The sequence below is a fragment of the Odocoileus virginianus genome, chromosome 23, assembly GCF_023699985.2.
Source record: "Odocoileus virginianus isolate 20LAN1187 ecotype Illinois chromosome 23, Ovbor_1.2, whole genome shotgun sequence".
Classification (NCBI taxonomy): Eukaryota; Metazoa; Chordata; class Mammalia; order Artiodactyla; family Cervidae; genus Odocoileus; species Odocoileus virginianus.
Window position 1 is genome coordinate 12,183,861 of NC_069696.1, and position 141,074 is coordinate 12,324,934.

The window sequence follows — 141,074 nt, forward strand, 5'->3', positions numbered from 1 at the left end:
GAGTTCAGGGTGAATAGCAGAAATGAGGTATTCAAGCTCAGGGAAAAACTGGCAGGACAGGTCTTCAGATAGTTAAATATTCTCAGGAACTGATTTTATGAGCCCGGTTCTTATATCTCTTCATAGCTAGAAAAGCACTAAAATCCTTCATGGTGATGACTGTTTCTAGTGCCTCGCAGAAGCTTCATGACACTAGCAGAAACTTTCTGCAAAAAATGCATGCTCAATTGAATGTAACCCCCTTCACTAAAATCACATGTACACTGTCTTTCCTCCTCCCTCTTTGGAGCAGCATCTTAGAGCTATCTGAGGTGCTGTCTCCTGCGCTGCCATCCTCATTTCTCCCCAGAAAAAACTTAACTCTCGTGTAATGCGTTATTTTGAAGGTGACATACCCAAGGTCTTTAATCCTTAACTATCAACTTGAATGTTAAATGCGGCCACATGTACGGTGGGAAGTTCACAGATACCGACACCCTGAGGTCCTGGTACAGTAGCTGGCTCGCCATGCACCAAAGGCAGCGCCCTCCGAGGTTTTGCTGGACACGAATTGTTTCTACCACCTTGGTGGTGGTTTAGTCGCTCAGTCATGTCCGGTTCTTACGACCTCATGTACTGTTGCCTGCCTTAATCCCTTCATTTCAGATTAAAAGAGTCCATGCCCTGAACCAGGAGCTGCAAAGTGAGCACTCATCCAGTTGTCATTCAGTTGCTCAGTCACGCCTGACTCTTTGCCACCCCATGGACTGCAGCACACCAGTCTTCCCTGTCCTTCACTGTCTCCCAGAGTTGGCTCAAATTCACGTTCATCAAGTCAGTGATGCCATCCAACTATCTCATCCACTGTCGTCCCCTTCTCCTCCTGCCTTCAATCTTTCCCAGCATCAGGGTCTTTTCAAATGAGTCAGCTCTTTGTATCAGGTGGCCAAAGTATTGGAGTTTCAGCTTCAGCATCAGTCCTTCCAATGAATATTCAGGACTGATGTCCTTTAGGATTGACAGGTTTGATCCCCTTGCAGTCCAAGGGACTCTCAACAGTCTTCTCCAACACCACAGTTCGAAAGCATCAATTATTTGTTGCCCAGCTTTCTTTCTGGTCCAGCTCTCACATCCATACGTAAGTACTGGAAAAACTATTCCTTCGACTAGACAGACTATTGTTGGCACAGTGATGTCTCATCCCACCATCTGCCCTATTTTATCCTTTGTGCAAATGTGCAGCCAGCAAATGGCCTGGACACACCTCATTTCAAAGACTGCCAACCACTCTGCTAAAGAATCGAATCCTCCTCTTAGCCCTTACACGTACAAACCCCAAGGTGCTGGAGTTGTGATGTAACTTGCTCCCTTCAAAAGTGATTAGAGCAAACTTACTCACCAGGGGAAGGCAATAAAGGAGGAGAAAAGATAATCTAAATATCTTGGGCCTGTCCCTTGAGATGTAATTAGTGTCTCTTGGCAATCTTTCATTTTTAGCTCCGTCAGAATTTCTGGCAGCAGGTTAAGCTGCTGAGAATGAAGTAACAGCTACTAATTAGCACACAGATTCATCAGGTAATGCTAAGAAATACAAAGCAATTGGTCTGGGGAATGGAAAGTATAAATCACTCTGGACATTGATTCCCACCATAACCGTATCAGTCCGGCTGTCGAGCTTAATGGACCTCAGCCTGCTGACCAGTGGCCTGGTTGCTGCACTGAGAGTCTGGCACGCTGTTGCCACTGGTGACAGGGCGGCAAGGTCACATCCTCTTGGAACTTCCCTGGTGGTCCAGTAGTTAAGATCCACACCCATGCAGGGGGCACGGGTTCGAACCATGGTCAAGAAACTAAGATCCAGCATGCTGAATGGTGTGACCAAAAATTTTAAAAAATTGTCCTCTTCTGGGTGAAGCTTCCCCAAACAAGCTCAGCCCAAAGTCACTTTCTTGTTCTCTGCATTGTGACCTGCCATTGATGAGTTCATCATGTTGTCCTGGGACCCAGCTTGTGCTGTTACCGTCTATCGTTGTTCAACTGAGACTGTTATTTAACTCCTACTGTCACTTTTAAATATTCCTAGTGAGAATATAAACTTGAGGAGAGAGGCCACAGTCATTCGCTACATGTCCACAACTGAGCCTTGATTACCAATACTACTTGATTACTACTACTACTTGAGAAATAGTGACAGGGCTTCCCTGGTGGCTCGGTGATGAAGAATCCACCGGCCAATGCGGGAGACACGGGTTCAATCTCTGATCCAGGAAGATCCCACATGCCGCAGGGCAACTAAGCCCATGTACCACAACTCCTGAGCCTGGGCTCTAGAGCCGGGAAGCTGCAGCTTCTAAAGCCCCATGCACCCTAGAACCTGTGCTCCGTAACAAGAGAAGCCACTACAACGAGAAGCCTGCGCACCGCAACTAGAGAAACGTTCTCGCAGCAACAAAGGCCCACCCAGCACAGCCAAACAGAAATAAAACTCAACGTTTAATAGTGGCTGCACCAATTCATCAAAACAGGAAAGAAATCATGACAACCCGGAGGAATATATTACCCTTCTGCAGAAAAGACACTCGTCGAGTGGGAATTTGTGCATCATGAGCTTCAGGTCATTCAGAACTGAGGCTCTGGGTCAGCAACCCCTGTCCCAAGGCTGGGACAACTGGAATGATGGAGAGGGCTCCGAAGCGGCTCCCTGCCTCTCCTCTCTCTGTCCGTCTGTCTCTCTTTCTCTCCCCGTGTAGCCTCAGGCCTTCTCCCTCTCAATGTAACCTCTTCAGGTGATCTCTCCAGGTAACTGGACCTTTACCACGGCAGCTCAGGGCTCCACAAAGTGCAAAAACACCTTTAAGGAAGGCTTAGCCCCAGAATTGGCGCAGCATCCCCTGTGCGCGCTGTATTGGTTGAAGTGAGTCACGTGGCCAGAGTGGGCGGGGCCCAGACAGAGGATGAATTCCAGGGGCGGGTCCATCAGAGCCACTGTGGAGACCTGCGCCAACACTAGCCTCAGTGTCAGGACCCGAATTCCAACCACACCTCTTTTTGCTACTTCTGAAAGTGAAACCCTTAGTCAGTCTGTCGTGTCCGACTCTCTGCGACCCCATGGACTATAGACTATATAGTCCGCCAGGCTCCTCTGTCCATGGGATTCTCCAGGCAAGAATGCTGGAGTGGGTTTCCATTTCCTCCTCCAGGGGATCTTTCCAACCCAGAGACTGAACCCAAGTCTTCTGCATTGCATGCAAATTCTTTACCGTCTGAGCCTCCAGAGAAGTCCACTTAAACATCTTAATCAAAAGTAAACATCCCCCTATAGTTAAGTACGTTTCACCTTCAAAACAAATGGCCGTGAGCCTGTGGTCAGCACAATAGATGCCCAGCCGAGAATCTTGAACCTGAATTACTGTGGTTCCACTGCTGGGTCACTTTGGCCAGCATCATCATTCTTGGAACCTCAGTGTCCCCTTCTGCAGCTGTGAGAAGAGAGAGATGTGACATAGTTTGCACACCTCACCCCCTCACAGTGTTGTTATAAGAATTTCAATAAAATAACACAGATGAAGAATCTTTGGAAAAGCTTAAAGGACTGCACAGGTAGATATTATTTTAAAAGAAAGTATATGGATATTTACTGTGAAGAGCAGACTCATTAGAAAAGACCCTGATGCTGGGAAGGCTGAAGGAAAGAGAAGGGGACAACAGAGGATGAGATGGTTGGATGGCGTCACTGACTCAATGGACATGAGTTTGAGTAAGCTCTGGGAGATGGTGAAGAACAGGGAACCCTGATGTGCTGCAGTTCATGGGGTTGCAAAGAGTTGGACAAGACTGAGCGACTGGAAAACAACAAATTTGAATATTTAAGCTCTGCGTCTTTTTTTTTTTTTTTTTTAAGTCTGTTTTCTGAAGGCCTTCTAGGAGAATCCTGAGTTATACACCATCATGTTACAGTAAATATGAAAAGCTACCAGCTCCCATCAGCTGATTTAATGAGGTTCTTCTGTGCTGATGGCTGTTTATTTTTCTCAGCTCTCTTTGCTGCTGTGAACTCACCATGAGTAAATATTGAATAAGTATTCAACCTCACTCTTAGGTTTGGTCTCCATGACTTAATGGGAAGCATGGACAGACTCTGTCTCACAAGGGAAATTTTTTGGATCAACCACAACCACCTGCAGTTACTGAGATAATTACTCAAGGAAGATGCTGTTTACAAGGCAATCAGAACTGTACTTCAGGCTACACTCTGAGGCAAAACAAAGCAAAACAAAAGCTTACTTGCTCAGGGTACAGTCATTATAGGGCTTAACAGGGGAAAATTTCAGGTTATAAGAAATAGACTTTGGATGTATATTAATAACAACAATCACCTGAGATGCTTGTGTATAAATAAATACAATAAAACCATGAATTCTTCTCATCAACCATTAAGTTGTCATTCCATGACCACAGACTTTCTGTCCTCTGGGTGGTTGACGTGACTTAGTTTTGGCATAACAGACCTGAGGGTCTGTTTCTAAGACTATCTATCTCCTGGGATTCAAGGCCCCCCCCAAACACTGACTAATTGGAAGACAGGTGTGGAAAGAGAAGTATGCAGTGGACTGAAGTGTAGTGGCATTCTGAGAGTCCTCGAGACTCATCAGTAGTTCTGGGAGCACGTTTCCCCAGGCGGTGGAATGAGGTGGCCCTCGGATGGAATGACAGTCTGGGTGGTGGACGAGTGTGCGCCCAGGCTGGCCTCTGTCACCATTCATGGGGCGGTGCAGCAGTGTCCGGGCTTAGTTTTCCTTCTCACTCCCCTTAGGCTGCTCTTCACGGCTCTTCACAGTCCGGCCTTCTGCTGGTGGTTGTCGTTGCTTAGTCGCTAAGTCATGTCCAGCTCTGCAACCCTATGGACTGTGACCCACCAGGCTCCTCTGTCCGTGGAATTTCCCAGGCAAGAATAATGTGGGCGGGTTGCCATTTCCTTCTCCAGTATTTGGGGCAAAAGTGAAATATTCCCCTCTGTAATCTAGAGATAAGAGGAATGAGGCTGCTTTCAGAGATTGAAGAAGGAAATGGCAACCCACTCCAGTACTCTTGCCTGGAAAATTCCATGGATGGAGGAGCCTGGTAGGCTATAATCCATGGGATCGCAAAGAGTCGGAGAAAACTGAGCAACTTCACTGGTTCACTGGTTCAGAGATGTACTTGAACTCTTGGATGATGACAATGCGAATGACTTGCAGGAGTAATCAGAGAATTTCTAGAAATGTGAGACCCAAGAGTTTGTAATACACCCCAGACTCAGATGAAGAGGTCTGGGCAGTGGTGTGCTGGTCAGTGTTTAACAACAGGCTCTCTGGGAAGAAGTCCTGACATGTAGGATTTAGAGCTTCCGTGGTGGAAATGCTCCACCACAGCCAGTTCGAGCTATTGACTCAACACAACTGGCTGCAGACTTGGGAAGAGACAAGCATAGTCAATTCTTCCAAGATAGTAGGAGCTGGCTCCAGCACACCCCAGGACTGGAACGTGAGTGTAAGCCAGTGAGTTCAGAAACCAAATTAATCATATTTTACCCTGACTGAAGGCATTCTGTGCAAACTAAAAGAATGGTGATCATAGGAAAGAGAGGAAAGGGGAGACCAAAGAGTCGAATCAACAGTGCCTACATGGGGCTTCCCTAGCGGTCAGTGGCTAGGTCTCCAAGCTCCCAGTGCAGAGGGCCTGGCTTCAGTCTCTGGTCAGGAAACATGCTGCAGTGATGATCGAAAACCCCATGTGCCACAACTAAGATCCAGTGGAGCCAAATACTGAAATGAAAATAAATATTAAAAATAAACTGTTTCTCCCTCTTGTTGCATGCTACATCTGTAATAATAGCCTTTGTGCCTGCTCTTACAGTTAAAAAAAAGAACAAAAACAAGCAAACAAACAAAAACAGTGCCTCTCTGGCACTGTCCAGGGACAGGGTGCCTGCTCCAGGGTTCAAGCTGCCCGTCACAAAGCAACCAGCCCTCGGGTTAGGCTGACTGCCTCCGACCGGAAACATGCAACTCCACCCCCCTGAGAATCTGATTTTACACTCAGCAAGAACCTTCTGATGAGGAGCAGGTTTGTCTGTCGAAGGAGGGGAAGGCATGGTCTGCTGAGCAAGCACTATATTAAACAGTTTTATTTCTCATTTATTGTGAATTAAGTGATAAACTGGGGCTTCTCTCATAGCTCAATCGGTAAAGAATCTGCCTGCAATGCAGGAGACCTGGGTTTGATTCCTGAGTTGGGAAGATCCCCTGGAGAAGGAAATGGCAACCTACTCCAGTATACTTGCTGGAGAATCCCATGGACAGAGGAGCCCAGCAAGCTACGGTTCAAGGACTCTCAAGAGTTGGACACGACTTACCGACCAAACCACCACCAGGTGATCAACTGGGCTTGTAAAGCGTGTCTCCACTCTCAGTGGAGTGTCTCCACTCACCAGTGTCCTCACTGCTTTGTGGCAGTGGGCTTCATTGTGTCCCCAGCACCTTGAGACTGCCAGCAACCCTGGGCAGCGCTTCTGCTCTGCTTCTGGCTCCACGTCTTGGAGCATCAATGCCCCGAAGGCAGAAGTGGCCACATCCTGGTTGCCTTGGTTACTCACCAATGCCTTCAAACAGGTGTCTTTGGTAATTTATCTGGCTCTTAAATGATAGCTCATGGTAGGAAAGTTGGTCTGTCTTAACGATTCTTCGTAGCCAGGAGTGGAACCCCCTGAAAATACCCCTTTCCATATTTGATGATATTTACTCATATTTCAAGATCTTGTTCAAATGATTCATCCTCTTATTTCTGCCCAGGAAGAACGGCTACCTTGGGAGCTGCTGACAATAGCTGCTTTCACCCATTGTCCAGGGACGTGAAAGGAAGCTGCCCTGGTGTGCGAAGACTTTTTCCAGCTGCGGGCTGTTTCCCTTCGACTCCATGGGAGCCGGTGGAGGGGATGAGGAGCCTAGCAACGAGACCTGCCTTCAAAGTCCAGGTCCAAAAACGGGGTGGCCTCTGCTCTCCTGACATTTAGCGGCTTGAAATTAGACTGCGATCCATATCAATGTTACCACATACCACGGGATACTGTGCTTCCTGACAGACGTGGGCGCGTTAATTAAGACTGCAGGCACTGCCTGGTGAAAAGGCAGCTCCAGGGTGCTTTCACCACGCAGACACGCGGGGTGGGGAGGGAGGGAGAAATGACAACTCGGGACCAGAGGCACACAAAGGAGCTGCTTGATGAATGAACCTCGCTCGGACTAGTGGAAGTAACAAACAGCCGAAGCACCGTCTGACTCCCGGCTCCACTGATGAACTTGTTATTGTGAAGACAGCTTTGCTTGCAAGGAGGTCTAAGAGGTCTCAGACTTCATGAAATAACACAAAGATCATCATTCTGTTCAACAGTTTTTTAAACTCAAAGCATAGCCTCCATTTTTAGAAATTCTTAACACAGCTGACGACCGGGCACCTTTTCCTTGGAATCTTTGGCGATAACCAGGGCAATGTACAGCTTTAAGGGATTCCAAAGATGAAAGATGATCATTCACTCTGTGACGACTCCCCTCAGTCTGATCTCAGTCTTTCTTATCTTATACTTCCTCATTTTGAAGCTCTCCAACGGTCCTTTGTAGGTTGGCGAGAGAGAGTTGCAAAGCCTTGGAAAGCGTTTACTTCATCTCCAGACCTTATTTCCTAAATAATTCTGGGGTCTGTTGTCCACGGGACCCTTTGGGCTCCTCCATAGTCTCCGAGGCACAAGGAAGGAAGGCTTGGGGAGAAACATGCCCTTGCTCACTTTAGATGAGTATCCCTGCTCTGGGTGACAGGAGCAAACTAAATACTGGCAGTGCTTTCCAGAAAGGTGATGCAGAGAAGTGTCCAAAGCTGCGGGGTCGCCTTCCGCTCTGGGAGCATTCCCTTGCTGCTTAAAGTAACCAGGGGAGGTAATTATTGCCAGAAATCAGAGGAGTGATGAGCAGCTGTTCTCCTAGGGTGATGGAGCATGCCAACCACTCTGTCATCCTTCTGCTAGACCAGACTTTTGCAAAAGCATCTTCCTGCCGGGCCAGTGAGCCTGAGGTGGTTATCAGCCCATTCGGGCTGAAAGGCAGCAGGCAAAGGCAGCTTCTCAGAGGCCAGGAAATACGGCTTTACCTGTCGCTTCTCTGGGTGATAGACATTTGCTGACTGTTAAATATATAAATCGTGGCTTCCTGGGTGGCTCAGACAGTAAAGAATCTGCCTGCAATGCGGGAGACCTGGGCTGGGAAGATCTCCTGGAGAAGGGAACACCTACCCACTCCAGTATTGTGGCCTGGAGAATTCCATGGACTATACCGTCCATGGGGTCACAAAGAGTTGGACAGGACTGAGCAACTTTCACACACGCAATTCCATGGACTATACCGTCCATGGGGTCACAAAGAGTTGGACATGACTGAGCGACTTTCACACACGCAAATATATGATTGTGAAAGAGTCATTGCTTTGCCCACTGAGATAATACCAGAGGCTTCCCCTAGTTACCTTGTGCTGGTTAAATCTACATATAGCTGCACAATGCCAAAAGTATCCCACTTTAAGCAAAATTTCTTATGCTATTCAACCAAAGCATGCCTTTTAATATACAAAGAGTCAATCAGGGATGACTTTAAATAGCCAGCTCAGCTCCAAACCCATCCTGTTGTTGTTCAGGTGCTAAGTCGTGTCCGACTCTTTGTATCCCCATGGACCGCAGCACACCAGGCTTCCCTGTCCTTCACTGTCTCCCAGAGTTTGCTGAAACTTACGTCCATTGAATTAGTGATGCCATCCAACCATCTCATCCTCTGTCGTCCCCTTCTCCTCCCGCCTTCAATCTTTCCCAGCATCAGGGTCTTTCCCAGTGAGTCAGCTCTTCCCATCAGGTGGCCAAAGGATTGGAGCTTCGGCTTCAGCATCAGTCCTTCCAATGAATATCCAGGACTGATTTCCTTTAGGATGGACTGGTTTGATCTCCTTGCAGTCCCGGGGACTCTCCAGAGTCTTCTCCGACACCACAGTTTGAAAGCATCAGTTCTTCAGCGCTCAGCCATCTAAAGCTGATCTAAAGGTAGTAGTAACTAGCCAGTTCGTCATACAGATCTGTGGAAACACATGAGAGTTCATGATTAAGAGCAATTACTCAGGGACTTCCCTGGTGGCCAGTGGCTAAGAAAGACTCCACGCTCTCAATGCAGGAGACCCAGGTTTGATTCCTGATCAGAGAACTAGATCCTGCATACTGCGAATTCCCAGCACAGATAAGTAAATAAGTAAAAATAATATTTTTTTAAAAAAGAGCAGCTACTTACTATTCAAAGCATTCCTAAGGAAGTGCCCACTCTTGGAGTGTTTATATTCTAAGTTGGCAAAGGAGGAGGAGACAGAACTTCATTCCTTTTTTCCCCCTCTGCTTCCTCAATGTGAAATTGTATGAAAGCCAACAGCTGTTAGTCGGAGTGAGAGGTGTGGTCGTAATGTGTCTGCTCAGTCGCTAAATCGTGTCTGACTCTTTGTGACCCTAGGGCCTGTAGCCCACCAAGCTCCTCTTTCCATGGAATTTTCCAGACAGGAATACTGGAGTGGGTTGCCAAGTTACCCTCCAGGGCATTTTCCTGACCCAGGGATCAAACCTGTGTCCATTGCGTCTCCTGCAGTGGCAGGCAGATTCTTAACCACTGGGGCCACCATGGTCATAAAAGAAGGCTCAAGCATGAGGAAAGAGAAGCATGTGTCCCCTTGCAGCTAAGAGGATGGAGGAGCTCTGCAACCGGCTTCTAGTTCAGCAAAAAGTCATACTGACGCTCTCCCACGAAAAACTCTAACGTTCTAGATTAAATGTAAACCGTATCCTCGTAAATGCATGACCGAGCTTGTGAAAAAGAAAAGGAAATTCTCAATGCCAAAAGCAAAGCAGGAGCAGGGATGCTGGAAGGAGAACCAGCCCAGAGGCATCCTCTGTCAACCACGGGGAACAAGAGCTTCAGCTATAGAAGACGAGTCTCAGGGGCACGCAGGTGGGCGTTTGCATCGGAAACCACTGCAAGGGTGAGGTAGGACGAGCCTGCCCTGAAAGGGGTCAGTGAGGAAATGAGTCTGTCTCCATTTCAACTCTGGGTGCAGGGGGAAACGGCAGCCCTGGAAACTCATAGCTGCAAACTAGTCTTCACGCACGTACATAACTTCAGTTAACACACCTTCCCAGGTGGCACTAAGGGTAAAGAACCCGCCTGCCAATGCAGGAGATGTAAGAGATGTGGGTTCGATCCCTGGGTTGGGAAGATCCCCTGGAGGAGGACACGACAACCCACTCCAGGATTCTTGCCTGGAGAATCCCAAGGACAGAGGAGCCTGGAGGGCTACGACTAAAGCGACTTAGCACACACTCGGCTCCAGAAAAACCTGAAACTGAGAATTTGATCCAAAGTGGTCCCAGGAGCCTGACAGAATCAAACTAAAATCTTCACCCTCAAGCATGTCCTCAAATAATTCCCTGTTTCCGGGATTGTAACTTTTGGTCAGCACACACACACACACACACACACACACACACACACACAAAGATGTAAGTCTCCATGAGTGAGTGAGCAGATATAATATAAAGCAGACTGGCAAAGGCTCCAGATTTTGAAAATCATCAGATACACAACAGAAAGTAAATCTATCCAACATATTTAAAGAGAAAATGGAACATCTGAATACAAAATGAGAAACTCTACAGAAAAACACCAGGCAAATTTTAAAAAGAAACAATTAAAACTTATAGAAATAAAAAGCATAAAACTTGAAATTAAAAACATCAACATGTTAAACAGCTGGCTAGACATAGGTAGAGAAATAACTAGTGAACTGGCTGATAGACCTAAAGAAATTACACAGGATACAATATACACAGAAATAAAGATGAAAATAGAAGTTGAGAAGCAAGGAAGAGGTTCCAGAGATGATAGAATAGGGAAGAGATGGTAGCTAATTTACCTAATTTAATTAAAGAAACTAATTCTCACATTCAGGATTCTCAGTGAATTCTAATCTGGACTTTTTTAGGAGTCTATACTTCAGAATATCAGTGTTGAACTATAGTCTTCTGTATTAAAAGACCAAAAGGTCTTAAAAGCACCAAATGCTTTTGAAAATCAAAGTTAGCAAACCTGAGCTAAGGGACAGTATACTTCAGAATATACTTCCACAATACCCAAGCAGGAAATAGCTTCTGTTATTTAAATATTATATTTAAGATAAGGTAAATGTTTTTGAACTGTGGTGTTGGAGAAGACTCTTGAGAGTCCCTTGGACTGGAAGGAGATCCAACCAGTCCATCCTAAAGGAGATCAGTCCTGGGTGTTCACTGGAAGGACTGATGCTGAAGCTGAAACTCCAATACTTTGGCTACCTCATGCGAACAGTTGACTGATTGGAAAAGACCCTAATGCTGGGAAGGATTGGGGGCAGGAGGAGAAGGAGATGACAGAGAATGAGATGGCTGGATGGCATCACCTACTCAATGGATATGGGTTTGGGTAGACTCCAGGTGTTGGTGATGGACAGGGAGGCCTGGCATGCTGCGATTCATGGAGTCGCAAAGAGTCAGACACGACTGAGCAACTGAACTGAACTGAATAACAATACATATTAATATAAACAGATAATTCTCTTTTTTCATAAGGATAAAAACCCATCAACACAATCTATGTGTTACTCTCCACTCTTTCATACTTAAACATTCAGTACAATTCAGGTTGATGTTCTATTTGTTCAAAACTATCAAGAAATTATTTTTTAAAAAGTATGCTAAGGTGTTTGTAAAATGTTACAATATGGAGATATGTTTGACTCTAGGGTTTGGGCAGGGAAAATACAAGATAAGCTTGGAGCATCTTGTAGTGTCAGAAAGGAAGTGATAGGGGGGAAAATGGGACAAGTGAAACAAAAGAAAGGTGTGATGTTGGATTATTAGTCATTGCAAGAACTGACGCTGAAGCTCCGATACTCTGGCCACCTGATGTGAAGAGCTGACTCATTAGAAAAAGACCCTGATGCTGGGAAAGATTGAAGGCAGGAGGAGAAGGGGATGACAGAGGATGAGATGGTTGGATGGCATCACCGACTCGATGGACATGAGTTTGAGCAAGCTCCGGGAGTTGGTGATGGACAGGGAAGCGTGGTGTGCCGCAGTCCATGGGGTCGCAAAGAATTGGATACGACTGAGTGACTGAACAGGATTATAACAAAAGGATAAAATCCACGTGAGTGCACAATGATGTGAATAAATGATTGAACACATAAAAGGAGAAGAGACGAATCTTCCTTTCAGAAGAATTCCAAACAACATGTTAGATACTCTCCCCACAAAGAAGTGGCACTTCATTGCCTGTCCTGCCCCCTGAGGATGAACTTGACTCTGTCCCAAAGAAGAACATTGGAAGAGGAAAACAGTAAATTCAGAGTGGAAATGTGAAGCTACCACCTAAACCAAGTGATCATAGTTAACATCCCGGGATTAAGTCATGTTGAAATTATGTACCGGGACTTCCCTGGTAGTCCAGTGGTTAAGACTCCATGCTCCCAATGCAGGAGGCATAGGTTTAATCCCTGGTCTGGGAACTAAGATCTTGCACACCATATGGCATGACCAAAATATATATATATAATTAATACTCTACAAAATAAAGTAAAATCTATTTTAAAAGAGACAGACAAATACATATGATATCACTTATATATATGGAATATGAAATACAACAGAATGAACCTATCTATGAAAGAGGAATCAGGCTCACAGACATAGAGAGCAGACTTGGGATTGCCAAAGGAGGGGGGGTGAAGAACAGGGAGCTTGGATTAGCAGATGCAGAGTCCTACATATAGGATGGATAAACAGCAAGCTTCTGTAAGGCACAGGGAACTGCATTTAATAGCCGGTGAAAAGCCATAACATGAAAAGAATATATATATGTCTGAGTCATTTTGCCACACAGCAGAAACTAACACAATGTTGTAAATCAACTATACTTCAATACAATTTAAAAAATTAGAAATAAATCGAGGCGGAGAGTGGAGTTACAGAGATACCATTAACTGAGGGTTAATGACGGGGAGACTGCAGGGGGCAGTGGACAAGGACGTGGTGTCCAAGGAAGAAATGACTTTGAAGGTTCAGGCTTTGAAAGGTGACATCCAGAGATGCTGGCTAAGCCACTGGGTATACGGAGCTGGCATTCAGGGCAGAGGTTTGGGCTGCAGATTAGAGTCTCATATCATCTCTGTGAGCCTTTTTTTTTTTTAAATAAATTTTTATTTACTAATCTGAGCTGTGCTGGGTCCTTGTTGCAGTGTGCGTGGCTTCTCTTGTTGCCGAGCACAGGCTCTGGGGCACACGGGCTTCAGTAGGTACAGCGCGTGGGCTCCATACTCGTGTCTAGAGCACAGGCTCAGGCGTTGTGGCACACGGGCTTATTTGCTCTTTGACATGTGGGATCTTCCTGGACCAGGGATCAAACCCATGTCTCCAGCATTGGCAGGTGGATTTTTTTTACCACTGAGCCACCAGAGAAGCCCTATCTGCCACCCACCCACGTGAGCCTTTTCTAAGATTCCCACACAGATTCCTAAATTAAAATAAGTCCTCTGTGCCCCAGTTTGGGATGTAGAAAAGAGCTATAATTAAAAAAAAAAAAACAAGAAGGATTAATACATACAGAGACCAGCTTTGCAGAAGCAGCAGTGGGTTAACAGGCTGGATTATGATCGCTGAGTACGAACATGCCATCTGAAGAGATGCCAGAAGGAAAGTTAATGAATTGCCTTCGCGGAAAGGATGAGGATGACATTAAACCAGGATTGCCCTGGAAAACCAGAAATAGCCAGGTGCCGGAAATCTTGGTCAGTTGCTCTCCTGCAACGTGCAACGTGGTTTAGGGACAAGAGCCAGCATGTGATGTTGTCACGAGAAGCACAGTGTCTAGGGGGAGTTTTCTGGGTTTTCATTTCAGTCCCACAGTTTCTTTTAACTGAGGATGAGTCATTTAATTTCTCTGGGCTTCCCATCCTTCATCTGTTAGGACAGAGTCACACCACTGTTCACTCACTGAGCTGTCATGAGATCTCAGTGCTACGATCTCAGTTAACAAGCCTGGTCCCTGCTCCCCAAATGTCACCTCTGATCATGGTCACCTGTCTCCCCCACTTTTCACTGACTCCGTGAGAGCCTTAGATTTGCTCTCCCATCACCAGCTAGTAACCTTGTGTCTGGCACAAGCCAGCATTTCAAAGAGTATTTGTGGGGTTGAACTGAGCAGAGAAGGGGCACCTCCCATGGCATTAGGGAGGGGACTGTGACCACTCGGACCCTCCCATGCCTGCAACCATCCTCTGCCCCCTCCCTCCTGCTCTTCTGGTTAAGCCTCCCCTTGCGCCCTGGCTTCGGGCGCACCTTCTCAAGAACCGCATTCTAACATTGTCACTCTTTCTTTGTTTTCAGCCTCCTCTTAGATCCTTCCACTCTGTACTTGAACATGCTCAGAGCCCCTCTACTTTTAAAGATAACATTTTAAAAACCACCCCTCCGCCCCGTTACCCGGTTCAGTTCTCTCCTGATCTCTGACTGTCTGTTCTCAGCCCAGCCTCTGTCAAGCGGTCCACAATGTGTCTGCTCCTCATTTCTCAGACCATCCAAAGGGCTTCTGCTCAACCTTCCCTTCTCCAAAACGGCTGACTGCAGGGTCAACAATGACCAGTGATTTTGCTAGATCCAATGGGCATTGTATTAATACCATCTTCATTTTACTTAGCCTTTCAGCACAGTCAACACCCCTAACCATCCATCCCCTCTCTCTTGAAACACTGACATATTCCCCTAGTTTTCTTCCTGTATTTCTGGCTGAGTGTCCTCAGTCTCCAGGCTGGCTCTCCATCCTCTAGTGATTTTTAATACCATGGAACTCCTCAAGAACGTGCCTCCCCACTCTAAATTCCACCGCCAGGCAATTTCATCCACTCACAAGGCTTTGATAGTTTTTTGAACACTTATGATTCCCAGTTCCAACCTCTTCTGTGAACTTCAGACCCACATGGGCATATCACAGTTACCTCATACCAATATATTCAAAACCAAACTCACTGTCTCCATCCATCCTTCCCCTTCCTGCCCCAGACCCAGGCCCTCTCCAACATTCCCTCTCTCATAAGCAGGAAAACTGGGAGTCATCCTTGACTTTCCTGTCATGTGACCTCTAAAATTTGATCAAAGCTCACGTTTAGCCAATTCTTATAGGGCTGCCCAGATGGCGTTAGTGGTAAAGAATCCGCCTGCCAATGCAGGAGCTGCAGGAGAAGCGAGTTCAGTCCCTGGGTTGGGAAGATCCCCTGGAGGAGGACATGGCAATCCACTCCAGTATTCTCGCCTGGAGAATCCCCATGGACAAAGGAGCCTGGCGGGCTGTGGTCCATAGGGTCAGAGTCAGACACAACTAAAGCAACTTAACACGCACACATCCTCAAATCAGATTAAATATACATCAAATTCACCCTCTTCTCTCCATCTTCACTCCTAGGGGAATGGAGCTCTATCCACACGACTCCACAGGAGACGGCAGCTGGGAGTCCCACACCAGCGCTCCCCTGGACTCTGCCCTCTGGACCTCTTACCTCTGCTGATTCTGATCCGTGTCTTTTCATGGTAATTAATGTGACCATCAGTATAAAAGCTTTCTGAACTTGCAAATCCTTCTAGAGAATTTTGAACCTGAAAGTAGTCTTGGGTACCTCCTTCAGGTCAATAAATCATTAAATGCTAACAATCATTATCATCTTAGATATGAAAGAAATGAAAATGGGAGAAATGATTTGTGTCTTGTAAGACTAGATTCATCTCCCCAAATCCTGGGCTGTGCTGACAGCTGTCTTTGGGGTGGGGGGATGGAAAGAGTTGTTGATGAAGCTATTAGGATGTGACATTCACATGTTGAAGATGAGAACTTTGGAGTTAAATTCACCTTGAGGGGAGCATCCAGTTCAAGGTAGGTCCCTACTTGGCAGAGAAGATGATGGAAGGAAGCCCAGGGATATAAAAGAATGAGTTGACCCAGGTCACAGGGCTGGTTCAAATATATTCAACGCTCCTCAGACATTAGGTTCCAGGCGCTCAGGCAGTTGCTGAGGAAACGAACACCCGTGGTCCAAGTTATACGTGTAAGAGGCTTGGGTGGGGACAAGGAGAAGCGTGCATGCCCAGTTGCTCAGTTGTGTCTGACTCTTTGCGACCCCGTGGACTGTAGCCCGCCAGGCTCCTTGGTCCACGAGATTTCCCAGGCAAGAATACTGGAGTGGGTTGCTATTTCCTCCTCCAAGGGATCTTCTCAACCCAGGGATCCAACTCACATCTCCTGCCTGTCCTGCATTGGCAGACGGATTCTTTACCACTAAGCCACCCGGGAAGCCCTCAGGGCAAGGAGTGGAAGACGCCTAAGTCAGCTCCACAAGGAGCTGAATGAGCAAAAGCTGTCCCCACCCCGAGCTTTCCAGGCCTTTGCTGCTGTCAATCTCACACAGGTAGCAGCCACACTCAGGCCAGTCGCAAGCTGAAGAGGAGGGAGCCCCACTCTCCAGCAGATGAGGGGCAGGAAGAAAGAGACTTCAGGTGAGACACTCACAGCGGCTGGAAGCTTCCCCTGGGCCCCCGCGTCCCCCAGCCGCGTGCTAACTGTGCCCATGTTGGAGAAGCTCACATGGATATTCCTGTAGCAGAGAGAACAATACAGTTAGTGTATGCAAGGGCCTCATCACCCAAATGAATGGAACAGACTTCTAAAACCACTGAGGCTGCAAACCAGACAAAAACAAACTTCATTTAAAACCCAAGGTGAGACTTCCCTGGTGGTCCAGTGTCTAGGACTCCATGCTCCCAATTTAGGGGGTGCAGGTTCAATCCCTTGTCAGGGAATAGATCCCACATGTTGCAATTAAGAGCTCCCTGGCCCCAAAGAAGACAGAGGATCTCATGGGCTGCAACTAAGACCCCACACAGCCAAAGAAAAAAATTAGAGTGGTATAACTTCAGGAAATTTAAATGTGATTTCCATAAGATGTTTTTAAGATCTTTCTTCTTTGTAACAGAGATTTCCTTCTAAGTTTGCATTTGCTGTTTTTCTTAAGTTCTGGTATATTGTGGCTTCATTTTCATTCATCTCATAAGTATTTTCCAATTTCTTGTCTATTCATTATTTATGAGTGTGATGTTTAAATTTCATATTTTTAATCCCCCAAATTTCCATCTGTTATTGATTTCTTATTTCATTCCACTGTGGTTGGAGAACATACTTCATGTGATTTCAGTCCTTTCAACTTTGTGTGGCTTATTTTATGGCCTAACATATGTGCTGGGCACGTTCCACGTGCGACTGAGTAGAATGTGCCCTCTGTTTTGGTTGAGTGGAGTGTTCTACATATGTCTGTTAGTTTCAGTTGGTTTAAAGTGTTGTTTACGTCATCTATATCCTTGGTGATCATCTGCCTACTTATCCACTATTGAAAGTGGGATATCTAAGTCTTCAACCTTTATTGTTGAATTGTCTTTTTCTGCCTTCAATCCTGTTGTTTTTTGCGTCATGTACTTTGGTCTAGCTGCTTTTATAAAAGAGTTGGTTTCTGAGGATTTCCCTAGTGGTCCAGTGGTTAAGAGTCACCTTGCAATGTGGGATACATGGGTTCGATCCCTGGTCGATGAACTTAGATCCCACATTCCACCGAGCAACTAAGCTCATGTGCTGCAACTAGAGCGCCCGTGTGTCACAGCTAAGATGTGATGCAGCCAAATAAATAAATATTTCTTAAAAATTTTTAAAAGTTTTTTTGGAAGCCCTTAGTCCACCATTCTAGAAGTGAGAAATGTGTGAAGTAGAAATATGTGAGATTTCCCCTTGGGTATCAACATTATTCTAGAAGTGGCTTCTAGGGTGCAGTATAAAGGTTCATATTTTTAATGTACAATGAGTATATTCATTTCTCCAGCCAGAATTATCCTTGAACAAACTTCATCCACTCGTACTGTATGGGAGGGCTAAGAGAAAGTTGTAACTATCACATCGACCTCTGACACCCTCCAGTTTTTTCTTGTGAAAATCATATGCACCATGTCTCCAGTATACTTACATTATATTTCATCCAGGTATTTGCGTGTATGTGTGTGCTCAGTCACTCAGCCGTGTCCAACTCTTTGTGACATCGTGGACTACAACTCACCAGCTTCCCTGTCCATGGGATTTCCCAGGCAAGAATATTGGAGTGGGCTGCCATTTCCTCCTCCAGGGCATCTTCCCAACCCAGGGATGGAGCCCCCTGGGAAGCCATACCCAGGTATATATTTCATCTGAAAATCATAGTCATCAAACTATACAGCTGTCCAGATTTTATCTCCACGCAGAATCTGTGTAGACTGCAACCTAGTTTGTCTCACTATTAAGTTTTCACAATTCTCAGTACAAGTCTTTATGTGTCGTATTTAGTTTCTTTAACTGCTCATCTCTCCATGATCCCTCTCTCACAATGTTGCTTTCTTATTGTAAAAGAACTCAAAAGTGGGACTTCCCTGGTGGTCCAGTGGTGAAAACTCTACCTTACAATGCAGGGGGTGCCTGTTTGATCCCTGGTTGGGGAGCTAAGATGCCACACACCACACAGAGCGATTAAAAAAAATAAAAGTATTCTGATTTCTTCATTTTAAAAAAACCTCAAAAGTGACATGATAATCAGAATATCATCATTCTCTGTAATGTGGAACTTCACCTAGTAGTTTATCTACTTTTGTGCCAAATCCCTTTAGTCGTATCCGACTCTTTGTGACCCCACGGACTGCAGCCCGCCAGGCTCTTCTGTCCATGGGATTTCCCAGGCAAGAACACTGGAGTGGGCTGCCATTTCTTTCTCTAGGGATCTTTCCGACCCAGGGATTGACCCCATGTCTCTTACGTCTCCTGCACTGGCAGGTGAGTTCTTTACCATTATCATCACCTGGGAAACCATATCCACCTTTATGATCTGTCTTAAGAACTCGCTCTGAGACGCTCTTTTCCTATGAAATTATCCAATCATGAATATTAAAATTTTATTTTGCATTTGGAAGTCTATGCCAAATGTGAGGATTGCTGGCAAGAAAAGAACCTAAAGCACAAAGCAATGATAGAAATAATTAAGTGAAATCATAGATTGGATGGCTTATTGCTATTACAGATATTTGAAACGCAACATGTTCTTCTGGGAAAGGTTCCAAGGATTGTAGTATCTTTGCCTAATACAGTGCAGTGCAAGTATTCTGCACGTAATAACGTACACACACAACTTCAGATTATCTCATTCCACTTGTGTTCAATATCCTATATCCACATTTTATTAAAAATATTCTTTTTATTAAAATAGAACTGTCTATAGATCGTATCTAGACAAAGACTCATGTTCACTAACCATCTTTTGAGCTTTTTATTCTCAAATTACTTTAAGCCTGGATGGGCCACATGTTGTGGACTGAATTGTGCCCCCAAGCCCCAAATTCACATGTCCTGTTGAAGCCCTAAACCCCAAGGTGACTGTACTTGGAGATAGGCTTATACAGAAGTGAAAGTGAAGTCACTCATTCGTGTCTGACTCTTTGCGACCCCATGGACTGTAGACTACCAGGCTCATCTGTCCATGGGATTCTCCAGGCAAGAATACTGGAGTGGGTTGCCATTTCCTTCTCCAGGGGATCTTCCCCACCCAGGGATTGAACGCTGGGTCTCCCGCACTGCAGGCAGACAGTTTACCATCTGAGCCACCTATGAAGCCCTATACAGAAGTAATTAAGGTTAAATGAGACAAGGGTGGGGCCTTGATCTGATAGGATTAGTGTCCTTTGAGGCAAGGATTCCTAACCCCCAGACCATGGACCTGTTAGGAACCCGGCCACACAAGGAGCCCAGGTGAGGAAGCAGCAAGCTTCATCTGTGTTTCCAACCCCTCCTCACTGCTCACATTACTGTCTGAGCTCCGCCTCCTATAGGTCAGCGGCAGCATCAGATTCTCATAGGAGCAAGAATCCTTCTGTGAACTGAGCGCGCAAGGAATCTAGATTGAGTGCTCCTTTCGAGAATGTAATGCCTAATGATCTCAGGTGGAGCTGAGGAGGTGATGCTAGCACTGGGGAGCAGCGGCCAGTGTCTCTCCATCATCCCCAGATGGGACCATCTATCTGCAGGAAAACAAGCTCAGGGCTCCCACTGATTCTGCATTATGGTGAGTTTGTAATTACTTCATTATATGTCACAAAGTAATAATAATAATAAAGTGCACAATAAATGTAATGCACTCGAATCATCCCCTTTGTCCATGGAAAAACTGTCTTCCAGAAAACTGGTCCCAAAAAATTGGGGACCACTGCTTTAAGACACACCAGAGAGCGATCTCTTTCTTCCTTTCTCTCGTTCTCTCCTCGCACACCACACACCAAGGAAATGCCGTGTGAGGACTTCGTGAGAAAGCAGCCATCTATAATGCCAGCCTGAAAGAGAACCGACCCCGCTAGAGTTTCATCTGGGACTCCAAACCTCTGGAATACGAGAAAACAGATGTCTGTCTTTGAAATCACTCAGCTTGCTTTCTTATGGCAGCCTGAGCAGACGGGAGGTTCCCAGGTGGCGCTGTTGGTCAAGAATCCAGCTGCCAATGCAGGAGGCACCAGAGACGTGGGCTGGACCCCTGGGTGGGGAAGATGCCCTGGAGAAGGAAGTAGCTACCCACTCCAGTACTCTTGCCTGGGAAATCCCAGGGACGGAGGAGCCAGGGGGGCTGCAGTCCACGGGGTCGCACAGAGTCGGACACGGCTGAGCCACTGAGCCACTATCTCCAGCGTGGCCGCATTCTGAGCAATGCGGGCCAGGACTTTAACATTTGAATTCAGGGAGCCGGGCGAGGAGTACCAGTCGCCTGTAATGAACAGCTCTCATATGTACAATACACTGTGAGTTTAAGACACTGCCCACGAGAAAGGTGATTCCTTTTATGTCATTTGTTCATCCCCCCTGCAATGGACTCCCAGGTTTTGAAAGATTTCACCTGCCAAGTTACATTTATCAACTTACAAATTCCTCATTTCTAAAAATCAAAGACAATATATCAACTCTGACCAGCAGGCAACATCTAGAATCACCATATTAAGTTGATAAAATCTCAAGAGGAAAATTTGACATCTTAACTGTGAAGACATTGGGGGGCAGATATGTGACGAGTGATAAACTTTTGAAACAGAACAGTTGTGAAGTTCATCCTCCTAGGTACACAGACACGCCGAGTGTGTCTCTCTCATAGCACTTACATAAATGTATTGACATTTCTGTGGTTATGTGACTATAGCTCCCTCCTTCTTCTGAATCCCCTGTAAATAGGGACCATGTCTCATTCATTTTCACATCTCTAGCTATGCCGCTGACTGTGTGAAACTGTGCTAAACACATTACCACACCTTTAAGACCTCTAGAGAACAGAAGACCACAGAGCTGGAAACCAATATTCCAGGATTTTATTTGTATGTGAGAAGATCACACATTCACATTCATATATGCGCAAACTCGCACTTTAAATGCCAGACCATGCAGAGGAAGATGACAAAAAAAGATGATGTTCTATGGTGGGCCTTTCCTGGCAGTCCAGTGGTTAAGACTCTGGGGTTCCACTGCAGGGGTCACAGGTTTGAACCCTGGTCAGGGAACTGAGATCCCGCATGCTGAGCAGCAAGGCCAAAAAAATTTTAAAAATTAAAAAAGATAGTTCTGTGGGATTCTGAAGACACGTCTAGCAAAAGCTAGAGCTCTCAGGGAAGACTTATTAGAGACTTACTAGGTGAGATGAGATTTGAAAGAATAAAGGAGAATTTGGATAAGAAGGGAAGGTAAGAAACGGGAAAACACGGACTGAAAGACATTTTGTGGCTTTCAGTATTTACATTTTTTAAAAATAGAACATTGTTCTCTGTATATTTTTATATCTTTAAATATTGATTCATTTGAAAATATAAGCACAAAAGAAAAACAAACAAAAACATAATGGGAATACATTCTGCCTCTTGGGCCCAGCTGAATAATGACCAGCCAAAGATACTAAGTCTTATCCTCCGGAATTTTTAAGTATTACTTCATCTAGAAACCTGATAGTTAAGTTGGTTAAGGATCCTCCTGCAATGCAGGAGACCTGGCTTTGATCCCTTGGGAAGATCTCCTGGAGAAGGGAAAAGCAACCTACTCCAGTATTCTGGCCTGAGGAATTCCATGGACTGTACAGTCCGCAAAGAGTTGGACACGACTGAGCGGCTTTCACTTTCTGTATCTAGAAAAGAGGTCTTTGCAAATGTGACTAAGTTAAGGATTTGGAGATGACGATAACCCAGACAGACTATCTGTGTGGGTCCTAAAAGCCATCACCAATGAGTGTCCTTACAGGAGTGGTGAGAAGGCGGGGAGCACAGACACACAGAGGCCACGAGAGGGCAGAGGCAGAGACAGGAGTGATGAGGCCACAGCTCAGGAATGCCGGGACCACCAGAAACCAGAAGAGGCAAGAAAGGAGCATTCTTTGGCATGGCCTTTCTGTGGGATTGGAATGAAAACTGACCTTTTCCAGTCCTGTGGCCACTGCTGAGTTTTCCAAATTTGCTGGCATATTGACTGCAGCACTTTCACAGCATCATCTTTTAGGATTTGAAATTACTCAGCTGGAATTCCATCACCTCCCCCAGTTTTGTTCATAGTGATGCTTCCTAAGGCCCACTTGACTTCACACTCCAGGATGTCTGGTTCTACATGAGTGATCACACCACCATGGTTATCCAGGCATTAAGATCTTTTTTGTATAGCTCTTCTGTGTATTCTCGCCACCTCTTCTTAATATCTTCTGCTTCTGTTAGGTCCATACCGTTTCCTTTATCGAGCCCATCCTTGCATGAAATATTCCGTTGGTATCTCTAATTTTCTTGAAGAGATCTCTGATCTTTCCCATTCTATTATTTTCCTCTATTTCTTTTCATTGCTCATTTAAGAAGGACTCCTCATCTCTCCTTGCTATTCTCTGGAACTCTGCATTCAGTTGAGTATATCTTTCTTTTTCTCCTTTGCCTTTCGCTTCTCTTCTTGTCACAGCTATTTGTAAGGCCTCCTCAGACAACCATTTTGCCTTCTTGTATTTCTTTTTCTTTGGGATGGTTTTGGTCACTGCCTCCTATACAATGTTACAAAACTTCATCCATAATTCTTCAGGTACTCTACCAGATCTAATCCCTTGAACCAATTCATCACTTCCACTGTATAATCGTAAGGGATTTGCTTTAGGTCATACCTGAATGGTCTAGTGGTTTTCCCTACTTTCTTCAATTTAATCCTGAATTTTGCAATGAGGAGTTTATAATCTGAGCCATGGTCAGCTCCCAGTTTCATTTTTGCTGACTGTATAGAGCTTCTCATCTTTAGCTGCAAAGAATATAATCAATCTGAATAACTCTGTATCACAACATCTCAGATCCCTTTATTAAGAAATCATGTTTGATAATGTGCTGGTGAAGCTCCAAGAGTGTGGCGATAGCATGTTGTGTGTTAGTTGTTGAGTCGTGTCCAACTCTTTGCACACCCCACCAGGCTCCTCTGTCCATGGGATTCTCCAGGCAAGGATACTGGAGTGGGTAGGGTAGCCTTTCCCTTTTCCAGGGGATCTTCCCAACCCAGGGATCGAACTCGGGTCTCCCACACTGCAGGTGGATTCTTTACCAGCTGAGCCACCAGGAGCACCCCTGCCCCCCAGAACAGCTCATTCCTGTAGGAACCAGGATGACTGCCCTCCAGAACAGCTCATTCCTGTAGGAACCAGGATGACTACCCCCCAGAACAGCTCATTCCTGTAGGAACCAGAATGACTATGTCCTCCAGGGCCCTCACCTCTTCACCTGGATGGGGGTGAATTCACAGGGCAAAAGTTTCTTCTCCAAAGCCAGCTTATCTGGCTTTTGTCACTAACAACACTTCTTTCAATGAATTGTTTTCTTAAATTTATTTTTTATGTCAACTAGCTTTCTCTAATCAATGAGACTTTATCCAGTGACTGTATTAGTTTCCTGAGACTGATATAACAAATTATCACAAGAAGGGAGACTTACAAAATTTATTCTTTTGCAGTTATGGAGGCCAGAAATCCAGACTGCAGCAAGGTCATGCTCCCTCCAAAGCCTCTAGGGGAGGATCCTTCCTGCTTCTCCAGCACCTGTTCACTCTGGGTGTTCCTCAGCCTGTAACTGCATCACTCCATTCCCTTCCTCCATCCTCTCTTCCTCCCTCTGATAAAGACACCTGTCATGGCATTTACGGCCCACCCTGAAAGTCCAGGAGTATATCTCAAAGTCTTTAATTACATCTGTAAAGACCCTTTTTCCAAATAAGATCACATTCACAGGTTTCAGGCATTCAAACATGGACTTACCTTTTGGGGGCCCTGCTCAACCTACTATAACCCTGAAAGAGATACATTAGAGTCAATCTGTCACCAAAATCATCCTGGGCAAGTTAATAAAAGTTTAGACCTGTAAAGTTGAAGGTCAGATCTTGGACCATAAATTAACCTAACAAAACACTTCTGCCTTACCATGAACCATCCCATCACCTCTTTCATTCAAAACATCAGTAGAAAGCATTATTATTATTTCCATTTTACAGATATATAAACTGAAGTTCAAAAAAATTGTGTAAACCTCCAAGGTCATACAGTTAGCAGGTGATAGACTCTGATCTTTCTGATTATGAAACTACAGTTTCTCAACTCCCAGTGCCTTCCTCATTTCCTTTAGAACTATTGCAAGATCCTTTCTTAGGAGCCATACAGAATATAAAAAATAAACATGATACACACTTTCTCCAAACAAGTGAAAAGCTTTCACATCCTCTGAATTGTTGTCTCTTTTCTAGCCTCAACATTCCTGACCCCTTCAGCCCTCACTTAGAGGACGTGGTTTGTTTGCTTGCCTTCACAGTCACACCCCCTAAACCTGCTGCATTTTGTCTGTAGGCTTCCTTAAAGACTGATTCCCAGGGCCGATGAATTATAACCAGACTGTATTGTGTACAGACGTGCCAGGACCTGGTCCAAGCACCTCAACGCTATTACTTCAGTTAAATCCTCAACAAGCTCATGAGGTAGGTGAGTAGCTTTGTCGCCCGCTTTGTAATTTCCTAAAGTTCACTCTTTTTATTTTTATTTGTGCTGGGTTCTTGTTGCTGGGCTGGCTTTTCTCTGGCTGCGGCTGGCGGGGCTCCTCTCCATCGCAGTGTGCGAGCCTCTCACGGCCGTGGCCTCTCTGGCTGGCGGGGCTCCTCTCCATCGCAGTGTGCGAGCCTCTCACGGCCGTGGCCTCTCTGGTTGCAGAGCACGGGCTCCAGGCTCGCAGGCTTCAGTGGTGGGTGTGAGCACTCCACACCGAGTCTGGACAGTTAGATAAGGGCCTGAGCTCAGGGTGTCCGCCCCAAGTTCCTGCTTTGCTTTTCCTGGGGGCACTTTTAAAATAAGTGTCGAGCCTGCAAAGTCACAAGCAACCTTATAGGTCCTGGGAAAGATTGAAGGCTGCAGGAGAAGGGGACGACAGAGGGTGAGATGGTTGGATGGCATCACCGACTCAATGGACATGAGTTTGAGTAAGCACCGGGAGTTGGTGATGGACAGGAAAGCCTGGCGTGCTGCAGTCCATGGGGTCACAAAGAGTCGGACACGGCTGAGCAACTAAACTGAACTGATAAATCCTGTTGTCTACATGCTGTTCACTGTGACCTGGGATGGCGGGGGTGGAGGCGAGGGGGGCTGCTCTTTCCCCACTCACTCATCATGCTCCCCAACCCTATTTCCGGGACCTAGAAGTAATAAATCTAGTGACTTGGCTTCCTTTGTGTGAGTGTATTGAAACCGTGCCTTCAGTCAAAACAACCCCAGGTTTTCACCTTCCCAGAGTGGGAGCTGGGATGCTGAGGGAGCTCACTGCTGACCCCCACGTGGGTGGCATTCGGTTGGTCCTCATCTGCATGTTCTTAGTCTAACACGCCAGCTATGGCCCCCCATCCCGACACAACAGAGAAGTCACGTATCCGACTCAAGGTCACAGAGCCTGTCTCTAGAGCCCCCTGTGCTGCCCCCACCTTGGACCTACTCCAACCATGGCCTCAATTTCTCAGAGTAGGACCACCTCCCCTTGTTTTAAATGTCATATGCAACTAATGCAACCTAAGACCATATGATAGTCATGTCGTGTTTGGGCACTTGGACATTGCTAAATGCGTACCCATGTCTACTCTCCTCTTCTTTGCTGAAAGGGTTCGTTAAAGTCACAAACCTGGAGAAAAAGTATTCGGCAAGGGAGGTAGGGGAGGCAGGGAAGGGGTGGACTGGCAGGAAGAGGGCTAAGAGTAAGAGAGGGCCAGACTCAACAGGAAGCAGGCGAGGGATCGATGCGTGAAGGAGCAAGTGGGTCAACACGGAGCAGCAAGGACAGAGCAACGCGCACGAGGAGTGTGGGCCAGTTAAGGGCACATCTTGTGCGGGCACATGTGGGCGCATCTCACAAATAGTGTTCCTGTTAGATTAGTCCCACGCATCCTTAAGGGCAGTCCAGTCACTGTACTCTGTCATCTGGAATGGTGCCCGCTCACAGCAGCCCTTGAAAACTGTTAACCACTTATAGGTACAAGCAACCGAGGAGACAAGGGTCGTGTTCCTTAGACTTGGAGGGGAACAGAACAAGTCAGATCTCTTCAAAGACATCTGCTCTTGTCTTGTTTCCACTCTTTCTTCTCTGAGACCAGAAACCTGAATCGCTTTTTTACGCCTCTGTGTGCTCTGCTTGGGCTTCCCCGGCGGCTCAGTGGTAAAGAATCCACTTGCAGTGTAGGAGCCATGACTTGATCCCTGGGTTGGCAAGATCCCCTGGAGGAGGAAATGGCAAGTCACTCCAGTCTTCTTGCCTGGGAAATCCCATGGACAGAGGAGCCTGGTGGGCTACAGTCCATGGGGTCACAAAAGAGCTGGACAGGACTTAAGAACTGAACAAGTGCCCTGCTCACCATCCCACTTCCTCTCCACTTAACAAGATCCACTCTTGCTTGGAGGGCATTTAGCCCGAGTGCTGTGGATATTTTCTTCATCACTTCTGCTTGTGGTGTTTCTTGCTCCTCGGAACATTATAATTTGCATCTGTCATAATGGCCCCATGAGGTCTCTTGATGGGTTTACTATTTAATTTTCATCAGCTAATTTTGCTCCCAGAAAAAAAGCTAACAACATGCTACTTTATATAATGCATAGTAGCATAACAGTTTTTTTCTTAACCTACTACATATTGTTTCTGCTTTTTGAGACTGTAAAACCTCAAGAAAAAAATAACAGCTCTAGAAAATTTAACCATTAGGTTTTCTTCTGCACTGAAGCCTGAAATATGAAAATACAAGTCAGTGGGCTACAACCTCCAGGACAAAGTCAGTCAGGCATTGCTCAGTCTGGAGAAAATCCAGTTGAATTCAGTTTAACATTAATTTTTTGTTTTGAATCAACTGTGCTGAAACTGAGAAAGACCTAGTCTAGAACCTATGAAAAGGAACAGGGATTTCTGACCCTTAAGCAATGTTTCAAAGAGCCCACTAGAAATCATAAATCTAACTCACTATAAAATTGCTCCAGCCATAAAAGCACAGTTCTTTGTTTTTAGCTGAAAAAACAAGAACCCAGTGAGATTATATTAGTTGTGCTGAGGAGGCAGAAACCTCTGCACGTCGGTTACATTTTTGATTAGTAAAGGCAAACTGAATTAATATTTCACAAATACAATCTACAATAGTAAACAAAATCTTTTAAGACAAGAATCCTATCAGAAAAAAATAAAGTTCTTTCATGGTGTTTGAGAAGGAAAACCTCCAAAAGACTTAAAAACAGAGGCTATTGTCTTAATACCATTTACTGAGCCCTTACTGTGTGCTTTATATCAAACATTCTCTTTTAAAGTTTACAGCTCCATGAAGGTACTACTACCTTCAGGTTATAGATGAAGATGCATCCCTTGGACTGCAAGTTCAAACAAGTCAACCCTAAAGGAAATCAGTCCTGAATATTCATTGGAAGGACTGATGCTAAAGCTGAAACCAATACTTTGGACACCTGATGCGAAGAACTGACTCATTAGAAAAGAGCTTGATGCTAGGAAAGATTGAAGGCAGGAGGAGAGGGGGACAACAAAGGATGAGATGGTTGGATGGCATCACTGACTCGATGGACATGATTTTGAACAAGCTCCAGGAGTTGGTGATGGACAGGGAAGCCTGGCGTGTTGTAGTCCATGGGGTCACAGAGTCAGACATGACTGAGCGACTGAACGGAACAGATGAGGAAACTGAGCTCAGAGTTCAACAGCTTGTTCAACTGGTAAACACCACATCCAACAATCAAACTCAGGACAATTAACTCCAAACTTGCTCTTAATCACCATATTTACTGTTTGATTCATCTTCGTTCCCTCGCTGGGTTGGATAACCATTGCCCGCCCAACAGCTACAGGAAGTGGACTTTCTACTAGGTTCAAATTTGGGAAAGAAGAATCTTGGGAAAAAACAAGACTCTCGGTGCCTACGTACACGCATCACCCACCAGACTTCTGGCTCTCAGATCAGGTCTGGGGAAAAGTGAATCTTCCAAGAACTCTGTGAATTCTGGTGGCACAACTATTTAAGGATTCCACGCTCTGTGGTCTGGTGGTCATAACGTCAAATTCTTCATTCTGCTGCGTTTACTACGTATTGACCACCAAGATCATTTTTTGTTTTCAACACCAAACTCATGAAGAACTGAAGGGCAGGATGAGAAAAGTGGTACATGACATTCTTTTCAGCATCCCATGCTATCTACTTTGGCCACCTGAAGAGAAGAACTGACTCACTGGAAAAGACCCTGATGCTGGGAAAGATTGAAGGTGGGAGGAGAAGGGGACAACAGAGGATGAGATGGTTGGATGGCATCACCGACTCAATGGACATGAGTTTGAGTAGGCTCTGGGAGTTGGTGATGGACAGGGAGACCTGGTGTGCTGCAGTCCATGGGGTTGCAAAGAGCAACTGAACTGGCTGACTGATGCTATCTGCTCATCTGTCGTTTTTTTTTTTTCTATTCTTGAGGTAAAAAGATAGTCCAGGACAGGGCACAGATACTAGTCAACGAATGATCCAAAACAAGGAGGAAGGTGCAAATGCATTTCTGGATTCAAAGAGGTCACTTCAGGCACAAAGCAGGGGCCCATTTCTATTGGTTGGGATCTTCAGCAATACCTCTGCCTGCCAGCAGCCCCTCTGCCAGGCTGATGATCGACAGATGCTTCCTTTTACAATTCCTTACTCTTAGGAGCACAGTGTGTTTGGTCCTGTTTGCTTCCTATTGTTGAATGTTTTCTGGTGAGTCCAGAGAATGATTCTAATCTCAAGGTTTTCAACCTAAGAGGCCAGAACACAGCCTGAAATCAACAGATATTATCTTGCAATTTTCTAGGCTTGAATTATCTGAGACATTTACAACTTGATCACGGTGGCAAAGCTGACTCAATGCTGCTTTCCGTCACAGAACTTAAGCAGCAGAAAAGAATGCATGACTACACTGCCATGAACTCATTTTGAATTAGGTAAAGGTAAACTAATGTATCTGGTTACTTATTTGCTTAACATAAAGATGAAACTGATCTAACCTGGCAACCATAAAAATTCTCAGAGGTTAAGCAAATGCAAAGAGATTTTTGAGAGGTAGATTCCAGAAAAAACTAGCTAATGCTTTTGGAAGACTGTTTTATAAAATGAGGGACAAATTGATATATCCAGATTCAGTAAAGGTAGGTGTTGCATACAGACTGTCTCCAGTCTCCTCTGGAATTACAGCCCGTTTAAAGCGGTCATTCTACTAAGCACTAAAATCCACCGTGGTAATGTGCAAGTCAGCTAAAGCACTGTTGCGCTATTATATGCATAAATCTTTGTTATTTGCATTATAAAGGCATCAATTACCTCATACTACAATGTGTAATTAAGAAGTAAATGTACCAGTTTGCTTAGCCTTACAAGATAAATACTGGGATTACAGCAAGAATAAAAGTTGTGATTTTAACTAGCCACATTTCAATGCTGACTGCAAGAAAGCAGAGTACTACCTAAGCTGGATCCTCTATATGGTAAGGATGAAAATATTACATACAGCAAGTTGACTAGTAATTATACTTTCATGTGAAGAAAATTACCATTCAATTTCTAAGGCACTAGAAAGTTTGGAATGAATGAGCTTCACACAGACAGAATCAAACAGGAAAATTCACAAGCTACTAGTCAGAAAGGACCCAGAAATCTCTGGTATAATGTTTCTCTCAATGAAGAAAAAGAAGGGTTCAGTCACTTGGTAACTAGTTGTGTGCATATTACGTGCTAAGGATGGTTAGGCAGGAGGGGAGGCTGGAGATGGGAAGGCTGAATAGGAAAACATGTGGCTAGAGGTTTAAGTGATAGGGATTTAGAAGAGCCACTATGATGAGCCTGGAGAATCCCATGGACGGAGGAGCCTGGTGGGCTGCAGCCCATGGGGTCAGTAAGAATCGGATACGACTCAGCAACTTCACTTTTCCTTTTCCTTTCATGCACTGGAGAAGGAAATGGCAACCCCCTCCAGTGTCCTTGCCTGGAGAATCCCAGAGACAGGGGAGCCTGGTGGGCTGCCGTCTATGGGGTCGCACAGTCAGACATGAGTGAAGTGACCTAGCAGCAGCAGCAGCAGCTATGACGAGCAGGAAAGCTTACCTGAGACAGCTGGAAGAGATGAAGAGCCGCTTGTAGTATCTGCGGCATTTCTGGCAGTAGGCGTTCAGTGACTGCTGAAAGGACAGGTGAAAAGGCATGCTAGGCTGGAAAGGAGACCTGGGCTCTGGCCCTAGCTCTGCCACTAACCAACCAGATGGCTTTGCCTAGTCATGCAGCATCCTAAAGGGTCTGTATTATAAGTTCTCTTTTTGTTCATAAAAACACTTAAAGAACATGCCTCTGGAGATCGAAACAGAACTGTGTTTGAGTGTCTCCTGTGGAGGCATGGGTCAGCAGTGGCCTGCCTCAGGGGCAGGGGCGCTGGGTGCAGCAGACCTGGGCATGGCATGAGCCCTCTTAGAGGAGGTCTCCATTAACCCCACCATAGAGCTGCCAGAACTCACACAGGACTGGGGAAATAGACGCTTTGAAGGCACAAACAGAACCTTGTGTACCAGGACCCAGGAGAAAGGAGCAGTGACCCCGCAAGAGACTGACCCAGACAGGCCCGTGAGGGGCCAGGAGTCTCCGGGGGAGGCGTGGGTCGGTGGTGGCCTGCTGCAAGGTTGGGGGTACTGAGTGTGGCAGTGCCTGCCTGGGACCTTTAGACAGAGGTTGCCATTATCTTCATTACTTCCACCATAGTTTAACGCAGGTAAACAACAGGGAGGGTACACAGCTCCACCCATCAACAGAAAATAAGATTAAAGATTTACTGAGCATGGCCCCCCCCACCATCAGAACAAGACCTTTCCCCCCTCAGTCAGTCTCTCCCATCAGGAAGCTTCCATAAGCCTCTTATCCTTCTCCATCAGAGGGCAGACTGAAAACCACAATCGCAGAAAACTAACCAATCTGATCACATGGAGCACAGCCTTGTCTAACTCAGTAAAACTATGAGCCATGCTGTGTAGGGCCACCCAAGACGGATGGGTCATGGTGGAGAGTTCTGACAAAATGTGGTCTGCTGGAGAAGGGAAGGGCAAACAATTTCAGTATTCTTGCCTTGAGAACCCCATGAACAGTATGAAAAGGCAAAAAGATAGGACACTCAAAGAACTCCCCAGGTCGGTAGGTGCCCAATATGCTACTGGAGATCAGGGGAAAAATAACTCCAGAAAGAATGAAGAGATGAAGCCAAAGCAAAAACAACATCCAGTCGTGGGTGTGACTGGTGATGGGAGTAAAGTCCGATGCTGTAAAGAGCAACATTGCATAGGAACCTGGAATGTTAGGTCCATGAATCAAGGCAAATTAGAAGTGGTCAAGAGTGAACATCGACATTTTAGGAATCAGCTAACTAAAATGGACTGGAATGGGTGAATTTACTCAGATGACCATTATATCTACTACTGAGGGCAAGAATCCCTTAGAAGAAATGGAGTAGCCATCAAAGTCAACAAGAGTCCAAACTGCAGGACTTGGTGCAATTTCAAAAATGACAGAATGATCTCTGTTCGTTTCCAAGGCAAACCATTCAGTATCACGAAAATCCAAGTCTATGCCCCGACCAGTAATGCTGAATAAGCTGAACGGTTCTATGAAGACCTATAAGACTTTCTAGAATTAACCCCAAAATTGTGTCCTTTTCATTATAGGGGACTGGAATGCAAAAGTAGGAAGTCAAGAAAAACCTGGAGTAACAGCAAATTTGGCCTTGGAATACAAAATGAAGCAGGGCAAAGGCTAGTAGTTTTGCCAAGAGAACACACTGGTCATAGCAAACACCCTTTTCCAACAACACAAGAGAAGACTCTACACATGGACGTCACCAGATGGTCAATACTGAAATCAGATTGATTATATTCTTTGCAGCTAAAGATGGAGACGCTCTATACAGTCAGCAAATGCCAAGCCCGGAAGCTGACTGTGGCTCAGATCATGAAATCCTTATTGCCAAATTCAGACTTAAATTGAAGAAAATAGGGAAAACCACTAGACCAATCAGGTATGACCTAAATCAAATCCCTTACCATTATAAAGTGGAAGTGACAAATAGATTTAAGGGACTAGATCTGATAGACAGAGTGCCTGAAAAACTATGGACGGAGGTTCGTGACACTGTACAGGAGGCAGGGATTAAAACCATCCCCAAGAAAACGAAATGCAAAAAGGCAAAACTGTTGTCTGAAGAGGCCTTACAAATAGCTGTGAAAAGAAGAGAAGCTAAAGGCAAAGGAGAAAAGGAAAGATATACCCATTTGAATGCAGAGTTCCAGAGAATAGCAAGGAGAGATAAGAACGCCTTCCTCAGTGATCAATGCAAAGAAATAGAGGAAAAAAACAGAATGGGAAAGACTAGAGGTCTCTTCAAGAAAATTAGAGATAGCATGGGAACATTTCATGCAAAGATGGGCACAATAAAAGACAGAAAAGGTATGGACCTAACAGAAGCAGAAGATATTAAGAAGAGGTGGCAAGAATACACAGGAGGACTATACAAAAAGAGATCTTCACGAGCCAGATAACCACGATGGTGTGATCACTAACCTAGAGATAGACATCCTGGAATGCGAAGTCAGGTGAGCCTTAGGAAGCATCACTAGGAACAAAGCTAATGGAGGTCATGAAATTCCAGTTGAGCTATTTCAAATCCTAAAAGATGCTGTGGAAGTGCTGCACTCAACATGCCAGCAAATTTGGAAAACTCAGCAGTGGCCACAGGACTGGACAAGGTCAGTTTTCATTCCAATCCCATAGAAAGGCAATGCCAAAGAATGTTCAAACTACCACACAATTGCACTCATCTCACACGCTAGCAAAGTAACGCTCAAAATTCTCCAAGCCAGCCTTCAACAGTATGTGAATCATGAAATTTCAGGTGTTCAAGCTGGATATAGAAAAGGCAGAGGAACCAGAGATCAAATTGTCAACATCCATTGGATCACTAAAAAAGCAAGAGCTCCATAAAAACATCTCCCTCTACTTTACTGACTATGCCAAAGCCTTTGACTGTGTGGATCACAACAAACTTTGGAAAAGTCTTCAAGAGATGGGAATACCAGACCACCTGACTCTTGAGAAATCTGTATGCAGGTCAAGAAGCAACAGTCAGAACTGGATATGGAACAATGACTGGTTCCAAATAGGGAAAGGAGTATGTCAAGGCTGTATATTGTCACCCTGCTTATTTAACTTATATGCAGAGTACATCATGAGAAATGCTGGACTGGATGAAGAACAAGTTGGAATCAAGATTGCCGGGAGAAATATCAATAACCTCAGATATGCAGATGACACCACACTAATGGCAGAAAGTGAAGAAGAACTTAAGAGCCTCTTGATGAAAGTGAAAGAGGAGACTGAAAAAAATTGGCTTAAAACTCAACATTCAGAAAACTAAGATCATGACATGTGGTCCTATCACTTCATGGCAAATAGATGGGTAAACAGTGAGACGCTGGTTTTGGGTTCCAAAATCACTGCAGGTGGTGACTGCAGCCATGAAATTAAAAGACACTTGCTCCTTGGAAGAAAAGTTATGACCAACCTAGACAGCATATTAAAAAGCAGAGACATTACTTTGACAACAAAGGTCTGTGTAGTCAAAGCTATGGTTTTTCCAGCAGTCATGTATGGATGTGAGAGTTGGACTATAAAGAAAGCTGAGCACCAAGGAATTAATGTTTTTGAACTGTGGTGTTGAAGACTCCTGAGAGTCCCTCAGACAGCAAGGAGATCCACCCAGTCCATACTAAGGAAATCAGTCCTGAATATTCATTGGAAGGACTGATGCCGAAGCTGAAACTCCAATACTTTGGCCACCTGATGTTAAGAACTGACTCCCTGGAAAAGACCCTGATGCTGGGAAAGACTGAAGGCGGGAGGAGAAGGGGATGACAAAGGATGAGATGGTTGGATGGCATCACCGACTCGATGGACATGAGTCTAAGCAAACTCTGGTAACTGGTGATGGACAGGGAGGCCTGTTGTGCTGCAGTCCATAGGTCGTACACGACTGAGCAACTAAACTGAACTGAACGTGTAATCCTTGTATCTAGATAAGCAGTCTTTACACACCAGTCCACGAATAGGCTTTTAGGGATGGTTCATAAACATCCTGAAATTATATGCAAATTGGCTCTCTACATGATGTTCTTGCAAGCTCAATGTCCAACTCTTTGCAACCTTATGGACTGCACCCTGCCAGGCTCCTCTGTTCATGGGATTTTTCCACACAAGTATACTGGAGTGGGTTGCCACTTCCTTCTCCAGGGGATCTTTCCGACCCAAGGATAGAACCCACATCTCCTGCATTGCAGGTGGATTCTTTACCTCTGAGCCACTAGGAAAGACACGGATAAAGATGTGGTGTAGACACACACACCATGGAATATTACTCAGCCATAAAAAGGAACGAAATAATGCCACGTGCAGCAACATGGATGGACCTAGAAATTATCATACTGAAGTAAGCCAGCTAAAAACAAATATGATATTGCTTATATATGGAATCTACAAAAATGATACAAACAGAAACAGAAATAGACTCACAGACACAGGAAACAAACTTAAGGGTTAGGAAGGGGAAATGTGGAGGGGGGGGCATAAATTAGGAGTTTGTGATTAACATATACACAGTACTACTATATACAAGAGATAACCAACCAAGAACTTACTATATACATACATTTAAAAAGCATTCCTGATAGATTACATAAAAGGACAATTTTTTTAAAAAGCATTTATTGATCTGATTGCTCCCAGAGGTGGAAATACTCTACAACTCAGAAATCATATTAGTGTTTAGTACCAGAAACTGTAAGAAAACACTTCAATTCAAACCCAACATTTCTACAGCTTTGCTTTCTTTATGGCTCTATTCTTCAAGACTTCCTCACTGGCCATCAAGAATGTTCCCACTCTTCTGATTCTGCATGAATGTATGCAAACTTTCTTTGCACTTTCAAGTGTGGACTAAAAAATACAGCCACACCCTGAAAGCAGAGTTGTTTGGTGGGAATGTTTTGGACTCCCAGCCCAGAAGACAGCATCTCAGTAGCTCTGAGAAAACTGCTCCAAAGAGGCAGAAGGGAAACTCAGGCTATACACAAGTTTGCAACAAAGGGATCAGGCAGTCTGAACATCAAAGACCAGGTATCACTGAATTCACTTCTTTCATATGCACCTCAGCTATCTGGAACCAATCCTGTTTCCTCATTCACTTTGTTTCTTACAGTTCCTGTTTATTAAAAACGCAGGAGATATTTTCTTCACACATTTCGTGTCCAACTCTCTGCTATTCCCCAGTCCATGGAATTCTCCAAGCCAGAATACTGGAGTGGGTAGCCTTTCCCTTCTCCAGGGAATCTTCCCAACCAAGGGATGGAACCCTGGTCTCCCGCATTACAGGCAGATTCTTTACCAGCTGAGTCACCAGGAAAGCTCAAAAATACTGGAGTGGGTAGCCTATCCCTTCTCCAGGGGATCTTCCCGACCCGCGAATCCAACTCGGGTCTCCCGCATTGCAGGCAGATTCTTTACCAGCAGAGCTACCAAGGAAGCCGGCATTTCACACAAGTGTAATCATAAACCCTGCCTGGAGGAATAAAAAAAAAAAAAGGTTAAGAACCGTTGCTCTAAGAACGTTCCTTTTCTGAAGCAATTTTTGCTAATTAGTAACGGATCTAATTCCCATAGCGACCTATTAACTGTAAGGCAAGGAGCGTTTAAATTGCTTTGTAGAGCTTTATTCATTCTCTCATAGCACTGTTTGGAGACGGTAATGGCAACCCACTCCAGTGTTCTTGCCTGAAGAACCCCAGGGACGCAGGAGCCTGGTGCGCTGCCGTCTATTGGGTCTGCTGGTAAAGAATCCGCCTGCAATGCAGGAGACCCTATTTTGATTCCTGGGTCGGGAAAATCTGCTGGAGAAGGGAGACTACCCACTCCAGTATTCTTGGGCTTCCCTTGTGGCTCAGCTGGTAAAGAATCCGCCTGCAATGCAGGAGACCTGGGTTCGATCCCTGGCTTGGGAAAGGCTACACACTCCAGTATTCTGGCCTGGAGAGTTCCACGGACTGTACCGTCCAAGGGGTCGCAAAAAGTTGGACACGACTGAGCGACTTTCACTCCATTACTGTAAGTGGTTATCTTGAGATGCTATGCTGCAGTACTCAAGCAAAAGCACACGAAAACACATCCTGACCCTGGACATTCGTATTCGTCCCACAGTTTAAAAAACGCCTTTGCAGACTTCATCTTCGTTGATACCGACTATATATGCAAAATGGCAAGTGACTTCGCCTCTATGGCACCCACCGCAGAAAGGAAATACAGCTGGCCACGGAACAGTGGCCGGTCCGCTTCTCTCGTCCACGCCCGCGACCTTCCCTCCCGGGCTCCGTGAGTCCCAGACCTTCCGAGCATCCGCGGCCGGCGCGTCGCAGGCAAGTGGCCGGCCCACGGGGCAGCTCTCTTCCACGGCTGAGGCACCGAGCTCCTGACGTGACGCTACCCGAGTTCACTCAAGCCTCCGGAGGTCACGACCGCTCCCTTCTCCGCCCTCCAGCACCAGATCCCGACACCACGAGCGCCCGCCATGCTCCCCTACAGACTCAGCTCTCCCACGGGCCTCCGGAACCCCGGCCGCGCCCACAACTAGCAGCCAACCGCGCGCGACGGCCTCCAACGCGGACCGCGTCCCACAAGGGGCAGAGGCGCATAAGCCCCGCCCCCGGTGCCGACTTCCGCCGGAGCCAGAGCATAGGACGTGCGCTTGCGCGCGCATGCGTGAAACGAGAGACGCGCCTTCGTCGACGGTTTTTTCAAAGCAGCTGGGTGCATGCGCAGCGAGAGGCCCGGCCGCCGCCGTGGGTGGTGCTGCCAACCGACGCTCCGGCGCGCTTGCGCAGTAGCTGGACGCGGGCGTTTCTTTCCTCCCTTTTTTTTTCCGAATTGGTCGTGAGGGCTCGATTCGAGTTACAAAATGGCGGCCTGAGGTGTGTGGGGCGCTGTTCTCTTAGCCGTCTCCCACTGACCAGACGGCTTACCTCCCCTCACTGCTCAACGCAGAGAAACGAGACCCTCCCCGAAGGACATGGTGTTTGAGACTCAGGGGTTGCCGATCACCGAATCCTTCGAGGCTCTCAGCACACCAGAAACGACCGCGCGCCGCTTCAGACCCGAGTGCCGCGGCCGCGACCTCGCACCTGCTCTCCGCTGCGCACCCCGGCTTCGCCGCGCTCACATCCCAGCGAGGGCCGCCGCAGCCACCGGAGAGGTGAGGGGCGGGCTGACTGGGCGGCACGGAAGGGGCGGGCGCCGGGTAAAGAAGGAAGCCGGGTCCCGGGTGCCGGACCCGGGCCTGAAACGGGGAGCCCGAGGAGGGTGGAGCGGGGTGCGGGGCGCCGGCTGGGGACGGGGCGCTTGAGGGAGCGGAGAAGGGTGGGGCGTGGTGTCAGCCGCGACGCAACCCGGCGGGGTGTTTGTGAGGCCGGGCTCGGGGCCGGCCTGTCGGGGCTGCGGTGTCCGAGTTGGGGAAGGCTGGGCCCGGGCGCGGGGCCCCCGCGGCCCCGGCGGAGGTGGGAGCCGGAGAGGGAAGGGTCCGCCCTGGCTAGGCGTCCTCGGTGTATCTCCTCGCGCTCCTTCCGGTACTCGTCTCTCTCCGCTCCCTGTACTGCAGCTACAGCCCGCTCATCACTTGTCTCTTTCGATCAAGAGCAATGTTCGAGGATTTCGTTTTCCTCTAGCGTTTCAGTCTCCGAGGGCCGGCCCCATGTTCCATTTTTCCTCGGGGGACCACGCTGCCAAGTATGTTCAGTCTGTTTCCGTCTTAGAGTAAATCGACGTGGACTGAAGTTACACTCCAAGGTCGGGGCAGCCCCCGGTTGCAGAGATCACAGAATTCCCTGTATCCGGCACAAATAAAGTTTCCCCCAATTCCCGAAAGTTTTCGATTTTCCTATCTCAAGGTATGCTTCATACCTAGTAATCATTTCATGATTTGGTGCTTCTAAACCACAAGCCCACCTTTTTTTTTACGTTCTTAGTTCTTAACACTTAAAGACTAGGTGCTAGGCTTTGTTCTAAGTACTTTACCGGCACTTTTTTCCTTTTTCAAAGAGATGTTACTGTCTGAAGTACCATGCTTTGAAATAAAATATGGATTTGGTAAAGTATTTTTTAGAGCCCGATTCATAATTCAAGTTAATTTTGTTTTTCCCCACTACAGCCTTTAAGTTAGGGAGGGAAAGTGTTTTAGAGCCTTTGTTTCTGACAGAACTTTTCTCTTTGATAAGATATATTGAGTCCTTCCTCTGTTCCAGGCACTGTTCTAAGCTAAGCTTTTTGTTTATCTCATTTAAATTTCACAGCACTTCCCTGTTGTGAAGTAAAGAAATTGAGGCACAAAAATGAAATGATTTGCCAAAGGTCTTCAACAACAACATGGCAAAACTGGATGCTAGCATTTTGTAGTATTTTTCTCAAACTTGCAGTGTCCCCGATCTCTGATTCTAGACCATCTATCATGTGGAGGGGGGCGGGTTTTGAGGTACCTGAGTGAGTGAAACAAAGATACCTGCCCTCTGGTTATTCATTGATTTGATAAAAATGGAGATTGGATAAATATGGAATAGGAAGTGAATTGGTATATTAATTTAGGTTATTTGACTATGCCAGTTGTCTTTAGTTGTGGCTGTGGGTTAGGTGTTACAGTTTTAACAGTTAATCAAGTTTTTGCACTTTCAGCTCCACTCCTTTTTGCCTGTTAATAACTAGTTAGGTTACTAAGTTAATAGCAAAAAAAGGACTGTTTCAGTCTCTCCTCTCTTCTGCCCTCTGGTGGAGGTGTTAGTTACTGAATGGGAAATGGCCCAAAAGAAGCAACACAGGGGTCTGGCCTCTGAGCAGTTCAAGTTGACTAAGAATTTATGCGGAAGGGCACCTTGTTTGTTTTCTGAATGACAAGATTAATAGCAAAACTTGACCAAGTGTTTGGGACGGAGGCATTAAGAAAGATTTGCAAGTAATGACAAAATTATGTTAATTCTCACTATGTTTTAGAATCTGGGACTTTAAAGCCATTTATTCTGTAATCAGAAAAAAAGCACTTGGTAAAAGAAAAATTCAGAGATTATTAGGAGCTTATTAAAAGCTGAAAATTGCTGTGTGATTATCCTACCAGGGGATAGGATTTTGGAGGACTTTGGAACACTGGCTTTGAATTTTATCTTACAGATCTTACTGTGCCCAGTGAGTGATGTATAAGTTTGTGTCTTAATGACCATGAGCTTCTAGAAACTTCTCTGGTGGGTTCTGGTCTTGAGGGCAAATAAGAGTGGGGAAGGACTAGGACGGAAGCTAGGCTGGTTTTCAGGAACCCTGGCTAGTGTTCCACGCTAATTGGTAGATCTCTGCGAAAGGTAAGGAGGTATGTGACCTATTTAATTGGTAAGTTAGGGAAGAGCCAAGCACAGCGCTCACTGTGGCGCTCTCCATTGATTGTTTCTGTTTTTAATAGCAACAGATACACATCTTAGGGTCAGAAAATAAATTGGGAATTTTAAGGGATGACTACATGGAGTCAGACACAACTTAGCAACTAAACAACAACAAGCCTTGAATAGAAGTTGAGCTGATGTTTTTCTTTTTTTGCGATTTTTTTGTTTGTTTTAAATTTATTTTTTAATTGGATGCCAATTGCTTTACAATGTTATGTTGGTTTCTGCTGCTGATGGCTTGTTTTTGAAGAATTAAGAATTCTAAGAATGTTATCATTCATGTTAATCATATTTTGAACTATCTTCTTCAATGTATGTTGGGATTATGTCACAATAAACCCATGGTAAGTTGAAAATACTGTAAGTCGAAAATGCATTTAGTACGTCAAACCTACTGAAGATCATAGCCCAGCTTACCTTAAAAGTGCTCAGACATTAGCCTACAGTTGGGCAGAATCAACTGACACAAAGACTGTTTTATAGTAGTGTTGAGTATCTAATATAATTTTTTGAATACTATACAGAAAATGAAAACCAGAATAGTTATATGGGTACAGAATGGTTGTAAGTGTATCCTTGATTGTGGTGGCTTGGCTGGCAGGCTGGGAGCTGTGGCTTGTTGCCACTACCCAGGATCACAGGAGAATATCATACCTCATATTGCTGGCCTGAGAAAAAGTCAAAATCTAAAGGAAGGTTTCTACTTAACGAGTGTTGCTTTCCCACCATCGTAAACTTGAAAACTTGCAAGATGAACCCTTGAAGTCAGAGACCATCTTGTGAACGTAATGCCTCGTTCACATTCTTAACTAAGGTCAAACTTTACTAAATATCCTTAAGAGAATTTTAAATATTAAAAATGTCTTGCCTATAGCCAGGCTATGTATTAATGTAATTTGCATGGAGTTAATTGAGCATTTGTTGATTATTAGGCAGTTCTGTAGATTTCTGATTTTTAAAAAAATCAGTGTTTCATTAGCATTTTTTTCCCAAATGGAATTGTTTTATTGTTTTTCACTGTGTCTTAGAAGACTTCGCTGCCTTCTTCTGTAATTTTTGTTGGATTTGTGACACTGGGAACCTAACAGTGTTATACCATTCTCATTAAAGAAGTGCCCACTGGTATCAGGGATGTTTTTATCTCATTTCATGCTAAAGTAAATTTTTAAAATTCGTTGTAAGAGTTAAATCATGTTTTGGAAAAGCAAACTTATTACTGGCTGCCTTGGTGGCTCATTGGTAAAGAACCCGCTTACCAGTGCCGGAGACATGGGTTTGACGTTTAGGTTGGGATCCTCTAGAGAAGGAAATGGCAACCCTCTCCTGTATTCTTGTCTGGGAAATCCCATGGACAGAGGAACCTGGCAGGCTATTGTCCAAAAGGTTGCAAAGAGTTGGACACTACTGAGCGACTTAACAACAACAAAAGCTTAGTACTTCTCATCTTTTTACCTTTAGGTTCAAAAAAATGGCCAAAAGAATCGCCGAGAAGGAATTGACAGATAGGAACTGGGATCAAGAAGACGAAGCAGAAGAGGTAAAAGGTGCTTTCCCTAAGAATGATTTCCTGCTACTTCCAAATTTAAATTTGTTTTGTGATTCCTCGTGAAAACTGTGGTAAAAATAAAAGGCCTTTTTCAGAGCATCCTGAACTGGAAATAATATGGTTTCTTATGATCTATGCTAAGTATAGAAATTGATGGGTGTGCTTTTCCATTAGCAACTGTTCCTTCAGTACTCTACGCCTTTGTAGAATCATCTTCCTCCTGAATTTCATATAGCATTTCATTGAGCACGCTCAGCCCATGGTTTTAGTCCAGATTGAAGGCTGAGTAAATGATCTAGTTATAAACTAAACTTGAAAAGTGTTTTACCACCACTGTCTTAGTTTGCCATACTCAACAGTTTTAGATTTTAGAAGATTGAGTTTGCCTCCCCTTACTGTACTGCTTCTAAGAGTCCTGTTTTATTTCATATTGAAGATCTGAGACACTCTCCACCCCCAGCTGGGTTAACAGGAATAGAATTTAGATGGCCTGGTTTCTTTCCTAAGAAAATAAAAATGGTCTTCTCTGAGGAAACCTTTTAATTTTTCTCTTAAAAAGAATAAAACACAGCTGCATTTCTGAAATGCCTCATCAGCAGTTTGATACTCCCAGGCCAGTTCACTGAGCAAGCCTGAACCAAGTTAGCCTTTCAAGTTAAAAGAAGTGTGCCAAGTTAAAAAATATATATTTTAAATAGTTTGCAAAAGCATTTCCAAGATAATTCTTCGACTGCTATTTTTTTTCTTTCTCAATCTATTTTCTAGTACTAATATTTTTCCTTTACAAATATGTGTACTAATATTTTTAAGGAAACCAAAGTCACAAGTATGGGCTTATAAAGAAGTGTTTTTAACAACTCTGACTGACTTGGTACTTTTTAAGCATGTCTTTGGTAACTCAGTTTTTTCCATGTTTTAGGCTACAGTCATGTTCCAAGCCTATCACATAATGATTTGTTCTGACATTAAAATATTTCAGAAATGAAAGAACTTGCATTTGGATATAGATTCTAATGAAACGTGTGTGGAAGGACATTACATTTGAGTCAGGCGTAGTCAGATGATCCCTTCTGTGGGTACAGAGATTCCACAGTTTAACATTATGTGAAATAAGTATAGAAGAGAACTTTTTATAGCAAGTATTCTATGCCATTTCTCCAAGGTAAAAGAAAGGGTGAAGTAAAGCCAAACATTTTCAGCAAATTTCCAACAGGTCACTTAGAGTCCCAGGTCCCTCAGAGGTCTTCTGGATCATGGGCAAATGGGCAGAGCTGTTCTTTACAATAATGTGTATTATGAACTTAATTTTTGAAAACTATAGTAGTAAGATGCTAGCTTTGGCATCTGGGTAATGTCTTTGAATATATTTGAAATATTTGAAGAATTGATCATGAACAGTTTTGTGCCAAGGTTTTAATGGTCTTAGTCTTCTTAGAAAGTTGATGTATACAGTCTTCTCTCTGAATTGTGGTTCAGAGTCTGGATTTGTAGTTTCTGAAACATTTCCGATTCACCTGACTAGCAGTGAAATTCATAAGACAGGTAAGAGACATAAACTTTAGTTTAATATATGCTCTCCATAATTCATGTTATCAGTATTAACAGTACTTAGAACCCAGACGTTATTGATCAGTTTGTCTTGGTCTAGCTTTTTAGAAATTCAGCATTTTACCTTTTTGCCCTTTTCTTATTGCTCTTTAATTTGTATACTCCTGCAGGTGGGAACATTTTCGGTGGCCAGTGAGGAGGTCTTGAAGAATAGAGCCATAAAGAAAGCAAAGCGTAGAAATGTTGGATTCGAAGTGAGTGTTTCCTTACAGCTTCTGGTTCTAAACACTAATTTGATTTCTGAGTTGTAGAGTATTTCCACCTCTGGGAGCAATCAGATCAATAAATGCTTTTTTTTAAAAAAATATCTTTTATGTAATCTATCAAGAATGCCTTTTAAAAATATATAATGGTTTATCATTGGAGAAGGAAATGGCAACCCACTCCAGAATTCTTGCCTGGAGAATTCCATGGACAGGGGAGCCTGATGGGCTACAGTCCATGGGGTCACAAAGAGTCAGCGAGACAGAGCACACAGCACATCATCATCTTTATCCGTTCATCTGTCAGTGGACATTTTGGTTGCTTCCATGTGTTGACTATTGTAAATAGTGCTGCAGTGAATTTTGGGGTGCATGTATCTTTAAATTATAATTTTGTCTGGATAAATGCCCAGGAATGGGATCACTAAATTGTATGGTAGTTCTGTGTTTTTTTTGTTTGTTTTCTTTTTTTTTTTTTTAAGGAACATTCATACTTTTCTCCTTTAGTGGCTGTACCCATTTACATTCCTGCCAGCAGTGTAGGAAGGCACGTTTTTCTCCATGTCTTCTCCAGCATTTAGTAATTGTAGACTTTTTGATGGTAGCCATTCTGACCTATGTGAAGTGATACCTCATCATAGTTTTGATTTGTGTTGTTGTAATAATTAGTGATGTTGAACATTTTTTTACATGCCTGTTGATCATCTGTATATCTTCTTTGGGGCGATGTCTGTTTAGACCTTTTGTCCATTTTTTGATTGAGTTCTTAATTGAGTTCTTAACTCATTTTTAATTGAGTTCTTAAAGCATTTTAAAATGCTTTTTAAAATGCCTAGTTCACTTGTGCATACCCTTGGTGAAGACCATGGGAGATATAAAAGATAATAAATATGACATCTGTACCTTAAAGGGAGCTTATCCAGTTGGGGAAATAAGAGGTAGATGTAGACAAATTCAAGTTGTGTTATAGTTGAAGTGGAAAAATGAATATAGTAATTGGAAAGCAAGGGAAGTGGGTGTTGGGGTAAGACAGGAAAATGTAAGATATTCTCAAAGTCTTACCTGTTTCCTAGGATTGAGGTGTGGGTGGGGTAATACGTTTGAGAATAATAGAAGCGTTTCCCATTTTGGTGTTCCTTCTAGTGTTTATTGTTGTTCAGTTGCTCAGTTGCATACGACTCTGCGATCCCATGGACTGCAGCATACCAGACTTCTCTGTCCTTCCCCATCTTCCAGAGCTTGCTCAAACTTATGTCCATTGAGTCGGTGATGCCATCCAACCATCTCGTCCTCTGTCATCCCCTTCTCCTCCTGCCTTCAATCTTTCCCAGCATCGGGGTCTTCGTATCAGGTGGCCAGAGTATTGGAGCTTCAACTTCAGCATCAGTCCTTCTAATGAATATTCAGAATTGATTTCCTTTACGATTGACTGGTTTGATCTCCTTGCAGTCCAAGAGACTGTCAAGAGTCTTCTCTAACTCCACAGTTCAGAAGCATCGATTCTTTGGCTTTCAGCCTTCTTTATAGTCCAACTCTCACATCCATACATGACTACTGGAAAAACCATAGCTGTGACTAGACATACCTTTGTTGGCAAAGTAATGTCTCTGTTTTTTAATATGCTGTCTAGGTTTGTCATAGCTGTTTCCTGGAAAAATGTTTCATTCTTGTGTTCAAAAAGATAAAATATGAGTTAAAATTCATGACCTGGAATCATGTCTCCATATTCAGCAGTCACTCCATGTGTAACAGCGCTTCACCCCTCAGATATGTCCCAGACCCGTGAGCACTGTCTTGGTGACCTGGGCATCTCTTGTCAGGCAGGAGAGGCTTGTTTGAACAGTCTGGGTGGCATCCTTGGAATAAATTTACTTGGCTGCATGTTCTGTGGTGGCTTTGTTCAATTTTTCTTTGAGTTCTTTTCTGGCCTAATGTCATTCTTAAGACTGGTGACTGGTTGGATGTAGGTCTTGAGCCAAGTAATAGTTGATAGCTCTTTCATGGAGAAAATATAGGGGGGACGGGACTTCATGAGGAAGTTATTGATTTTGTCTTAGGAAAAGTATTTCAGGGCCTGTGGTACAACCACATGGAGTTCTCTAGGAGACTGCTAGGTATACTGGTTGGCCACTCAGAACAGGAATTGGGAGATGGGTGCAGCTCTGTTAAGTTTCCCGTCCAGGAGGTCAAAGCCATGGGGGCTACTGGCAAGAGGCCTGAGAGCGCCTGGGAAGATAGGCTCGAGGAGGGGCAGGCCAGCTGTTGTGTACGAGTGACAGTGAAGAGGTAGAAACAGTGCAGACCACAGTGGAAAGAGCAGCTTTCGAATTTCATGAAGCGTGCCAGACATTCCCAAAGCATCAGAGTTCTGTACATTGAACACAGGTTGAAAGCTCCAGAAGTTCGTAGGAAATTGTAAGTAGTGGGTAAAATACTTTTAGTGAACCTAACTTGATGTTTCTATAACTTCCTTAGGGCACTTGGTCTTTGAATAGTATATGAAAAGTCTTTCATTTGGGGTTTAGTTGTGTTGAGAGTGTTTTATTTATAGTTCTGTAGCTGCTGGTGAGTCCATAAATTTATTTGAATTAGTCTTTTTAACCTTTTATATCATAAATAGGTTTTAAAAAATTATTTCATTCTGATTCCGTCTATCCTTCCTGTTATAGGAAGGCAGTTTCAGATTGCAAATCTCTCATCGTGAGTAAAATCCATGTTGTCTCTGCTTGTTCTGGCAGTTTCCTTTCATGCTGGTTGCATAAGGGTTGTGGGTACTATTTAGCCAAGAGAATACTGCCTTTTGCTTGCTTATTTGGAAACAAAAAGAGTTATCTAGTGTGTGCTCTGTCTTTATTTTCCAGTCTGATGGTGGAGGCGCCTTTAAAGGATTTAAAGGTTTGGTTGCATCTTCTGGAGGAGGAGGGTTTTCTGGATTTGGTAATGGTGCTGGAGGGAAGCCTCTGGAAGGACTGTCGAACGGAAACAGCATAACTAGTGCCCCTTCCTTCTCCAGCACGAGGGCAGCAACTGAGACCAAGGCCACCTTCGGTGAGTAGGTGCTTCTTCCCCGTCTTATCTGTGGAAGGATAATCTATAAAAACAAATTTTGCAATTTGGGGGGTGGGGCGCTTTTTTCTGGGTTCTGCGGCTGTAGGAGCAAGAACATGGTGATGATGAAAGGGACGAAAATTAGGGAGCTTTTGGCTAATTACAGAGTGAGTAGAGCACGGGCCAAAACAGCCTGGGTTCTGTTCTCAGTTCTGCCAGTTACCAGCTCTGTGTGACCTTGGTAAAGTTCCTTAACCTTTGAGCTTCCAAATCTTCCTTCAGCTGTGAAATGAATATGACCTCAGAATTGACCTAAGGATCAAAAGAGAAAAAGAAGCTCTTAGTGGACCCTAGGTGAAGGCCTCCCATCCCTCCACCTCATTCATTGTAATGTACCAAGAATTTCCTCTGTGCCACACACCTACATTCCCAGGCGTGGTTTATTTTGCCCAGGACATGTTGATTGCCTCATCCTACTTTGAGGAAATTACTCAAGAATCTTGGAATTAGCGACAGAGAATGGACTTGTGGGTTAAAATCTTTGATTCTTGGAAGTGATCCTGACTCATTGGATCATACTTAGCAAATTATTCTAAGAGTGTATACTGTTTCATTTAAATTAGGCAGTGTTTAGTGTGATTAAAATAAGCACTTCCTGTTAAGATTTTAACTGCATTAATATATGTTCCTACAGTCTTGGGGGTTAAGTTTTATACTAACTATTTTGACAGTTTAGGTGAAATGGGCATCCTTTTGAAGGAAAAGATTATTTTAAAATGACAGGTTTAATGCAAGCATGTGAAAAAATATGTGTGTGTGTGTGTATATATGTATATATATATTCATGTATACATGTAAAATGTTTTAGTTGATCTTTGTAATAACTAGTTTTTGAATACTATATGTACGCATCTTGAACTATAACAAAAATGGGATACGATAAAAGAAAATGTGAAGGCAGAGCAGTACGAAAATCTGAATGGCTTAACTTAATCAGCTTCTGAATAAATTCTTAAACGTGTAATTTCCTATAGGATCAACTGCTATGAACGGCCCTACCTCCTTGGTTGATAAAAAGATTTCAACCCCTAAAACTACCGGTGACAGTCAGCAGCCTCCCTCCTCTGGTGCTGCCCGCCATGGGAACGCCTATCACAAGCAGCTGGCGGCCTTAAACCGCTCTGTGCGGGATTGGATCGTGAAGCATGTGGACACAAACCCGCTCTGCGACCTCACGCCGATCTTCAAAGACTACGAGAAGTACTTGGCAAGCATCGAACAGCAACACGGGAGCAGCGGCAACAGTGATTCCGAAAGTGAAGCCAGCAAAATATCAGTTGACGCACAGCCTCCTTCTCTATTTGGTTCAACAAAATTACAACCAGAGTCACCATTTTTGTTTCATGTCAACAAAACTGAGGATACGTCTGGACAGAAGGTGGAAGCTGTGTCTGAAAAGAGCAAGGACCCATCACTAGGAGCCACAAGTGCCTCGTTTAATTTTGGCAAGAAAATTGATAGTTCTGTTTTGGGCTCCTTAAATTCGGGCCCCTTGACTGGATTTTCTTCTGGAAATTCCAGTTTATTTGGCAAAGATACTACCCAGAGTAAACCGATTTCTTCACCATTTTCCACTAAAACATCGGAGAGCCAAGCAGAAAGTGGCGGCAACGAATGCAAAGGTAAACACAGTTCAGTGCTTGAGGTCTGTCTTAGGTTCATGTGAGTTTTGTGTTTAGTGGGAAAAGTGTAGTCTTGTGAGTAAGATGGATCTGGATTCATGTCCAGACTCCATTAGTGCCTAGATGCGTGTGTGATCCTGGGTAGAGCTGGTTAATTTCTCTGATTGCTTATTCATAAAATGGAGTAAGACCTATTTTATAGGATTATTAGAAGGATTATGAATATAAAAATAATAGAAAAACATCTGGCACAGGAACTTTGAAAACCCATCAAACACATGCCTTTACATTAAGAAAAAAAAACTAAGATTTTTTGAAAATTTATTTCATTGAAAAAAAAACTCTTCATGGATGTTCACTGAATTGTTTTAAGAGATTTGCTTATAAATTCACATAGCAAAACATTACTATAAATAAAATAGGTAGACTTCATAGACATGAACTTGGACGAACTCCAGGAGATGGTGAGGGACAGGAAGGCCTGGCGTGCTTCAGTCTGTGAGGTGGCAAAGGGTTGGATGTGATTTGGTGACTGAAAGACAGTGGCAGCAACAGACTTCATAACCTTGTGGAACAAACTGACATGTCTGGGTTGTAGCCGACTTTCTACGAGTGTTCGTGGTCTGTCTTGTTAGTGCCCCAAACCAGGCTGTCATCCCAGCCCCTCCACTCTCTCCATTGTACTTCAGTCAGTTCAGTTGCATCCGACTCTTTGCAACCCACAGACTGCAGCACGCCAGGCAGGCTTCCCTGTCCATCACCAACTGCTGGAGTTTACTCAAACTCAGTTTCATTAAGCTGGTGATGCCATTCAGCCAATTCATCCTCTGTCCCCCTTCTCCTCCCACCTTCAGTCTTTCCCAGCATCAGGGTCTTTTCAGATGAATCAGTTCCCATCAGGTGGCCAAAGTATTGGAGCTTCAGCTTCAGCATCAGTCCTTCCAATGAATATTCAGGACTGATTTCCTTTAGCATGAACTGGTTGGATCGCCTTGCAGTCCAAAGGACTCTTAAGAGTCTTCTCCAACACCACAGTTCAAAAGCATCAATTCTTCGGCGCTCAGCTTTATTTATAGTCCAACTCTCACATCCATACATGACCACTGGAAAAACCGTAGCTTTAACTAGACAGACCTTTGCTGGCAAAGTAATGTCTCTGCTTTTTAATATGCTGTCTGAGTTGGTCATAACTTTTCTTCCAAGAAGTATGTGTCTTTTAAGTTTATGACTGCAGTCACCACCTGCAGTGATTTTGGAACCCAAGAAAATAAAGTCTGTCACTATTTTCACTGTTTCCTCATCTATTTGCCATGAAGTGATGGGACCGGATGCCATGATCTTAGTTTTCTGAATGTTGAGCTTTAAGCCAACTTTTTTGCTCTCCTTTTTCACGTTCATCAAGAGGCTCTTTAATTCTTCGCTTTCTGCCATAAGGGTGGTGTCACCTGCCTATCTGAGGTTATTGATATTTCTCCCAGCAATCTTGATTCCAGCTTGTGCATCATCCAGTGCAGCATTTCTCATGATGTACTCTGCATATGACTTAAATAAGCAGAGTGACAATATACAGCCTTGACATTCTCCTTTCCCGGTTTGGGACCAGTCTGTTGTTCCATGTCCAGTTCTGACTCTTGTTCTTGACCTGCATGCTGGTTTCTCAGGAGGTAGGTCAAGTGGTCTGGTATTCCCATCTTTTTAAGAATTTTCCACAGTCTGTTTTGATCCACACAGTCAAAGGCTTTGGTGTAGTCAGTAAAGCTGGAGTAGATGTTTTTCTGGAACTCTCTTGCTTTTTCGGTGATCCAACTGATCTTGGCAGTTTGACCTCTGGTTCCTCTGCCTTTTCTAAATCCAGCTTGAGCATCTCCAAATAGGGGTTGTGTCATCCCTCTTCACCCCATGGTGGTCAGGAACAAGTAGTGTCTGTATAGAGACTTACAAGCAGTTAAAAGTGCATTCCCCAGGTATTAGCATATTGATCTTTGAGAAAGAAAACTGCAGTTGCAGGTGGGCCGTAAATACTGTTTTTCTTCCTGGAGGGAAACTTCCTTCTGTTGCTTTGCCCTGCCTTCAGCTGTATCCTCAGTCAAGAGCCCTCCAGGGCAAAGCAGAGAATAAAGAGCTTCCCTTTGTCTTAAATAAGACAGAGAGAGAGTGTGTCACAGTCACAGGGACTCTGCTGTTTGTAGAAAGGCTGCTGAATTGAAATAGTCTCCATCTCAGCAGGGGACCCCTCCATAAAGCACTTATTCCTCACCCTGTGGTTATTACATATTATGCACGAAAAGACTTGGAGAACTTGTTAGAATAACAGAATGCCCAGGGCCTAACTCAGGCATACCATCTTAAAATTTAAATCTTGCAACCTGAATTGTTTAAGCAGCAGAATTCTTTTTCTTAGTTGCTCATTACTGAGTGTTATAAAGTTGCTTTCTCTTTAAGGGGGTCGTAATTTGTGTCCACCAGTGACTTTACTCTCCCTTACGATTGGGGCATTGGGGTCAAGGATAGTGCTTTGGGCTCAGACCGGGAGGGCACCCCCTGTACCAGCATGTCCAGAGGCGTGGCAATGCAGACACAGCTTCAGTTACTTACACTTGGCTTGGGACTCATTTCTCTGACAACATGCCCTATAAAATGCTTGTTTTCTCCGTCTTCGGCCATTGCATTCCTTGGTTCTTTGGCATGATGCAGAAATGGTTACAGGAATATTTGGGGGTGAAATTTTACGTGCTAGAAGCCTGTGTGAGATTTTCCTTTTCCTGGGTAACCTGAGTATAACCGGGCACCTGAGTGTTGACTTTTTCTGTGTAACCTTGCCTGCACTCTGCATACAAGCATGGGCACTTTTGTTCTAAGACTTTCTACAAAAATCCAGCAAGTACCTCCTCACCTTGACCCCCCGACACAGTTAGATTGTGCTTTCAGTTTCTGTATCAGCTTACATGTAATTTTTAGGTTCAGGTGAGGGACAGGGGGGCAAACTTCTTTTATCGCATTTTCATGCTCTTGTTCTGAATCTTCTTGGTGGTGTTTTTACAAAAGGTGGAGATGAAGAAGAGAGTGACGAGCCACCGAAAGTAGTAGTTACTGAAGTAAAAGAAGACGATGCTTTTTACTCCAAAAAGTAAGTAGTAGTCACGGCAACCCACTTGATGAATTTAGTTTCAGAGACGTGGAAACAGGCCTCTGGCTGGAGCCCATGGGCAACATCGTCCCTGCAGAGTTTACCGGGCACCCCTCCTGGGGTCAGGCTGTGCCTGCTCCCAGAATTGGGACAAGGAAGAATTCTGGGCCTGTTTTTTAAAAATAATATGATGTAAAAATTTCCTGCTGGGCAAAGCCTGCTCTTTCATATTAGTTTAGCTCTTTCTGCTTTTCAGGTGCTTTAGAAACTCTTTTCTTGTCCTCATCTCTTACCTCATTGTTCTCTCCCTTTTTCTCCTTCCTTTCTTCCCCTCCTTTCCCTACAAAGATAGTCATCTAAGTCAGTGATTCTAGATTTGGCTTTACTTTACTCTATCTTCCCCCAGGGATGCAAACTGGTTTGGCATGTGGGTGAATTTTGTTTAATGAGAGTTGTTGCTTTCAGAAAAAGGCTGAAGGGAAATTTTTAGTTCTCAGTGAAATGAAATTAGTGCTTTTTAACAAAGATTTTACTGAAAAACATTTGTGCCCTTAAAGCCTCCCTTGAATATGTTTTTCTAATACAAAAATTTCAGACTTAGTAAGTCAGCAGTTTTCATAGTATAAATCACCAAATCCAGTGGGATTTCAAATGTTTATTTTTGAGAACTTTTAAAAAGAGACCAATTCCTTTTGCCTGATTTAAAATGTAATTACACAGATGCTGTAAGGGAATGACCCTGACTTAGGGGATTTTTTGCTTGTTTTGAATGAGGTTTTTTTGGTTTTTTTGTTTGTTTGTTTGTTTTGTTTTTTCCCCACTCCTCAAGGCTTGTGGGATCTTAATTTGCTGACCAGGGGTTGAACTCTGGCCCCAGCAGTGAAAGTGCCAAGTCCTAACCACTGGACCACAGAGACTCTAACCTAAGATTTTTTTTCTAATCATAGTGAATCAAAGGAACACGCAGTAGTTTTGACTTGTTTATTAATAACCTACGAAGATGAAAGAGTCCTGAAGAAAATTCAAAAATAAGAAATAGGAAAAAGGTGAGAGTGAGGGGCAGAGTGTTTGTCCTGTATGTTCCTGTTCTTTAAGCACCAGGAGCAGCTCTTGAGCTCAGGACCAATAATACATCAGGGAGGTGTAAGGTGCTTGGCAGTGATTTTTGACTGACCCGAGAAAGGATAGTTTCAGAAACCATTGTAAAGAATTGTATCAGGCCTGCTGTGTAATAGTGAGAAGAAGGGAGGGGCTGTAGACTGTCTAATCAGATTCTCTTACCTGCCTTGTGTAAGGCAGACTGATTTGGGTCAACAGAAGACTCTTCTGAGCGCCCTCTGCTGTGTTTACTAACTGGCTTCCACACAGGCATGAGCAGGGCCTGTTGGAGGATCGAGTGGCTTTCATGACAGGTCACCGAGGGATCATACTGATGATTTTTCTCCTTAGGTGCAAACTGTTTTACAAGAAAGAAAATGAATTTAAAGAGAAGGGTGTGGGCACTCTGCATTTAAAACCTACAGCGAATCAGAAGACGCAGCTGTTAGTGCGGGCAGACACCAATTTAGGTGAGTACCTTTTTCTTCAGGTGGCACAAAATAATCATAATTACATAGTACATTAAAGCTCTCTACTTTGCTGATTTTAGTCTTCAAGATTTTCAAGTATGTTGATGTGTTTTTTGGAATAGAATAGAGATTGTTCAGGCCAAATTCATCCTGTACTGATTCAGTACTTACAGATTTAGTTGAATGCTGGGGAAATAGTGCATAAGAAAACCTCGTTGTATTAAAAAGCTACTGCGAGGAAGTAACGAAGTGTTTTCATTTTCCTTTGTGCTAGAAATGTGACTAAGAAACTGTAGGTATATTGGACAGTTTAGTTAACTCTCAAGGGGAGTTAACCTTGTAAAGGAGTCCTTTTTATGTAGCAAAGAATCATTAACTCGTTGTTGTCCACTCTCCAGCTTTACCATTAGCAGTCCTCTGAAAAGAGGGGGTAGTGCCTGGGTGGGGCTTCTGAGGGGAAGTGATCGTGGGTGCCAGGTGACACCAGACTGTGTCCCTGAAACAGATTCCTGTGAAGTGCCTTTCCTGTGGGCTCGGCTGACCTGTGGTGCAGTCACAGCGTTCTCACTCTTGCCCATGAGCGTGCTGGCCCCTGTGACAGAGCCATTTCTCAGCTGACCACTCTGGGGAGAAGGCTTCCTCAGTGGGGCCGAGTCCACGTTTTGCCAGAGGCCCCACGGTCCTCTCTCAGAGACCCCGTTCTGTCAGGGAACCAGGCCCTTTTTATGACATTCCTTTGGCTCCGTTAAGTATGTGTTGCATCAGTGTTTAATGTTTAGCCTATTAAAGGTGTAGTTTCATGGAAGATAGTTTATTTTGATGCATTTTTTTCCCTTTGTTTAAATGCAGGCAACATACTGCTCAACATCCTGATTGCACCCAGCATGCCTTGCACCCGCACAGGGAAGAACAACGTGCTCATCGTCTGTGTTCCAAACCCGCCCATTGATGAAAAGAACGCCGCCACCCCGGTTCCCATGTTGATTCGGGTGAAAACAAGCGAGGACGCGGATGAGCTGCACAAAATTCTGCTGGAGAAGAAGGATGCCTGAGCATGCTCGGCTGAGGAGCTGTCGCCAAGCTGCTGCTTCTCCCAGCGCCCTGAGCTTAGTCAGTTTTCTTCTCTTCTTACTTTGACCTTCTAGGACTTAGAGATAACTTAAAACTTTTGTGAGGAAGATTAATATTAAAAGGCCAATAAAACCTTTAATGTTAAGTGTTAAGAAACTGCATTCTCCCTTCTTAAGAACTGTCTAATGTGTAAAATACGTTTGAAAGAAAAATTTTGGAAGATTTTTAACGTTCATTTATTAAACTAACCACAAGTGATTTCTTAATGGACTAAAATCAGGGTATCGATTAGATTTCCCAAAGGCTTTTCTGATCCAGGGCTTGGGGTCTGCTGCCACCATCTGCACAGCTTCACGGCCGTTCGTCCTAGGGGAGCTTGCCTGAGGCGGCCTTCTGGCAGGCTTCGCTGGCTGGTGTCCGGGTGAGCCGTGCTGCCGCGCTGTGGCAGAGGTGTCCCTCTGTGCTTTGTTTTACCACGCTACTTTACAGCTGGGACGTTTGCCTTCAGCAGTGGGTCCTCAGCTGTTTCCGTGTGGACACTGGCCTTTAACCCCACAGGCTGCTCTACTAGGATTCCAGAGCTGCTGTTTCATTTTAAGAGGAAATGAATAGCTTGTTCTTTGGTTTCGTAGGTTCCTTCATGAGGTGCTCTTACTTCTGTATCCCCCTAGAGACAAAAGGGATGGGGGGTTGCCAGGAAAGAGGTTTAAAAGCACAAATTTGGTAGTTTGTAGACCACAGACAGTGGTCACAACGCTTATAGAAAAAAGGGTTAAACCGTACAACAAAAGGGAAAGAATATGCTCTTAGTTAATTGTACCGTGATGAATCCTATGGATCTAAACTCTAAACTTAAGTCATAGGAGCTTTTGTTACACATGAGCCATGTGAACTAAGCAGGAAACATGCAGTAAGGTACTGGAAGAGGAGGTTGTGTGTAAGCGCTGCCTTTAACCTTCAGACACCAGTGTGGTCTACGTTTGATACTGAAGTTCCCATTCACTCTTTAAGGGTGAGCTGTTCCGTGTGTCCGTGTGGAGTGGAGCCATGGCTGCACCAAGGCCGCCATGTCACTTCTCCATGCTTCTGGGTAACTAGCCCGAGCGCGCTCTGGACGCCTCTGGTCCCGCGAACCAGATGTCAGGTTCAGTGTTCCGAGTGTCCACGGTCGTTCCCCATGAGTCAGTTAATGCTGGTGCCAGGTAGGCTCAGGGTCTGTGCCTGAGGGCTCACACTTGTATGTTCTGTTCTCCAGAACAGTGTCTTCTGACTTTAAAAAAAGATAGTCAAAATTACTGTAGATAGTACAGTTGCTTTTATAAAAAAAATAAAAAACTACAATTTTTAGATGTAAAGGGAGCAGGGAAACCATTTTATGATACGTTACTCTTTAATACTTGAGGTAAAGTAGTTGGGCCAACACTGATCATGAAATTCTTGTACTATTGCATTCTCACCTTTCTGATTCCATGGGGAGACTTTGGCCCCATGTGTGACTTTGGGTAGATAACAGGCACTATTAGGGAATGTGATCGAAATCGGCTGTATCATGAGGCCTGGTGAGGAAGTGGCAATTGCTGTTTCTTTTACTTTTTAGAAATGAGAATGTTCATGAGTGTTCGTTGTAGATGAGTTTTAGTTAACAAGTGGTTGATTACTTAATACTGGCCCTGCCCTGTTCACACTAGGTTTATCCAGCTGTTACAAGGACGAGGAAATTAGGGGAGCAAACCTCATCATCATGTCCTAGCTTAGCCACGCATGCTCCTTGTCCTACCAGAAAGTCAGGCTCACAGACTTCTTTATCTATAGGAACTCTGGTGCATTATTTTGTTTGCCTTTGCATGTGATGTGGAATGTTCACCAAAACTGGCATGAAAGTCATGATTGGATTAACTCTTCCCCACCACTATCCTAAAAAGTTTGTCTTTTTAAATTACTGGGTGTGTGTGGCTTTCTTTTTTTCTAACATTCCCAGCAAATTCTTGCTAAGACTGTACTGTTAAAATGGAAATTACAAGGGGGACATGTGGTATGTATACCGTAAGTGAAAATGTGGTGTTGTCTTAAAATCACTCTTGTACTTTAGGAACTTGCCGGTCTCCACTTTAATTCTGTCTGAGTGTAAAAGAGCCTAATAAGTGTATGTTGATTTCACTGTAAAATCTTAAGTCCATGTATATTACTGGGGGAGGGGCGCCTGGGCCCCTGGAGGGCTTGCCTTTTTGTCCCCACTGTTTAACAGCTCAATTCTACCCCTTGGGTTTAGTTAAATTTATTTTTTAACAAGTTATTAGAAATTAGGCTTTAAAATGTTCCATGTGGATTAAGTTTTTATCTTTGGTTTGAGAATCTATAGAGAGTGTGTCATAAATGTGGCCTAAAGGGTGTATATATCTTTAAATCAGATTGTGTTGTATCTTGACAAATACAGAATATCCCAGTGGCCTTTTTTTTAACTGCTGTGTGTTCATCTCTTCCTTTTGAGCATTCCCATTAAGCAAAAAAAATAGAGTATTATGCTGTTTTCATTATTAGGTTACAGGCTGAAAATGTGTGTCCAGTTTTCAAACTTTAGATTGTGTTTTTCATGAAAGAACAGGTCTGTTTATGGACTGGTTTTCTTTTAAAAGGATTATTGTTTTACAGTTTGAATTCTAAATCATATTTTTGATATGCTGCATGCCAAAAAACATCTACCTGTTCTGGGGTAGAGGGAAAAAAACTAATATTCTACCTTACTGTTAAAAGTTTAGAGAAGGCTTTTTTGGTTTAGTTTTAAAGGTCAGCGAATTGCCTGATGAATTGTTTCTGAGCATTTGTCAGTTATTCTGTTTCAGAACAGTTCTGAACAGTCCAAATGAAAGTGCAGTGCATTTTTACAAACTAAGCGACTCACTCCCAAACCCCTGGTAGTCATCCTCATTCTGGAAGTGAGGTCTCTGAGTACAAACCGCTTTGTCCTGTAGCACCAGTAGAAGACAGGGCGGGACCTGTCACAACTTCTTCCCTTGTGCTCTGAGCACAAGGCCTGTGTGTGTGTGTGTGTGTGTGTGTGTGTGTGGCTGGTGTGGCAGACCCAGTTGTAGCTGAGACGGGAAACTTGTTAGCCTATCAAATGGATCAATTGTTTGCTTTCTATTTTACATAGGAAACCGTTTTCTAAAGCTAAAATACTTGAATTGTCAGACAATGTAATCTCAGTGTGTATTAGTTTTGAATGATCCCTTTGAGCAAGTGTATCAATCCATGAAATGTGAATAAACGGAAAGTAAACAGACTCAGTGTTTGACACGTTATGTTCCTCTGCTGCACCCGGTGTGAGGGCGCGGCCAGCCCGCCAGAGCTGGGGGGCGGGGGGGGAGCCATGTGGAAGTATGCCTGGAAGCCCCCTAGCAGCAGGAGGAGGGTTGGCTGGGAGGTGAGAGACCCAGACCCATCTGTCATTGCATCCCTAGGTGCCTTGGATCACTTGTGCTGGATGAGACCCATTCCAGGCCATTCAGGACTTTCTGTTGGATTCCTGTTTTTCCAGGTTAGACTGGGAATAATGGACCTTTCATTGGCTATCGTGAGAAGCATTGTGCTAGAAGCTTTTAACATATTCTCTTGTTTAGTGCTTGCAGCAAACCTTCCAGACATGGGCTCCTGGGTGGACTTTCCAAAGAAACGAGTTTGGGCAGGTAAGGTTTCTTCCAGCAAGTAAGTGGATTTGGGAATCTGTGTCCAGGAGGACATTGTGAAACTTAAGGGTCAAAATGATTAAGGAAAAAAATGTATTTTGAGTCTATGTAACCTTGTTTTTGGTGATTTAGGAAATCACTACTAAGGCATTAACACAGTAAACTATAATTCAGAGTAAGGTTCATATTTTTAAAACATTCCTGAGTTATTCACTTAGTTTATTTATAAGAGGTGTCTCTGGTAAAGAAAACTATTACAAAGACTAAGTTATCCATCAAAATGTTTTTCTTGAGCTGGCAACATCTTGTGGAAACTACTGAAGACACTGAGAGTGCAGGTACTCTCTAAAGAGGAAGAGTGCATTGCAGCCACGCTGGCCCTGTTTGAGGCGCCCAGCTAAATGGCTGGGCTGGAGCAGTGGTTCTGCAGGGTGGGCCCAGGAGCAGCGGCAGCCACACCCAGGGCCCTGACAGAATCACGCTCAGGGGCCCACCCTGCACCTGCCGAAGCAGAGGCAGGTGTCGTTCACATACTTAGAGAATTCTCCTTTTTAACGTGTACAGTCCAGCTGTTTTTCGTCTATGCACCGAGCTGTACACCCATCACAACTGTTAGCAATAATTACAGAATATTTTATCACCAGCCATCTGGATTTTCACAGCTGTTTCAGATTCACATCAAATTCGAGGACCAGTGGGCTACATCTGCATTCCTGTATGACTCTGTTTCAAGGTGACCTATAAAATGCCCTTTTGGCACAGTGAGCCTCACAGTTGCCTGGAACTACACCAGCTTTGTACATGTCTCAGTCCAGCTTCACTGCGTCTGCGAAGGTAGGTGGCGGTTCTTCACAGGTCAGAAAACCCCAAGGAGATGGAGCTTGTTGACGGAACAGCCACGTGGGGCTCCCTGCGCAGTGTGACTTGAAGGTATGTGTGTGCCCATTAAAGGACTAAGCTTCACTGGTTTCTGAAACTGTCTAAAATATTTTTAACAAAGTGATTTATTGAAAATATAATCAACGTATAAAATAGGTAACTAATGAGAGCCTACTGTTTAGCACAGGGAACGCTACAATGATGGGTGGTGACCTAAATGGGAAAGAAAATCTATGAAGAGTGGATATGTGCACATGTATCAACTGATTCTCTTTACAGCAGAAATACAACACCGTAAAGCAAGTATACTCCAATAAAAATTTTAAAAATACCGCTAGTTTACCTAAAAACCATGATGTTTCAAATGGAGCAGTCTAATTGTTTTATTGAAGTCAGGTTCCTTAAGCCACAAACAGGAAGGAAATGTCTTTTTAATAAGCCTGTTGGCTTACGTGGAGGCCAAGTCACGAGAGAACTGAATGAAGCAGAAAGCAAAGGAAAAGACATCTTTTGTCTGATCATCCCCAAAACACATACTTTCCTTCCTCATAGAAGTTTTCCAACCATCCTGTCATTTTAACAATCAAGTGCAGAGTACAGTGTGTTCACACATTCAACGTGTATATATACAGTGAACCGTGGTACTGTATGGATTATTACACATTTACCCCTCCTCCCGGTAGAAAATCCCTCAAGGTTTTCCCTTCCAGTCAGCATTCTTTTTCTAAGCTAGGGCATGACAGTGGTTCCTAAAGTGCATCTATGTTAGCGTGAGAGAACGGAGAGAGGTAGCCTTCGAGAGCAGGCAGTTAGTACGGATGCAGCTACCAGCTTCCAGGGTACAGACTTTGTCAAGAAAGTCAACAAGCAAAGGGGGTTGACTGGATGAAAAGGAAGTGAAGTCACCTCTTACCTACTAAACTGCCGCCTCCTCAAGCACCATCTGCACATCTTCCTAGGTACAGGCTGCCCTTGCTGACGCCTGGCTCATGTTTCTAATGCAGTGACCTTCTGCGAGATGTAGTGATGATCCCATTTCCTGATTGTATGTGTTCCTCCTGACCCCCCCCACCACACCCCACCTTTTGTTGTAACTTTTGTGGTGTCTTGGGCCTTCTGCCCATCACCTGATGACATCGGAGATCACCTAACCATGGAAACAGCCCACCGCCTGAGTGGTTTCCTTCCGCAGACCCTGCTGGCGGAGTTGGCCTGCGGGGGCTGTGAACGTTCTCAGTGTCGACCTGACAGCTACAGGCTAGGAGGCAACAGAGCCAAAAACCATCTTCCGGATGACCAGTAGCTTGTTGGGAACCTGCCAGCACTTGAACTTGGGACTCCTGACTTTTATTCCAGTCTTTTTCCCACTTCTCTGAGGGCCTTTTAAGAGGTTCTCTAGCAAAACCTTAGGGAATTTTATAGTATAGCTGAAAGACTATATACTGCTTTATAGGGGCCGAAAGCCGAACCTGCAGCATATCTATGATTTCATTCTGCAAATACAGCATCTGAGCACATTCCAGCTGCTGGCCTCCAGACCTCCCTGCTAACTCCCAGGCCCGCCAAAGCCAGGGCATGCCTTCTTGTCATTCAATAGAGTAACTTGTATGAAAGCTCCAAAGGCTAAGACATCTCTGGGGGAAAAAATTAAGATTCAATCAGCAAGTTAACACATTGCAGTAGTATCCATATTTAATCCAAAACACCCTTTAGAGAAAAAAATAACGGTACAGATTCAATAGAGAAGAAATAAATAATACCCAACATGCAAATCAACTTTCAGAAGAAATGCAAAGTCATAAAGCACAGCTAACAGCCAACCACAATTACTGCTTAGAAATTATTCCTATTGTATGTGGAAGATGGTTAATCCCGAAGCCACTGACAGTGCTTATGGAAATACCAGCGACAGATCCTAATACAGTCAAAATATGCCGTCATGGTGTTTCTGCTAAAATATATTTTGTAGAAATCATTTTAGTTGAGCCTCAAAGTCATGAAAAACCACAGATTTTCTTTGCAGGTTTACATATTGTCACACATAGAATTCGTTTGGAGACCATAAAAGATTACTATTTACACCTAAATCACCCAACCTTCAGGAAGTGGGGAAATGAGAGACTGGATACCCGCAGCGGAGCTGGAGCACCGCTGTGGGTTTTGATCTGCTGAGTTCAGGGCTGGAGCCGCAGTTGCAAAGATGCCCGCCTGCCTCGGGTAGGGTAGAAAACTGTAAACACAAACGCCTCCAAAAGGCCGGCTGCCTCCACTTCGGAGGCTCTACCCGCTGTGGACTCTGAACCCAGCCCCAGGCCACTCGGTGCTCAGGTGATTTGGCTTCTGCGTGGTGCCCCGGGGTCAGAGGAAGGAAGGGCCGCAGGGCTCCTTTCCACCCAGGGGCCACATCAGCGCCCAGTCAGTCCGTGAGCAAGGACAAGGGCAAGAAGCCTCGGTGCCCCCAGCACCCAGCTCCCAAGATGGGGCGGGACTCTGGCCGGAGAGGAGCCCTGCCCGAAGGACGGCTGATGCCCCCGGAAGCCACTTCACTCCAGCTCTGGGGCTAGCACAGCATCCCTGCTGGAGTCTGTCCCACTAGGGCAGATACTTTCAAAGAGAAACAGCTCTGCTTTCTGATACTCAGGAGAGAAAAGGCCTGAACAGGAATAATCCATGTACTGTCAAAAGACACTTGGCTTTTGAAACTAAATTCCAGCTACACTGGAAAACTGAACAGAATTATCAGAGTGGAACCTGTTACCAAGGTGTATTGAAAAGTTGACAGTTTTATCTGTAAATCTTAAAAATTTGGGCAGCAATTTAAAATGCCTGTATTATGATAATGTCAAATATGTTTTTCAAATGTCAGTCATCAATACTAACTACATAGGTACTTCCTCTGGAATGTCTTTTAACAGAAAAAGATAATGATGTTTTCACATCATTCTTCAAAAATGTTTACTGACCAGTTTATGTGATTAAAACAGCAAAAACAGATCCTGGTTTGATTCTAGCTAGAGTCTTTGGAGAAAAACAAATCACATCAGGAACATGCCTTTCTGTCATTCGCATCTTTGGTAGAAACCTAGTTGATTTCCGATGCTTTGCTCACAGTCCTTGAAAAGCCCAAATGTTAGCAAGGCTCTGACTCACCCATGCTATCTCCAAGACGACTGGCTATAGAATACTTTGCTTCTCTTGGACAACTTCTCTGTTACCTAATGTTTTAAATGATATTTGTTTTAAATAATATCCGTTTGAAGTAAGCCTCAGTTGTTTTCACAGACAACTGAAAATTCCTTCTGTCAGACATTGGAATGGAGACTAAACGCTGCCTGAACCCTCAGGTGCTGGGAGATGCAGAGACAGTGGCCTGGTCTGACTGCAGGACCAAGACATAATGTCCTTAGAAAGCCTAGAGGTTACAGGTTTCTTCAAGGGAACCCCGGACTTGAATTCCAGTTCCCATTTAAGAGATGTTCACACGCTCTGGCCGCCTCCATGTTACGTAAGTCAGGCATGTTCCTGGAAAATGAAAGATGGCCTTACAGGAAGTGAGGTGTGGTAACACCGAGACGCCCCGGGACGTTGGCGGGCCATTCCAGCTGTCACGTGCCTCTTTGTGACTCTGTTACTGATGTCCTTTGGGACTGAAAAAAGCAAAACTCAAGAGTAACGGCTTACTGCCTAGTGACCAAACACCTCTACGCTTGTTTAGATCAAGTGTCAGAAGTACCCCGGGGAGGGTTTAAGACTGAGAAAGCTCGGCTCCTGTGTCCGTCCTGGGGCGGCAGGGGGTCGTGGCTCAGTGTCCATGGGGGCCGGGCGCCTGGGCTGTGCTCGTCTTCCCGCTGTTCAGTCTCTGGCAGTTCACCTGACCTCTCTGTGGCTGCCTCCTCGTCTCTAAGATGGGGGTGATGATGGTATCTACATGTCTAGCACAGTGCCTGCATATGCCAGGGACTATCTCAACGCTGGATATAAAACAGCCAAACCATGCTGTGCGTCTGTTCATGTGCTTTACGAGTGAGGTGTGATCGCTAACCCCAGCACGCACACAACCTTCCTGCAGTTGGCCCTCAGTTACCCTACGAGGCATCTTAACAGGGGGTCCCACTCCTGGCCCCAGTGGGAGGCCCCTCCTCGGGGTCCTCGCCGTTGACAACAGAGAGGGCCCTGCACTTGCGCTGAACGACCTCATCCTTCCCTGGGAGATGCGTCAGGACTGCATTTTTCGCAAGGTCGGGGCCAAGAGCCTTCAGACCGCAGAAGACCAGGAAGGAGAGGAGCCCAGGGAACACGCAACCCGTCTCAGGACCCTGGGCCAGGCCCCCGGCTCCCTGAAACTCTACTCCAGTGCTCTGCTAGAAGACACGGCTTTGGGACATCAGATCGTTAAATCACGCAAGGAGCTGAGATGCTGCCAAATGTGGGTGAGCCGGGCACTGTCGGAGAAGCCGAGAATGTTCCCCCTGACCCCACCGCTCCCCTTCTTGGCCTAGGTGATGGGGTTGGGGTGGGTGGGGGCGGGGGAGCAGGAAAGCATTCCTATGACCCGACACCTGAGCTGAGCTATGCGGAATGACTGGCCATCTCACCCTGACCTGGTCGTGCGCTGGAACCCTGGAGACTTCAGTGAGGTAGGTGGTATCAGCCCCATTCACAGGTGGGCAAACTGAGGCAGAATGAAATGCAGTAGCTCGCTTTTAATAACAGCATACAAAGTCTGGAGAAGCCCCAAAGGAGTCCCCCTGTTTCCTGGAGCTCGAAGCAAACCCTTGGAGCGCAAAGGACGGAAACGGACAGGAACACGAGCCCCTCCTCCTACCCCCCTCCTCCCCCAGGGGGATCGCTACCCGCACCCCAGGGACCCTTCAGATACCCCTGAGGACACACAGAGAGCAGCAGAGACCCCGCTGACAGCTCACCCCTTGGGGAACAGCAGGAGCAGTGCTTCCGCTCCTGGGGAGGCTCGTGGTTCTGAGAGGAGCACGGCGCATCCCCGCAGGTGGAAACCTTCCATCCGAGCTGGAAGGAGGCCTGACCAACCGGAAAGCCAGTGCCTCTTTGCCTCAGTGACTGGCCTGAGAGGTGGGACCCGCACACCCAGTCAAAGGAAACGAGCTCCAGGGAAGCAGGGAAGACGAGCCGCTCCAGCCCCTGCCCTGGTCCTGGAGGACGGAGGCTCGGCCTGGAACCTTCCTGGGAGGACATCGACCCCACGGCGCACCATCCGCCCTTCGGCAGGAGACCCCCACCCTTCTCCTGTCGGCACGACCCCTCCCCTCCTGCCCTCAGGACCCCAATCCTGCCGGTCACGCCAGCCGAGGTGCAGATGGGCCGTCTCCAGGTTGGGGGTGTGTGTATGTGGGTGATGCTCTTTGGCTGGAAGCAAAGGCCATTCTGGCGGGACAAGGGCCGGTCTGGAGCTGGGTGCGGGGTGAGGTATTCCCAGCCCAGGGCAGAGCCAGCAGACGGCCGTGCTCCCTGTGGAAACCCATCTAAAGACGACCGCGGGGCAAGCTGGGGAGGACAGACGATCGGGACTAACTCATCGGGTCAGCGTCACCACATCTTAAACCGGTTTTCCTTGAGTGCTGGATACGTGGTGCGGCTCCAGCCAGGCAGTCTCCCTGCTGTCTGCCGGGAGGTGAGGGCGGGTCCACGGGCTGGCCACCGGCCGCTCCCTCGCTCCTATGGCCTCCTGGCGAGTCTGCTCCTTGGGGTGCAGAGGCTTCCCCCAGAGACAGGCTGAGGGTGGTGGGTGGGTGGGCGCGGGGGCCAGAGCAGGGCCAGCAGGGACGAGGAAGAGGCACTTCAGTTTGGGCTGGTGTTCGTGGAGTTGGCCCTGGCCCCGGGAGTCGAGCGGCCCCGCCTGGCTCCGGCTCTGGCGCTGGGTGGTCCCCGAAGACCCCAGTGGCGGTGGGCAGGTAGGCACTTGGCAGCACTCCCAGGACTGGGCAGGGCTGGGGGCTCCGCACGGGCTCTGCACACGGCTAGGTCATCAGGATGGGCTTCTGCCGAACTTCCAGGATGTCTAGGGCGGCAGGAGGGGGCGTGGAGGAGACAGGGAAAGGTGACCCTGTGGGCTCGCAGAGGGAGCATGGGAACCTTCCCGGTGCTCCGTTTGTGAGGGCTGCCCCCAAGGCGCTCTTCCAGCCCTGGGGGACCTGCGGTGCTGGGCTCACCCTCCCTCCAGACAGGAACGGGGCAATGAGCGCGCCTGGAGCAGCTGCACCGCTGGGCGAGGGCTCGGGGCTTGGGGCTCACGCGGGCGGCCTGACTCTGGAGTCACGGCCCCGCAGGCCCATCAGCACGAGCTCCGCCTGCCCCTCGAGTAGCAGGCGCATGCCGAGGGTCTGAAGCCCTTCCCGGGGGATGGCGTGGGCGCCCAAGCACTGCCCACAGAAGCACTGTTTAGGGGCCCATGGTTCCCCCAGGGGTCCCACCCCAAAGTCAAAGTCACCTGTTAAAATCCGATGCAGCGGCAAAGTGACGTAGGTTAGGTGTGCATAGAGAAGGAAGTTCCCGTCTGCTCTGTTCAGCTTCAGCCAGGACCCGACCAGGGAGCGCCCCGTGCCCGACAAGGAGCGAGACCGCAGGTTGGTGGCATTGTGCAGGTCGGCTGCAGCAGAGAAGGCAGGTCAGGCCCGGGCCACGGTGCGGCGGACGCCGGGAGGACACAGCCCAACCAGGTAACCCCTCCCTGGCCTGCGACGCCCAGCCCCCTTCTGCCTTCCCGCCTGATCCCACCCCAGTCCTGGAGCGCCTCCCCTGGGGGCCCTGTCCCGGCACTGCTGGGCTCTGTGGCTGCCCCACTCCAGTCCTCTCCCTGGAGGGGCGCGGGGGTACGGCTGGAACGACCTAGCACCATCACCCAGCCGTGGGCCGCCCAGGGAGGCAGGTGGGCGCTGTGGACGCCTTCCTGCTGGTCTGGAAGGAGCCCAGGAGGGCGGCGCTGCCCAAGCCCACTCGAGAGCAGGTCAAGGCTGGGGCTAGGGTCTCCGGCCCTGGCCAGGGTCTCGTCCAGCAGGCCCTCTGCCTCGGTCCTGCTGATCAGGACCCTCTAAGCTCCTCGAACGACTTCCCGCTGCTCTGATAAACACAGCCCCACCCTCCAGTGGCACCGCTCCCACAGTGGGGCCCACCTGGAGCAGAGAGGGGAGCAGGGAGGCCCTGAGGACTGAGTGGGTGAGATCAAGGACCACGAGACGCCCAGGAGGCCGCCGGACAGACGGGCCCCCAGGCTCGGGGAGGAGGGCAGGCGGGCCCCAAGGGACACCCCGCTGGGGGCGGCACAGCCACAGGGCACGTCGCGGAGGAAGGGGGCGCAGCACACACGCGTGCGCCCCAGAGCCCTCCCCTGGGCCCTGAAGTCAGGTGCCAACTGCCCGCCACACTACGCCCATGGCTGGGGGCTCCCCTCCGTGGCTGTCTGCTGTTTGTCCAGAGCCCCACCCCCGCCCAGGACGGCCCCCTGGCTCTCCGAGTGTGCAGAAGGGCGTGAGGAGGCTCCGCGGGGGTGGGGGGAATTGGGGAGCAGAGTCACCTCCCCCGTCGTCCTCCCGGAAGAACTCCTCGCTGTCGTTGGCCGAGTGAGACTTCTTCATCTCTGCGATCCGGTTCCGGGGCCCCTTCCTCTTGAGGGATGGGGAGAAGAAGGCAGGCCGGTTGTTCCGCTCGGGGGTGGGGGGTGTGCTGAAGGAGGTCACCTGGGAACAAGACGCGTGTCACCAGGGTGGCCCGCTGACCCGATAGGGGGGCCCGGTGCCCACCCATCTCCCGCCTGCAGACCGCGGCCGGCCTGGGGCTCGGCGGGCGCTGGCCACCAGCTCCGCCCCGGGAAGAACCCTGCTGCCCTCCTGGGGCCTCAACTGCTCGACTGGGGTCATTGGAGCACAGAGCAAGCCTGGCTGCTGACACGGGTCGAGTACCCTCTGGGCGCCGAATCCACCGAACCGTCCCGACCACCCTCGACGTGAGAGCCGGCTGGGGCGGGACAGCCACCCTGGCAGGGCCAGGGTCACCCAGCGGACGGTGGCCACGCTGGGGCTTCCCCTCAGGCCATGCTCTTCCCTCTAATTTCTTCTCCCGGCTTTTATCTCCTGCCCCCTCTCCCCCAGCGTCCTTCCACAGAAGTGCAATGGTCAAGCGGTCCACCCCTCCAGCTCCTCCTCTCCTCTCTTCTCACCACACCGCCCATCACCCAGCGTTCTTCACGCCCACTCAGGCAGCACACGGCCTGGGTCGCTGCCCCCAAGGAGCTCACAGCCTGCCGGGTGGGCGAGAGGCCCAGAAGTCGACAACCACAGACTGGATGGCGGTTATTAAAGACAGGGAAGGGAAGCAGAGGACACGGGCGCGCAGAGGCACAAGGATCAACAGCCTGGGGCACCACGAAAGGCCTCCCGGAGGAGACGCCGCTTGAGCTGAGTCTTGAAGGACGAGTAGGAGTTAGCTAGGTGAAGAAGGGGGGGAAGGGCGTTCCAGGCAGAGGGAACGAGGCCCATCTCCTCCCTCCTCCCCACGCAAACAAGAATCTGAGGAACCAGGCGAGCTGGGACTGAGACTTCGGGAGCCCCGTCAGCCTCCTCGTCACGGCTCCGACGTCCACCAGTCCCGGCGGCCGCTGGGCTCCAGACGGTCCTCCCACAAGCCGGGGAAAGTTTTCAGAAGATAAAAAAACAAAACACCAGAAACCACAATACACACAGAGTCTGCATTTGTTACGCGCTGGTTACAAACGACCCCTCTGGGAAAGGGGGAGCGAGCACAGAGGCGGGGGGCCCCAGGCAGTGCCGGGAGGTCAGGGCTTTTGCCGCTGACAGCCGTGTGACCCTGGCAGGCCCCTCCCCTTGACCCTAGGCTCCCCCTGCTGCTGCGGGCCAGGGGCTTTCCCAGGCACTGTCTCCTTCACCCCCCGCGGCCACCCTGGGAGAGAAAGACCAGCACCCCCATTTGACAGACGGAAAGATGAAGGCCCGGGCTGGTCCCGTAACCCCTCTGTGGTCACTGGGCAAACAGGCGGCCAGAACTGGCACCCAGGTTTGTCCAGTCCAGGCCCAGGCCCAGGCCACATCTTCACGAGGACTGTCACGCACACGGTCGTTAGCCTCAGTGGGCACCTGAGGACCAAGGGGGAGCCAGGCTCCTTATCGCAGAGATGAGCCACCTCTGTCCCCAAGACAACAGAGGCCTCTGCCCAGAATTCTCACCCATCATCACAAAAAGAGAGCGTTTGTTGTTTCTGCTCTGCTTACAAAATACATTCACTGCAGGAAACTCAAAGTGGAAAAAAAAGAAAAACCTAACAAGAGAAAGAAAACCGCCACCTGACTCCCTGGAGCTGTGCGTGCTGAGGGTGATCCTACAGTGAAAGGCAGAGTGTGCGCGGTTCCCTGACCTCGGGCGCATCAGCGGGCACGCGGGACTGACAGGTGCGGGGCCGTTTCTCCAGGCAGATGCCCCGGCCGGCCCCACCCCCAGCAGGGCCTCTGATGCCCTGGCTCCTGAGTCCTCAATACCTCGGGAGGCGGGTGTGTTCACCCCATTTCTGGGCAAGCAAACTGAGGCTCAGAGAGGAGAGACCTGCCTCAGCTCACGCGGGCAGCAGCGCCAGGACTGCGGCTTACCCCGCAGCCCCTCCTGGAGACGACTGGCAGGGCGCGCTCCTCCTTCAAGAGCCCCTGTCTCCTCTGGAGCCCTCAATGGGGGTAAAGCAGCTGATGGGCTGGGTATTTTCTCCTCCCTGAGCCCTGCCCCCGGCCCACAACCCCAGAGGCTCTGGGAATAAGGCTGCCACTGAGCTCCGCTTCCAGGCCCTGGGAAGGACAGTGGCCTAGAAAGGGCTCAGAGGCCCAGTGCTGTCACGTGAGCCACAGGGCAGAGGGCAGCACAAGGAAGCCGGCAGGCCTGGCGCTGCCCAGGTCTGCAGACAGGAAGGCCCAAACGCGTCCACAGCTGCGCGGCCGTCAGCTGTTCGGTGCCCAGAGCCTGGTTGGCAAGCGGCCCTGGCAGAGACGAGCCGGGGGCCCCAGCCAGCCCTCCTGGAGCATGATGGGCAGCTGGCTGGTCGTCGTTCCCATCTCGCCCCCGGGGAAGGCTGCTCAGGTGCTCACCCTCGCCCAGCAGGTCCACCAAGGCGGGCGCTAGGACCCCACCGGCTGAGCCCCGCCGCCGTGGCCGCTCGGGGCTCAGGCACTAACCTGCTGTGTGACCCCGGGCCAGTCACCTGCCCTCTCTGAACCTCGGCCTGCTCCCCAGAGGGGTGGGGACCATGACACCTACCTCCCGGGGGCGGGGGCGGGAAGGATGGGGAGGCGGGGCCCTCCCCGAGCGGCGCAGCCTTACCCGCTCGTGCATGGGCGAGGCCGGGCTAGAGTCCTCTTCTGTCCCACAGGGGGACGTGTCGCCGGTGGACACGCGGCTGACTGCCATCTCGGCGTGGCCCTTGCCCTGGGGCCCCTTCATGCGCACGAACTCCATGGTGCTGTACTTGTAAAAGCCAAACGACATCCTCTGGGCCACGCGGGCCGCCACGCTCACCTGCGGGCGGGCGGGGGGCGGGGTCAGGTGGGCGGGGGCTCCCGCAGCCAGGGGGCCCTCCCTCAAGAGGCCTGAGGGCCAACGGCCCCCCTCCGGAGAGACCCAGCCCCAGCTGACCCGGGCTCGCCCACAAGGCGGGGTGGTGCCGGGACTCTTGCATCCCCGTCTGAGGCCCTCTCGGCCCGAAGACCACGCCCCGTCCGGGCCCCAGGGTCCAGAGAGAGGACACCTGGAGCGGGGCTCAGCGGCAGGAGGGCGCCCGCCCACCTGGACTCCCCTCCCCTCGGTCTGTCGATCAGGCCCTGACCAATCCCAGGAGGGTTTCCCTGGGACGATCACCACCTGACCCAGGCCCCAGCCGCCAGAAGGGGCGTCGGGGGCGCTGCAGGAGCTGGGCGAGAACGGAGGGGGGCTGTGGGGCGCTGGCCCCGGGCCCCGGCCCGCCCCGCACTCACGCGGTTGTCGTACACCTTCTTGAGCGCCTCATAGCGGATGGAGCCCTGGAAGATGACCCCCTGGAACGTGTTGGTCTTGTCACTGGCCACCAGCTCCACGCAGACCATCTCCCCTTCCCCCACGGTCATGTCACTGAACACCTGGGGTGGGGGGGCGCGAGGCGGATGCGGGGATGCACCGGTCGGTTGCCCCCCGCCCCCAGCACGGCCCGGCTCCCAGTCCCCCACCCGACTCCTTGACTCAGGGAGGGCTGCTTGGAAACTCCCCCTTTACAGGTGAGAATGCTGAGCCACAGATGTAAATGTTTTTGCCCAAGGCCCCCAGGCCTGCCACCACTCAACGGGGACCCTCACAGCAAGGGGGCAGCCCACCCGCGGGCAGGAGCAGCGTCTAGAAGGGGCTGAGATCGGGACTCCGGGACCGGAACAGGATGCGCCCCACCCCAGCGTCCAGTGGAGGGACACCAGGAAGTCGAACAGTTCACGGGGACTGTCTGGCCCGCTTTCAAGTGTCTTCTCCACCCCCGGCTATGGGTGCACAGTCCACTCGCCCCAGCCCTGCCCCCGCCGTCACGGCCTGTGTGTGGGCACCAGCTCAGAAGCCGCACGGACAGACTGCCTGCCTGCGGGGAGTGATGGCCCGCAGGGGGCGATGCCCCGCGGGGGGCGATGGCCTGCAGGGGACTGGACAGCCGCCCCTGAGAGTCACTGCGCACGGGGCGGGGATGGGGGGGCCTGTGCAGGCTGAGCTCTGAGGTCGTCCAGACTCCGGCTTCAGTCTCAGCTCTGCGGCAGACCAACTGTGTGAGCCTGAAGAGGGCGCTCAGCCCCCTGACCTGAGATGCTCAAGATGCCTCGAGAAGCGACCTGCAACCCACGCCCCATCCTTCGTGAGTCCTCCAGGGCACCCCCCCCCCCCCCGGCCCTCGCTGCGGGTGGTGGGGGGAACAGCTCCTCGGCCCAGACCTCAACAGGAGGGTGGCTGGACAGGAGCCGGCAGGGTTGCCAGGGGGCGCAGCTGGCTTCCCAGCACCCCGCGTTTCCCAGTTGAGTGAGCTGCCCGGGGCCCCAGTTTTGTAACGTTTGGAGCCCCACCCATCGCGGACATCCTAGGACCCCAAGGTGTGGAGGCCTCATTTAGGGTTCAAGGGTGGTAATAACCGTCCCTCCTGCCCGGGCAGTGCCCTGCAGGACTTGATGACGCCTCCTCCCACGCGTGAGCTCTCTGATCTTTCAACCCTGACGCCCATTTTACAGATGAGAACACTGAGGCTCGAGCCTGGTGAACTCATTTGCCCTGAGTCAAGGAAACAGGGAGAGTTGGAGCCCAGCCCTGCCCCCACCTCCTTCCTGAAGGTGTGTGAGGCCTGGGGGGTGGGGCCAGGGGCTGGGGGTGTCACATCCCCTGATCAGGGAGCCAGACCAAGACAGGGCCCCCACCTCCTCGAAGCTGTCGATCATGAAGAAGATGTTGGGGTAGCTGATCTTGGACTCCTCCCCTTTGCTGTCCATGGGGTGCTTACTGGGGGACGCAAACACTTGCTAGAAGAAAGCAGATTGGAGGGGGCCGAGTGAGACCCCACCGTGCCCCACACCCGGGCCTGGAGCCACGCACTGGGGTGGGGTGTTTTGTAAGGCACGGGTCACAGGGTCACAGGTGCCGCTGGGGAAGGAGCCTTTGGGAGGGGAGGACCTGGTTCAGGGGGCTCCACAGGCCCCCGGGGCTGCAGGGAAATTCTGGAGTCAGCCTCCCCTCGGCCGGACAGCGGGAGGGGTACTCGCCCCCATGAGCCCTGGGCCCCCGAGGGCTCACCTGGGACCTCTTCCTGTGGATGTGGATGTCGCCGCCATCGGCCCGCGTGCACACAGCACAGGTCACCGTGTAGTCCAGCTGGAAGGGACGCGGGACAGGGAGTGCGGGGGTTCGCTGTTCCCCGGGGCCTTCCGAGCACCCCGCCCCCACCGCTGGGAGCCCTGCCCTCGGCACTCCATACCTTCTGCAGGATGAGGTTCAGGCAGACGCTCTCCTCCCAGTCGATGTCGGGGTCTCCGAGGCCCGGGAGCTTCTTGGAGTCCCGCCGGTACACCTCCACCTCTACCTCTGGCTCGGCCTCCACCAGCTGCGAGGCCCAGGGCAGAGGTGAGTCCCGGCCCTCACTGCCCTCCCCGCCCCGAGTGGGGGCATCTTCTCGTCCCTGGCCCCTCCACGTGGGGCGTGGGCTCCAATCTCCCTCCTGGGTTCTCTGGCCACCCGACCCCCCCCCACCCCCGGGGTTCATCAAGAAGTCAGCCTCCCACCGAGTTCGTCCCTTGGGCCCCGCAGCAGGGCGGGGGGATCCCAGCATCCTGGCCCAGCCCACAGGCGGCCCGTCCACCCGTCCAGCCAGCCACCCTCTGCACCGGCTGAGCGCGCAAGAAGCCCTCGGGTTGCTACGGCAACCGGGTACCAGCTCCTTGGCGGCCCGGATGAGGAGGGGGCGGGAGGCGGCCGGGCTTGCCGCAGAGAGCCCGCAGTGCGCAGGCCCTGCAGCAGCGCCCACGGCACGCCGGCCAGGGGCTTTCCTTTCTGCTCTTCCGAGCAGAGGAGGGCAGGGAGGCTGCCAGGGAACCCCTCTGTGGTCTCCCTCCTCCCCCGCCCCGGCCACCTCGCACCTCCAGACCCGTGGGGTCTCCCCTGCCGCGCGGCCCGCCTGCCGCCTTCCAGACACCGCAGACCCACCCCGGCGGGGCCTGTCGTGTGTGTGCTGGCTCGCCCCTCCCCACAAATGTCCTCTGTCCACCGTCATCCCCTCGCTCTGACGGACAACATTGCGGCCAGACGACGCCGCCTCCTCTGTGGGCCCCCAGCCACCCCACTCCTCCCACCATCCCAGCACCAACCGCTCCACGTGCCACTGGCTATGCGGGGCCAGGGGGCAGCGGGGCGGGGGCGTGCTCCCTGAGGGCCCGGCCGAGGCTGTCATCTCGTGCTACCAGTGCTGGGAGAGAAGGGCCTGCAGGGGGCTCAGGGCAGGGGTGCGGCGGAAAGTTCCAGCACGCGCACAGCTAGACGGCCACACGCTCCCAAACTCGGGCTCCCCTCACTGACCTCACCGCTGCCCCCCAGCCTTCAGAAGCCCTCACACAGCTCAGGACTTCCAGCTCCGAAACCGCTCAGGCCTGAGTCCAGGGTTCCCTCCCCGAGCGCGAGCCAGCACTTGCTTTCACCTCCCAGCCTGGCGGCTCGGGGAACCTGCAGAGCTGACCCCTCCTCAGCCCCGCCTGCCCACTGGCGCAGTCAAGGCCAGATCGGCTAAGAAAACTGTCCCTGACCAAAACCGGGGCCCCTCCAGGCACCAACATTCAAGGCACGACCGCATCTCACATGGACTCAGTCCTCTGGTCTCAACACACTGCCTGTAAACCACCACCAAGATTGTGCACACACACACACACACACACACAAACACACGGCATCTGCAACGTAAACCTCAGCAGACGGTCAGGCCCACTGTTCGGCCACTGGCCTCTCCGCCAGGACCATCCCTTCCCTTCCTTCCAGGCCCGCCTCACTCCGCTGGCCTCGCTGACCACGTCCCTCCCTCTGGTCACAATAGTGACCCACACCGTGTTGGCTCCACGTGATGCACTTCAGGGTCCCAGCGTCCACCGGCCCCAGTGACAACCCAGTCACATGGCCAGCCGCTGCACACTCCAGATGGTCACAGAGCACCCTGGTCCACCCCCGGGTCTTCCCGCCTGTCACGCAGGTGACAGGACCAGCCATTTGGCGGCAGGCACGCAGGTCACTATGTCTCCTTTGCAGCAGGCACCAGGCCTGTCTGTTTGCAGAAAACCCGTCCTGCATGATCAGGCTCAAAGAGCAGGTACAGGGCAGGGAAGTCACAAGCCCCGGCTACCAAACCCCAGCCTAGGGTTAGGGTTAGGGGTCACAAGCGCTGGGGCAGGTATGCTGCAAAGACCTGTCTCCACTACCCGCAGGGTTTTTGTGTTTAAATGAAAACAACACCTTTGCATGTTTGGCATACAGGTTGTTTCAACATTTTACAAAACAATAAAGCTTCTGAAAGACATGCAAAGCTTGTTCTACTAACTTGTCAACACACTGAAACTTAGAGAATTAAACACCGGAGGTGACTCATGTCACCTGCAAGCCTTCGGTCTCTTCTGTAAAAAGGGGATGATAACCCCTGCCCTGTCCAGTTGCTGGGAAGACATAGGAGATGGAGAGGCAGGAGGCTGAGCCCCATGTCATGGGTGAGGTGAGGGCTCGGGGGCTGGCAGGCATCACCGCCATCACCACCATCACCAAGCCGGGTCACCTGCCCACGGCCAGGCTGGACCCAGCCTCCGGGGTCAACGTCTTCGCGCTCCCATTTACTTACTAAGGATGAGATGCCTGCCAGACCACCCAGCCTCTGGACATGTCTCCTCCAAGGCACTCATCGCTGCCTTCCGGGGTCGTGGGGAAGCTCAGTAATAACACCCACACGAGGCCCGCACAGCCACCACTGGACACTTGCGTGACCGCCCCACCCAGCTCCTGGCACCCGGCGGGTGCTGAACGAACACCGCATTCCCCTCTCAGCATGCACGAGGGGGGCTGCAGGCGCCCCCCACAAGCCTGCGGACCCCAGGGAGGGGGTGGCCCGCGGGGCGCTCACCTTCCGCCCGTCCAGGGCAGCCTCGCTGCCCGCGAACGCCAGCTTCCGGCGTACGTAGAAGAGCATGTCGTCCTGGCGCGGGGCCCACTTCTCCATGAAGTAGGTGGAGAACATCCAGGTCCAGAAGACGATGCGGTCGTCCTTGAAGCACCCTGCACGGGGAGGCCAGAGGGGGTGGGGGGGCACCTGTGAGGGGCCTGGGTTGAGCCCTGGCCCCCCTTCCCTGCCCCCTGCAGACGACCTCTGCGACATGCGGAGCCCCTTCCCCTGACGCCCCAGCCCCCACGGGGCACCCGCAGAGGCCCCGAACCCTCCAACCAGCGGCGCGGCCTGGAGCCCCACAGCACCGCGGACTCCAGCCCAGGATGAATCAGCAGCATCGCACGGGGAAGGGAAGCCCGGACTGGAGGGAAGGCGCGGGCAGGATGTCTGGCGGGGAGCCCCGAGGACTCAGGAGGGGAGATCCATCCGGCCAGCACCTCCCTCCCCACCCCCACCCCGGGAACCCGACTTAAAGGGCCAGCTGCCCCTCTGCCAGCCAGGCTCAGCTGCAGGCAGGAGGCAGGCAGCCTTCCAGCACGCTGGGCTGACCCTGCTTCTTACTACCGATAACGTTTCTTCCTGATACCTAGATCGTTATGGTCCTCTTTCTCACGCAAGGAGGGAAAAATCCCACAGGCTCGGGTAGGAAGGCTGAGGGTTTCCGCTGCAGCTCTGCCCTTGGCTGTGTGACAGCGGGCCAGCCGGGGGACGTCTCTGATCCCCAGCTTCCTAGGGGTGAAGGCAGACTGACAGTGCAGACGTGGCTGGCCCGCGGGACCTACAAAAGGCGGGCGTCTGGACAGACCTGCTGAAGCCACAAGATGAGCTGCAGAGCCATTGCTCAGAAACCGAGATGCTAAACTGCTCTTTCTTTCCCTCTTCCCCGAAGCGACATCATCGCCTGACCACCGAGATGCTAAACTGCTCTTTCTTTCCCTCTCCCCCAAAGCGACGTCATCGCCTGACCATCGAGATGCTAAACTGCTCTTTCTTTCCCTCTCCCCCAAGCGATGTCATCGCCTGACCAAGTCCTCACACTTGTCTTCTGGAACGCGTGGAGACGGGACCCTCGGGCTGGGTATGGGGCTGCCCGTGTCCTCACGGGTGGTCAGATCCCCTGGCCTGCACCCACACCCGCTCCTCCGGGGGGTGGTGCTCAGCGCTCAGGCCCTGGAGGACTGAACACCCCGGGCCTGTTTACCTCAGCTCTCCAACACAGGCTGCCGCCCTCTGCGCCCATGCGGTCCGCAGCCCACCCAGGCCACACCCTGGCTGGTTCCCATGGAAGGAAAACAGAGGGGGCTCTGATGAGTCAGGGGGCCCAGGCCGGCAAGCCTGATCAAGACAGAGGTCACTGGTCAGCTTCGGGGGCAAAGGCCAGGAGAGGGCCCTGGACTGACAGACTTCCTGCCACAGTGACAACAGGCAGCGGCCCACTCACACCCCGACAGCTGCTGCACAAAATCAAGCCGGGGCCCGCGTTCTTCCTAAGAAAACAAGAACACTCCCGGGGCAGTTGACTCTCAGCTCCTTCTGAGCCCCCAGCCCAGCAGAAGGCCTTCTAGACTCAATGCTCCAAGACTGCCTGCGCCCACCGCTTCCTGGTCCCTCGGGGGGCCTACGGCAGCCGCTGTGGTCTCCACACGCACTGGGTCTGGGCTCCAAAGCCCACCACCTGCCGCAGTGAGTCAAGTTCACCATCCGTGTCAGGCTCAAGCGCTATACCCCCGGGGCGATCTCTTGACTCTGCAAGCAGAAGGAGCCTGGTGGTACCCACGGCACCAGGTGGGCGGCCACGGTTTTTCTCGCATTTGCTACATTGAGCCTCAGGCAGAGCCATGCAGACCGTCTCACTGAACTTTGCCCGCAGCCTGTTACTGCTGCTGCCTGGTTTCACAAGTGAAGGAACTGACTCTCAGGAGTCAGAAAAGGGGCCCAAGATCCCAGAGCTAGAAACTGCTGAGTCCTCAGACCTGTCAGACCATGCACACACACACACACACACACACACACACACACACACGCACGCACGCACGCACACACTCAGGCTCTCAGAAAATACAATGCGATGGACCCGGATAATGAATGCAAAGCGCTCAGCAGGCAGCTGGCAGCCCCGGGACCTGACAAGGGAGGGGTCCTTGGGTTTGGGGGTGGGGGGCTGCGTGCAGGAATGGCATGCTGGAGGCGGCGCAAGATATGTGCCAACGTGGTCTCCAGGGTTCCAGGTGCCGCCAGACCTGGCCCAGCAGGTCCAGACAAGGGGTCCCACCTCCCTGCTGTAAACGCTGGGAGATCGCTTTCTTCACAGCCCATCCGGCCCTGTCACTGAAGGAGGCTGCAGCCTACTGCCTGCCCGTGTTCCCTCCTGACACAGGGGCTCCTGGGGTCCAGCCCGAAGGTCACCCTCTGCCGGTGCCCCCATCCTCGACGGGCCACTCCCGAACCACCGGCCCGCTGCCAGGATGCTTCTCCCGGCAACTCCCGGCAGCCACGCAGCCTTCAGAGAGCCTGGCGGGCACCACACCTAGGTTCTTCCCCTCCCGGAGTCGGGGACAGGGAGAGCTCCCCTGGAATGCGTCCACTGCCCCGTCCATTCCCACCCCCCGTCTGCCCCCCACATCACAGCTACAGGGTCTGTATTTAAAGTCGTCTCCTATCCCCCTTAAAACCTTCCCATGGAATTCAGAATGAAAGCCAAAGTCCTGAGAAAACTCCCCGTGACAGCCCCTCCCCTCGCCGCTCACCAGCCCTGCTGGCCTCCTGGGGACGCCCACCCCTCTGCCCCGGGGCCTTTGCACAGGCAGCTCCTTCCTGCCATTCCTGCTGCGACTCAGACGGCTCTCCCGTCTTCAGGGAGCCATTCCAGGCCCCACATGAAACGTGCTGGAGGCGCTCCCCTTCCTCTTCACCTTGTTTTACCGCCATCACTACGTCTGGGGTTTCACGACTGTTCCCCAGCGCACAAACGCCTCCCAAGAGGAGGGACCTGCCTGGATGACCATCTAGTGCAGTGCCCAGAGCAGAGTCAGGCACACCGCAGGCACTTAATAAGTGCTGTGTGAATAAAAGGACTGTCCCAACAGGAGACGAGCTCCAGGAGGTGGGTGCCTTGCCCAGATGCCCACAGCACGGATGCGGCCTAGCTGCCATCCACCCGAGGCCTGGGTGCCCCACGCAGGACACAGGGTGAGAACATGTCCTTTTCTTTCGGTCACAAGGGCCCTGACCCTAGAAAAACCTTCCAAGAGGCCCCACCACCACACACAACACAAGGGCTAGGCTCCCCTGGCTCAGCTCGCCCAGGGCTCAAAGCGGTGACTCCACGGGTGGGTGGGCGAGCCAGGCCTGCTGAGAAGGCACCTGGGCACCCAGACAGGGCCCTCCCCTCCCCACCTGTCTGCCCGCGCACCTGCAGTCCCTGCCTGCCCCGCAGGTGCGGGTGGGGAGACCCAGCGCTAACCTCCAAAAGGAGCAAGGGGCTGGGACATCACACAGATGTTATCACCAGCGTAACTATTTCAGTACCGATGACAAACTCAGGAGGAAGAAAACTACTCTCTCAGGGGGGCCCCTCGTACCCCATCCCTCACCGGTGAGATGCCAGAACCATTGTCAAGAGTGGCCGTGGGCGCCACACCCAGACGCAGGCGGGACAGACAGTGGGACAGTCAGGCAGAGGCCAGACCGGGAACACTCGGTATAAAGCAAGAGAAATCGCAAAAGTCGAGACCCACCTACCACCCTGAACACTCAAAATTCCCCTTGTGCGCAAGAGAGGCACAGCTGGAAATCAAAGGGAACGTGAAAACCAGGGGGGGCAAGTCACAGCAAATAAGTGTCCGTATATAAAGAATTCACAGCATAACAAGTCACGAAAGAAAACGCGTGTAAGACCCCAATAGATAAATGGGTAAAATACCCAAACAGGTCACTACCAAAAAAGAAACATACCCCCTTGGCAAGATGTGGGGAAATATTAATCTCACTAGCAATTAAAAAAAAATCACACTGAGAGAACAAGTTGTCATTTTTAAGAAGCAAATTTGCTTTTTATAAAAATACCAGGGGACTTCCCTGGTGGTCCAGTGGTTAAAATTCCACCTGTGAATGCAGGGGACATGGGGTCAGTCCCGGCCTGGGAACTAAGACCCCGTCAAGCCCGCGAGCCGCAGCCCGTGCTCTGCGAGGAGAAACCTGCGCCTGCAACGACGGAGGAACCCGCCCGCTGCACCAGGGGAGGCTCTCCCACAGCAGCAAAGACCCAGCGCGGCCAAAAATAGAAAGAAAGAAAAGAAAAAACAATCACTTAGGAAAACTGGCAGATTTTGTAAAGCTAAATATGTGTTAAACAGTGATTCAGCCACTTCCAGGTACTGGCCCAAGAGATACAAAGCATGTGTCTGCACAGACACTGGTGCACAAACGGTCACAGATGCTTCGTTCCTGAATAAACCCAAACTGGAAACCAGGGGGAGACACATCCGAAATGTGACACAGCCACTCAGTGGCCTGTTAGTGGCAACGAGAACAAACTACTGACCGACACAGCACGGAGGGTGAATCTCAGAACCATCACGCCGAGCAGAAGAAGTCAGATATAAGAAAAAAGAGCTACATCCCGAAAGACCACATTCACAGGATGCTCCAGAAAAGGTGCAGAAAGTAGACTGGTGGTCGCCCCAAAGTTCCGCCTGTTGATGCTGGTGCCTTCACAGCCATCAGAACGCATCTACCTGCTTATTTGACATGGACAGTCTATTTGCCATACACCATAGTCCGGTAGAGTTGGTAAAAACCTATGACAGCCAAAGCTGGCAAGATCACACTGAACTGGGAGCTCTCGTGTGTCGTGAGAGAACAAAAATCACGGTGTCCTTTGTGGGAGGCAAATAGCATCTTCCCTCTTCTGTGACTCTATCTTGTGAAAAAGAAACAAAATGGAAATAAAGAAGGGCCTTCTGCACAAAGACATTCCATATGTACTGATGACAGCAAATAACATAGCAGCAGTCATAACAGAAAGGAGAAGAAGAAAATAATATTCAGTAATCACTCACATTTAATCTAGGTAACTGTGCTGTATGTACTAAACCGAATCGCCATCATGCTTTTAAAAGGATGCCTGTGAAGACGAGTAGACACACTGAAAGGCATGCAACACAACGTCTGGTAAAAGAGCAGAAATTCAGGCCACACACACACTGACCACACCTGCACACCAGGCCCTGGACACACACGCCTGACGGAGATGCGTCCGCCTGAGCGGCAGGAGCTGCTGAGCCTCACAGGACATACGCTTGTTCCTTATTTTTTTTCACTTTTAATATTTTTAATAGTAAGGTGACACCACTTTTGCCCAGGAATGTATGACTTCTGATGAGTGTCATAGAGCGCATTAGAGAGAGAGGGAGAAGGGGGTGGAGAAGGGGCTCCCCGTCTTCAGAGGGAGAAGAGGGAGGGAGGGGAGACCGTCCAAGTCCGGAGCTAGGAAGGTCAAGGTCAGGGTGAGGGCTCAGACTTCGGGAGGCACGGTGCAGTGTTAGGCTTTGCAGCCAGACGACCTGAGCTCAGGTCCTGGCTCTCTGCTCCTCCCCATCCGGGTGGCCGGTTCTCGGAACCCCGGGGAGTCCCTCTGTCAGAGGGGTCTACCCTGCCACTGCCCCGGAACCAGTGGTGAGGTCGGGGGTGGGGAGGGGGCCAGCACAGAAAGTCCTCTGCACGCTGTAAAGTTCTGGCCACGTGTGTACCTGTGGGCCCTCGCACTGCAGCCCTGCGTATCTGTCCAGAGCGTGGCTTGCTCAGATGAGGTGACGACTCCCCAGCCGGCCAGTGTCCCTGAACCCCACGCTGTGCTAGCCGTGTGGACAGACACAGGGTGGCTGGCCCCCCGCGTGGCCTGTGGAATCAGCGCTGGCTCTTTCTCTCACGGTGAGCCCCCTTCTCGCTCCATCCTGTCCCAAGGCTGGTCCACCAAGACGTGCCCTGGATCAGAAGCCCTGGGAGCCACCAGGCCAACAGAGCTCCCTCAACTCCAGGGCTCCGGCCGGCCCAAGCTCAGCTGGCTTCCGGCCCCTGAAGCCGCTCAGCCCAGATGCGGAGCAGCACCACGGACAGCTCCGCGCCCACAGGCGCCTTCCCCGCGGGACTGGGGTTCTCCCGCCTGTTCTAAGCCACGGTCTATCAGGTGGCCACAGACGCTGACTTGGCAAATACGGAGCTGCTGCTCCTACAGAAATACAGGGTTGGGCTCCTGCAAGCCTCTTGTTGCGTTTTCATCAAATGATCTATACATTCTCCTGTGGTATGGGTGTTTCTGTTTAAAAACACCATAACATACAGTTGGGTCATTAACACTGATCTCCAGGCCACCAGCACGCTAACTCGTGCCTGGATGAAGCTTATCTAACATGTATATTCTCCATAAGGCCCATCACAGCTTTCTTTTGCTCAGGACTAGACACTTCAGCATCAAGCTCAGGGGCCACTTCAAATAGCAAAATCACCACCGAAAAGCACAACATGCAAGTACGTGGCACTAAACAGACCCAGAGGATGAGACGATTGGATGCCTCACCAACTCAACGGACATGAGTGTGAGCAAACTCCGGGAGACAGTGGAGGACAGGGAAGCCTGGCGTGCTGCATCCACGGGGTCGCAAAGCAGCAGACACGACTGAGTGGCTGAACAACAACCAAAGAGACCGCAGAAAGGATGAGCTGAGACAAGGAGGCAGGCATCGCCTTGCTCAGCCGCAGCTGTGACCACGCACCCAGGTGACTCAAAGTCCCCCACCGCTTTGCACACATCTGCAGTTGACCACAAAGCACCCACGGTACTGACTGTGTGGTGATGGAAATTTAGGTGCATGGCTAAATCCGTAAATACAGAATCAGAATAAGGAGGAAGGGCCGTATCACAAAGTCTAGAATCTGCCAGCTCCAAATGGGACTATGGGATCCAGCCTCCCCTCCCTGCCTGCAGTAAGTGACCTGCTTTCATAAGTCACCGTCTTTGAACTTCAGGTCTGGAGAGTCCTTTATAGACTAGTGGCTTTGGGGAAGTGTGGAACAGGGCATGCCGCTGTGCAAGGACTGAACCTGAGCCGCCCATGCCCAGCTCCATGCTCTCCCGCTGCCGGCCACAGATTGTCCACTTCATTCTGCAGGACACTGAATGGGGTACGTAACCATGCCAACAGCTCAACAGTACTGACAGTGATGACGGCTCATGCTTGCCCTGCACTTTATGGGGCCCTACAGTTTACGGGGCTTCCAGGTGGCACTAGTGGTAAAGAACCCGCCTGCCAATGCAGGAGACGTAACAGATGAGGGTTTGATCCCTGGGTCAGGAAAATCCCTGGAGGAGGGAATGGCAAACCACTCCAGTACTCTTGCCTGGAGAATCCCATGGACAGAGGAGTCTGGCGGGCTCCATGGGGTCGCAAAGAGTTGGGCACGACTGAAGGGACTTAGCACACACTACAGTTTATAAAGTCCTTTCACCTGTGACCTCTCCAGATCGCCATGGCAACTTGATAAGGTGGGATCAGTTCAGTTCAGTCACTCAGTCGTGTCCAACTCTTTGTGACCCCATGGACTGCAGCACGCCCGGCCTCCCTGTCCATCACCAACTCCCATAGTTTAGTTAAACTCGTGTCCATTGAGTCAGTGATGCCATCCAACCATCTCATCCTCTGTCATCCCCTTCCTCCCACCTTCAGTCTTTCCCAGCATCAGGGTCTTTTCAAATGAGTCAGCTCTTCACATCAGGTGGTCAAAGTATTGGAGTTTCAGCTTCAACATCAGTCCTTCCAATGAATATTCAGGACTGATTTCCTTAAGGATGGACTGGTTGGATCTCCTTGTAGTCCAAGGGGCTCTCAAGAGTCTTCTCCAACACCACAGTTCAAAAGCATCAATTCTTCAGTGCTCAGCTTTCTTTATAGTCCAACTCTCATATCTATACATGACTACTGGAAAAATCATAGCTTTGACTAGATGGACCTTTGTTGGCAAAATAATGTCTCTGCTTTGTAATATGCTGTCTAGGTCGGTCATAACTTTCCTTCCAAGGAGTAAGCATCTTTTAATTTCATGGCTGCAGTCACAATCTGCAGTGATTTTGGAGCCCAAAAAATAAAGTCAGCCACTGTTTCCCCATCTGTTTCCCATGAAGTGATGGGACCAGATGCCATCATCTTAGTTTTCTGAATACTGAGCTTTAAGCCAACTTTTTCACCCTCCTCTTTCACTTTCATCAAGAGGCTTTTTAGTTCTTCTTCACTTTCTGCCACAGGGTGGTGTCATCTGCATATCTGAGGTTATTGGTATTTCTCCCGGCAATCTTGATTCCAGCTTGTGCTTCATCCAGCCCAACATTTCTCATGATGTACTCTGCATATAAGTTAAATAAGCAGGGTGACAATATACAGCCTTGACGTACTCCTTTTCCTATTAGAACCAGTCTGCTGTTCCATGTCCAGTTCTAACTGTCCAGTATCATCACAACACACTATTACAGGTAGACCTTTAAGATGTTGGGAGTTTGGTTCCAGACCAAGGCAATAAAAGCAAATATCACAGTAAAGCGAATCACACACTGTTTGGTTTCCCAGTGAATTAAAAGTTACATGTATACTATTCTATAGGCTAGCAAGTGCACAACAGCATTATGTCTGAGAAAGCGAAAACATACCTCTATTTAAAAATCCTTTATTTCAGAAAAATGCCAACTGTCACCTGAGTCTGCAGTAAGTCACAATCTTTTTACAGTGTTGACATGGAAGATCACTGATCACAGACCACCACAACAAACATAATCATAATAGAATATTCAAATCACAGAGGCAGCAATTCTACCTAATTTGATCTATTAATTTAACATGACCCAAGAGAAAATCCCAAGAAGAATGTTTCAAAATAAGAACAGCCAGGAAAATGCAGAAAAAGTGATGTGGGGCCATGAATCCTCTCAGATATGGAAACATACTAGAAGAACTAAACCTTTATGTCACCATCAACCCAAATCATACAATGCCTGTCCTGCCACGTGGAGAAGGCGGACTTGAGAGAGAGGAAACAGCCAGAGACGAGAGATCACAGACAGAGAGAGAGGAGATCCACTCAAGTTCTTAGTGTTGGGCTTTCCTAGTCTTCCAGAGGCTTAGATTTCAATATTCAACTGATTGTTAGCCAATAAATTTCTCTTTGTACTTTCTTAAATTGAAGTATAGTGTCATTTTATTTTTAATATTTATTTGGCTGTGTGCATGCATGCTAAGTCACTTGAGTCATGTCCAACTCTTTGCATCCCAATGGACTGTAGCCCGCCTGGCTCCTCTGTCAGTGGGATTGCCAGAGTGGAGTGGGTTGCCATGCCCTCCTCCAGGGCACCTTCCTGACCCAGGGGCCAAACTAGCATCTCTATGTCTTCTGCAGTGGCAGGCAGGTTCTTTACCACTAGCGCCAGCCCTCATTTGGTTGCATGGGATCTTAGTTGTAGCATGTGACCTTTTAGTTGCGACACCTGGGATCTAGTTCTCTGACCAGGGATGGAACCCGGGGCCCCCTGCATCGGGAGGGCAGAGTCTTAGTCACTAGACCACAAGGGAAGGCCCTGCTGAAGACAGCTGATTTATAACATAGCATTTCAGGTCCACAGTAAAGTGACTCAGTTATATAAAAACATGTAATTCAGATACCTCTGTGTGTGTGTGTGTGTGTGTGTGTGTGTGTGCGTGTGCGTGTGTGCGTTAGTTGCTTAGTCATGTCCGACTCTTTGCGACCGCATAGACTGTAGCCCACCAGGCTCCTCTGTCCATGGGATTCTCCAGGCAAGAACACTGGAGTGGGTTGCCATTTCCTTCTCCAAAAGGAACTATAGAAAGAAAGACAGTGAAGTCGTTCAGTCGTGTCTGACTCTTTGCGACCCCATGGACTGTAGCCTGCCATGGAATTTTCCAGGCAGGAGTACTGGAGTGGGTTGCCATTTCCTTCTCCAATACCTATACATAATATATTCTTTTTCAGATTTATTTTCCCTTTCTAAGCTACCATGGATAAGTTTATTCACTTCTAACCAAAAGATACCCCCCCAAAAAATACTCAAGAATTACCCAAGTTAAAGAAAAACCTCGAACCCTCTCTTAACCCCAAAACAGCTCTAGCTATTGTCTCACCAGGCGCTGATTCCAACAGAAACTTTTCAGTCCTCTCTTACTGGGACAGACATGTTAACTGACAGAGTTGTTCAATTCTACCATTGTTTGGTGGGTTTGTCTTTTGTTTTCCTGCAGAACTCTCTGACTTCATCTCTGCATCATTTCATTGATTCTATCTTTAACTGTATCCGGAATCCAACTGCTTCCCACAAACCACTCTTCCAGCCAGGGCCAAGCACCACTATCTCCTGCCTGTGTGGCTGTCCCAGCTTCCTAAATGGTCCCCAGACTTAAAACAGTTCTTGTCACTTTCCTGCTCAAAATCCTCCAAGAGGCTTCCTTCCTCGCCTCCCCAGTTCTTACTTGCAGCATGCAGGATCTTCGAGGCATGTCAGTTCAGTTCAGTTCAGTCGCTCAGTCGTGTCCAACTCTTTGCGACCCCATGGACTGCAGCACACCAGGCCTCCCTGCCCATCAACAACTCCCGGAGTTTACTCAAACTCATGGCCATTGAGTCGGTGATGCCATCCAACCATCTCATCCTCTGTCGGCCCCTTCTCCTCCCGCCTTCAATCTTTCCCAGCATCAGGGTCTTTTCAAATGACCTTTTAATCTCAGCAGGCAAACTCAGTTGTGGCATGTGGGATCTAGTTCCCTGACCAGGGAGGGCAATGGGAGCGTGGAGTCTTAGCCACTGGACCAGCAAGGAAGTCCCTCCCTTAGCTCTTCACTCAAATGCCTACCTTCTCAGGGAGGCCTCCCCGAACCACTTGTACTCCTATGTACAGCATCATATCTATTTTATCTGTTTCCTTTGCTTTCAGTCCTTTCGAAGTACAGCAGCCAGCAACCTTTTTCTATTAAGGTCCAGACAGAAAATAGTTTAGGCTCTGCACACCATATGGTCCTGTCTCAACTACAAGATCACCCACGGCACTACATAAAGAAATAGGCATGGCGATGTGCCAAGAAGTTCCCTCACAACAACGGGCAGCAGGCTGGAGCTGGCCTGGGGCCCTCGAGTGCCAGCACCTGCCTTACTAGGACCCATCTGGTCTTAACAGAGCACCTCCCCTCCTTGTTTTGTTCACTGCTATACACTTAGCTCCTAGAACAGTATTTGACTTGTAGGAAACAATAAATATTGGCTAATTAAGTGAAGGAGATGAACTGAGTGATTAAGGAAAGCAAGGTGGTGCTGATGCACAATTAGAATGATCAATAGAACAGAAGAGAAAGCACAAAACCAGAATGAAAACACACAGTAATTTAGTTCACATAAAGATTTGTCCTTTTAGTCAGTAGGATAAAGCTGGTTCTTCAACAGATGGTCTTGGAAAGACAGGCCAGCTGAGGAAAGAGAATGAGGCTGAGCCCCTGCTCAGGCCAAAACCAATTTTGGAAATAGAAACACTTCTGATGCTAAAAGTAAAATCATAAGAAAATGAAATAAACCAAGCATGAGTTTTTTTGATTCTCCTGGAAAGAGAAAAGCCCTTGTAAGTAGAACACAAAGGCTGTCAAAGAAAAGAATGATAGTAAAAAAAAAAAAAAGAATAAAAAAAATGGTAGATAAATCAAACTACATAAAAAATTTCTATAGAAAACAAAAAGTCCTACACACCATAAATAAAGGCAAAGACAAACACCACGCTGGAAAAATTACCGGAGCTCTTAAATGAGGGTTAAGTCTCTTAACAAGTAAGTTTCATATGATGCAGAATAAAATGAAACAGAATGGAAAGGCAAAGGGAGATATAAATGGCTTTTTAAAAATATATTTATTTATGTGGCTGTGGCAGGTCTCAGCTGCAGCCTGCGGGACCTCTGGTCCTCGCTGTGGCACACGGCATCTTTAGTTGCGGCTCACGGGATCGAGTTCCCTGACCAGAGGTCGACAGGGCGTTGACAGAGGGAATGCCTTGGTCATCGGTCATGGCAGCTTCACAATCAGAAGACTGATGGGGCCCAAAGCCAGAAGTGGCTCCACCCAGAGATCACATCTGTGTAACTGAGGCTGGGCCTCAGTGGCCACTGAAATGGGCGGGCCACTTGACAGAATTTCTCACAGACACCGGCGCAGCCTCCTTGGTTTCAACCCAAATGAGAGAAAACCTTAACAGCCACAGGAAACACGAAACGGGAGTCTGAGGAGAGACAGGGGCACACTTTCCTGGGACCTCTTTTCTGTAACAGCGAGGCCGGTTGTTTCTACACTGCTTTCTCTTTGTGCCTGATTGTCCTATTTCTTTAACAAAAGGAACATACTTGTTTACTAAATTAGGGGCCACGCTCTCAAGGGACAAGTAAGCGACCCTCATCACCAAATGTTATTAACAGGAAAAAAAAAAAAGGAACAGATTAAGCCTATAACTGAAATAAAACACTCAACAGACTCTGAAATATAAAACACTGAGATTCTGGGCCTAAGTAAAAACAAACAAATTGAGGCCTTAAGTGACCCCCTTCCGGATTTGGAAACTACCGGGGTTAAAAAATGGTTTGGACCTTCAAAATCATGATTATAATCTCTTTTAATGCCTTTTCTGATGTTTACTGCTGTGTTTCTTTTCATATACATCTTTTTATAGGCTCATTCTCCAATGCTTAACTTCTGAGAGACAGAAAAGCATGATGCTAACCAGAGTGACGCCGACTGGCAGTTCTCCTAGCAGAGACGGGACCATAAGCCAGCTGTTTGCTCCTTCCCCAGGCAGGCCTCTGCCCCATCTCAGCGGGAAGTAGCTAACGACTGAAGGACCATCACCCTCACCCCCTTTTAAGCATAAAAGGATAAAACACCCGGAGGGGGCAATCATAGGGACAGAATGAAGGGACAAAATAGGTAATTAAACAGTCAGTCCCACTACAGGACTGACTGTAAGTAGAAAAAATATGGGAGACCTCTGGAAGTTAATCATTACTTGAGAAAGCACGCTTGCTTAACCACAGAACCAAGCAGGCTTCCCCAGCAACCAAACCACGCGGCAGAAGCACGCGACAAGACCCAGAACAATGAAACAGAGGTGGCGCGAGACCTACGCCTGTCCGATGAGCTCAGTGAGTTAACCATCCCAAGGACATGCTCTCTGCACACGTGAAAAACCACCATTTGTGGACCTGGCTTGACCATGCAGGGACAAGGAAACTCCCCTGCCCAGCCTGGAGGAGAAGCTGGCAATGGAAGCATGAGGTCTACGCAAGAAAGACATAGAAGGTCTTCTCCCCCTCCCCACTTTCTCCTTTGATGATAGAACTGTGGGGCTTCCCTAGTGGTTCAGATGGTAAAGAATCCGCCTGCAATGTGGGAGACCTGGGTTCAGTCCCTGGGTGGGGAAGAACCCCTGGAGAAGGGAATGGTAGCCCACTCGTGTTCCTGCCTGGAGGATCCCATGGACAGAGGAGCCTGGCGGGCTACAGTCCACGGGGTCGCAGAGAGTCGGACAGACCGAGAGGCTGACACTTCACAGGCAGGTGTAGCCCACTGCGCTCTCAGGGTCTGGCATTTCTCACCTGCCTACTCGCAAGCCTCACAAGTGTCCTATCCCAGTAAACCCGTTCTCATCAGCCACTCTGCGCTCTGAATTCTCCTCCGCGCTGAGACACAGGACTGCGGCCCTGGAGCTCTTCGGCGCTCCCATGAAGGGACGCCTGTCGCTTTCAGGACAGCGGTGTCGGGAAGGTGGGGAGGGCAGGCTGAGCCCCCCCCCGAGCCTGCAGCACAGAGCCGCACCCGGCCAGGGCGTCAGGGAGCGCGCCCTGAGGAGGGGAGGTTCGGGGGGTGGGGAACCGCATTCAAGGCCCTCCTGGAGAGAGGACGGGACAGGGGAAGGGGCCAAGGGCCGGGAGGCCAGTGGGAGCCAGGGCTGGGGAGGACGTGACCTCACGCGACCTCTGGCAGGGTGGGGCTCTGTGCTGATCCTCAGAGGACTGGGGGCCCCGAAGGGTCTGAGATGAGAGGAGGAAGGGGCCAGGTGTGACCCGCGCCTGTGGATGCCGGCTGTCCAGCCTGCCCAAGGGCCCCGCATGAGGCCTCCTGAGAGCTGCCTGGCTCGGGGGCGGCCCCAGCTCAGCCCAGCCCCTCCCAAAGGCTGGGGGGTCAACTGGCCTCTTTGGGGAGAGTCCAGGGCAGCCAGGGCAGAATGAATAGGCTTCTGTGGCCCCTCAATAGGCCTTTCATCAACTCGTGGCTCTCCATGCTCCCTCCCCCAGGGCAGAGAAGACAAAGCAGCTGCCCAGGGAGGCCCGGGGCTGGGAGGCCCGGGGCTGCCCCGATGAGGCACTTGGATGGAGAGCTGGTCAGACGGGCCCCACGTGAGCCACCCCACGGGCCAGGCCGGTCCCCTGCTGCAGCCCAAGGGAAGCTCGGGATTTCAGCAATGCTCAGGGGCCTGACCAGGAGAGCCATCCCCTGCCTGGCTCCTCGCTTCTCCAGGAAAAGTCCAGCTGCCCTCCCCAGAGGAGCCAGGCCCTCCAGAGAACCCCTTCCAGAGGGCGGTGTGGTCCCCCACGCTCCAGCCACCCCCTGCACCTTCTTCCCTGACTGAACACCCTACGCATCCCCAGGCCACCGCTCCCCTCACCATGGAGTGTCTTCTGGAGCCCAGTCCAACCTGCCTTATGCAGGTCAGCTTGCCATCACCTCCGGGGGGCCTGTCCCTACCATCTGCATCCCCCACCATGCACCTCCCCTGACCCACGTAAGCCACTTTACTGCACGTGATCTTCAAAAGATCAAAAAATGTCTTCACTGTTACAAGTATTTATTTTAAAAGTGCAATTCAAGGGTTAGCTGGGCAAGCACATCATTGAAAATCACATACAAAAGAAAAATAAAACAAATGCCCCCACACCAACCAAAAAAAAAAAATACAAACAAAACCACGGGGAAAACTTCGCGTGCTGAGGAATGGACCCCAGAAGACGAGGAGCGGAAGTCAGAGCCATATTTCTACCCAGATGTTGTGCAAAAGGAGACGGTGAGGAGAGACAGGCAGCCGCCACCAGCAAGTGCTGGCTCTGGGCTCAGCTGCGGTTTCAGTATTAGGTTTTCACCAGGCAGGTGATGGGAGCATCCTACATACACGCGTACACTGGAGGCGTTGTAAAGTCATCAGAAGCTCAGAGCATATGTGTCTTGACCGGTTCAGCTACTAACACTCAGTTAAAGCCCCTGTTGGTGTCTTCACTCCACTGAGGAGGAGGTGGAGGCTGCAGGTGTGACTCCCCTGTCTGAGGTCACCCTGCTGGCAGGGGCAAGGCCAACCACAGCCCAGCGCTCAGCCGTGCGCTCGGCCCTGGGTAGGACCGCGTCACACTAACACCCGTGTGTCCCCGCACCGTGAGCCGGCAGCTCGCTGGCAGAGAGGCCGAGCCCCCAGCACAGGGCCGGGCCCAGACAGGGAGTCAGCCACGCTGAGCCAACGGCCGTGTGGCTGTGACACAGTCTGGCTTCCGGCTCACTCGGACACACCACGTCGGCTTTGAAACCCAGCCCAAGGCCACCGTCCCTTCCCATGGTGTGTGCAGTGCTGAGAAATCCTCCAAGGGCTTCTACACCCCGGGGCCCCCCCAGGGAGGCCCCGATCCCCACTGGCCAGCTCCAGGTCGGGCTCGGCCCCCACCCAGACCTGCCCCATGCTGGGCATCGCCTGAGGCCCAGGTGCAGTGAGGAGAAACCCAGGCCCAACCTCAAGGTCACTTTCATGGGGGGAACTCGAGTTCCCATGGCCCCCACAGTTCCCAAAAGCACTCGTCTGGATTCTCCCAGACAGCAGTGCGTGCAAACCCCGCAGTCCTGCGGCCACCGTCAGGGGACTGCGGCCAGCTCGCTCCCCACTAACCGCTCCCAGATGGCTTCGAGCCTGCCTGCGTGCTCATCGGGCCAAAACTGTAGCTCCCCGTTCAAACCCCACATCGCCAGCACCGACGTGGCCTTAAGCCAACTCCCGACTCACTGCTTTGTCCAGCACATGAACTGGCCTCCAGGGCGAGGAGGGGCCGTTCTCCTGACTGACCTTCCGTGGACACCCACGCACGTTGCCCAGCCCAGACAGGGGCCGCGGCCTGGCCGCCCCAGCTCTCGCCCGCCCGCCCGGCTGGAGGTCACCTGGGACCTGCCCTGGTCACCATCCCGCCTCCTCCCGCCCCTGTCCCGCCGCGTCACACAGCACGAGGCACATGGCGGGATCCTAGAAGCCCACGCCAGCCCCACAAGAGGCTCACAGCTATGCCCCAGCAGTGGTGCCACCCAGTAATCCCAGGCCATGTGGGAGCCCACCCCTGCCCACAAACCAGGCTCGGGGCTGGGGACCCGGCTCAGCTGGGCCAGCCCACCCAGGGAGCCCAGCAGAAGGACTGCCCTGCTCACGGCCGCGCCCCAGCAGCTGCTCCTGCAGGCTTCAGGGTGCAGGCTGAGGTTTACTAAGCACTTCCAATGTGTCAGGACGCAAAGCTGATGACCCGCTGGGGGAAGCTAGGACTCGAGGCCTGGCCACCACCCTCTTCCAGGCCCTGGGCAGAGTCAACAGACACGGGCGCTTCAGATGCTCTACCTTCAATGTCGCCCACAGAGTTCCCCCCAAACACACCACCCCCTTCCCCTCCCCCAGGGGCGGCTCCTCTCATTTCTCCTCCTCCTCAGGGTCTGGGGGGATGGGTGGCCTTGTGCAATTCCAGCCAGCCCTCAGCCCCGTGGCTTCCTCCCCAGGAATGCCCCCTCCCAGGCCGTCCTCCTCTTTCATTTCCCTCCTTCACTCTCACTTCTTCTAAGAGGTCCTTCGCTGTGAAAAGCAGCAGCCAGGTTCTTCTTTATACACTAGACCAGGGTGGGGCCACGGGGAAGAAAAGGCACAAATGCCTTTGGAGAAATGGATGTCCACGTGTGACAGGCACAGTCACAGCCTCCAGGAGGCCTGGGTGCAGAACCCGCACGGACTACTTGGGACCCTGACCAAGGGCCTCTCTGAGCCCCACCACCTTCGTCCGCCAGCAGGGGTGACACCCCCTTCACCAGGGGGCTGCTATGGAGACGACCCAGGGCTGGGCTCACAGTGATGGAGCAGTGGCTGCTCTGGGGAGGGAAGCGGCCTCCCCAGACTTGGAGAGGGGCTCCTGACACAGAGCCCCGCTGGGACGACTCCTGCTCCCTGCACGGCCTCTCTGGTCAGCCTCTAGGCTAACCCCCTGACTCCTCGGGGTCTGCTGCAGGGAGCCGGGGTGGGACGAGGACTCCCAGGAGCTGACCAGCCCCGCTCGGGGGGCAGCTCCCTACTCCGCAGGTCAGGGGAGAGCCTGAAACCCAGGGCGCCACCTCCTGGAAGGGGCACAGCCTTGGGGACCACCTGAGGCAGCGCCAGCCTCCACATGCCGGGGATCAGAAGGACAGACCTGCAGGCCGAGCTGGGGGGGCTCGGAGCGGCAGCTCTGGGTGGTGGGGGGCCCGGTTCTTATGTCCAGCTTGGGGTGGGCTGCGTGGCTCCTCCTGCGTCTGCTTATCCCAATCTCATTTCCCTCATTTGGGGCACGCTGCTCCCCAAAGCACAGGGGGACCGGCCTGCTTCCGCCAGTGGCTCAGTTTTAGAGGCGTGTGCACTGGTGACCAAGTGTCCCAGAACCACAGGCTGTCGACAGTGGTCCAGCCAACCTCCCCTCCCCGTTTCACCCAAGAGGAAAGCGAGGGCTGGGCGGGGGACGGGCTCTCCCGCAGCAAGCCCCACGGGGCCCCCTGGGCCTGACCCGGGGCCGAAACCTGCCCCGGGAGGCCTCGGTGACCCTCTCTGCACTCTAGGCCTGCAGGCCGACGTCTGCCTGAGGTGGGCGCAGTGCAGTAAGCAGTCCTACTCCTCCGGGGGATCGGAGAACAGCGGGGACCTCCCCAAAGTGACACAACATTCAGCCCTTCAACCTTCTCTGCTCTGTCTCTGCCCGGGGAGGACGCCCCACACCGTGACTGCCCTAAGAATGACCGCTGTCTTCACTCAGCAGACACCAAGCCACCGACCCCTCCCCCACTGCTAGATACACTAGATACATGCACACCCCTCCCCCCACCGATCCCTCCTCCGCCTTCCCCTCCCCCACACCCACCCCACCCCCTCACTGCCCCCAGCCCCCTGCCCTGGGCCTGCTCTGCCATGAGCTGGCACAGGGGCCCCGGAGCCAGCCCAGTGGCCCTGCAGGGGAGGTGAGGGAAGAGGCCACACAGAAGACTGGTCACAGGCCTGGGGGCGGACATCCCTACAGGTGCCAAGAACAGGGTGGGGAGAGGGGCAGCCGACCCCTCCAGAGGTCGGGAAAGGGCGGGAAGTGAGAGGTGAGGCTCCCCATGAAGAGCCCCCCACCCCCCAGGAGACTCACACAGCCGGGGGCACAGCTGCGAGCGGGCCCAGGTCACAAAGGGTCTTGCACTCTGACTTGGCTGCCTCGAGGAGTCTTTCAGGGCGTGAGCGGCAGACGTGGTCAGGGGTGGCAGCCACTGGGATGCAGTGCAGCCCAGGCGGGACCCGAGGCGGGGGTGAGGGATGGCCCGGGGCGGGGGCGGGGAAGGGTTGACCCCCGCCCAGGCCTGGCCAGGCTGAGTGGCAGGTCCCTGGTGGGGAGACCATGTCCAATGGCCGAGGGCAGTCGGCACTGGGGGCTGGGGACCCAGCGAGGGTCTGGGCTGGTCCGGGAAGGGGCTGGACGGGACGTGGGGGCAGCACAAACCGTCACCTGCCACTACCATCTGCCCTGGGAGCACTCGGCCCCAGCAATTCAGAAAGTCCTCCGTGAGTTTGGTAAACATCTGTCTGCCACCTGCCTATCCACGCATGTCTTCAGGCTGGCCCTCGGGGGTCAGGCAGGAACCTCTAAGAAACCGCCTCCCGTGTTGGAGGCCCAAAGAAATCCTCCACTTGCAGAAAGTTCCGTACAGATGAAGAGGCTTATGGTAAGCTGTTTATAGAAGTGAAAAACTGGATCCAAACTAAGTTTCCCACAAGACAAGACCAATTAAGTAAATTATGGCACATCCACTCAACCACCCTGCAGTCATTTAAATAATGCTTCGAGTCTGAACAACATGGAAAATGTTTTAGGAATTTTAAGTGAGAAAGCATGATGAAGAAACTTTATGTGTAGAATGTCAGGTATCTCTTAAGGGCCTTTAAAAAGCTTGGAAATGGAGACTTTGCAGTTAATAGTGTCAGTCCAGTTGAGCTCAGTCGCTCAGTCGGGTCCGACTCTTTGCGACCCCATGGCCTGCAGCACGCCAGGCCGCCCTGTCCACCACCAGCTCCCGGAGCCCGCTCACACTCACGGCCACTGAGCCGGTGACGCCACGTGCCTCTGTGTAACTGGAACTATGAGTGATTTTTTTTTTCCATTCTCTTATATTTTCCAGTTTCTATATTGTGCATGTAACATTTTTTAATTGGGAAAAAAAGTTTTGTTTGGGGGTTTCTGAGGCTGTTTTTTGTTGTTGTTTTTAACAAGTGTCCCACCCGGGGCTCCTCTTCAGCGGCCTGGTGGCTTGGCTGGTACCGAGGCAGACGTAAATAAGGAATCAGTGCCTCAAGGCGGGGGTGCGCCGCCTGAGAGGCCTCGGGGCAGGGGCAGAGCAGGCACTCCGCCCCGGGCAGGGGACGGCGGTGGGTGCCAACACAGCTGACCGCCCTCTGGCTCTGCCAAGCATCTGCAGCCCTGAGCCTCAGTCTCCTTAGAGAGTGAAGGCCCGCATCTTCGGAGTTCTCTGAGAGGATGCAGCGTCCCGACCTTGACAGAGGACCCACCGGCGGCCGCCCAGGGCCACTCCAGCTCCAGAAACGGTGGAGGCCGGAACCCACAGGCCTTAAAAATAGGCGCAGGAACCGAGAGAGGCCCTCTGCCATTCCAACGGCCACACTTCCTCCCTACACACTCAGCCAGCCCTGGCGCTGGGGGGGCCCCAGGGACCCCCGGGAAACCAGCCACAGCCACGGCAAAGCCATCAACTGCGGAGCTCAGGTCCCGCCCCCACTCCACAGCCAGAGGTCTGTGCCACCGAGGGCCAGCCCATGCCGGGGCGGCGTGGAGCCCAGTCTTGCCGCAGCTCCTAGGGGCCCCATGCCGCCCGTCCTTTCCCAGACGATTCCCTCGACCCTCCAGACCCTGCCATCCCCACTTCACGCATGAGGATACAGAGGCTCCAAAGGGTGGCAGGCGCAGGCCCCACGGTCTTCCCCTCCAGCCACGCCTCCCACGGACATCCCCTGCCTGACACGACAGCACCGGCCAGACAGAGGCCCAGCGGAGCGTGCAAGGACCTCCCGACGGGGCGGTGGTGGGTGCAGGTGTCTGGCGCAGAGGCGAGACCTGCAGGAAGGCAACTGCTCCCTGAGTCCTCTGACGGCCCCATGTCACCAACTCTCTGCAGGATGGCTCCTGGCGCCTGACTGGCCTCGGCTGGAACCCCGAGAACCCCAGCTCTGCTAGCTCCCAGCTGCGTGACCCTGGGGGAGTCACTTTCCTCTCTGAAGCCCGATTTCCTCCTCTGTCAAGTGGCGTGACAGCAGAAGCAGCCTCCACAGGAGACAGAAGTGAAGGCCCAGTGGGGCCGGCACATGGCAGACGGGCTGAGTCCCCACCCCCAGGACTGACAGCTTCTCTAAGTGCCGGCTGGTCCTCAAGTCCAACACCCACAGAGTGGCCTGAGGCCAGCCCCGGGAACACCTGAGTCCCAGCCAGGCATCCGGGATCCCCAAACGCCGCTCCGGCCTCAACTCCCGCGGCCGCCCTTCAAGCCTTCCCACTCCGGCCTGGCAAGTCCTGCCCGCCTCAGGCCCCTCTCTCAGAGGCCCCGCCCCACCCCGCCCCCATCAGCGGAGGGGGGTACCTTCTTTGTGACCCTCACCACCTCTCCCACCTCGACCTGGGCCCGCCCCCAGGCCACCAGGCAGCAGGCAGCTGCCTACCTCGGGTCACGTGCACCTGAGGACAGGTGTGGGCCTTCACCTCCGCTAAGGGCTGGGGTTCAGGCAGATTCTTTTGCCGCTTACTGACCACGGGACTGGGGCACGTTACTTTACCTCTCTGCACCTGTGTTTCTCCACCAGGACAAACAGGAGTTTGATAATCCCCACTGCAGATGGTGACGGCAGGGATGAAATTAAAACACGCTTCCTCCTTGGAAGGAAAGTTATGACCAACCTAGACAGCATATTAAAAAGCAGAGACATTACTTTGCCAACAAAGGTCTGACTGGTCAAGGCTATGGTTTTTCCAGTGGTCATGTATGGATGTGAGAGTTGGACTGTGAAGAAAGCTGAGTGCCAAAGAATTGATGCTTTTGAACTATGGTGTTGGAGAAGACTCTTGAGAGTCCCTTGGCCTGCAAGGAGATCCAATCAGTCCATCCTAAAGGAGATAAGTCCTGGGTGTTCATTGGAAGGGCTGATGCTGAAGCTGAAACTCCAGTACTTTGGCCACCTCATGCAAAGAGTTGACTCGTTGGAAAAGACCCTGAAGCTGGGAGGGATTGGGGGCAGGAGGAGAAGGGGATGACATAGGATGAGATGGCTGGATGGCATCACTGACTCGATGGGCATGAGTTTGAGTAAACTCCGGGAGTTGGTGATGGACAGGGAGGCCTGGCGTGCTGAGATTCATGGGGTTGCAAAGAGTCGGACACGACTGAGCAACTGAACTGAACTGAACTGAACCTTAAGAGAATTATATTGAGGATAAAAGGACATGGTGAAAGGGAAAGACTCCATTTGGTCGCGCAGCACTCCAGAGAAAGAGAAAACTCCCTAGGCCACCTAAACTGCGCTGAGAGCCCAGGAACAAGCAGCTCCAAAATGCTCAGCCCTGGGAACTTCCTGGTGGTCCAGGGGTTAGGACTCTGCACTTTCACTGCCGAGGGTGCGGGTTCAACTCCTGGCTGGGGAATTAAGATCCCATAGGCTGGCTTCGGCCATTAAAAAAAAAGCCAATAAAATAAAATAGATTAAAAAAATAAAAGCTAATACTCAGCCTAGGCAGGGCACCGAAAAAAAGCAGCGTGAGGAGGCCCCTCCCCTCACAGCACCCCTCCACAACTCACATCCAGGTTGTGTCCGGATGACTTGACCACACGCCAGTGGCATGATGCCCATGTTAAAGGGAGCCTGTCCACACAGCATGTGTGGGCTGACGTCCAGGGCCCATTAGAAAGCCCAAGCCCCAAGAGGAAGCATCAGGCTATCTCCACCTTTGGTCCAGATGTCAGCATCACACAACATCTGGGCACTGGACCACCTCACTCTTCCCAGCTCAGAGATTCTTGGTCCCTGCACAAGCTACCCTGGCCGCCAGCTTGGCTCACCTGTTCCCTGGAAGCACAGGCAGTTTCCTGCAGATAAAAGACCAAAGCCCCACTCAGAGTGACCAGAGGCCTGGCTGATTCCACAGAGTTCACCTGAGTACCTGGCTCTCTTTCCCCACTCACCTGTCCCCTGCCCCATGTGGGAGGGATCCAAGCTGATCCCCCCATCCGGCACAGAGCGAGTGTTCAGAAAAATGCTTCCGCTGCAGAGGATACAGTGGACAAGATTCAGAAATCAGGTTTGGGTCTCCAAGGTGCCTTTCATCATAGCAGCCAAGCAATGATGTGAAGAGTGACCAGGGCGGGGCTGGGGGAAGGGAGAGTAGTCAATTTCTCCCATCTCATAAACAGACACTGACTCAGAAACAATAACACCTCATCCAGGTTCAAGGGTCTCCCCCAGAGGCTCCTGCATACCTTCAAAGCAACCTCAGAGGGCATGGCACAGTTCTGAACAGCCTATGCGCTGAGTCAACAACAATCTGGGAGATTTAAGTTAATTCGTAACTCTAACAGGTTGTCCCAGCTGCAAAGTGGAGATAAGAGGATGATGTGAGCAACTGGATGAACAAAGTGCTTTGGGGAGGGCGTTCTGGGCTCACGCCCAGGTGCTCAGGCCAGTCGTTCCATCCTAGCTCTGCCTGGGCATGAAGTCACTGTTTAGCTTGCCCCTCTCTGAACATCACATCTCTCATCTGAAAACTGCAAGAGATGGGCAACATGAGCCCTTCTACAAGTTGAAGATCCTAACTTCCTTGCCACCCACGCCCTTCACTCCCCAGTCCAGAAAGTAATCCTTTCCTTCATTTGCTGAATGAGCATTGGGCACCTGCTCTGCACATGCTGCGTGCTGGGCACTGGGGGTGGGGGGGTACCCAGATGCGGGCAAGGCCCTGGAGGGGTCACCTCCTAACTGAGGAGACAGCATCACAGAGCCACAGCAGTCCGATGACCCACTGGACATGAGCCTGGTACAAAGAGCGTCCAGGCAGCAGGATGGGGCAGAGGAAGGGTCCCTGGGTGGCGGCATCAGCGTTGAGGACCAAAGCCAGACCTGTAGCTGTCTATAGAGCCGGTGAGTGTGCGCGGCAGGTGGCCCCGGGAGCAGAAAACAGCAGAGATAAAAGCGCAGAGCACCGGAGCACAGGGGCTGAGTTCTGAGGGGCTGCGGGTGGTAGGATGGGGAGACCTTGTGTGTGAAGGGGAATCAGAGGTGAGAAGGAGGGACGCAGCAACAGGGTGGCCATCAGCCAGTGCCCCTGGCCTAGCGCACGCAGTTCTCCCCAGATGCAGCACAACGGCAGGTGCAACGAGGCCTGGGTGGGATTATCCGGTGGGGGGGGGGGGGGGCACCAGGGTCACCCTGACCACGGTCAACCCCAGCTGTAAGACTTCCTCGCAGGCTGTCCCTGGGCTTGTCCCTTGCCTCTCAGGACCTCAGGCTCCCCGTCGGTCAGAGATCACACTCCTCTCGGGCAAAGTCAGGATCAGATGGAGGGCGCCTGCACAAAGCGCCTGGCACATACTGAGTGCTCAGTGAACGCTAGGTGCCAGGGCAAACGATTACTGTTCTTATGGGGCGGCGCTGCAGGCCCTTTGGGGCAGGGACCGTCTGACAGGGCAGAGGACGCTCAGAGGACGTAGGAACGGGCGGCAGGGGAGTGGGGAGGGGTGCAGGAGCGGCTGAGCAAACAGGGCAGAGGGGCCTGGAGCAGATGGGCGCTCAGACCCCTTCCATTTCACTCTGTGCCAGGTGACAAGCAGCCTGCCAGGCGGGCATGCAGCCCGGCACAGAGTAGGTGCTCAACGAATGTTTGCTGAATGGAGGAATGAGGATCCTTCCCTTTCTACTCAGAACTCATTAGTGACACCTTTTCAGAAGAGACCACAGAAACCTATGTCTTCATCCAGCTCTGCCTGGTAGATACCCTCACCCTCACCCCCACCTGTGAGCAAAGCTTCATTCCAGGGTAGCCTGCCTCCCACAAAAAGGAGGATGCAAATTGATCCCCGCCTTCATCCCGGCCTCCAGGGCGTGGCCTGATGAGGGGGTCTGGAAGCCTTGTGACCTCAGGTGGGTTAGGAGTGGGGGATATATCGGCTTTTTGGGACCCAGTTTCCCCAACGGTGAATGAAGGCGGAGCTGTAGAATCTCCAAGGTGGACAGTCCCTTCTCCAAAAGCTGCCGTGGCCCCCTCAGAAATCCCCAGCCTAGACTGGGGAGGAGGGGTGGGTGACAACGTGGTAATGAAGTCATTCCCGCAGGAGGAAGGGAGGGGTCTTCGCAGAGAGAAAACCGCAAAACCCACCCAATGGGGTGGGGTGGGGGGCTCCTCGCGCTTCGTCCGAACACGATCCACCAGGAGCCATTACCTCACACCCAGCCGCGCCGGGAGACCCCACCCCTGCCTGCAGCCCCCCACCCCCGGCTCCCTGTAGACAATACGGGACACACCTGCCCCCACTCACCGGCCGATCTAGGACTCGGGGCCTCCGCAGAGCAGAGTCACAGTCCGAGGGGCGACCGCACCCTCCCTCTGCCCAGGGGTGGGTTCGGGGCCCACAGTCCAACAGGTCCCCAATCACAGCGAAGGCGCAGAGCCGCGCGGGGAGACAAAGGCTTCGGGCGCCGGGGACCAGCCCTGTCCACACTGCCGGCCGCGGCATGGAAGCTCCGGGGAGGGTTTCGGGCGCCGGGGACCTGCCCTGTCTACACTGCCGGCCGCTGCACGGAGGCCCCGGGAAGGGCTTCGGGCGCCGGGGACCTGCCCTGTCTACACTGCCGGCCGCCGCACGGAGGCCCCGGGGAGGGCTTCGGGCGCCGGGGACCTGCCCTGTCTACACTGTCGGCCGCCGCACGGAGGCCCCGGGGAGGGCTTCTCGCGCCCGGGCCCTTCCCTGTCCACACTGCCTGCCGCGGCACGGAAGTTCTGGGAAGGGCTTGGGCGCCGGGGACCTGCCCTGTCTACACTGCCGGCCGCCGCTCGGAGGCCCCGGAGACGGCTTCTCGGAGACGGAAGGGGCCCGGTGGAGCCACGGAGAGGAGAGGGAGGGAAAAGACGGGCCGACCCCCGGATGGGCGGCCAGAGGGGGACAGACACGCAGGCACGCGAGCGTGCCGGACCGCTCCAGGGGCCAGGATCAGAGACGAAGACGCGGGGGCGCGGGAACGACCAGGACGCGAGGACCTGGGCACGACACGCAGCGGGCCCCCCCGAGACGCACGCGGGGACAGACGCGCAGAGACTCAGAGACAAGCGCAGAGACGGAGACGCGCGCGGACACTCCGGCGCCGCCGCGGCCCCGGCCTCGCCCCCGCCCGGCCCCACTCACCGAGGCCGCAGACCTCGCGGCGCAGGCTGACGCGGCCGCGCTCCTCGGCTATGGCGCGCAGCATGTGCTGCAGCGAGCGCTCTTCGGCCTCCGCGCCGCCCGCAGGCTCGGGGGAAACGGCGACGGCGGCAGGGAGGGCGGGCGGCCCGGCCCGGAGCCCCGCGGGCGCGGGCACCGCGGCGCAGGCCCGGCCCGGCGGCCGCGCGGAGGCCATGCCGGGCCCCGACTCATCGCCCGCGCCGCGGTGCCCGCGGGGGCCCCGGGCGCGCCCCGCCGACCCCGCCCCGGCGCCGCCCGCCGCCAGCACCAGAGAAGCCACAATCCGCCTTTGTGCGCGTCGCCGCCGCCGTCGCCGCCCGCCGAGCCCGGCGAGACCAGCGCACCTCCGCGTCGCTGACACACCGCCTGCGCGCCTCCAGGCCGCCGCCGGCCCCGCCCGGCCCCGCCCCCAGGCCGCCCGGGTCCCTCCTCCAGCACCGCCCCTGCCCGCCCTCAGGCCACACCCCGGCCATCCAGCTCCTGCCACCATCTTCCAGGCCCCGCCCCCTGACCACCAAGGCCCCGCCCCTGGAGCCCAGGCCCCACCCCTGACTCGCCCAGATCACGCCCCCCGCCTCAGGCCACGCCCCGGATCACCCGCCTGTGACCTGCCGCGGGGGACCTACCCGGCCGGTTCCACCCACTACGCACTGACCCGTGAGGGACTGAGTTTGTCACTTGCCCTCCCCGTGGTCACCCTTCTCTCCTCAGTCAAGTTGTTTTCAGGACCGGTTTCCGCTAGGAACTTCCTCTTCAGAACCCAGAAAGAGGTCACCCCTCCCCCAGAAACAGGTCTCACGGGGTGGGGCGGGGTGGGGGACGGTGGAAAAGCCCTTCCTGCCGCCGCAGCCTCCGTCTGCCACAGTGCAGGGTGCTGAGAAAGGCTCCGCGCCTGCTTCCTCAGCGGTGCGATGGGGTCTCCCTCTGAGTGTTAACTAGGTACAAGGGGGTTGAAGACTTGAGAGTCCCTTAGACTGCAAGGAAATCCAACCAGTCCATCCTAGAGGAGATCAGTCCTGTGTGTTCACTGGAAGGACTGATGCTGAAGCTGAAGCTCCAATACTTTGGCCACCTGATGCGAAGAGCTGACTCATTTGAAAAGACCCTGATGCTGGGAAAGATTGAAGGCCGGAGGAGAGGGGACGACAGAGGATGAGATGGTTGGATGGCATCACCGACTCAATGGACATGAGTTTGGGTAAACTCCAGGAGTTGGTGAAGGATAGGGACTGGCGTGCTGCAGTCCATGGGGTCACAAAGAGTCGGACATGAGTGAGCGACCGAACTGAACTGAACTGAGGGAGTTGGGGGGGCAGGGAGTTGAGATCAGCTGGACATGTGATCCTGATAAAGGCCAAGGTCCAGTGGGCATCCATCCCTATGCTGGCCTACACTGAGAGAGGACGATCTGGGAGGGAAGCAGCTAGAGGCCCTTCCCTCACCTCACCCCTGGTGACCCATTTCTACGGAGCAGGGAGATGGACATGGAGAGGGAGAAACTCACTCACTAAATCCCACTCACTACATCTCCAAGGACGTACCCCTGCCATCACACCAGCCTCTGTCCACACACCCATCAAGGTTCTCCCCCACCCTTGCAACTCAAGCTTCTTCATCTTTTTTGGGTCCCAGTGTCACCTCCTCAAAGAGCCTCCCAACCACCTAACTTCAAAGACCACCTTCCCTCCCCTCAAGCTCTTTATCCTGTTTGGATTTTTTCTTATTTATTTATTTGGCTTCCCCAGGTCTTAGCTGCGGCATGTGGGATCTTCAGTCTTTGTTGCAGCTTGCGGTATCTTTCGTTGGGGCATTCGAACTCTTAGTTGCGGCATGTGGGATCTAGTTCCCTGACCAGGGATCGAACCCAGGTCCCCTGCATTGGGAGCTGAGAGTCTCAGCCACTAGACCACCGGGGTGGTCTTTATTTTTCTTCACACACATCACTTATCTCTGCTGACACTACCTTATAGAGCTCTCTGTTCTGTTTATTGTCTGATGTCCCCGCTGAGGGAGGGGCCTGTCTTCTGCACCATTGTATCCCTGTGCCTGGCACGTGGCCCACCACGAAGTAGATGCCCAGTGAATTGAGCACATGAAGAGTGATTGAGAAGCCTGGTGGGAAGCCGCAGGTGGAGGAGGCAGTGAGGGACCGCGGGGTGTGGGAACAGCACTGGAGAAAGTGGATGGTCTGGATCCTGCTTCAGGCCTCACAGCTGATTTGTGCCACCCTGAGCACCTCGTGGCAGGGTGGGGGGTCTGACCCCTGTGTGCCCGCGCCAGGCATGAGGAGGGTGGGGTTCAGGAGGCTCTGTAGAGGCGTGTGGAGGAAGAGAATTGATGAAGCCAGTGATCTGCAGTGTGTGTGTGTGTGTGTGTGTGTGTGTGTGTGTGTGTGTGTATATATATATATATATATGTATGTATGTATCTTCTCCCCTGGGGCTGCTTCCCCATCTTTGAAAGGAAGACACTGGCCTGAGAGCTACGGTTCTGGTTCTGAGTCCAGACTGCTGGGATTTGGGGCTGGTAAAATGGGAAATGGGGGGACCTAAGATCTCACACACCACAGGGCAACTATGCCCACATGTCGCAAATACTGATCCCATGTTCTAGGGCCCACGTTCTGCAGCAAGAGAAGCCCCCCGAGCACCATGACCAAGTCCCAGTGCAGCCAAAATAACAAATAAATAAAATGTTTATGAGAAAATTTTTTAAAAAGAAAATGAAATGGGGCACAGGAATGACTGAACAAGGGCTCACAGGCTGGCAAGTCCAATGGTCATCTCTTTCTTTGTTTCCCCAACTCCACCTGACCCCACCTGCCCCACTGACACCCCTTTGCTGGAAATCCTTTCTTCTCCTCTGTGTGATCACCTTCAAGGCCTACATTCTATGGGAAGCCTTCTGTTTAGGCCTGGCCAATGCATTTGTATTTTTATCTCTTTCTCAAACTCCCTTCCCACCCCCTCACGCCCCACCACACACACACATACAGTTGCCTCTATTGCTTCTGTGCCATACGACCCTCATCCAATGAGCTCATCCCATTTTCCCTGGCATCCAGCCCAGGAGAGGTGCCAGAAAATACTCATTAAATGAAGAAATGAACAGCCCTTGGGTTCTTTCCTTTTTATTCAATCATACTCCAAGTATTGCCCACATAGGAAATTTTTTAATGTCAACAAATGTTGACTAACACCTTGGACTTGCAGCAGGCATGAACCGGGTTTCTGGGGTCCCAGGGCGTGTCCTGCTTCTTGGTGTATATGCTGATTACACTGGTGCAGTCTGTTTATAAAACTCAGACTGTAATTTGATGAGTTATACACTTTTCTGTGTATGTGCAGAATGTAAAATAGAATTAAAGATAGAAAGATTTAAAGTCCTTGAAAGAATTCTGGTGTACCCATATTTCCCATGACAATGAAAATGTTCTTTCCTGCAAAGAATTGAATGTATTTTTAGAGAGACCACTGAGGGGGAAAAAGAATATGTAGGCAGAACAGCGGTCCCCCGAAGATACCCAACCCCAATCCCTGGAATTTGTGAATATATATTACCTTACATGGTAAAAGTGGAGTGAAGTGAAAGTTGCTCAGCTGTGTCCAACTCTTTGCGACCCCATGGACTAGTCCATGGAATTCTCCAGGCCAGAATACTGGAGTGGGTAGCCTTTCTCTTTTCCGGGGGATCTTCCCAACCCAGGGATCGAAGCCAGGTCTCCTGCATTGCAGGTGGATTCTTTACCAGCTGAGCCACAAGGGAAGCCCAAGAATACTGGAGTGAGTAGCCTATCCTTTCTCCAGCAGATCTTCCTGACCCAGGAATCTAACTGGGGTTTCCTGCATTGCAGGCAGATTCTTTACCAACTGAGCTATCAGGAAGCCCTACATGGTAAGAGACCCTTCCCAAATGTGATTAGGTTAAGGATCTTGAGATGGAGAAAGTATCCTGAATTACCCATGTTTATCCAATACAATCACACACATTCTTTTTTATATATATATTTATTCTTGTTCATTTATTTGGCTGTGCTGGGTCTTAGTTGTGGCAGATGGGACATTTTAGTTGTGGCAATTGAACTCTTAGTTGCAGCAAGATCTCTCTAGTTCCCTGACCAGGGATTGAGCCCAAGTCTCCTGCATTAAGGGTCTTAGCCGCTGAACCACTGGAGAATTCCCCACAAATGTTCTTAAAATTGGAGGTTTCCTGGCTGTAGTCAGAGAGGTGACAACAGAAAAGGGATCAGATGAATGCGGTGCTGCTGATCTTGAAGGTTAAGGAAGGGACCATGAGTCAACAGATGCAGGCAACTTCTAAAAGCTGGAAAAGGCCAGGATACAGATTCTCTGCCAGAGACTCCAGAAAAGAGCACAGCCTTCCCTACACCTTGATTTTAACCCATCTCCTCCCCACCACCCCCAGTCCTACTTCTAACCTGTAGTTTGTTGTTAGCCACAGAAAATCAATGCAGTGGGCAAACCTGAGATGAAGGGAATCATATAAACTTTCTACTCAAGCCCTTCTTTCTCCAGGGTTTATTTTGCAAACAACATTAGAGCAGCAATCAGGCAAAGTGCAGAGGAAAATCAACCACAGGCAGTCTGCTTTCACAGGTCAGTTGCTTTGTTCCCTGACATCTGTGCCCTGCAGACCTGAACACCATCTTTGTGTATACAAGGGACGATAGCATTGGTCGTTCAGGTTTTCCTCTCTCAATATTTGGGGCTGATCTTATTCAAAGAGCCTGTCAGTGTTAGGAGCAAATGCTCCCAGAGAACTCTTCTCACAGGGACTGGTCATCAGAGAAGCCAGCAGTCCTGATGCTGGCCCCTGGCCACCAACCTTCTGTTCTCTGAGCATTGTTTACTGTCCATATAATGGCCCATGGGACTGGGTGATCTCTAAGCACCCTCCTGGACTTCCAATGTTCTGTGAGTCTATCAGTTCAGTTCAGTCGCTCAGTCGTGTCCGACTCTTTGTGACCCCATGAACCGCAGCACGCCAGGCCTCCCTGTCCATCACCAACTCCCGGAGTTTACACAAACTCATGTGCACTGAGTCGGTGATGCCATCCAACCATCTCATCCTCTGTCATCCCTCTCCTCCTGCCCTCAGTCTTTCCCAGCATCAGGGTCTTTTCCAATGAGTCAGCTCTTCACATCAGGAGGCCAAAATATTGGAGTTTCAGCTTCAACATCAGTCCTTCCAGGACTGATTTCCTTTAGGATGGACTGGTTGGATCTCCTTGCAGTCCAAGGGACTCTCAAGAGTCTTCTCCAACACCACAGTTCAAAAGAATCAATTCTTTGGCGTTCAGCTTTCTTTATAGTCCAACTCTCACATCCATACATGACTACTGGAAAAACCATAGCCTTGACTAGATGAACATTTGTTGACAAAGCAATGTCTCTGCTTTTAAATATGCTGGCTAGGTTGGTCATAGCTTTTCTTCCAAGGAGCAGGCATGTTTTAATTTCATGGCTGCAATCACGTTTTGGAGCCCCCAAAAATAGAGTTAGCCACTGTTTCCCCTGTTTCCCCATCTATTTGTCATGAAGTGATGGGACCAGATGCCATGATCTTAGTTTTCTGAATGTTGAGCTTTAAGCCAACTTTTTTTACTCTCCTCTTTCACTTTCATCAAGAGGCTCTTTAGTTCTTCTTCACTAGTTGAAACCAATTGTTCATCCTTTCTGCTTAGTCCCCAAGAAGAAAAGACAATTAATTTCTGGAGGTAGATCCGGAATAAATAACTTCTCCTCGGGTGGATGAGCAGAAGGCCCAAGGGGCAGGTTCAAAGGCTTTCTCAGTCACCCTTGAGAATCTGTTAAAATTTTTTTCAGTCATGTGAGTGTGTTGTCAGCAGCTTCCTAGCCTGACTTCTCCCTTCTTGTGACTCAGGTTCTTGGAATTCCGGTTCCTCAGCCTTTTTTTTTTCATCAGGAAATTCAAACCCAACCGTCCTCAGATCAAGACTGCAACAGCTCCTCCACCACTGGGTGCTTCTCACCTGCTACCAAGACAGAGGAACTACCTGGAAAGGTCCAATCACCTCCTCTCCCATCCTCTGGCCCCTTTTCCACCATCCGCCTGACACACGAAATAGTTTCTCATCCTCATCTATTGGCAGAAACTCCAACTTTAGCACTCCACTTTTTAAAAATAAATCTCTGTTAAAATTCCCCCAGAAGGGATAACCTTAAAATTATTATTAGGCGCCGACACGTTGGGGAGAAGAAAGGAATTCAGCGATTTTGAAAGAGGAAGTGCCGGAAAGGGTTGGGGGTTGGGGAGATACCTAACTACATCACTTGAGAAGCCGCCTGATGTCAGCAGCGTCATGGATGTGGACATGGATTATCCTGAGCCCCAAAAGGCAACTGGTGTTCTCCTCTGTGCTAAGTCAGACATGTGAAACGCAGAGAGGCTGAGTCCCGCTTAAAATCACACAGCAAGGTGGACCTGGAGTCTGGACTGGAACCCTGGAGCCAGGAAGGCAGAAACAGCAACCCACACACCATCTGGCATTAGTGAGTCCTTTTTTTCTGGTTTGGGGCAGGAAGGCCTCTTGGAGAACGCACGTTTGATGACACGTTTGGAAAGGAGAAGCCTTTCTTCTTGGAACTGCCAGGCAGCCGGTTGTTCCTGGGAAGAACAACGGCACCGGGATACGGCCGTGGGAGGGAGCGTGGGCGGTGCTGGACGTGGAAGGGGTTGGAGAGGGAAAGAAGCTCGTTCACGGGGAGGGAGACCTGGGGCCACACGCCCTGTACTGCGCGAGTCCCTTCTGCTCCAGAGCCCCGGGCTCCTGTCTGCAGTGGAGGCTGAGCTACACGTACCCTGGGGCCTGTCCAGCCCGGACTTGATAGGAGGACGGGTCGGGTGAGCCCGGCAGAGAGCTAGAGAGCCTGCCCTGCTTTTCCCGCTCTTCCAGGCTCTCAGAGCTCCTGCCTGGAGGTCACTTCCCTTGCCCGTGAATGCAGCCTTTGTCCCTTGGGGTGATAGAACTGGTATTAACAACCAACATTGTGTACCACTGCAAATGGAAAAAAAAAAAAAGGTGAAATTTAAAAGATGCTTTACTGGGACTTCCCTGGTGGTCCACTGGTTAAGAGTCTGCCTTCCAATGCAGGGGACACAAGTTTGACGCCCGGTCAGGGAACTAAGATCCCCCATGCCTGAGGGCAACTAAACCCAGGCATTGCAACGAAGACCCAGCGCAGCCAAATAAATAAATAATACTTCACTAAATACCTACAGGCAAAGAGCCGACTCACTGGAAAAGATCCCGATGCTGGGAAAGGTTGAGAGAAGGAGGAGAAGGGAGTGACAGAGGATGAGCTGGTGGATGGCATCACCGACTCAATGGACACGAGTTTGAACAAACTCTGGGAGTTGGTGATGAACAGGGAACCCTGGCGTGCTGCAGTCCATGCAGTCGCAAAGAGTCAGACATGACTGAGCAACTGAAAAACAACAAATACCTATAGGATGTGACATTATGTCATCATTATTTTTGATTCGGTAATTATGAAAGTTTTGCTAGTTTCATTACATTGAAAACTCTCAAGTAACAAGAGTCCTGAGAATTCAGAGTCATTGATGAGAAATCAGAAATTAAAAATTGCTGGTATTTTATCTTATTTAGCCAACGTGCCTGCAGGTCTGCTACCTGCGGGGCACTGTTTTATGATTTTACAAGTGTTGACATTGGACCCTATGACTCAAGAACACCATTATTGCTCTTTCAGGGAGGAGCCAGGAGGCCCAAAGAGGTTAAGTATCTGCTCCAAAGTTATCAAAGGCAGGGGCAAGGAACCAAGTCAATTCAAATGAAAAATTATAAAAAATCCTTTCAGAATCTGTTTTTGAAAAAAGATTATGTTTTATAAGGCTACCTTCACGTTTGGGACCGTGTGGACAGAGCCTCCAAAAGCAAGAATTACACTGAGGCCAACAAATGCCTGCAAATGGCCCTGTCCCCCCAGGTGACCCACAGCATGGGCCGTGGTCCACTGAGGGTGGAGACTGGGGTAGAGGGAGGAGAAGGGACACTGCTTTTTTTTTTTTTGGGTGGTGCCACACTGCCTGGTCAATACCTAAATCAGATTTATTATATTCTTTGCAGCCAAAGATGGAGAATCTCTATACAGTCAGTAAAAACAAGACCAGGAGCTGACTGTGGCTCAGACCATGAACTCCTTATTGCCAAATTCAGACTTAAATAGCAGAAAATAGGAAAAACCACTATACCATTCAGGTATGACATAAATCAAATCCCTTACCATTATACAGTGGAAGTGACAAATAGATTCAAGGATTAGATCTCATAGAGTGCCTGAAGAACTATGGACGGAGATTCGTGACATTATATAGGAGGGAGTGATCAAGACCATCCCCAAGAAAAAGAAATGCAAAAAGGCAAAATGGTTGTCTGAGGAGGCTTTACAAATAGCTGAGAAAAGAAGAGAAGAGAAAGCAAAGGAGAAGATATACCCATTTGAATGCAGAGTTCCAAAGAATAGCAAGGAGAGATAAGAAAGCCTTCCTCAGTGATCAATGCAAAGAAATAGAGGAAAACAATAGAATGGGAAAGACTAGAGATCTCTTCAAGAAAATACAAGGTACCAAGGGAACATTTCATGCAAAGATGGGCACAATAAAGGACAGAAATGATAAAGACCTAACAGAAGCAGAAGATATTAAGAAGCGGTGGCAAGAATACACAGAAGAACTGTACAAAAAAGATCTTCACGACCCAGATAATCACATTGGTGTGATCGCTCACCCAGAGCCAGACATCCTGGAATGTGAAGTCAAGTGGGCCTTAAGAAGCATCACTGCGAACAAAGCTAGTGGAGGTGATGGAATTCCAGTTGAGCTATTTCAAATCCTAAGATATGATGCTGTGAAAGTGCTGCACTCAGTATGCCAGCAAATTTAGAAAACTCACCAGTGGCCACAGGACTGGAAAAGGTCAGTTTTCATTCCAATCCCAAATAAAGGCAATGCCAAAGGATGGTCAAACGATCACACAATTGCACTCATCTCACACGCCGGCAAAGTCATGCTCAAAATTCTCCAAGCCAGGCTTCAACAGTATGTGAACCAAAAACTTCCAGATGTTCAAGCTGGATTTAGAAAAGGCAGAGGAACCAGAGATCAAATTGCCAACATTTGCTGGATCATTGAAAAAGCAAGCAAGTTTCATAAAAACATTTACTCTGCTTTACTGACTATGCCAAAGCCTTTGACTGTGTGGATCACAACAAACTGTGGAAAATTCTTCAAGAAATGGGAAGACCAGACCACCTGACCTGCCTCCTGAGAAATCTGTATTTGGGTCAAGAAGCAACAGTTAGAACTGGAGATGGAAAAATAGACTGGTTCCAAATAGGAAAAGGAGTACGTCAAGGCTGTATATTGTCACCCTGCTTATTTAACTTATATGCAGAGTACATCATTGCTGGGCTGGATGAAGCACAAGCTGGAATCAAGATTGCCAGGAGAAATATCAATAACCTCAGATATGCTGATGACACCACCCTATGGCAGAAAGGGAAGAAGAACTAAAGACCCTCTTAATGAAAGTGAAAGAGGAGAGTAAAAAAATGTTGGCTTAAAACTCAACATTCAGAAAACTAAGATGATGGCATCTGGTTCCATCACTTTATGGCAAATAGATGGGGAAACAGTGAGAGACTTTATTTTCTTGGGCTCCAAAATCACTGCAGATGGTGACTGCAGCCATGAAAGTAAAAGATGCTTGCTCCTTGGAAGAAAAGCTTTGACCAACCTAGACAGCATATTGAAAAGCAGAGACATTATTTTGCCGACAAAAGTCCATCTAGTCAAAGCTATGGTTTTTCGAGTAGTCATGTATCAATGTGAGAGTTGGACTATAAGGAAAGCTGAGCGGTGAAGATTGATGCTTTGGACTGTGGTGTTGGAGAAGGCTCTCGAGAGTCCCTTGGACTGCAAGGAGATCCAGCTAGTCCACCCTAAAGGAAATCAGTCCTGGGTGTTCGCTGGAAGGACTGATGCTGAAGCTGAAGCTCCAGTCGCCTGGCTCCTCTGGGCCGGCTGGCTGTCAGTGAAGCTGTCTTCCTGGCCCGGTCTGTCCTCCTGCCCTCCCGGTGGCCGTGCTGAATCTGCGGCCAGGGCCCTGCTCTTCTTTCTTGGCGAGGCTGCTCCCTCTGCTCAGAGCGCACCAATTCATGCCTCATTACAGACAGTGCTCAAGCCCTTTATCCTGGGGTTGGTAGATAGAATTTAGGAGGTCTGTGGACTTGAGTGGGGGAAAAAAGAATATCACCTCTTTATTGTCGCAAACCACGATAGTATCTGCAACTTTGTCCCCAGCGCTCTCCTAGGACCCAGGAACCAGTGGGTCGCACATCCCTCCCAGAGCTGCCCCGAGAGCCCAGGGAGTCCCAGGCAGGCGTGTGACCTCAGCTGTGAGCGTGCACGAAGGGCCACAGAGACCCAGCGGGGACCGGAGTCAGGGAGGCCGGTGAGGGGAAGGAGGCTGCTGCGGGAGGTCAGGGGAGGGGCCGGGAGCCCTGGGCTGGGGCTGTCCCGTGGGAATGAGGAAGGAGAGAAGACAGAGTCCGAAGGTCATGAAGAGGTTGCGGGGCTGGGCTTGGTGGCCCAGGGAAGGTGTGGCCGGAGCGCCTGCCTTCACCCCGAGGCCTCTCCCTTCTCTGGCTCTCGGGACCCCACTGTGCCTCCCTCGTCAGCCCTTCAGAGCCCCCCAGGAGCCCTCCTCCCTCCCCCCGCGGGAGCTACGGGTCTGCCTTTTCCTGGAACTTCTTTGCACCTTCCCATGCAGTCCAGCCATCAGTCCCCAGGGAAGCCCCCAGGAGTCCCCGAAGCAGGTCCAAGTCTTGTCCCATCTGGTCTCTGGGACCCCTGTGTCTGCCCTGCCCCATCCTGTCCTTCGGAGCACCCCCCAGTTCACAGCGACCCCTTCAGCGGGTGCCTCCTTGACTGCTCACTCCCCCACCAGCCTGGGGCCCAGAGAGCAGAGACGTCTGCCCTCTGTCAGGTGCTGGCGTCGCCCCAGCACCTGGCCCCGAGCCGGCAATTTATAAGCGCTCAAGAAACACACACAGAGTCGGTAGACACAGGAGTGGACCAGGCTGTACCATCATCAGAGGAGTTTGCCACCCCTGCTGGCCAGAGGGGGGCTGATGGCCAAAGGGCCTGACCCCAAGGGAGCGCCTCGGGAGCGCTGCCGCTCCAGTGGGCGTCAGGGGTCACTAGCCACCCACCACCCCTCCTCAGGACACCCAGCTCCCGCCTTCCCCGATGCTCACCACCCGAGGGCCAGGACGGAGGGTGACCAGACCTCCCTTCCTCCTTGCGGGTGCTGCTCTTGCTGGCCCTGACGACGGGACCATGGCTGGCGGGGTCCGTGTGCTGGCTGGGGCCTCCATGCTGCTCCCTTCAGACCACCTCCTCAAAGCACCCCAAGTGACGTTCCCCAAATTGAGGTCTGATTCCACCACTCCTACTTCCATGAATTCCCCAGGCCAGGATCCTGGAGTGGGTAGCCTTTCCCTTCTCCAGGGGGTCTTCCAACCCAGGGATCAAACCCAGGTCTCCCTCATTGCAGGCGGATTCTTTACCAGCTAAGCCACCAGGTAAGCCCAAGAATACTGGAGTAGGTAGCCTATCCTTTCTCCAGCGGATCTTCCCAACCCAGGAATCGAACCAGGGTCTCTTGCATTGCAGGCGGATTATTTACCAGCTGAGCTACCAGGGAAGCCTGCAGACGTCACTGAGCTTTACTAAAACCAAAGCAACAGCGCGAGGCCACGGAGAGGGGCCAGGGCTGCCTGCGAGCAGGGGCCTCCCTCTCAGAGAAGGAGACGCTGACCAGGCAGTCATCTCAGGGTGGAGGGTGCGGGGCCAGGACGCAGGTGCAACTGCGGCCCTGCGTCAGGAGGTGCCTGGCCGAGGAAGCCAAGGAGGTCTGCGTGGGAGACGGAGAGAGACGGGCAGGCCCACAGCAGGCCGACCGAAGACCGGCTTCTCTTTGGTCTGCACAATATACTAAAGATATTTTGGTTAGTTGGAACAGAACTGAAAGTCCAGAAATAGACCCACACGTCTACAGCCAATTGATCTTTTTAAAAAATCATTTACTTATTTATTTTTGGCTCTGCCGGCTGTTCTCTCGCTGCAGAGAGCGGGGCGACTCTCGTGGAGCACGGGCTCTAGGGCACACAGGCGTCAGCAGCTGCGGCTTGCGGGCTCCAGAGCACTGGCTCAATAGTTGTGGCACACGGCCTCGTTGCTCCGAAGCACGCGGGTCCTCCCAGATCAGGGGCCGAACCCGGGTCTCCTGCGTTGGCAGGTGGCTTCTTTACCACTGAGCCAGCACGGACGTCCTGGCCAACTGATCTTTGACAGAGGTTGAAAAGCAAAGCAATTCAGCGGCGACAGAAAAGTGCTTCAGCAAACACTGTTGGATCCGTTTGGACGTCCAGATGCCAAGAGTTTTATTTTTTTACTTTGATCTCACACAATATACAAAATTTAATCTATTTAAGTCTATGAGATGGTTCATAGACCTAAATGGAGTAGTTAAAGCTATGAAACTTCTAGGAGAGAACGTAGGAGAGAATCTTAGTGACCTTGAGTGACTAAGGCCAACATTTCTCTTATGGAATATACACTCTACTGCCTTAGCATTGGCAGGTGGATGCTTTACCACTAGCGCCACCTGGGAGGCCCTAGAATAGTACACAGAAAACACAACTGATAAAGTGGACTTATTCCAAATTTAAAAATTATCCTCTTTGCAAAATATCCAACAAAGTACCTCCAACAGTGTTTCTCAGCCTTTTTCACCCATCTCTCCTCCACGGAGACTTTTCAGGCCTTTCCCTCCCCCACCAACTGCTCCCATGAAATTTTAATAGCACAGATACGGCTTCTGTACTGTACACATATTCATGCTTTCCACATTAAAAGAGTATGATTTTCTTCACGTCCTCAAAACCAATTTTCACCCCCTCGGGGGCAATACTGCCTCCATTGAAACTGTGTGATCTCGAACATAAAAAGAACCCTTATGGCTAGAGAGTAAGAAGACAGACAACCCAATTTTCACTTAACGGGCAAAAGATTCGAATAAAGCTTTCACCAAAGAATATACGGGGACGACAAAGGAGCCCGTGAGGGAGAACACAGCAGCATGAGCGCCCGAGGGATGAGTTCCCACGGTGAAGCAGCAATGCCCCCGTGCCTGGGTGGCCAAAACTAACGACTGACCATCTGGCGACTTCCCTGGTGGTCCAGCGCTTGAGACTTCCTGGGTCCTGGGTTCAATCCCTGGCCAGGAAACTAGATCCCGTCTGCTGCAACTGAGTTCACTTGCCACAGCTAAAGATCTTGTGTGCCACAGCGAAGACCCAGCACAGCCAAACACCTAAAAATCAAGAAAACAAATACCAAAGACTCCTTTAAAAGAAAAGACAACTGATCATCCCAGTTGTTGTCAGGGATATGGAAACATAGGAACCATGGCTGGTGGGATGGTAAACGTACATGCACTTTGGAAAACAATGGGCGTTCCTTAAGAAGTTAAACATACGCCTTCCACATGACCCAACCATTCTACTCCTAGGATTTACCCAGGAGAAACAAAACCACACAGATATACAGAGACGTGTACATGGACGCTTCATGTAACAGATAAGGAAACAAAAGACCCTGACGCTGGGAAAGATCAAGGGCAGGAGGAGAAGGGGGCGGCAGAGGGTGAGATGGTTGGATGGCATCACCGACTCAACGGACATAAGTTTGAGCAAGTTCTGGGAGTTGGTGATGGACAGGGAGGCCTGGTGTGCTATAGTCCACAGGGCCTAGAAGAGCCAGACATGACTGAGTGTCTGAACAACAAGAGAACAGAAGGGAAAACAATCCAGTGTCCACCACAGGTGAACAGGACAACAAACTGTCCTCCGTTTTGATGGAATTTAGTGCTTCCTTCAAAACTGATGCTTTTGAACTGTGGTGTTGGAGAAGACTCTTGAGAGTCCCTTGGACTGCAAGGAGATCCAACCAGTCCATCCTAGAGGACATCAGTCCTGCATATTCACTGGAAGGACTGATGCTGAAGCAGAAACTCCAATACTTTGGCCACCTGATGTGAAGAGCTGACTCATTTGAAGAGACTCAGATGCTGGGAAAGATTGAGGGCAAGGGGAGAAGGGGACGGCAGAGGATGAGATGGTTGGATGGCATCATTGACTCAATGGACATGAGTTTGAGCAAACTCCGGGAGTTGGTGATGGACAGGGAGGCCTGGCGTGCTGCAGTCCATGGGGTCACAAAGAGCCAGACACAACTGAGCAACTGAACTGAACTGATGATAGGATACTGCTCGGCAATTAAAAGGAACAAACTCAACACATGGAACTCCATGGATAGAGCTCAAAATGATAATACTGAGCGGGACTTCCGTGGTGGTCCAGTCTTGAAGAGTCCGCCTTCCCATGTGGGGGGTGTGGGTTTGATCCCTGGTTAAGGAACTAAGGTCCCACAAGCCTCAGGGCCACTCAGCCCATGTGCCACAAGCACTGAGTCCACGTGCTGAACTACGGAAGCCCGTGTATCTACAGCCTGTGCCCTGCAACGTGGGAAGCCACCTCAGCAAGCAGCCCAAGCACCGCAGCTAGAGGGTGGCCCCCTCCCTGCAACTAGAGAAAGCCCGCAGGCAGCAACAAATAAATATTTAAAAATCTGTATTTCTGACTTTACTTGAAAACAGGACTGACCAGCTGCGTGTGGCTTTCCCATCAGCTGGACTGGAGGTCCTGGGGCTCCTCTGGATCCAGTACAGGCTCCCCAGCTGGCCTTGGACCCACTTGCTGGTTTTCGGTTTTTCTCCGCCCGGCATCCATGGAGACAGCAGAATCTCCAAGAGCTGGGGGTGGGTTTTAAGCAAGGGGCCACAGATTTGTTCCTCCAGGCCCTTGTCAGGTGGCCCCACGAGGCCCTGCTCATTCTGACTGCAGCTGAAGTTTGCTGGGAGGGTTAAGAAGAGCCTCGACTACCAGACTTTGGACTTCATCCCAGAACAGGGCTGGCTCAGGACAGACTTCACACCCTGGAAGGCTGCATCCTCACCCCGTTTACAGAAGATCCGAAGCGGGGACTGTCCAACAGGGTGAGGGGCGGAGGGTGGTGGGGATTGTGCGGGACTCCTTTGGTCCTTATTTCTGAGTCTGTAACACCAAGTCAGGAGCCAGGCGGCCAGGAGTCGCTGTGAGCCGGGCTCTGCCCTCACGTCTTCGCCCCTCTTCCTGAGGGACGCCGAGTCTGGCCTTGCTTAGGCGGCTCTGTGCTTCGACTGGTCCAGCTCTGGGTAAATTTTTGCAGAACTGGTCTGCGTGGCTTTGGCCACATCTCTTCACCTCTTCCCTGCCTCAGTCTCCCTATCTCTAAGGGGGAAGGACGGCTGGCTCAGTGCTTTCTGCGATATTCCAGTACTCCTCAAGCATTCACTTCCTCTGCACAGCCTCCTCCTTGGAACTGCTAATTCCGAATATCAGAAACAAGACCCCTCAAAGGTCTGTCCTGGGACCCAGAATCTTCCCAAAGCTCTGTGCTCTTGTAGTTCAACCAAATCCGCTCTGTGGGAACGTTGGAATCCCAGGAACCTTAGCGAGTCGGAGAAACCTTTCACCTTCACTCCTTACTATATCTGTGCACCGAACCACTAAGGACAAGGGATTCTGGGAAGCTCAGAGCACTTCTCCTTGACTTCAGGAAGACAGGAGGATCTCCTATATCGATTGGCTTTTCTTTTAAAAAAAAAACATTTTATTGTTTAATTTTTGGCAGTGAGTCATGTGAGATCTTAGTTCCCAGACCAGGGATCAAACCTGTGCCCTCTGCAGTGAAAGCGCCAAGTCTTAACCACTAGACCTGCAGGGAAGCCCCAGAGCTCACTTTCTTTTAAGTGCTGAGGAATGAGGTGGGGTGTCTGGACACACAAGTCCACCCTGGGTCTTTCCTGCCGCCACTCAGGGAGCACCAAACATAGGAGGGCCTGGGAGTGGGGAGGGGGCGTTCATCAGGTTAGCTCGAGAGAGAGAGCCAAGACAGCATGCATTTCAAGTTGTTAATAAGTCGTGGATATGCCAGAATGACTTCCCCCAACCTCAGTATGTAAATATTTCTTCATCATAAATTAAAAGTATTTTAAAACTGCGTTAATATCAGTTCAGTTCAGTCGCTCAGTCATGTCCGACTCTTTGTGACCCCATGGATTGCAGCACGCCAGGCCTCCCTGTCTATCACCAGTTCCTGGAGCCTGCTCAAACCCATGTCCATGGAGTCTGAGATGCCATCCAACCATCTCATCCTCTGTCGTCCCCTTCTCCTCCCACCTTCAATCTTTCCCAGCATCAGGGTCTTTTCTAGTGAGTCAGTTCTTTGCATCAGGCGGCCAAAGTATTGGAGCTTCAGCTTCAGCATCAGTCCTCCTAATGAATATTCAGGACTGATTTCCTTTAAGATGGACTGGTTGGATCTCCTTGCAGTCCAAGGGACTCTTAAGGAGTCTTCTCCAACACCACAGTTCAAAAGCATCAGTTCTTCCGCGCTCAGCTTTCTTTAGAGCGTTAGTCTAGAGACAAATATACCAAAGTGATTTGCTAGAATATTTTCCTCCTGCAAGCTTCCTCTTTCTTTTGATGCCAGTAGAACTGGGCTCAGTCGGCCTGGCGCGGTCCTGCCGTTCCCAGCACGTCCACCATCCGGCTCCTCCTGGGTCCGAACCGCGCGCGGGGCGCCGCCAGAGGGCGCCCGACCCCGGCGCGCGGCCCCGCTGAACAGTGGGGAGGGGACCCGGGCCCGCGCTCCGCAGGCCAAGCGGTTCTCTGCCGGCTCCGCTCCAGCCCCTGAGGTTCCTGCCGCACCAAAAAACCCGCTTGTGCACTTCAAGGCCGCCCTTTCCTCTATGAGACCCGGTTGAGGTACCACCGCCTCCAGGAAGTCCTCTGAGCCAGGCGCCTCCCTTGAGCTCCCTAAAGCCCCTGGAGCCCTGTCCACACCGTCTCTGTTTCCTTCTGCTAAGACAGTGGACAGGGAGTCTTCAGGCTGGGATGGGCCTGGGTCACGCATGACCCCAGCATGACCTAGAGAAATGGTTTTCAGGTGGATAAATACGGGAGCTGGGAGACCCACGCAGCTTTCCTGGGTGGATGGTGGCGGAGGTCTGGGCCTCCACCCCACCCATGCGTGGGTGGGCCATGTGTGAATGACTGGTGCCTTAGTTTCTCCAACTCAGCTGAGTGGTCTTTGGGGCCGGATCCTTCTTGCTGTGCATTGTAGGATGTATATTGTCATTTCTGGACTCCACCCTGCAGGCACCAGCACCACCCTGCCCCCCAAAATCAGCCTGGTTGTGACAGCCAGCAACGTCTCCAGACAGGGCCAGGTGTCCTCCGGGGGGCAGAATGGACCCAATTGAAACCCTCAGCTCCAGAGCAAAAATATTTTCCAGAGCATCCCTAAAGGGTGTACTGGGGATCTCCAGAGAAACAGAACCAGCTGTGTGTTATGTGTGTGTGTGTGTGTGTGTGTGTGTGTGTGTGCGCGCGCGCATGCACGCACGTGTGGGGAGAGTTTATTTTTTTATTGTTTAATTTAGCTTAGTTTATTCTTTATTGAAGTATAGTTGAGCTACAATGTTGTGTTAATTACTACTGAAGCTACAGAGGGTCAGACCTGGTTAGTACTTGGTTAGGACGTTATTTGTTTTAATAAATTGGTTCATGTGATCCTGGAGGCTTGGCAAGTCCAAAATCTCCAGGGTAACTGGTAGACTGGAGACTGCAGGAAAGTGACAGAAGCGCTGCAGTTCAAGTCCGAAGGCCCCCTGGAGGCAGAATTCCTCTTTGCTCAGCAGAGGGAGGTCAGTCTTTTGTTCTGTTCAGGCCTTCGACTGATTGGATGAGGCCCACCCACCTTATAGAAGGGAATCTGCTTTACTCAAAGTCCATTCGATTTATTTTCTAAAAAACTCTTTTGCACTGGGGTATAGCCAGTTAACAATGTTGTGATAGTTTCAGGTGAGCAGCGAAGAAAGTCCATTCGATTTAAATGCTAATCTCAACCAAAACACACTTTCACAGAAACATCTAATGTTTGACCAAATATCTGGCCGCTGTGGTCCAGCCAAGTTGGCACATATAATTAACCATCACAAATGGATGCATAAAAAGGAACTTCTTTTAAAATCCAGGACTTGATTCTGTAGTATTCTTTCCCCGCCTCCCCCCTCCCAGTATGAATCTGACAGAGTTCTTTTGAATTTATTTTATTGTATTATAAGCAAAAACAACCAAATATATATGTTCATGTGTTAGGAGTTGGGATTTTCCGATAGGAACATAAATAACAAGTGTAGAGTCAAACAATGTGAGAATGCTCTAATGTCAGAATTGCATGGGAGATACTGACACAAACTCATGATCTAAAATAACTACATTAGTAATTATTAACAATGATATAAACATATCTTCCTTATCCCCATGAGTGAGCCAAGAGCCATCTGGTAAACCCGGGCCTTCATGATGTGTCATGGGGGCAAGGAAGCTTTTAAGGATCACTCAAATCCTATCAAGAGGGCACAGAGGTTACCTAAAGAGCCTCCCATTGGCTGAAGGTCTGGCAATTTGAGCACTAAAAGAAGTAAATTGACTGTACTTGTTTAAAACACATTGGATCTATGAAATACCATGACTCCATAGTGATATACAAGGTAAAAAGTTACCATAATATCCCCAAGAAAGAGGGAAGGATGGATAGGTAGGGAGCTTGGGATCCATATGAACACGCTGCTGTACTTAAAACGGAAAGGGACTTCCTCGGTGGTCCCGTGGTTAAGAATCTGCCTTGTAATGCAAGGGACACGGCTTTGATCCCTGGTCAGAGAACGCAAGTCCCACAGGCCAGCGGAGCGACTAAGCCTGCGAGCCGGGACTGCTGAGCCTGAGACCCACAACTAGAGCGTGTCTGCGCTGCAGCGAAGGATGCCGCACGAGGCACCGATGGAGACCCCGCACGCTGCAGGGAAGGACCGACCCTCCGCAATAAATAAGTCACATGGGTAGCCAGCAAGGACCTGTTACTCAGCACAGGGGATCTGCTCCCTGTTAGGTGGCAGCCGGGATGGGGAGCGTGGATACGTGTACAGGCACAGCTGAGTCCCTTTGCTGTCCCAACATTGTTCGTGGGCTATACCCCAACATAAAATAAAAAGTTAAAAATTCATGTTAAAGAAATGGAGATCTGTGGAAGAAAATATCCCCAGGGAGATGACCTTGGGTTCTTTTATCACTCATTGAGTCATTATATTAATAAGGAATACATTTGTTTGAATACATTTTCCAACTCAAGGCAAGAACTTGATAGAATAATCCCATATTTTGTAACTTCCATTAATCGCAAATTTGGATTTGCTTCATAATCATTTCAGGGTAGGGGCAAATGGTTTAAGTATAGACCAGGTAACTGATGAAAGAGCGAATAATTGTTGAAGGTGGGAGAGTCATGTTTCCGTTGTTCGACTTTTGTAATACATTTACAATTTTCCGTGATAAAAAGATTATTGTAAGTCAGAGGATGGATGAAACAAAATTGGCAAAATGTTAATCACTGTAGAAGCCAAGCAATAAGTACGTTCTATTTTCTGTACTTCTGTGCATGTTTTAAATTTTCCATAGCAAAAAAAAAAACATCTTTTCTCAGTGTTCACATTTGTTAGCATCATGCATTAGAATGTAAGGCTTATAAGCTGAGCTCAAAAGCTGGGGAGGACACACTTGTGGTGTCAGTGCTCCAAGGTGCCTTCAGCCATCGGGCATGGACCAGGCAAAGCCCAGATTCTCTCCTTGTGTCCCTCCCGACTCCCTCTCTGTCTTTCCGTCTTGCCGGCGTCCTGCTGACTGACCTCCAGGGGCTGCACTGATGGGCTCCCTTCCCTTTGGTGTGCTAAACCCCTCAGTGGGGTTGTCTGCAGTGAGACTGCTGAACCAGGAGATGCCCAGGATGCACTGGTTTATTCATCAAGTACTCATGGTATGTAGAAGGGAAATGGCAACCCACTCCAGTACTCTTGCCTGGAAAATCCCATGGACAGAGGATCCATGGGGTCGAGGAGTGGGACACGACTGAGCGACTTCACTTTCATGATATGTAGGGCTCCCCTGGTCGTTCAGATGGTAAAGAATCCACCTGCAATGTGGGAGACCTGGGCTCAGTCCCTGGGTTGGGAAGATCCCATGGAGGAGGGCATGGCAACCCACTCCAATATTTTTGCCTGGAGAATCCCCATGACCAGAGGAGCCTGCTGGGCTGCAGTCCCTGGGGTGGCAAAGAGCTGGACACGACCGAGCGACTACGCACAGCACGTGACGTGTCCCATCTCGTTTCACCGTGACCCCTGAGCCCTTGTGACACACATTCACTTATTTAATCCTTAGAGCAAATCCATGAGGAAGAGATGACAATCATTTTCAAATAGGACGCAGTGCAAATTACAGTCAACACGCCCAAGGCCACAGAAGAAGGTGAAAGTGTGTGTCAATCAGTCATGTCCACTCTGCAACTCCGTGAAGACCGGCAGCAAACCTGGGAGTTTAACCTGAGTGCCTCCCAGCCTCTGCAGGAGCTGTGCAAGAGCACCGCCGCACCCCCCGGAAATTCAGAGTCCCGGGGCCCGGTTTGTCAGATGTTCAGGGTGGTGGCCGTTGAAGGGTTGGTTAGGATAAGAACATGAAATAGAGAACTCACTTGAGAGCTGAGGTTACTGGCAGGGTGTTCAAATTCCAGGACTGTCACTGGAAAGGCAGCATCAGAAAAGATCAAGTCAGAGCTGCTTTGCATCTGCGCTGGGAGACACAGGGAAGGGGCCTGGAGTGCCTGCATGTTGATGGAGATGGGAGTGGAAATGGGGCAAGGACACGGGCTTCTGAGACGACCCTGCGGGGGCCAGGCTGGGCAGTGTCCCCAGCTGCTCCCTCCAGGCCTCGGTGTCCCCGTGTGTGTGCACACTCAGTTGCTGTCGTGTCTGACTCTTTGTGGCCCCGTGGACTGTAGCCCGCCCAGCTCCTCTGTCCATGGATTCTCCAGGCAAGAATACTGGAGAGTGGGTTGCCATGCCCTCCTCCAGGGGACCTGCCCGACCCAGGGACCAAACCCTCATCTCTTATGTCTCCTGCACTGGCAGCGGGTTCTTCACCACTGGCACGACCTGGAAGTCCCCTGACCAGACCCCAAGGGGGTGGATCTGGATGCACACGCAAGCCCTTCCTCGCTGGCCAGGCCGTCCTGGGATGGTCGGGGGAGGTGGGTGAGCTGCAGTCAAATCAGACAGAGGCCTGGAGTTCAGGCTCCCCCTGCCCGGACGTTCTGCAGGGCCTAGGGCTGCCCTGCCTCTTCCCCTGTATCCATAGCTCCCATCCCCCGAGGACCCCTGAAACACACACTTCATGTGGCACCGTGTGCGCAGAGCCAGCAGCTGGGGGTGCAGGGTGGGAGACGGGAAGTCACAGCCCTGTTTTCTCCTCTGTAAAGTGGGGGTGAGGCCAGCCACCTCCTCAGGCCGCTGCGGGACTGCAGGAAAGTGATGAGGGGGATGAACTTGAACCTGGGAGCTGTCCAGTGCCCCCTCCCCCACTCTCACCCTTGGGGCTCTGACCCACAGTGTTGGCCGGGGTGCGGGCCCAGTGCGGGGTGACTGGGTCACCTGTGGCCCCTGTGACAGAGAGTGAACGATTCCTCTGAGCTGACAGAGGCCTTTCAGGGCTGGGCAGGCCAGGGCCCCCATGCCTCCCAGCCTCCCGATGACACAGATAAGGAGACATTCATGTCTAAGCCGGGCTTCATTCCAGGGACGGACAAACCAGTCTGCCACTTCTCAACCAGACAAGCCTCACCTTTCCCCAGCAGTGGGGGAGGCCGGGGTCATGCCAGAGCTCCCCTGACCCTTCTCCGCCTTGCAGGACTGCCTGGTGATACCAGGGCCCCGGGAGCTCGTTCAGGGCCTGTGGGGCTGACTGCCCTCAGACCCCTGTGCCCAGCAGGGGGCTGGGCACCTAATTGGCAGCTCGGGCTGACATTGCTTGCACTCAGGGTGTAAATCAGCCCTGCCCCCACTTCCTGCCACCCTTGGGTGGGAAAAGCGGCCACTTGCTCTATAAACCTCACGCCGGAGCCCAGGAATGGGTCCCTCATCAGGGGACCAACCTCACAGATCTTGGAATGGAAACCATCCAGGGTGGGAGGATGAGCGGAGTCTGTCTCTGTCTCTGTGGGGCCGGGCGGGGCGGCTGGGCCCGGCACTGCCCTCTGTGGGCTCAGGAGCCTCAGCTGAGGGGCTTTCCTGCTGGTCCAGGGCTAAGAATCCACCCGCCTGGATGCAGCTGGAGCCTATCACACAGAGTGAAGTAAGCCAGAAAGAAAAACACCAGCACAGTATACTAGCGCATATATATGGAATTTAGAAAGATGGTAGCGATGACTGTATATGCGAGACAGCAAAAGAGACACAGTTGTAAAGAACAGACTTTTGGACTCTGTGGGAGAAGGCGAGGGTGGGATGATTAGTGAGAGTAGCATAGAAAAATGTATATTACCATATGTGAAGCAGATCGCTAGTCCAAATTCGATGCCTGAGACAGGGTGCTCGGGGCTGGTGCACTGGGACGACCCAGAGGGATGGGATGGGGAGGGAGGTGGGAGGGGGGCTCAGGATGGGGACTCATGTACACCCGTGGCTGATTCATGTCAATGTATGGCAAAAAGCACCACAGTATTGTAAAGTAATTAGCCTCCACTTAAAATAAATACATTAAAAAAAAAAAAGGATCCACCTGCCAATGCAGGGGACACGGGTTTGATCTCTGGTCCGGGAACTAGGAGTCCACGTGTCACAGAGCAAATAAGCCCGTGCGCCGCAGCTACCGGGGCCCACGAGAAGCCGCCACCATGAGAGGCCCGCTCACTGCACCTGGAGAGTGGCCCCCACTCGCCAGCGCCCAAGGCCACCCTTGATCCCCTCTCATCCACACCCGACCCCCAGCCCATCAGCAGCATCCTGGTGGCTCAGCCTTCATCAGTGCCTGCTGCCTCCGCTGGCCTCAGCCGCCCCACATTGCCACGGCTCCGTCCCAAGGGCATCCGGTGTGAACCAAGATGAACTTGGCACCTTGGAAGAGCCACACTTTTCTGCTTACATTCATTAAAGAATTTTTTTTACATTTAAATGTTTGATTTTCATTAAATAAAAAACAAAAAAAAAATGCCAAACTCTAAGAAGAACTGAAAAAGCTGGTTTCCCCACACCATCCCTGCTGCCTTTATTCTTTTTTCTTTTTCTTTCTTTTTAAATGGAACAATAATTGATTGAAGGGCTTCCCAGTTGTCTTAGGGCTGAAGAATCTTCCCACCAATACAGGAAACGAGGATTCAATCCTTGGGTCAGGAAGATCCCCTGGAAAAGGAAATGGCAACCCACTCCAGTATCCTCACCTGGAAAATCCTATGGACAGAGGAGCCTGGCGGGCTACAGTCCATGGGGTCACCAAGAGTCAGACATGATTTAGCAACTAAACAACAACAATAATTGATTGACAGTATTGTACAAGTCTCCACTGTACAGTGAATGGCATTTGAAAATTCTTTCACTTATTCACTCATCAAACACTGATGGGCATGTGCCCCGTCCAGGGCCCAGGAATCACTGTAACAAAGAAGATTCTATCACAGTCCAGGAGGAGCTCTTAGTCTGGGGCTCGAGGGAGCAAGACACACCACTGGCATGATGTCATCCTAGTAGCTATGTCATGTGCCAAGGAAGGAAGACTTCCAGGAGGAGGAGGGATTCAGGCCAGGTCTCCATGGAGATGCATGGAGCACAGTGACCACGCAGTGGGCACAGCATGTGCAAAGGCCTTTGGACAGCGATCTGAGGGCAGCAGTTAAGATCAGCCTTGAGGAAGCATCAGTGGTTGATATCAAAGTTGGGGAACAGAGCCAAAGCCCTCATCTTTGGAGTCACACAGGGCAGGAGAGTGCATGGGGAGCTTGGGGACGTGCCAGGGCCTGGTGGGGCTGGTGCTTGGGCTGTGGGGGGAGAGGGAAGGCCGAGAGGTGGGAGGGAGCTCACTGGGTTACCTTGGAGGCCAGGGTAAGAAGCATGGGCTGTGTCCTGAGGAGGGCCAAGGCCAAAACCGCAGAAGGGTTTTACATGAGGAAGTGACATCAGATTTGCACTTTAGAAATGTCACTCTGATTTCCAAGTAAGAGGAGACGAAGGAGGAGGCGGGCCTGTGCAGTGGTTAGGCCATCAAAGGTGGGGCCCTGTGATGGCACGGCTTTAAAATTCACTCCCTACTTCCTACCTGGGGGCCACTGGGCATGTCCATCTCTCCTGCCCAGGAGCGTCAGTCTGTGCTGGAGTGAAAGAGCTGATAGTCTAGTGGGCAATTAGCCAACCTCTTTGAGCCTCAGTTTCATCATCTGTAAAATGGGGTCATATTCGTACCTGCTTCCCAGACTGGACGTGATCAATGAGTTAACATGCATAAAACGCCCAGTACAGTCTCTGATACATGAGGGCAATTGTTATTATATTACTAGTCCAGGCAGGAGGGCGTAGACAGAGCCAAGTGTGTGTGTCACAGGACGCACCATTCACTGGAGTCCTAATAGCTCAGGTGGTAAAGAATCCACCTGCAGTGCAGGAGACCCCGGTTCGATTCCTGGGTCGGGAAGATCTGCTGGAGAAGGGATAGGCCACCCACTCCAGTATTCTTGGGCTTACCTGGTGGCTCAGCTGGTAAAGAATCCGCCTGCAGTGCGGGAGACCTGGCTTCAATCCCTGGGTTGGGAAGATCCCCTGAGGAAGGGAAAGGCCACCCACTCCCGTATTCTGGCCTGGAGAATCCCACGGACTGTATAGTCCATGGGGTCACAAAGAGTCGGACACGACTGAGCGACTAACTCTTTAGCAAAGTGACACCGTGTGCCGGCAGGGTAGCAGGACCAGCGAGGAGAGATGGATTTGAGCCACGGGGAGACTGGTGTGCCTGAACATAGTAGGCACTCAGCGAATGCCTGTAGAGTAAGGTTGGATCCTGGAGAAGGAAATGGCAGCCCACTCCAGTACTCTTGCCTGGAAAATTCCACGGATGCGGGAGCCTGGTAGGCTACAGTCCATGGTCGCAAAGAATCGGACATGACTGAGCGACTTCACTTTCTTTCTTTCTATAGTTCCTTTTGGAGAAGGAAATGGCAGCCCACTCCAGTGTTCTTGCCTGAAGAATCCCATGGACAGGGGAGCCTGGTGGGCTGCCATCTATGGGGTCACAAAGAGTCAGACACGACTAAGCAACTAACGCACACACGCAAGGTTGGATCCATGAGAGTGAGGCCTGAAAGGGAGGCCTCCGATGGCCTGGAGAAGGCAGGCCTTTCCTGACAGGGCCGGGCTGAGCGTGAAGGGCTGGAGGACTATCCCCCGACACTGCCCCCCGACACTGCCCAGCTCCCCAGTCACGTTCACCCCAGACCGCACTTCGTGCCTCTGCTCTGCCAGGGGGCGCCTTGAGTCCTCCCGGTTTACTGAAAAAGAACTAAAACGTTGGCTAGAACAGGCACTGCCTCTGAGGACCAGAGCCACAGCCCTTCGGGGCGCCCCTGGGGGTGCTCTGCAGGTGTGGGGTTGGAGCTGGGGGGGCGTGGAGGTGGAGAGAGGGACGGGGTTGCTGAGAGCAACTTGGAGACGGCGGTAGACGGGTGAGCTGCTTTGAAAGTGACTGAGTCTCCATGCATGGAGAAACTTGTCTTCCAGAACCCCACAGAGGCAGCCAAGACCAAGTGCTTGCTGGGGTGGTGGAGAGGATGACCCCCCGCTTCTCTGACATCAAAGAAACCAGTTCCGGCCTCTCTGGCCCTTGGAGAAACATTTCTGGGTCAAGAATTTGCAGTCTATAAATTCCCCATGTTTGAGATTCAGAAGGCCTGTACAGGGCTGGGTTTGTATAACCTTTCACATCACAGTACTTCCTGCTCCACGGCCTCCCAGCAAGCACGTAGTCTAGGCCAGGGTTCAGAAAGATGGTCTGATGGATTGAGATACATGGACAGATTTAAAGACAAGTGGACTAACATAGTGCTGTAGTCAATGATACTTAAAAAAAAAAACAACGAAATAAACAAACAGCAACAAAACTCATAGAGAAAGAGATCAAATTTGTAGTTACCAGAGGTGGGAAGTAGGGCAAGTGGGAGCTGGATGAACAAAGGCAGGCAAAAGCTACCAACTTCCAGTTATAAGACACTTGAGTACTAGGGTTGTAACCTACAGCATGTTCAGTCGCTAAGTCATGTCCAACTCTTTGCAACCCCATAGACTGTAGCCCACCAGGCTCCTCTGCCCATTGGCATTTCCCAGGCAAGAATGCTGGAGTGGGTTGCCTTGCCCTCCTCCAGGGAATCTTCCTGACTCAGGAATCAAACCCACATCTCCTGCATTGGCAGGCAGAGTCTTTACCGCCAAGCCACCCGGAAGCCCAGTATGCCAATTATCTCAATAAGACTTGAAGTAAAAAAATTGTCAGACAGAAGACTCAGGGTCCTGGAACTGGCCTGATCAAAAGGGGAATTTTTTTTTTTTTTTTTGGTCTTGAAAGATTTTATAAAGAATACTTTAAATAATTAATATGATGGTTTAATACTTTAAAAATGTTGACAAATTCTTGATAAACTACTGATTTCTATTATGTACAATTCCAAGGCCCTGTAATATAAAATGTTTGGATAAGATCTCTGAATTGCTCTTGCAGTCAAATTGTGTTTATGCTTTCTGAGAGGTTTCATATGTTTCACTCTTCAAAGGGGAAATTTTTTAAAAATTGGTATTTGCCAAAAAAATATTTTTGGAACGTCCACGTGGGCACTTGGGCTGTAGCAGGAGGATGCTGGCGGGTGTCTGGGCATCTTTGTCACCAGTTTCCCTCCACTGACACCAGCGTGAGTGTCTTCCTGGCAAATCTGCCACCATGAAGTCTGCCAGACAAAAGTCAGCATCTTTGAAGTGGAAACTTGTTTATAAATCCAAAATGTTTTTTCTTTGCAGAACATTTTTGGGCCTTAGCAGATTATTATTTTAACTTTTTCCCCCAAATATTTTCTCCATATTTGGGCAAGGCAAGAGACCAAGGACTCTTGCATTGTCTTTTCCAGAAGAAACTGCAGTGTCTCAGAGAACGCAGTGGGTTCCCGGGCCTTCTCTCTTTCTCACGGGGATTTCTGGGCCGAGCCTTCAACTTCCACTCTGCTGGCCTCTGACAAACTCCAGTCCACACACCTGTGGTCGTTGGACTAGAAATGTCAGTCCATAAAAATTCCTGGAGGAACACCCCACCGTTTGCTCAAGAGTTCTTTATCTCGGGCACTTCCTGTTCCCTGGAGATAAGGATCTGTTCTTCTACTTCTTGGCAGGTCAGGGCTAAGAGGCCATCAAGCCCCCGCCCTGTTTTACAGAGAGGAAACTGACATCAGGAGAGGGATGATGCGTTTGTGCCTTGAGAAGAGAATCTTTTTCTCCCAACGTTTTCACTTTGAAAAATTTCAAATCTATAGAAGTATTTCAAGCAGAGTACAGTGAATATCGGCATCGACCAGTTGCTGACGTTACGCTACATTTGCTTTGTCTCTTTCTTCCTCTTTCTCTCCTTAAATACGTGTGTTTCAGACGTCATGACACTGCGTCCACAAGAGCCCAGCATGTCTCCCTCCGGGCTGTGCTTAGTCGCTCAGTGGAGTCCAACTCTGTGCGACCCCACGGACTGTACCCCGCCAGGCTCCTCTGTCCATGGGGTTCTCCAGGCCAGAATACTGGACTGGGTTGCCATTTCCTCCTTCAGAGGATCTTCCCAACCCAGGGATTGAACCCAGGTCTCCCGCACTGCAGGTGGATTCTTTACCAGCTGAGCCACAAGGGAAGCCCAAGAATACTGGAGTGGGTAGCCTGTCCCTTCTCCAGGGGATCTTCCCGACCCAGGAACCAAACCAGGGTCTCCTGCATTGCAGGTGGATTCTTTACCAGCTGAGCTACCAGGGAAGCCTTATTGGTGACATTAGGTCTTATTATTTTGTTAAGTTGGTGTCCTTAGATTTCTTCATTTCTTCTTCCCTAAAAATATTTTACCCTATGGTTTTAACATCTGTTTTTTCTTTTTGGCCATGCTGCGTAGCTTGTGGGATCTGAGTTCCCTAACCAGGGATTGAACTCAGGGCCCTCGACAGTGAGAGCTCAGAGTTCTAAGCACTGAACCACCAAGAAATGCCCTAACATCTTTTGAGATGATTCTTTCTTGAATCACTTATTACCAGGATAGCTGTAAAATAATAATTTTTGGTTTTGTCATTCCCTCTCCTTTTATTCACTGGTGTTCTTCTTTGAAGAAGAATTTTCCCTTCTCCTTTAAAACACTTTTTAGGACTTCCCTGATGGTCCAGTGTTTAAGACTCCATGCTTCCAGTGCAGGGATACAAGTTTGATCCCTGGTCAGAGAACTAAGATCCCACATGTGGCACAGCGCTCCCCCCCGCCAAAAAAAAAGTTAAAAAAAACTTTTAAAAGTATCAGTACTCATTGATTTGTATTTTATCCAATGGATTAAATGTGTTGCTTTCATTATTGATTTCGTGCTCAAGTTCCCCCCCAATCTGGCCACTGGGAGCCCTTTCAAGATCCTCTTGTCCCATCCCCATCATTTTTCAAGAGCACCTTTTTACTTTCGAGGCTCCTCTGGACTTTCCCTGTCTCAGTCCTGGAGTGGCCTTCCCTCCAGGGTCCCCAGTGCCATTCCCTGGGGAGAGGAGTTTTGGGTCTAAGTAAGTTCCTTGCAGCTGGCTGTCATTCTTTCCAGGTCCTCTCAGGAGACAGAGCTGAGGAGTCATTTTGTTACTGTTTCATAACAAAATCGCTAACTGAAAACACCACAGAGCTCTCTTTCCCCTCACTCCAAACCTCCCTCATCCTATGTGAGAGCCTGGGTCCTGACACCACCAGTCCCAGGGGACCCCACAGTCGCTTGCCTCCCACCGCCCCCCCAACTGCCTCACGAGCAAAGACCAGAGTCTCTTTGTCCTTAGAGGACTCTCCACCAAGGGATCCCAGGCAGACAAAGTCCCTCAGATACTGCCCTTTTCTTCAAGTGTCTATGTCATCAACATCTTACACAGATCCACTAGTTAGTGTTGGATTCCAATTTACATTTTCCTCCATCCTTTTACTTCTTAAAGGTAAAATCTAATATTTAGGGTGTACTGGGAGACGTGCACGATTCCTGACTCTGGAGGGAACCCTATGGTCCAGGTGATGACCCCAACACTACTGTCAAAAGTCCCCCCCCAGCAAGCAGGCCTTAAAACTCTGCTCCATTCCTTCTGAAACAGCCTTGGACTGGGCAAAGGACTCCTGCACTTCATCAGCCTCGGGCCCACCGGCAGCCTTGGCAAATCCCTGGCTTCCCCGGACCTAGGCCCTGCACCTGTGAACTGAGTCACACCAGAGGTCTCCGGACAGCTCATGCACCCAGGACTTCAAAGTTTCCACCACACCACCTTCACCCGTTAACCTGTTTCACCTTCACAAGAGCCCAGTGAATGGCACATAGTAGGGTTTCCATAAACAGAATTCCATAGAGGAATTAAGGGCCTCTTTAGCGCTTTTGAACTGTGGTGTTGGAGAAGACTTTTGAGAGTCCCTTGGACTGCAAGGAGATCCAACCAGTCCATCCTAAAGGAGATCAGTCCTGGGTGTTCATTGGAAGGACTGATGCTGAAGCTGAAATTCCAGTACTTTGGCCACCTGATGCGAAGAGTTGACTCACTGGAAAAGACCCTGATGCTGGGAGGGATTGGGGGCGGGAGGAGAAGGGGACAACAGAGGATGAGATGGCTGGATGGCATCACCGACTCGGTGGACATGAGTTTGGGTGAACTCCGGGAGTTGGTGATGGATAGGGAGGCCTGGCTTGCTGTGCTTCGTGAGGTCGCAAGGAGTCGGACACGACTAAGCGACTGAACTGAACTGAACTGAGCTTACAGTATGGAAACTGAGGCTCGGAGAGGGGCTGGTTTGCCCTCAAGGTCTCATTAGGTGAGAAACGCCCTGAAAACACTGCTCCATCCCCAGTACAAAGCACTTTGGTCAGGGGAAGGCGGGGGGTGGGGGGGTGGGGGGGTGGGGGGGGTGGTTCGGGGGGGGGGGGGGGTGTTGGATTCGGTGAGGATGGATTTGTGCCCTGAGCACCTCGCTGTCCTGGGGGAGCCAGGGCCGGGTTTATGCAAATTTCCTGCGAGGAGGTCGGGGATTGGCTGGCTCGGGCGGGGGCGGGACGTGCCCTTGGCCCAGGGCCGACAGGTGCGCACGGCACAGGCGCGGTCCAAGCTCGCCCCCTGGACCACCGTCCCATCCTGTCGCAGCTTCTCCCAGGCGATGCCTCCGCTCTGGGTCGTGCTGGCCTTCGGCTGCCTGCGACTTGGCTCTGGTAAGCAGGGAGTGAGAAGGGGCGGGGGGGGGGGGTCTGTACCCACCGTGGACGGGGGAGGGCTGTCCTGCACCCCGCAATTCTCCTGAAGGGTCGTGAGAGGCACATGGATGGGAACTTGACTTATTCACTCCAGGAATAGGCGTGGGTGCCCTGCTCTGCGCCAGGCCCTGTGCAGGCTCTGGGGACCCAGATAGGACTACTAATTCGAGGGCTCGGTGCTGGCTGTTACAACAGACAGACACACACGGCGGTGCCGGAGAGCAGGGGACGGTCTGGACTAGATTCATGGTGATGCTTTGATCGGGAGGGGAGGCACATTTCAGGTGAAGGAGCAGCACGGAAGGAGGGGGGCGTCAGGGTCTATCTACACTGGGAACCTCCCGCCCATTGTCCATCGGTGTGGCTGGAGCCTGAGGTCAGGGGGTGTGCATACAGGTCAGGCTGGGGGCCCATGAAGCAAGGCCCAGAGCTTCAGGGCCTCACTGCCCCTCCAGAGAGGCTGGACTGTGTTGGAGAGCAGCGGAGATCCCCCAAGGGGCCCAGTGGGAAGGGGTTGCAGTCAGCTTTGCAGGTCAGAGAGCAGAGGGTGGGGAACGGCTGGTTCCTAGGGTCCAGGTGAAAAGGGTGGACTCAGACCAGCGAGATGCGTGGGAGGGGCCGTGGGGTTCTTGGCGACCGGCTGTTTGTTGGGGGGAAGGAGAGGGCAGCAGTTCAGTCGGACTGCCTGGTTTCTGCTCAGGATGGCCGGGCGGGGCGAGGGGCACAGGGCCTCTCCCCACGTCTGACACAAGCTCCTGAGATGGCCGGTGCCTGAAGCCAACAGCTGCTCACTAGCTGCAGACCTGCGTGTGTGGGCGTGCAGATGGTTGCCCGTGGGTGTGAGCAGTTCTGTCGGGGGTCAGCTCCCATCCTCACTGCCTCCTCCAGGTGCGAACCTCCAGCCCCAACTGGCTAGCGTGACCTTTGCCACCAACAACCCCACCCTTACCACGGTGGCCTTGGAAAAGCCCCTCTGCATGTTTGACAGCTCAGCGGCCCTCCAGGGCACCTACGAGGTCCACCTCTATGTGCTGGTCGACTCGGGTAAGGGTCCTGCTGCCCTCGGGCTGCTCTGAAAGGGGCTTTGAGCTGTCTGTGGGCAGGAGGTGGGGAGACAAGGCGAGGGTGCTCCATCTGTGCAATCAAACCACCCCAGGCACCTCACTAACATGCTCGGGTATCTGCTCTGTGCCAGCCCTGGGCTGGGTACATCTGCCCTGGAGGGACATCTAGTCTAGAGGGGGAAATAACAGCATCAATCACGGAGCACTTACGTCCTGCTTGGTGCTTTGCAGACCTTAGAGCTAATTGTTACAACCTGCCTGCAAGGTGTCCGTTAGGATGCCCATCACAGGGGCAAATAATCAGGGCCCAGAGAGGCAGAGTGACTCGTGGGAGCTCCTGAGCTGGAAATCAAATCAGAATCTCTGGTCCTCAAGCTCAAGTCCTTCCCAAGGCTTCCCGAGGTGGTTTGAGATGGGTGTTTGGGAGACGTGCTGGCTCTGGGCCAGCCCCACCTGTTCACTGGCAGCGATGCTGGGATCCCGGAGGAAGAACCCGATGACGGCCTCTTAGCTTTCAGCCATTTACAACAGCTCATGTAGGGCCATGATTTTATTGACTGCCTACCCATGTCCAATCCCAGTCTATGGGCACTGCGGGGTGTTTCCCTTGCATTTCACAAAGGGTCTAAAGAGATACAGTGAGTGGTCCAAGATCACCCAGCAAGTAAGGAAGAGATCCCAAGACCCAGCTCGGCACTGGTGCAGAGAGGATGCTTAGGGACGTTTGTTGAATGACTGAGTGAGTGACTCAGCCCAGCACTGCCTCCACAGCCAGCTTCAGGAATGCCTCTGTGCAGGACAGCACCAAGACCCCTCTCAGCTCGACATTCCAGCAGACGGAGGGGGGGAGGACAGGGCCCTACAAGGCCGCGGCCTTTGACCTGACCCCATGCAGCGACTCGCCCAGCTTGGATGACGTCCAGGATGTATCCCGGGCCTCGGAGATCCTGAACGCATACCTGATCAGGGTGGGTGCCAACGGGACCTGCCTGTCGGACCCCAACTTCCAGGGCCTCTGCAACCCACCCCTGTCTGCAGCCACGGAATATAGGTGAGTGTGAGCTGCTGCTGGAAGGTGGCAGGTGAACCCTGACTAGGTGCGGGGGAAGGGGGCGGCCTAGAGCTGGGTGAAGCGTCAGAGGCCACATTCCTTCAGAGCCTAGCACATGTCAGGATGTCCTGGGTACCACGAAGGATTCCTGGCTTCCTGGGCAGGTGACCATGCACTCAGAGGGACTACCTCTTGGCTTAACACTCTGCCATCAACATCCTGAAATCCTTAATGTTTAAACAAGGGGCCACATTTTCCCTTCTGCACCGGGCCCCACAAAGTGCACATCTGACCCTGGCCCATCACCCGTGTAGCCGTTTGTTTGACAGGGAAGGAAGGAACGGTGGTCCAGAGGCGGAAGGGGGTCACTCTGAGAAAAGCTGGGCTTCAGTGTGAAGGCTCTCCCTGCTCCCCGCGGTGTACCCCACCGTGGCCCACTCCAGGACCGAGGGTCCCTGATTCACTTTCACACCTGTGTCCTGAGCATCTTCTTGGGGCCGAGTTGGGGGCTCAGCCGTGACCCGGGCCCGGGGGTCGTATCCAGTGCCAAGCCTTGACCACACACACCCCAGTCCCCGTGGGGCCACCTGGACGGGGGTCTCTGCCCTCTGGGCCACACCTGGGCCCAGGCCACCACTCCCCTCCATCCTCTCACGGAGCCCACTCCTCCCCTCGACTCGGCCACCGGGCGGGACTTGAGTCCTGGGCATCCGTGCCCCCGCCCTCACCCCTCACCTCTGACCTTGTTCTTCGTGGGAGAAGACCTCTCCCTCCTACCTGAGCCCACCCTACCTCGGGGACTCATCCCAGCCTCTGAAATTCCCGTCTTCACACCTATCGAAGCAGGGGATCAAGCAAAATGCTGGATGCTATGAAGATTTTAAGGGTCTTCATTTAAATGTCAAACTAGAGGCTGTTGATTTCTTTGATCTCAGAACAGTCATCCTTTTTAACTGAAGGTGAAGAAGTCCTAAGGCTATGGGTATTCTGTACTGATCACCTGATCTTCCTTTATGATTTGCAACCCTTGATTGGGATTTTCTGTCTATAAAGTTAGCCCTTATTAGAGGGCAGCAGTTATGCAAATAGATATTCTTCCCTTGGTTATTGTTTTTTTTTTAAGTCACTTTTGTGAGACCAAGGACCAGGCTAGGAATAGAGGAAGGCAAAAATGCAAGGAGGACAAATAGGTCAATACCCCGCAAATCAGCTACGTGTGTAATACATGCAGCAGAAAAACAGCGGGGCTCCCAGAGGGACATCTCTGAGGGCTTCGTGGAGGAGGTGTCTGAGCTGGGGAAGCAGCCCAGGGGGAAGGTGATGCTGATGAAAGTCCAGCAGCAGCCTGCGGCCAGAACACCCCCCTGCCACCCCACCCATTGTGGCCACCTAGATTTTCATCTCCCACAAGTCCCAGTTCGGCCCCCAACCCCACAATCCCGCCCCCTCCCCATGGCCAAGCCTCACGGGATGGATAGAAGTCATCCCCGCCCCACTTCTTTCCAGGTTCAAGTACGTCCTGGTCAATATGTCCTCGGGCTTGGTACAGGACCAGACCCTGTGGTCGGACCCCATCCGCACCGACCGCCGTAAGTGGTGGGGCTGGGCCAGGGGTGGCCCTCAAGGGAACCTGGGCAAGCAGACTCAAGCCGTCACTCGGAAAATTGTCCCCAGACACGGGCAGGTCACTGGATTAATAATTTTCCCCGAGACCTCATCCTCCCTTGCTCCTTCCCTTCCTTCCTCGAGGACCAGGTCACATGACACAGGAAGGTGGGGGACTTGCGGGTGTTTGGATAACTGGTGCAGTGTTACCGGCTTCCCTGGTGGCTCAGAAGGAAAGAATCTGCCTGCCAATGCAGGAGATGTGGGTTCGATCCCTGGGTCAGGAAGATCCCCTAGAGAAGGAAATGGCAACCCACTCCAGTATTCTTGCTTGGAGAGTTCCACGGACAGAGAAGCCTGGTGGGCTACAGTCCATGGGGTCACAGAGAGTCAGACATGACTGAGCAACTAAGTACGCACTGGCCGTCTGGACAGGCATAACTGGAGACAGAATCGACCGGCATCTTCAGCCCTGATGATGCATCTGCCTCCAAAGGGCAGAGAGGTTATCATGCATTTAGACCCTAACCCGCCCCTTTGTTGAACCCTGCCAATGACAACATCATTATCACGTAAGATGGTTCCAGAGGCATCTCAGCCACAGGGGCAGGAACCCTGGAGGCAGCAGGGTACCATTCTCCTGTGGTTTTTCTAAAGTGGGGGGTCTTGTAGGCCCAAGCATCTGCCAGTGGTCCTGCCTGTCCGTCCTCAAGCCTCCAGCTGTGTTCTCAACGCAGATCTGAGGTTTATAAACTCAGAATCGTGTCTGCTAAAGCTTAGGGGCAACAGAAGTGATTTCCCAGTGTAATTTTGACAGCCCATGACCCTGTTTTAGACCTCCCCAGGACTTCCTTGGCGGTCCAGTGGTTAGGACTCCATGCTTTCACTTCTGGGGGCCCAGATTTGATCCCTGGTCGGGGAACTAAGATCCCACAGGCTGCGTGGCACAACCAAAAAAACCAAAGAACTCCGCTGCCACTCACAGTGATCTTGTGGGTCAATTAGGGCTCTGTGAGGTCACCTGAGGTCACAGGGCCAGTGAGGGTGCAGACGGGCAGGCCTGGGTGCGACTGGGTGGCTACCCTCCGGTGGCACAGCCATGCTCTGTGGTCCCACTGGATCAACGCTGCCCTGGCACCAAGAGTGCCAAGTTCAGTCCCAGCCGCTGAGCCTTGCTGCTGTGTGAGCCCTTCAGAACCTCAGTTTTCCCGTCTGAGAAATGGGAAGGAATATCCTTGCCCCACTTCCCCAGCAGGGCTCCTTTGGGCAGTCCAGGTGAAAGCCCCAGGCCCTGCTCTCTAAGGGCAGGGCCTGGAGATCAGTCTGCGTGGAAAGTGCGCCCTTGGGGACCAGACAGACCTATGGCTTGAGGCTGGAGTCCGAGTCCTGTTGAACAGGCGTGCAATCTCCCTAAGCCACAGTAAGTGATCTGCAAAACAGGGTCTCATGGGATCTACCAGGGACGCTGGATGGGAAGCGGCCAGCTCACAGTATTGTCCACTTAGGTCTAATGGGTGACAGAGGGAGCCCACAGACCCCCTGGTTCCGTCAGATTAGAGACCTTTCAGTTCAGTTCAGTCGCTCAGCTGTGTATGACTCTGCGGCCCCATGGACTGCATCACGGCCAGGCCTCCCTCTCCATCACCAACTCCAACACCAAACTCCTGTCCATCGAGTCGGTGATGCCATCCAAACATCTCATCCTCTGCCGTCCCCTTCTCCTCCTGCCTTCAATCTTTCCCAGCATCAGGGTCTTTTCCAATGAGTCATTTCTTTGCATCAGGTGGTCAAAGTATTGGAGCTTCAGCTTTGGCATCAGTCCTTCCAATGAATATTCAGGACTGATTTCCTTTAGGATGGACTGGCTTGCAGTCCAAGGGACTCTCAAGAGTCTTCTCCAACACCACAGTTCAAAAGCATCAGTTCTTCGGCGCTCAGCTTTCTTTGCTCCGCCTGTATTTTGTTTATAATCTGTATTCCATCCATCTTCACTGGAAGACTTGAGACTGTTTTTCATTTAAAATCATGAGAAAAGACAGTGATAAGAGGGTGAGAGTAGACACACACGAGACAAAGTTGGGGAGTGGAATACAGAGGCGAGTATAATTCCACCTCATACCCAGGGGGAGGCATTGACCTGGCCTCTCTTCATCCCTGAGAGTTTCGGCTGCCAAGGCAGGCACACCCTCCCCGCCCCCCACCCCCCCATCCCTGGGAGGAGGCTGGGTGGTGCAGTGTCCAGGCAGTGACCGCCTGCCTCCCGCAGTCACCCCGTACTCGGCGATAGACACGTGGCCCGGCCGGCGGAGCGGGGGTATGATCGTCATCACATCCATCCTGGGCTCCCTGCCCTTCTTCTTGCTCATCGGCTTTGCTGGCGCCATCCTCCTCAGCCTCGTGTGAGTACCTGCCAACTGGGGGGGGTGGGGGTGCGGCGCTTGGGGACACACCCCACGGGAGGCTCTTCCGAGGTGGGGAGAGCCTGGGAGCAAAGCTGCCTTCTGCCCTGGGTGGGGTGGGGGGATCCAGTGAGAGGGGAGCAGGGTCCCGGGGAGGCCTAGGTCAAGTATCAGCTGGGAAAGAGGGGCGCCGCGCCGAGGCTATGTGGATAGACCCCAGCTCCGACACAGCGGTGCATCTTGGGCAAGGATCGGGCTGGCCGAAAAGTTCGTTCGGGCTTTTCGTATCATCTTATGGAAAAACCCAAACAAACTTTTTGGCCAACCCAATATCTTATCCTTCTGTGCCTCAGTGTCCTCTTCTGGAAAATGGAGATTCTGATCAATATTGTCTACCCTGTGGAGTTGCGAGGGATGGGGGAAATATTACCTCTACTCTACGGCCTGTTGAGCACTCAGGCAGTTGCTGTTCAGTCGCTCAGTTGTGTCCGACTCTTTGCGACCCCATGGACTGCAGCACCCCAGGCCTCCCTGTCCATCACCAACTCCCGCAGCTTTCTCAAACTCATGTCCATCGAGTCGGTGATGCCATCCAACCATCTCATCCTCTGTCGTCCCCTTCTCCTCCTGCCCCCAATCCTTCCCAGCATCAGGGTCTTTTCTAGTTTCAGGGCGGAATCCAGGTACTAAACAGGTCTTAGCTTTTGTTATCAGGATGGGGACACTGAGGTCTGTGGTGGGGAAGGAGGCCCAAGGTCACACAGCCCGTTAAAACGGAGCTGGCCCCGAGCTCCCGAGTCACCTGAGTCCACTGACAACTCTGACGCGCATCTATTTAGATTAGGACTGGAGGGGTCCCCTGGAGTGTCTGGAGCAGCTAACAGAGCTGCCTGATGGGAAGACAGGCGTGCAGTCACAGGATGGAGCAGGGAGTGAATCAAGGCACCCATGGGTGCAGCTGCTGTGGGAATCCAGAGGAGGGCAGTGCAGATCCTCCCTGGAGTATCAGGGTGGGCTTCCTGGAGGAAAGGTCAGCAGAAACAAATTCTTATCAGGACTGGGATGAATTGAAAATTCATGTGCAGTGCACATCTCAGCAAGAGAGGCAGGAGACCCAGGCAGCTTTAAAGAAGGAGAGGGGGGATGCTTGTCCCAGGTCGGTGGAGAGGGTGGATGGAAAAGCTTCTTGGAGTGGGTGAAATTAAGTGGAAATGTATTAATTAGCCAGGCAGATTTAAAGACGTGTGTGGTGGGTGAAGGACGGAGTAGGGAGACGGCAGTGACCTTGGAAGTCAGATTGCTCTCTGGCATTTAGATTAATAAAGACAAATAGTAGGTGAGATTAGCCACCAGGGGACTGGTCTGTATGGCCAGATCTGGGAGCAGGTGGGATGTGCTTACCTCCCTCCCTCCCTCTGGGCGGCATCCTAACCATGGTCCTCTTATCTGACCTCAGTCTGGCTCTTCCATTGGTCTCTCCTACCTGACATCCCAGTTCCAGCTGCCCCCAGCTCGCCATCCTTACCCCAGACACACCCCAGTCCTTCCCATCAGACGCCTGCGATGCCTTTCTGTGCCTCCACTCTCTTCCTTTAAGGCCAGACTAACTGCCCCCTCCTCCAGGGAGCCCTCCAGTGGCTTCCCTCCCCGGATTTGTCCACTCTGCCTGGTCATTGTCTGCTGTGGTCTGTCTCCCATAGAATCTTAGCTCTTTGGGGACATTTGTCCAGCTCAGTAAGACTTATAAATTGCCCACCCGATTCCGAAAGAGTGACGCTTTCCTTAACGCAGGGCCTGGCACACAGGAGGCACTCCAGAAAGACCGGTCTGTTGAATGAAGGCCAAAGGTGACCTCTGTGAAAGCCATGTCTAAGCAGAAAGGCCCCTGCCCAGCTGAGGGGTGGGGTTAGCTCTGCGCCCCTAACCCTGGCTCTGTTCATCTCCTCTGTCAGGGACAGGGGCGATGCTGACGGGGCAAGAAGCCATGACTCCCAGATCACGCAGGAGGCTGCCCCCAAGTCCCTGGGGACCTCGGAGACTCCATACACGTCTGTGAACCGGGGGCCGCCCCTGGACAGGGCCGAGGTGTATGCCAGCAAACTCCAGGACTGAGCCCGGGCGCCTCTTCTGAGCAGCCACAGTCCCTCTGACGGCCTTGCCTGGGGGTCTGCGGGGGACAGTGTTCACACCCGGACCCCCCCCCCCCCGACCCAAGGCGAACTAACACAGGCCCATGGATCCAACTACAGGAAAGCACTTAATAAAACCTTCCAGAGATTCTGAGTTCAATAAAGATGTACAGAATGACTGAGATGCTGAATGAATGGATGAGTCGCTGTCATTTTGAGGGGTTGCATTGTTTCTCTAGAGGGTGGGGGCAGGGGGCTAGCTTTCAGTCAAGGCGAGGGTGCAGAGGGTAAGATCAGGGCTGGTGGCGCACCTTCTCCTCTGGAAGATGGGAAATCAGTGCCCCCATGGGCTCACGGGAGCTTTAGGGGCCGGCCCTATGACAGGTTCAAGTCCGTACTGGTCAATATGTCCTTGGGCTTGGTACAGGACCAGACCCTATGGTCGGACCCCATCCACACCGACCGCCGTAAGTGGTGGGGCTGGGCCGGGGGTGGTCCTCAAGGGAACCTGGGCAAGCAGACTCATTCCATCACTCAGAAAATTGTCCCCAGGTTCATGGGCAGGTTACTGGATTATAACTTTCTCATCCTCATCCTCGCCCGCTCCCTCCCTCCCTTCCTCGAGGGCCAGGTCACGTGACCCAGGAAGGTGGAATGCCTGCTGGGTGTTGGGCCAGCTGGTGCGGTGTTACCGGCTTACCTGGTGGCTCAGGGGTAAAGAATCTGCCTGCCAATGCAGGAGACCCGGGTTCCATCCCTGGGTCAGGAGGAGAAAATGGCAACCCACTCCAGTATTCCTGCCTGGAGAATGCCATGCAGAGGAGCCTGGCAGGCTGCAGTCCAAGGGGTCTCAAAGAGTCAGATAGAACTGAGCGACTAAGCACGCACGCACGCCAGATGGGGCACATGTGTGGTTATTAGATGCTATTTGGGGTTTGTTGGCTTTGAGGTCCTGGAAACCCATCTGGGCCCAGGGTGCGGCTCTGTGGGCATCACATTCCCCCCTGCCCCCGTCAGCTCTTTGTCTCTGGAGCTCAGCTTCCCCATTTGTAAATGGGCTGACGTAGGCAGTTAACTTAAGGGTCACGCACGCCTGGGTCCCTTCACAGTTTTCTCTGAGGACCCCGCCAGAGATGACACCGAGTCCTCCTGGAGGGCTGGACGGACTCTCCCAGTCCCGGGTCTCCGCTCAGATGACTCCATGCTGTCTTCTAAGCCAGGTAGCAAGACCGCTTCCCTTTCTGGGGTGTGCAGAACAAGCCAGCCCCACTTCCCATTACTGAAAGAAGAGGTTGGTCAGGGAACTTCCCCAGTGGTCCATGCTTCCAATGCAGCAGGCAGGGGTCTGATGCCTAGGTGAGGAACTAAGATCCCACATGCCACGGGGTGGCCAAAAAAGAGAAGAGGTTTGTCAGAGCAGGTTTGGTTAAAGCAGGAAGCTACCTGACACCGTGAGAAAGTGCCCCTGCAGGCTGATGGGGTGCTCTCAGGACACCGGACCATCCTCCAGGGCCATGGATGCTAGACGTGTCCAGAGGCACCAGAGGGGTCCCTAGCTGACAAGGCAGGAGGTCCCCATGGAAAAGGGGTAAACTGTCTTTGGGGAGTTGGGGATTGGGGCTGTGAGCTTGGATTCAAGGGCAGAAGTCAAGCATTTACCAGCTTCCAGCCAGTTCTAATTAATCAGCAGAACAATCCAAGCTGGGGGTTGGGGGTGGGCAGGAGAGGCTGGGCTTGTCTGCTGGGTTCTGGGCTGGACTCAGACTTCCCAGAAATGTTTGATGATACATACCCACAGAAGTCATTTTTCTAGCTCACGTCTCAGGTTCTGAAGGAGCCCCTCTTCCCATGACTGAGAGGCCAGGGCTTCCGAGCTGCAGAGGCTTTCACCTCTG

At 50.8% G+C, this 141,074-nt stretch overlaps 3 protein-coding genes and 2 long non-coding RNA genes across 11 annotated transcripts; 3 read left to right on the top strand and 2 right to left on the bottom strand.

Moving 5' to 3' along the window:
- Positions 1–35,293: 35,293 nt before the first annotated feature.
- On the bottom strand, positions 35,294–37,656 carry LOC139030573 (uncharacterized). The gene is made up of 2 exons (XR_011482955.1): positions 37,140–37,656; positions 35,294–36,417 (listed from the first exon to the last, which is right to left on the bottom strand). It is a non-coding gene; the product is annotated as an uncharacterized lncRNA (long non-coding RNA).
- A 154-nt stretch (positions 37,657–37,810) lies between these two features.
- On the top strand, positions 37,811–68,039 carry NUP50 (nucleoporin 50). Of its 5 annotated transcripts, none has more exons than XR_011482953.1 (12): positions 38,377–38,630; positions 41,780–41,858; positions 43,586–43,669; positions 46,540–46,726; positions 47,761–48,408; positions 51,454–51,535; positions 52,985–53,103; positions 53,953–54,213; positions 57,633–57,709; positions 57,792–57,857; positions 58,520–65,428; positions 66,857–68,039. XR_011482953.1 is itself a non-coding variant. In XM_020888297.2 (8 exons), the coding sequence occupies exons 2-8, from the start codon at positions 41,790–41,792 to the stop codon at positions 54,153–54,155; spliced, it is 1,392 nt and encodes a 463-aa protein (XP_020743956.2). In that variant the 5' UTR covers positions 37,811–38,100; positions 41,780–41,789; the 3' UTR covers positions 54,156–57,454. The 5 variants fall into 5 exon arrangements, 3 of the variants coding, with proteins under 3 accessions (XP_020743956.2, XP_020743953.2, XP_020743954.2); XR_011482954.1 differs by having other exon boundaries at positions 58,591–65,428; XM_020888297.2 differs by lacking the exons at positions 38,377–38,630; positions 57,633–57,709; positions 57,792–57,857; positions 58,520–65,428; positions 66,857–68,039 and adding an exon at positions 37,811–38,100 and having other exon boundaries at positions 53,953–57,454.
- KIAA0930 (KIAA0930 ortholog) lies at positions 63,420–100,458 on the bottom strand. 2 transcript variants are annotated; one of them, XM_020888298.2, is made up of 10 exons: positions 100,258–100,458; positions 74,398–74,549; positions 71,728–71,853; positions 71,547–71,624; positions 71,174–71,275; positions 69,734–69,874; positions 69,084–69,278; positions 66,283–66,445; positions 65,200–65,358; positions 63,420–64,770 (listed from the first exon to the last, which is right to left on the bottom strand). In XM_020888298.2, exons 1-10 carry the CDS (start codon positions 100,319–100,321, stop codon positions 64,730–64,732), a joined length of 1,221 nt encoding a protein of 406 aa, XP_020743957.1. In that variant the 5' UTR covers positions 100,322–100,458; the 3' UTR covers positions 63,420–64,729. The 2 variants fall into 2 exon arrangements, with proteins under 2 accessions (XP_020743957.1, XP_070309598.1); XM_070453497.1 differs by lacking the exon at positions 100,258–100,458 and adding an exon at positions 74,708–74,792.
- On the top strand, positions 69,870–73,806 carry LOC139030574 (uncharacterized). Its single transcript, XR_011482957.1, has 3 exons — positions 69,870–70,623; positions 70,991–71,873; positions 73,275–73,806. It is a non-coding gene; the product is annotated as an uncharacterized lncRNA (long non-coding RNA).
- A 30,379-nt stretch (positions 100,459–130,837) lies between the features above and the next one.
- Positions 130,838–139,162, top strand: UPK3A (uroplakin 3A). Of its 2 annotated transcripts, XM_020888301.2 has the most exons (6): positions 130,838–130,889; positions 131,820–131,975; positions 132,767–133,046; positions 134,553–134,635; positions 136,918–137,050; positions 139,003–139,162. In XM_020888301.2, exons 1-6 carry the CDS (start codon positions 130,838–130,840, stop codon positions 139,160–139,162), a joined length of 864 nt encoding a protein of 287 aa, XP_020743960.2. The 2 variants fall into 2 exon arrangements, with proteins under 2 accessions (XP_020743960.2, XP_020743961.2); XM_020888302.2 differs by lacking the exons at positions 132,767–133,046; positions 134,553–134,635.
- Positions 139,163–141,074: the final 1,912 nt, after the last annotated feature.

What these genes read in the sequence shown, in the direction of transcription:
- NUP50 (XM_020888294.2), top strand. Translation starts at nt 38,596, where the DNA reads ATGTTCCATTTTTCCTCGGGGGACCACGCTGCCAA. An exon ending in AAGAAGACGAAGCAGAAGAG is followed by an intron (nt 41,859 to 43,585) that starts GTAAAAGGTGCT and finishes ATACTCCTGCAG; the next exon opens with GTGGGAACATTTTCGGTGGC. An exon ending in TGAGACCAAGGCCACCTTCG is followed by an intron (nt 46,727 to 47,760) that starts GTGAGTAGGTGC and finishes AATTTCCTATAG; the next exon opens with GATCAACTGCTATGAACGGC.
- UPK3A (XM_020888301.2), top strand. Translation starts at nt 130,838, where the DNA reads ATGCCTCCGCTCTGGGTCGTGCTGGCCTTCGGCTGCCTGCGACTTGGC. An exon ending in TCTGCAGCCACGGAATATAG is followed by an intron (nt 133,047 to 134,552) that starts GTGAGTGTGAGC and finishes ACTTCTTTCCAG; the next exon opens with GTTCAAGTACGTCCTGGTCA. An exon ending in GCCATCCTCCTCAGCCTCGT is followed by an intron (nt 137,051 to 139,002) that starts GTGAGTACCTGC and finishes CTCCTCTGTCAG; the next exon opens with GGACAGGGGCGATGCTGACG.
- KIAA0930 (XM_070453497.1), bottom strand. Translation starts at nt 74,777, where the DNA reads ATGCTGCTGATTCATCCTGGGCTGGAGTCCGCGGTGCTGTGGGGCTCC. An exon ending in GCCGCGCCGCTGGTTGGAGG is followed by an intron (nt 74,550 to 74,707) that starts GTTCGGGGCCTC and finishes CTCCCCGTGCAG; the next exon opens with GGTGCTTCAAGGACGACCGC. An exon ending in TGAACCTCATCCTGCAGAAG is followed by an intron (nt 71,625 to 71,727) that starts GTATGGAGTGCC and finishes CGTCCCTTCCAG; the next exon opens with CTGGACTACACGGTGACCTG.